General features: G+C 39.4%; 14 protein-coding genes and 1 long non-coding RNA gene across 23 annotated transcripts; 5 read left to right on the top strand and 10 right to left on the bottom strand.

The window, feature by feature from the left end:
- Window positions 1-1,602: 1,602 nt before the first annotated feature.
- On the bottom strand, window positions 1,603-5,959 carry LOC306822509. The gene is made up of 2 exons (XR_013778892.1): window positions 5,282-5,959; window positions 1,603-1,902 (listed from the first exon to the last, which is right to left on the bottom strand). It is a non-coding gene; the product is annotated as an uncharacterized lncRNA (long non-coding RNA).
- A 1,725-nt stretch (window positions 5,960-7,684) lies between these two features.
- On the top strand, window positions 7,685-10,590 carry arpc4 (actin related protein 2/3 complex, subunit 4). Of its 2 annotated transcripts, XR_013778982.1 has the most exons (7): window positions 7,685-7,796; window positions 9,066-9,184; window positions 9,279-9,390; window positions 9,503-9,598; window positions 9,802-9,972; window positions 10,065-10,157; window positions 10,437-10,590. XR_013778982.1 is itself a non-coding variant. In XM_079342625.1 (6 exons), the coding sequence occupies exons 1-6, from the start codon at window positions 7,794-7,796 to the stop codon at window positions 10,068-10,070; spliced, it is 507 nt and encodes a 168-aa protein (XP_079198751.1). In that variant the 5' UTR covers window positions 7,685-7,793; the 3' UTR covers window positions 10,071-10,590. The 2 variants fall into 2 exon arrangements, 1 of the variants encoding a protein (XP_079198751.1); XM_079342625.1 differs by having other exon boundaries at window positions 10,065-10,590.
- Window positions 10,591-10,636: 46 nt separating this feature from the next.
- pfkfb4b (6-phosphofructo-2-kinase/fructose-2,6-biphosphatase 4b) lies at window positions 10,637-24,177 on the bottom strand. 3 transcript variants are annotated; one of them, XM_079342616.1, is made up of 14 exons: window positions 24,002-24,177; window positions 17,455-17,571; window positions 16,781-16,877; window positions 16,148-16,214; window positions 15,971-16,045; window positions 15,827-15,883; window positions 15,312-15,433; window positions 15,013-15,220; window positions 14,722-14,868; window positions 14,529-14,633; window positions 14,299-14,428; window positions 14,038-14,100; window positions 13,757-13,821; window positions 10,637-11,735 (listed from the first exon to the last, which is right to left on the bottom strand). In XM_079342616.1, exons 1-14 carry the CDS (start codon window positions 24,042-24,044, stop codon window positions 11,676-11,678), a joined length of 1,356 nt encoding a protein of 451 aa, XP_079198742.1. In that variant the 5' UTR covers window positions 24,045-24,177; the 3' UTR covers window positions 10,637-11,675. The 3 variants fall into 3 exon arrangements, with proteins under 3 accessions (XP_079198742.1, XP_079198740.1, XP_079198741.1); XM_079342614.1 differs by lacking the exon at window positions 24,002-24,177 and adding an exon at window positions 18,639-18,864; XM_079342615.1 differs by lacking the exons at window positions 10,637-11,735; window positions 24,002-24,177 and adding exons at window positions 12,207-13,337; window positions 18,639-18,863.
- Window positions 24,178-28,369: 4,192 nt separating this feature from the next.
- LOC306823197 (MAP kinase-activated protein kinase 2-like) lies at window positions 28,370-32,935 on the bottom strand. 3 transcript variants are annotated; one of them, XM_079342617.1, is made up of 10 exons: window positions 32,354-32,935; window positions 31,210-31,349; window positions 30,744-30,808; window positions 30,576-30,655; window positions 30,358-30,484; window positions 30,069-30,144; window positions 29,793-29,917; window positions 29,600-29,685; window positions 29,428-29,508; window positions 28,370-29,336 (listed from the first exon to the last, which is right to left on the bottom strand). In XM_079342617.1, exons 1-10 carry the CDS (start codon window positions 32,636-32,638, stop codon window positions 29,112-29,114), a joined length of 1,290 nt encoding a protein of 429 aa, XP_079198743.1. In that variant the 5' UTR covers window positions 32,639-32,935; the 3' UTR covers window positions 28,370-29,111. The 3 variants fall into 3 exon arrangements, with proteins under 3 accessions (XP_079198743.1, XP_079198744.1, XP_079198745.1); XM_079342618.1 differs by having other exon boundaries at window positions 29,428-29,505; XM_079342619.1 differs by having other exon boundaries at window positions 32,522-32,935.
- Window positions 32,936-34,297: 1,362 nt separating this feature from the next.
- On the bottom strand, window positions 34,298-41,547 carry uroc1 (urocanate hydratase 1). The gene is made up of 19 exons (XM_079342609.1): window positions 41,047-41,547; window positions 40,446-40,576; window positions 39,767-39,860; window positions 39,619-39,678; window positions 39,392-39,520; window positions 39,234-39,295; window positions 39,030-39,096; window positions 38,594-38,737; window positions 38,400-38,488; window positions 37,626-37,688; window positions 37,354-37,533; window positions 37,162-37,259; window positions 36,993-37,065; window positions 36,654-36,843; window positions 36,459-36,557; window positions 36,258-36,357; window positions 35,067-35,148; window positions 34,831-34,930; window positions 34,298-34,715 (listed from the first exon to the last, which is right to left on the bottom strand). The coding sequence occupies exons 1-19, from the start codon at window positions 41,170-41,172 to the stop codon at window positions 34,575-34,577; spliced, it is 2,028 nt and encodes a 675-aa protein (XP_079198735.1). The 5' UTR covers window positions 41,173-41,547; the 3' UTR covers window positions 34,298-34,574.
- A 139-nt stretch (window positions 41,548-41,686) lies between these two features.
- Window positions 41,687-44,719, bottom strand: LOC306823206 (mitochondrial intermembrane space import and assembly protein 40-like). The gene is made up of 3 exons (XM_079342630.1): window positions 44,494-44,719; window positions 43,876-43,974; window positions 41,687-43,775 (listed from the first exon to the last, which is right to left on the bottom strand). The coding sequence occupies exons 1-3, from the start codon at window positions 44,513-44,515 to the stop codon at window positions 43,447-43,449; spliced, it is 450 nt and encodes a 149-aa protein (XP_079198756.1). The 5' UTR covers window positions 44,516-44,719; the 3' UTR covers window positions 41,687-43,446.
- A 751-nt stretch (window positions 44,720-45,470) lies between these two features.
- LOC306823195 (protein transport protein Sec61 subunit alpha-like 1) lies at window positions 45,471-51,770 on the bottom strand. The gene is made up of 12 exons (XM_079342613.1): window positions 51,663-51,770; window positions 50,879-50,946; window positions 50,720-50,785; window positions 49,643-49,721; window positions 49,424-49,555; window positions 49,235-49,344; window positions 48,579-48,732; window positions 48,289-48,449; window positions 47,976-48,173; window positions 47,646-47,837; window positions 47,471-47,547; window positions 45,471-46,620 (listed from the first exon to the last, which is right to left on the bottom strand). The coding sequence occupies exons 1-12, from the start codon at window positions 51,667-51,669 to the stop codon at window positions 46,434-46,436; spliced, it is 1,431 nt and encodes a 476-aa protein (XP_079198739.1). The 5' UTR covers window positions 51,670-51,770; the 3' UTR covers window positions 45,471-46,433.
- Window positions 51,771-56,858: 5,088 nt separating this feature from the next.
- Window positions 56,859-63,928, bottom strand: tmcc2 (transmembrane and coiled-coil domain family 2). The gene is made up of 5 exons (XM_079342612.1): window positions 63,661-63,928; window positions 61,663-62,100; window positions 60,796-61,406; window positions 60,131-60,266; window positions 56,859-59,531 (listed from the first exon to the last, which is right to left on the bottom strand). The coding sequence occupies exons 1-5, from the start codon at window positions 63,661-63,663 to the stop codon at window positions 59,232-59,234; spliced, it is 1,488 nt and encodes a 495-aa protein (XP_079198738.1). The 5' UTR covers window positions 63,664-63,928; the 3' UTR covers window positions 56,859-59,231.
- A 1,375-nt stretch (window positions 63,929-65,303) lies between these two features.
- On the bottom strand, window positions 65,304-69,697 carry cdkn1a (cyclin dependent kinase inhibitor 1A). 2 transcript variants are annotated; one of them, XM_079342624.1, is made up of 3 exons: window positions 69,300-69,697; window positions 67,034-67,490; window positions 65,304-66,942 (listed from the first exon to the last, which is right to left on the bottom strand). In XM_079342624.1, exons 2-3 carry the CDS (start codon window positions 67,482-67,484, stop codon window positions 66,887-66,889), a joined length of 507 nt encoding a protein of 168 aa, XP_079198750.1. In that variant the 5' UTR covers window positions 67,485-67,490; window positions 69,300-69,697; the 3' UTR covers window positions 65,304-66,886. The 2 variants fall into 2 exon arrangements, with proteins under 2 accessions (XP_079198750.1, XP_079198749.1); XM_079342623.1 differs by lacking the exon at window positions 69,300-69,697 and adding an exon at window positions 67,851-67,924.
- A 3,739-nt stretch (window positions 69,698-73,436) lies between these two features.
- srsf3b (serine and arginine rich splicing factor 3b) lies at window positions 73,437-78,051 on the bottom strand. Its single transcript, XM_079342626.1, has 6 exons — window positions 77,745-78,051; window positions 76,965-77,175; window positions 76,667-76,807; window positions 74,783-74,821; window positions 74,245-74,331; window positions 73,437-74,044 (listed from the first exon to the last, which is right to left on the bottom strand). Exons 2-6 carry the CDS (start codon window positions 77,165-77,167, stop codon window positions 74,017-74,019), a joined length of 498 nt encoding a protein of 165 aa, XP_079198752.1. The 5' UTR covers window positions 77,168-77,175; window positions 77,745-78,051; the 3' UTR covers window positions 73,437-74,016.
- Window positions 78,052-79,538: 1,487 nt separating this feature from the next.
- On the top strand, window positions 79,539-93,598 carry LOC306822983 (S-adenosylhomocysteine hydrolase-like protein 1). Of its 2 annotated transcripts, none has more exons than XM_079342320.1 (17): window positions 79,539-80,055; window positions 83,665-83,776; window positions 84,146-84,274; window positions 84,588-84,688; window positions 85,176-85,278; window positions 86,274-86,368; window positions 86,592-86,698; window positions 86,797-86,913; window positions 87,664-87,727; window positions 88,007-88,095; window positions 88,324-88,394; window positions 88,529-88,623; window positions 88,765-88,863; window positions 89,680-89,748; window positions 90,494-90,572; window positions 90,702-90,822; window positions 90,912-93,598. In XM_079342320.1, the coding sequence occupies exons 1-17, from the start codon at window positions 79,876-79,878 to the stop codon at window positions 90,916-90,918; spliced, it is 1,638 nt and encodes a 545-aa protein (XP_079198446.1). In that variant the 5' UTR covers window positions 79,539-79,875; the 3' UTR covers window positions 90,919-93,598. The 2 variants fall into 2 exon arrangements, with proteins under 2 accessions (XP_079198446.1, XP_079198445.1); XM_079342319.1 differs by having other exon boundaries at window positions 84,131-84,274.
- A 158-nt stretch (window positions 93,599-93,756) lies between these two features.
- On the top strand, window positions 93,757-102,261 carry strip1 (striatin interacting protein 1). Its single transcript, XM_079342318.1, has 20 exons — window positions 93,757-93,946; window positions 95,091-95,160; window positions 95,292-95,366; window positions 95,487-95,621; window positions 95,992-96,112; window positions 96,233-96,408; window positions 96,497-96,624; window positions 96,718-96,900; window positions 97,291-97,511; window positions 97,596-97,661; window positions 97,770-97,833; window positions 97,927-97,998; window positions 98,098-98,172; window positions 98,375-98,472; window positions 98,896-99,022; window positions 99,156-99,256; window positions 99,367-99,433; window positions 99,533-99,637; window positions 99,765-99,969; window positions 101,024-102,261. The coding sequence occupies exons 1-20, from the start codon at window positions 93,833-93,835 to the stop codon at window positions 101,269-101,271; spliced, it is 2,451 nt and encodes an 816-aa protein (XP_079198444.1). The 5' UTR covers window positions 93,757-93,832; the 3' UTR covers window positions 101,272-102,261.
- A 639-nt stretch (window positions 102,262-102,900) lies between these two features.
- On the top strand, window positions 102,901-110,064 carry LOC306823189 (tripartite motif-containing protein 16-like). The gene is made up of 7 exons (XM_079342605.1): window positions 102,901-103,453; window positions 106,029-106,124; window positions 106,201-106,431; window positions 106,510-106,678; window positions 106,768-106,857; window positions 108,113-108,184; window positions 109,159-110,064. The coding sequence occupies exons 1-7, from the start codon at window positions 103,259-103,261 to the stop codon at window positions 109,689-109,691; spliced, it is 1,386 nt and encodes a 461-aa protein (XP_079198731.1). The 5' UTR covers window positions 102,901-103,258; the 3' UTR covers window positions 109,692-110,064.
- Window positions 110,065-110,674: 610 nt separating this feature from the next.
- On the bottom strand, window positions 110,675-126,991 carry LOC306822380 (sodium-dependent neutral amino acid transporter SLC6A17-like). Of its 2 annotated transcripts, none has more exons than XM_079341367.1 (12): window positions 126,473-126,991; window positions 123,337-123,772; window positions 120,786-120,943; window positions 119,878-120,004; window positions 118,053-118,234; window positions 117,845-117,955; window positions 117,509-117,750; window positions 116,335-116,527; window positions 116,068-116,260; window positions 115,633-115,792; window positions 115,305-115,467; window positions 110,675-114,683 (listed from the first exon to the last, which is right to left on the bottom strand). In XM_079341367.1, the coding sequence occupies exons 2-12, from the start codon at window positions 123,617-123,619 to the stop codon at window positions 114,273-114,275; spliced, it is 2,223 nt and encodes a 740-aa protein (XP_079197493.1). In that variant the 5' UTR covers window positions 123,620-123,772; window positions 126,473-126,991; the 3' UTR covers window positions 110,675-114,272. The 2 variants fall into 2 exon arrangements, with proteins under 2 accessions (XP_079197493.1, XP_079197492.1); XM_079341366.1 differs by having other exon boundaries at window positions 126,501-126,991.
- A 5,681-nt stretch (window positions 126,992-132,672) lies between these two features.
- LOC306822994 (RNA-binding protein 15-like) lies at window positions 132,673-138,838 on the top strand. Its single transcript, XM_079342334.1, has one exon. The coding sequence runs from the start codon at window positions 132,870-132,872 to the stop codon at window positions 135,420-135,422; it is 2,553 nt and encodes an 850-aa protein (XP_079198460.1). The 5' UTR covers window positions 132,673-132,869; the 3' UTR covers window positions 135,423-138,838.
- Window positions 138,839-139,227: the final 389 nt, after the last annotated feature.

Below are 139,227 nucleotides of genomic sequence, written 5' to 3'. Positions count from 1 at the left end.
CCCTCTTCTCTCACTCGTTTCGCCTGCATGATCCACATATGTAACCGTGATCCAGAAACGCGAGCTTCCTGAAGCACTGCTCGGTTTTACCCAGTAGGTGTGGACTGTAGCTAATATAGCTTACTGCCTTGTTGACTACGCAGCCCAGCTGTGCCAAGAATGGCTGATACAAATACCAGAAGTAAGTGTAGTAATCAGAGTTGTCTAAACATTACGTATCCCATTGTGATGCATTAATTATAAAAAAAGAAGCTGAATGTTCCATCTCACCTGATGGACTCCTTTACTCCTTACAGTGAACACATTTGGACTGTGGAAGGAAGTCGGAAAGAACATGCAAACAGACGGGGATTCAAACCAGGAACCTCCTCACTTTTATTACTGACAATTTCTCATGTTCTTCAAGGGCAATAGCTTTAAAAGTACTTCAACACTTGAGTGTTTAACATTTAATGCAGGTTTGTGTTAAAGACAGCATACAAATAAAGAGAGTAGAATGGCATAATACAGACACGACTGAGAAGGGAATTACATTTATATTTTATTCAATCACATATGAAATGTCACACTAGTCTTGTAACTGACTTTATGAAATACAGATTTTGCTTAAAAACATAGTGTGGCATTTTAAGCTACTTTCTTTCACTTGGTTGTTCAGTTAGATGGAGGTAGTATTTAAGGTTTTTGTGGGTTATACAGGTTTCAAAGAGGCAAATGTACAGTATTTTCAAGTAATAGCAGATGTATGTAAATTAAATAAATGTGGCTTATAAGAAAAACCTCAGTATTAAACAAGACCTCTCTTTTCTTCCCTTCATCTTTTGAATGAATTGTCACGCATTGCTCAGGAGGTACGAGCTGTGTCCTCAGTGGCACGGGTGCGACACTCACTGTTTCACATCAGACTGCTGTCCAGCGTAGAGCTGCAGCTATCGAATATTTTAGTAATCGAGAATTCTATCGAATATCCCGATCGATTAATCGAGTAATCGAATAAATCATACTTTTGCTTCATTAAAGTTTAACTCATCTCGGGTCGTCCCTGCAAACCTGCTTGCAGTCTTTGCAGCTACCATGGTAACGCCTGCTTGTTACAACCAACCACCTCTGCTCTACAGCTGCTGATGCTCACCATATTACTGACAGGGTCCCAAATTCACTTTCTGATTCACTGGTCAAGGTGGCAGGTAGATGAAACACACAGGCCAAACATGTTTTAACAGCTGAAATAATAAACTGAGAAAGCATTATGTTCTGTTGAATCAATCACAGATTGAAGTCATAGATTCAATCATTTTATCAGATCAGGAAATGGAGAAACTTTAAATATATAAAAACGAAAACAATTTCTCTCTTGATTTAGCTTTGACAACATTAGACTCTTCATCTAATCAGCCTGCTCATTAAAAGACGTGCATCTCTGTCTGCGGAGTGAATGGAGAAAAGCCGACCGTTTGACCAGATCACATGTTCTTAACTTGGTCGTATGGATCACGGATCAATTGTACTAAAAGTTAAAAGGGGCACGCCACGCTCGTGTGTGTGTGTGTGCGTTAGAGCTAAAGTGTCTGTGCAGCAGAGAGAGGAGCAGGTAGCTGCAGCTACAATAAACGTGTTTAATACTCATGGCAAAGTTTTGATGATTGCAGAAAAAACCAACAACTAAACGAGGCCTCGAGGCAGCGAAAATTCCTCGAACAATTTTTGTAATCGAATTATTCGAGTTATTCGAAGAATCGTTTCAGCTCTAGTCCAGCGCTGGGTATGATCGGACATAAACGAAACACTCTGGCAAGAGAAGCAGTGGTGATGTCCTCCAATCCGTCCCGTCCTACAGAGCAGCAGCAGCAGCAGCAGCAGCGGGCTTTGGAGAGAGGAGAGGAGCACACTGGAGGGGACGAGCTGGGAGAGAGAGAGAGAGAGAGAGACAACAAGAAAAAAGGAAATCCTCAGTTTAATGTATGATAAAATGTTGGTGAAAAGAGGGAAATAGGAAGACAGAATTGTCTTGTTGAAATCATTTTGAATGCAGAGGCTGACAAAGTGCATTTTATTCTCGTCTATGAAAAGACCGTTTGTTGACTCTGGAATCACGTTTGATCTTGAGAGGTTTTGCAAGATTTCCCGTCTGATCGGGGGATGTTGAAATCAGTTTGTGTGTGGCGTGTTGATGTTGCCGTGTGGCCGCACACACAACACACTGTACGACCAAAACTGTAAAACCTCCTTATCGCCATGTGTGTGGTCTCTAAAGTTTGGGAAATAGGCCGACAATTTTAAAATCCTGCTGTGTAAACCAGCCTTTAGTATACAGTACTATGAACTTCAGCCTGCATGGTGACCTGCTACTCTCTGTATAACACACTTATTACTCGGACTGTAAACATGTACACAACGATATAACAATATCAAGATACATAGGATGTCAGATATTAGGTTCGCTCATGTTAAAAATTAGAATGATGCCAGATAAGTTACCTTACACTTGATACATAAATCAATTTTTTACTTACCGAGAAAATGCAAACACAGGTCGGTTAGTATCGTTTACTGCAGATCAACTCATTTTGCCAGCTCAAAGAGATGAAAAACCTGAATGGAAAAGCTCCATAGTGTCTCGGCTTTCCATTACAACCTAACTGCTATTCACAAAGAAGGTTATACAAGATCTGTTGAACTGTTGTTGACGGTTTTGGGTAAGACAGAGAAGATGCAGCGCCCTCTGCTGTTTTGGTGTGGTTGCTTCAGGAAGCTCGCATTTCTGGATCACGATTACGTTTGCGGATCATGCAGGCGAAATAAGAGTGAGAGAAGGGGGCGCTCCACAAATGAAAATCTCGCTTTGCGGTTGTGGAAAAAAATGCATTGGAGTTGAATTTTGCATTTGTGGATCGCGTTTTGCATTTGTGAATCTTCGTACACCCATTTGTGGATCTTGGGGCATTTGTAAATCGCCTTCTGTTTGTTTGTGACTTATTGGCTCTTAAATAACTCCATACTCCAGGTGAACACTGACCTGCTGGAGGCCTCAATGGACGAGCAGAGGTTTGTGTTCATAAAAATGATGTTTCACAATGTCATTGTTTTGAACTGCAGTAAATCTTGCGTAAAAAAGAGAAAAGAGTGGTTTCCTGAAGGATTAAAACAATAAGTGGTGAGGAAAAAATAAAAATGTTCACCAGGCCCTGGATTTCCACACGCCAGTCAAGGCCAAGATCATCAATGTGATCGTCTCAACTCAACTCAACTCAACTTTATTTATAGAGCGCTTTTAACAGCCGTAGCTGTGACAAAGTGCTGTACATACATGAAGAGCACAAACATAAAACATAAGTAAAACACTAACAGGGTTAAAACAATAAAACAATAAAAACAATAAAACACTAAAACAAGAACAGAGTCTCATGCTGGGTTAAAAGCCAAAGAATATGTTTTAAGATGAGTTTTAAAAATGGACAGTGAGGGGGCGTGTCTTATATGGAGAGGGAGGTCGTTCCAGAGTTTGGGACCGGCAGAAGAAAAAGTCCTATCCCCTCTGAGCTTCCGCTTACACCTCGGTACCTCCAGGAGCAGCTGGTCAGCTGACCTGAGGCACCGGGCAGGAGTGTAGGGATGGAGCAGCTCAGAGAGGTAAGGTGGGGCGAGACCATTTAAAGATTTAAAAACAAATAAAAGAATCTTAAAATGAACTCTAAAATGCACAGGCAGCCAGTGGAGGGAGGCCAGAATTGGGGTAATGTGCTCCCTCTTTCGTGCTCCGGTTAGGAGGCGAGCATCAGCATTCTGAACTAACTGGAGCCGTGCGAGGGAGGACTGGCTGACTCCGACGTATAGTGCGTTGCAGTCATCCAGCCGAGATGTGACGAAGGCATTTATTACTGTTTCAAAGTTCTTTTGTGAAATAAAAGGCTTCACCTTTGCCAGCCGCCTTAGGTGAAAGAAGCTGGATTTAACAGCTGCACCAATTTGCCGATCCAATTTAAAATCGTTGTCCATCTTAAAGCCCAGGTTTGAGACTGTCGGCTTCAAAAAGTGTGCCAAAGGGCCCAAGTCAACAGTGGGGGCTTTAACAGAGCCACTCGGGCCAAACACCATCACTTCAGTTTTGTTGTCGTTAAATTTTAAAAAGTTCAACGACATCCAGGACTTGATGTCTTCAAGACATGACAGAAGTGGATCCAGACAAAAGGCATCTTTCTTTTTCAGTGGCACATAAATTTGACTATCGTCAGCAGTCTGGGTGCTGTCGTCTGCTGCCGGGGTTACAATAAGGAATCTTCCAGCCCTGACTTTTTGGAATTCAAACAATGGCATTGCGGAACATCATTTATATGAAAACACAAACCTTCACTGCTCGGCCTCCAGCAGGTCAGTGTTCACCTGGTGCAGCTGACCGCTGAGCCACAGGAAACCTCATCATCCTAATATTAACATCTATCTTAAAACTTCTCTTTCATTTACCCTGACTCTTGAGCAGCTGTAAACACAACATTGAGGATCATTCAGGTTGATCTTATCTTCCAGTTGTATTCTTGAAATATAGTAAAATACAGGTTTTAATCTTGTAGCATCTCTTTCACATTGGGTCCTTATTTATCTGGTGGGGATTTTTTTTTGCTGTTAAATATTTAGACAAATATTAAATTCACATAATAATAAAAAATAAAAGTTTCACTTTTACCTGGATAATGTGTATGCTTGATCTCTGCTGAATAAAATGACACACTATCGATAGTAATCCTTCTGGTTGAAAAAGAAATCAATGTTTGGACTATGTGGTGGATTAACAATCAAGTGTTATGTATGACTTAATTTTGTCATTCACTCACTCAATGTGTGTGAGGGATTGTCATCCCTTTAGCTGCGCATACCCAATTGTGTTAGGCATGCGGGGGGTTAAGTGTCTTGCCAAGGGACACAGCGGGGCTCGAACTTACAACCTTGTGGTCAAAAGTCGAACGCGCTACCAACTTTGCCATATCCGCCCCCCGCAACAGACATTTAGATAATAGCAAATTTAAAGTGTCCACTCGCAAAAAAAAAAGTATTGGTCGATATTACATCTAAGTAGCCTCATAACATTTGCAGATCAGAGAGAAAACAACTTAAACTGCGAACAAATACAAATATAAGCTCAACTTTCAACGAAAATAACTGTTTTTACGTTTCTATGGAAACAGCGCTACATAAAGCTAACGGGCTAGCAGTTCCATTTTAGCTAGCGTTAGCCTACAGCTAACAGTAAAACAGAAGTAGCTCACTATAAAGTGAAAACACTTACTTTAAATAATAATGCAGGTCGTCTAGACAGTTTACCTTCATTATCTCCCATGTGTGGCAACAGGGTATTTGAATGTAGTTTATAGTTTCCACAACATGGACTACAAGATATTAAGACTGACAGGAGACCTCTAGCAATGAAATCATAGCGCACAAAAACGTCAGAGTTCAAGGTTCATCATTAGTGCCTGTGATGATGATTGGAGGACATCCGTTTACAGATCAGTCCAAGACACATTAAAACCACAGAGTTCAGCTTGAATCTCTCAGGCTGGTTTTAATTTCTGTCATAATGTCTTTGACACAAAGAATAATAGTTGTGCAGAAATCCTAACAGCTCGATCATGTAGCCTATCTTCCGTTCTCTTATTGATGATTTAGAGTGAATACTGAAATGATTGACAGAAGAAGAGAAACATTTATTGGTAGGCAAATAACACACAAGTTACATTTTTATACACAAACAGAACTGCAAACAAGTCAAGACTGACAAGAGAAGATGCAAATGCTTAATAACTAAATACATAACAGTGAAATATAGACTCTGTATTTATTGTTTATTTGGGTTAGTTAATTAACCCATTGAGATCAAGATCTCTTTCACAAGGGTGACCTGGCCAAGAGGGCAGCAGCACATGTCATGATTAAAACAGCTTACAAAGTAAGTAAAAGTAAAAAAAAAAAAAATTACAATGAGCAGATCGGTTTTTAGATAAAGTGCATAGTCGTGATGACAGGTTACAATCAGACATACAGACATTGTACGATTGCCTTGCGTTTTTTGTCCTTTAAGATTGAGCCAAAGGCTTCAAGTGAAATGAGGTCGGCCATTTTCAAGTCATTTTGGAGAAAGTTCCAGGTAGAGGGAGCAGCAAAACTGAACGCTCTTTTTCCGAGCTCAGTGTGGACACAAGGAACAGACAGTTTCAAAACATCACAGGAACGAAAGGCGTATTGGCTTCTGGTTCTCTGAAAGTGTGCAGTCACATAAATATGATGGCACCAAACCAAGAAGAGCTTTATAAATAACATTGAGCCAGTGTAAATACCCGCACACCTTTAAGGATTGCCAATAAGATTTCATGTACAGATCACAGTGACGAGTAAGGCATCCACAACCTGTCACAAATCTCAACACGCAGTGACACACGGTATCCAACGACTGTAAACATTTAGCAGAGGCGCCCATGTACAGCACATCGCCATAATCCAACAAAGGAAGAAAAGTAGACGAAACAAGAAGTTTCCTCGCCCTTTCAGATATGAACATTGGCAGTGGAGAAGAGAAGGAACAGCATTTGTTTGTAATACCTTTAATGAAATAAAACAATTCACAGAGATATTGAATAATGTACAATCCATTCGCTGAGGTTTTTTTCAGTATCCAACCACACCATGTCCATATACTCCTGTCCTCCTAAAGTAAACAAACAAAACAAAAACAAAAAAACTTACAATTCCAATAATGAAATGTAAATAACAGCTAACAATGCACACATACACCTGTAATTAATTATTTAGCCTGACACTTACTGTATTGTATTTTCTTCAGGACCAGCTGAAACATGTAGACAACAGATTAAAGATATACATCTGACATCAGCTGAGTCAATGTAACAAGGTGCACCCATGGCAGCCACTAAGCCAAGTTAGACAGCTAATAAATACAACAACCTTCACAGAGACAGTCAGACAGACATCAATGGGGTTGTATAAAAACGTTATTGGTTTCGTACTAGTCTGTAAATTAATCTTGATTGTTGTCTCAGCCATGATAACATACACAAATAGGCTGGACACAATTATGTTTCACACTGAAGTTGTTTTTCAAAACAAAAGCGGCAATTTCAACATGTACAAATATCATGTGTCTTACCTACGTATAATACGGTTTGTAATAAAGCAAACCGTTTGTAAATTCGTCAATATTTCATGGAGCTAAGAGTATTTTTGTTTAAGCTCATCACTCACCTTCCATCTGCTCCCATAGAACGCAGCACGTCAGCTGCCTGACCCAAGATGGCCGCCATGTCGCTACGCCGGAGAATCCCGCCTGCGTCATCTAGTGTTTATATGTATCTATGTGCGGGCGTGCCCGGCCCCTTTCGGCCCGCCGATAGCGGCGGGTGTGCTGTAAATGATGCACGTAACCTTAAAACCAATATTGTAGTACTCTGAATCTATAACAAAGGAACTTTCATAGGATTGTTATAATAAATAAATCCTTTCTGGAACACAAACGATCCTTCAAACTCTGAATCAAACCTGAACACCACGTGTTGGTCATTTTATGACAGTCTGGCTTTAAGTCGAACAGAATAATAATTAAATAAATGATTAACCATTTTGATTCACGTAACATTATTTGTTTCCGTATTTATTCTCTTGACTGTAAAAACTCTCCAGCAGCAGCAGCAGCAGCAAAGAGGAAGAGTTGACTTCCTGTCTGTTCACGGAAAGCTAACCACAGTGCAGCTACTTCCGCCTTTAGCCGCCGCTCATCACATAGAGAAATGGTAAGAGAAACTATACTAATATGCTAAATTAATGTATTTTGTACAGTAACATGTATAACACTGTCATTCATATAGACGTTTACTCATCCCCCTGCTTGACTAACATCGCATCTATTAGAAAAGGATAGTTACGCTTTAAGTCGTGTTTGAACTAGCCTAGCAGGAAGGCTACTATTAGCCATCAGGCTAATGGAAGCTAGTCGGTTTAAAGAAAAGATGAGAAGTAAAAGATCATCAGTCAAAGGTGAAAACATGCTGATCCCAGGTGAGGTGGGGGGTCCTGACCCCCTCAATAACACGCGGTTGCTAAGTAACGTGAAATTAGAGATTGAATGATGAACAACGAGAGAAAACCTGAGTAGCCGGCTGTCACTGAAACCAGCTGATATAAAGGGTATTATTATATTATATTATATTATATTATTATTAATAATACTTAGTCTTTGTCGCTTCTTTGTCCCTTTAACATTAAAATGACTGTCTGTTTGTTCCTACCTCAAACTGGCTGACTGCAGCTGTGTCTTAACAGAGCAGATGACGTTATGGGGTTTTATACTGTATTTTCTAAACTATGGATATTATTATTGTTAAATCAACACTTGGATAAAGGGACCACTACGTTGTGTTTGCCAAACAGCAGTAGTTCATGCTTCCAGTAGCCTATTTGTATTCTCTTTTTATTTGCTAAGTTTCAGTAAAATTAGGTACGAGGCTCAGCTATTAAACATCCCAATGCAGTATGGTGTATGATGGTAGCTCAGGACCTAACCAGATGTAGTTTGGCACACCTCTGTAATTCTAAACAAAATCCTTGAGGAGGACATTTGATCTGAATGAGACATGTTCAAAGCTTCTGGATATTCTGGTAAAACATTGTGGTCTAAAGGCTCTCTGTTCCTGTCTCTGTGGGAACTAAAGTACCTGCCTCTGGTTAACACCTCGATGAGTAAGTCTGCCTGCAGGTACTGAGAGTGGGTCTCATGAGACAGTGTTCAGAATCCCAGAGGTCAGAAGGATTGCAGCTTGAGGAGTGACCAAAGAAAAAGCTGGTGTGCCTCAGAGGCTCGGGGTGGTTTGGTTGATGTACCTTTTTTCTAAACTGTCTAGATTGTGTAGATTAAGATAACCGACAAGTATCAAAGGCTAAGTCAAGGCTTCAGACTCTTCGATCTGTGTCATGTGATCATGTGCAATGAAATCAGTGAGTGTGCATCTCCAGAGCTTCTTTACAGTCTGTTTAATTGACTCTTCTCACCCTGTCCCCCTCAGACGGCAACCTTGCGTCCTTATCTAAATGCAGTGCGTGCTACTCTGCAGGCCGCCCTCTGCCTGGAGAATTTCTCCTCGCAAGTGGTGGAAAGGCACAACAAGCCAGAGGTGGAAGTGCGGTGAGTTTGTTTCTGCAACTTTACCTGTGACTCTGAGGCCACTTTAATCCAAACAGGGTCTGTAATCTGTTCCTCTCTGCATGCCCACTTATAGGAGTAGTAAAGAGTTGCTTCTCCAGCCGGTGATCATCAGCCGTAATGACAAGGAGAAAGTTCTGATTGAGGGCTCTATCAACTCTGTCAGAGTCAGCATTGCTGTCAAGCAGGTCAATTTATTGTGTCATTTGTCATTTCTAATGTGTTTAGATACTAACAGATGGTTACTTTAAAGGCGTTGGTTGTCATGTATATTAATCTTTTAATAATCTGCTGTTGTAGGCGGATGAGATTGAAAAGATTTTGTGCCATAAATTCATGCGTTTCATGATGATGAGAGCAGAGAACTTCTTCATTCTGAGGAGGAAACCTGTGGAGGTAAGTTGGCGATTATTATAAAGTTATTCAGCTACTAAAACTGCCTGAAATATCGGGGCAAGTTGTCCTTTTAAAGAAATGTGGAACCAACGTGACCTTTTGTTGACACTGGTGGGACTTGTTGCTGATGAAGTTCACTGTATTCAGTTTAAACTAAAATGTATATCCGACCCTTATCTTTTGTTATCATCCTAATTTTACAGGGTTACGACATCAGTTTTCTCATCACCAACTTCCACACAGAGCAGATGTACAAACATAAACTGGTGGACTTTGTTATCCATTTCATGGAGGAAATTGACAAAGAGATCAGTGAAATGAAGCTGTCTGTCAACGCCAGGGCTCGTATTGTTGCAGAGGAGTTCCTAAAAAATGTAAGTTCTGGTTTCTACAGTCCTGTTTTCATTGCTGAAATCTGTGAAGCGTTATTTTGAAAACCTTTTGTCGTCTTTTTTTACTCTTGTAGTTCTGAATGAAAAGGGAGGAAACCCGGACGACATTCCTTTTGCATTGTGGCCATCACTGTGGTGGGCTCACACCACTGGGTGGAGGAGGCAAAGTATGATCAATCAGGAGACGCTGATGACGCACAGATAAACATGCACAGGCCAACTAGTGTTTTGCCCTTCAAAATTTCCCTTTGCTCAAAAGTATTGATGTTTGTATATAATACATGTTCTCACCACGCATTAGTTTTTGCCATTAGAACATCCTGTTTCAAACCATTCGTTTTCAATATTTATGAGCACAGGGTCATTTGACATTTTAAAACATATTTAATTGTTTTTTTAAAAATGTATATTATATGCATTCAATTTAGGTACTTTTGTTCTCACAGATCTGAAACCATGAGGGCAATCAACTGGTGCATGTTTCCTGTGTTAGTACACAAAGCGACTCCTACTGTAAATGGAAATAATGAGAATAAATAATATACATGCTGGCTTGTTATACTTGTGAAAATTAATTAAAAACATATGCTTTGTATTGTACTGATTTTTTTGTTTGTTTTACACAGCAAAAAACAGCATCACAGTCTTAACCCCAAACATCAAGTGTTTATTTTGAACTTGACAGCTGGACACAAACAAGGCCTTTGGAATCTGACTTTTAGTAAAGAAATGTACAACACATTTGTAAAATATCACAGAAATAGTAGAGGTTCACAAACAAAGGGTCACAGCATGTGATAAATGTTGGTTTTGCACATACAACTCACATCAGAGACAAGCATGCAGGTAAAGTTTTCCCAGTACTGTTTAACTGTCAAACTGGCATCAGGAATTTGATACTGCTCCTCATTAAGTAACAGCCGACTGCAATTAAAAATAGTCACAGCATCATTAACATCTTGAAAAAAACCACGGGCAATCCCCAACAGTAATTGTTTCGGTTCTAACGACGATTGTGTAAAAAGGGCCTCATCTCAAGACTTTTGATTGGAGAACATTCACTGCATCTTAGAGCGTGTGCTGCTGTTTCCACTCTTTAGAATGTTCAGAAATGTTTAAGAATAAATATCTTCATCCTCTTAAAAAAGATAAACTAATTACATTTAAAGCAGGGGCGAAGTATCCAACCTTCATTTGTGTCTTACATTCATTACATGGAATGATTGAGCACTTGATCAAGAGAGTTTTGTCAAATGACTTAATCAGTATTCATGGAGATTATAAAACGTGTTTTTTATAAAATAAAAACATTTATGAGCTCATAAAAGTAGTCAGTCCACAACATATTTTACAATAGGCATTAACAATGATCATGGGGCATTTTGGGGGAGATTCCTTCCTCATACAATAATATTAGACACGAAAAAAAATCTTGGCATGTTCTTTTAGCTTTCCTCAGTGGGCCTCGAGCTACAGAAGCATTACAGTAGAGATCACAATAGAACATTTATATATGATTTATAAAAAATGGAAAACATTTAGTGAAAGTGCGTAACAGTTAGTCTGGGGAAAAAACTCAATTCTCTGTACAAGTGAATTGAACAGCACCATTTTCCCATAATGCTGATTGTGGGTCCAAACAGAAATTCAGATGACGCCTCAGCTTGAACAAAAAGTGCAGGAAATCAAAAGTGAACTGGGACTGTTACCAAAGCGTCTTCTGTGGTGCGCTTCACGTTCACATTCTGAAACAAGGACGAGAGGACAGAGTCATTATCCATGAAAACTTGTCTAACCTCAGCAGACCGAACCATCCACTCATAGAAGTGAGTCCCTTACAAAAGATTCATGTTTTCATTTGATAATCAAAAGTATTTAAACAGTGGTCAGTTTTTTTTTTTTCCGGTCTTTCCCTTAAACATTTATTTGGAGTAATATTAAAACTTGCTCTTAAATCTTTTTAACCAAATACTGATTTTAATTGTTGACGTCAATCAGTAAAGACATGACCGTTTAGTGTAACTATTCTTTTATGACTTTAAGTTCTACTGAGGAATCCCTCAGGCTCCTACTCACTCAATGTCTACTTTCACTTGTCAACACACTTAATGAAGCAGCTATGACATGAAATACTCATTGATGTTTCAGGAGTATTATTTCAATATGGATTTTGATATAGACTTATGACATTAAATTATCAGACAAACACAAAAAAATGAACAAAATGTCCCATGTGATTTATTAAATTAAGAATGTGTATCAAAACAAGCAGCAAACAACAGTGGAGAGGATTAAATGTTGAATAGGCCAGATCGAAGATTAAGCTAAACTCGGGAGAAATTAGAAATTCACATTTCCTTATATTTTAAAGGTGAAGACGATTTTGGCCGACAGAAGAGGCCTTCACATTTGAATAGTAAACAAAGCTTGGCTTTAAGCAAAAATATAACTGATAAAAATACATAAATAAAAAAACAGCAAAAATGTTTAATAACATTAAATATGTCTTTCAACTGTCACCTGTCAACACAAGTTTAACAGAAGCCAGGTAAAATATAATAAAAACATTTATGGGTTTGTGTTCAGACAAATAGTTACATCAACACTTATAATCAAAAAATGTTTAATTCAATGTTTAAAAGGCAATATTAGCTTTCATTGTGATTGTTCTAATGTAGCTGATTAAGAGTTAAGTAGTGCCAACAAAGCCAACAACACGAAGTTCCCGGCCCTCAAACTTCTGAAAACACACAGAAAGAGTGACAACTGAAGCAAAGCGAACCCATCTTCATGAGAACACAGCAGCTCTGAGATGTACAGGGAGTGAAAGACAGTCAAAGTGATGACAATGCCAGGACACAGCAGGGACATGTGACATCTTCTGATTAAAATCTAAAAAAAAAAAATCTATAAAAAAGTATCCCGTAAACCTGGCTTTAGCTTTTTACTGATTACATTTTAAATCATGCATTCAATGTATTAGAAAGTAAAAACTTCTCTTGTTTGACCCTCATTTTCTTGCAGTGTTTTGGTTCCATTTACGTATTTTGCGTACTTTTTTTCACTCACGATATGCTTTCACTTTTCTCTCTGTGTGTTTTCGTGTCAGTGTGCTTAGTACTCAGGCTCATTCCAGAACAATAAAAATGTGAGGTAAGAAAATTAAGAGCATGATGTCCCTAATTTCTGCTCCCCTAAGGGGAAAGATGACCAGAGACAAAAAGTCAGAATGGAGGTAGGAGTGCAACTGCTGAGAGACGTCACAGTTGTCGGCTTGCTCTCAGGGATCACAGGTGGATGAAGACTGAACACGGCTTCCTCCGCTGTGTATCAAAGATTTACATTCTCTGTGCAGTAAGAAGAGAGGGAGGGATCAGTACCAACTCGTCCTCTTAAAGAAGAACACAACGGACCTCTCCAGAAATCAATCATGAGAGAAACACGTTTTTTAAGTTAAAGCATTTCCTGTGTGAATTCCTCCTGCTCATAGATGAGTTCATAGATCATCCCTGATGTTGATTCAAGGTGTCAATAAGCCTTTTCGGACCACAGATTAATGAATTTATTATTATTATATTGAGTATATATTATAATGATTAGAGTTCATGTCAGTTAACAGCATGGTGGTGTGAATGTAGACAGGGCGTCCTCAGAGTACTCTCTTATGGAGAGTCTCTTTCCAGAAAGTCCCCAGAACTGTTTGGAGGGAAGACAGCTATTGTAGTCTGCTGAGAGATGCGTGAGTGTGCTTTCTTGGGACACCTACCTCTGGTCTGTCTCTGTGTGTGTTCACAGAGTCCACCCCTAAATACACAGACTCCACTTTACATCCTTAAAAAGAGCACATATAAAAATCTGATTTAAACACACAGAACTTTCAATAAGACAATTTTTATAAAACATAAGAAAAAAAAACCAGAAGATCGGATTATCTTTTTTATGTTTAAGACAAATGTATTGAGATGCTTTTTTTGTTTTAAAATGGGAAAAATATCGAAAAAAATGTTTTAAAATAGAATGGGAAAAAATATGGCAAAAATGACTCACCGTAAGCCATGGGGGTCAGCTTCAACACAGTGTGCAAAGGGCACTTAAGATAAGGCAACTCCTCTGTAGGGACAGAGACGTTTTATTATTAAAATGATTAAATCTCACAAGGTTTCAGGGTGAAGGGTAATAATTGTACCGGTACTTATTTTAAGTTGGAATAACACTCAGCAGTTTTTTCCTACAATATAGCCAAAGCAAGATTGGATAAAAGTCTGACATGAATCTTTGATAAGTGATGGTGATGTAGGTCCTTCACACCTGCAGTCTTGTCCAGGAAATATGCAAGAAGACAGCGCATGACGGCTTGGTGACAAACGACTAGAACATTCTCCTGCCTCTCCAGCTCCATGATCACCGGCTCGAGTCGCTGCACCAGGTCTTCATAAGACTGACACAGAATCACGTCAACAAAATGACACAAACCAATCCACGCACCTCTGAAATACTTTAAGTGACATTTTAGAGACTTGCAAGAATAAGACCCTCACCTCTCCTTTAGGATAGCGGTAGCGGTACTTGTCCTGGTCTCTCAGCGCAAACTCCAGAGGGAAATGCTCCTGGATCTCCTCATACATCATTTCCTCACATACACCCTTTGTAAAGACAGGAGAAGACTTAACATTGATTGCTCACACATCCTTTTAAAGGCAATCATTTGGAGGAATACAGGAATCAACATACAGCATCGATTTCATTCAGTGACTTCCACTGTTCATACGGGACTCCGAGACTCTCAGCTGTCTGGATCGTTCTCTTCATCTGGCTCGTCCACACTTTAAGATCTTTGATGTTCTGGTCTTGGAGGAATTTCCCCAAACTTTTGGCAAACTGGACAGAAATAGACAATTTAGGAAAACACTTCGAATACATCCCTGAATGTGTCCTTTAAATTATTTTGAATTCATCTGTCAAGGTTTTTTTTTTTAAATAACATTAGAACTCCTGACTGTCTCATAGCACACAGAAACAAACCTCTCTTCCTCTCGCAGAAAGACCGGAGTCTCCTCCAATCCGTCCTTTGATGTTGAGGTCACTCTCCCCATGCCGACAAAGGTAGATTGAGCGTGGTGTGATGTGAATGTTCATTAGGTAGTAGACAATTCGGCTCTGGATGTGGTCCATAACCCGGTTCACCAGGTAACGTCCACCCACATCCATAATCTTTATGTAGGACAGATCTCTGCAGCAACAGAGTCACGTTAACCATCTGTGATTTTAAAAGGTGGTTGAATTAGTTGTTGAATCAGAGGTCACTCTTTGTGTGCCCTCACCTGTCGAGAACCTCGTCAAGAGGCTGGTAAGAGGACTCGTAACATTTGATCCTCTTCATAAAGTCCTCGATGGCCTTCTCTGTGTCGCAGTGGATGTAGTCTGGGCTGTCCAGCTTCACTTGCTACAAAAGGAGGAAACACAGAGAGAGGATGTGAGCAGAGAGAAAAGGAAGTGTGCTGTCTGAAACACTTTTGGCTTTTTCTACTGAAGTGTACATCAAAAAATGACACTGAGAATATTTGCCTATTTCGAAGCTTGATCCAAAGGAAACTGGACTTGGTTAAAGATCTTGAAGACGTTTCACCTCTCCTCTAAAAGGCTTCTCGAGGAGAGGCCAAACATCAAATTTACCATGACCTGGATGACTGAGAAACTACTCAAAAGGCCTACACATTTCCAAAAGTTAACTTAAAGACATTGATGAAAATATCCTTTTGGAACCACAAAAACAAGTTTTAAAACAGCCCTCTTCTTTTGTTACAGATCTTGATGTAGAGAGATAGATATAACTTACCACTATATTTTGTGCAATGACATCTGGGTCCTCACACACAGATTCTACAAAAAACACCTGGATTCACGAGAACATAACAAAAGTTAATTAGGTTTGATTATGTAGTTGCAGTGACTGCTTAAATCTGTTCTTTGGCTTATGTACCTTGAACCCGCTCTGCTCAGCAAACTTGACGATGGTCCCTCTCCTCTCCCGGGTTGTGTTTGTGGCATCAAAGACCTAAAACAGCAGTAAGAAAACGTTTCTTATGCTGCCCTGATGTGCAATCTTTGGGCGGTTATTTTGATCATTCGTCATGGAGACAGAACATCACCGACTCACCGCCACCTGTCCTCCTTCTACACTCAGGTACTGTCGAACATCATTAAGAGCTGACGTGGCGCACTGACTGTGAGAGGAGGGAAACAGACAGGTTTTAACACAGTTAATGTTCACTCACTTACTTACTTACAGTGATCATTCAGGTTTTTTAAATTAGAAATACATAATATATAAACTATTTCTTTTATAGATAGATAGATAGATAGATAGATAGATAGATAGATAGATAGATAGATAGATAGATAGATAGATAGATAGATAGATAGATAGATAGATAGATAGATAGATAGATAGATAGATAGATAGATAGATAGATAGACAGACACACACACATACTGTATGTCCGTTTCTTCTTTCTTTGAATGGGACCTAAGCACCTGATTTTTATTCCTTCCATGTACTAAAGGATTGTGAAATGAGAAATATACGCTCTATTATACTTGAATCACTAAAAAAAATGTTCAATCAGGTTTTGATCTGAAGTTTCGATGGATGCAGATCCTTAAAAGACTGTGTGTTTATCAGGATGGTCAAACCCTGGGCAATAGACTAGCAGAAGACTGAATAGACAATCTCTTTCACTACCCGGACTGAGAGTAGCAGACTGCCTTGTCAGTACTCTTGCAGACTTACCGCCTGATTTTTAATCCTTCTTCATTATCTGGACGAAAGAATTCAAAGGACTTGTAGATCTTCAGACACTCCCTGCGGTACTGGCCAACATTGAACTCTGTTACATACAAAACAAATGCAGTTAAGCTTTTGGTAGTTCATAGAGAAACTCCTTACATTACTACAATAAATAAATGGCTGTTTCGTTTGAAATTATTATTGCAATTATAATCCAGCAAACCACCGTGAACAGACTCTACCTGTGTGCATGGTGGAAAAACTAAAATCATAACATATAGAGAGTGAGATTTTATAGAGGAAGTTTGTTTGATAAGACCTGGAAACAGGCTGATTTTTCCATGCAAAGGTCTGTTGTGATGCATCGCTACGCTAAAGAAGTAAGTTGTTCTGAAACGTTTTTCCTTTTATCAATATCATTAAACTCTTTGTACTCTTTAAGAGAAGCTGCTCTTTTTCAAATACAGTTCTAGTTGTTTTTTTTAAGGAGGATATGCTGTGTTCATTTTTTTTCTTCTGCTTTGATGGTATTTTTTTAAAGCTCTGAAAATGTAATAAAACATGTATTACCAAATTAATTAATAAATAAAGTGACAATTGTGAAGATTCAATTAGAACTGCTCACTCCTGAAAAGTGATTAGCAAATGTGTGTCTGTGGTAAGGCTGAAGCTTCTACCTTTCGTTGGCACACCGATCCAGTTTAAGTATCGTGTCAGCTTCTTTGAGATGTAAGTCTTGCCTCGGGCTGGAAGTCCCACAGTCACAATGATGGTCGGGCAATTCGTCATACATACTGAGAGAGAGAGAGAGAGAGAGAGAGAGAGAGAGAGAGAGAGAGAGAGAGAGAGAGAGAGAGAGAGAGAGAGAGAGAGAGAGAGAGACACAAATATTTAATGTTGTTGAAAGATTTCAGTTCATTTGATCTGAAAATTTGACCAAAAATAGCATACATATAAACAACCAGAAGCATGGAAAGCAAAGTGTTTTTAGATTAAGTATTTTTTCTTATTCTTATTAAATTACTTTGCGTCGTGGCTCATGTATATCAAACACAAAAACAATCAAAGTTTCACAATCTGCAAAAACAAAGTATACCTTCATTTCCTTTTATTGTAAAATATTTGTATTTCTCTGATCCTCAGAGAAGTAGGCTCAGGTCAAAACCCAAATATGTAGGATGAATTCAAATAAAATAGTAATAAGGGGTATACAGAAGAATATATATAGTGAGGTGAACTACAGGCTACAGGAACATAAAAAAATAATGTGAACAGCAGGTAAAAGTGACCATTGATGATTTAAAGTGACTTTCGTGTTCAGAAGTAATACATGTAATTTTAATCCAGGTAAAATGTATGTGGCCTGATGAATGGCTGATCTCGCTGTACCCTGCTTTAAAGAGATCTGAAGAGGGCTGAGCTTGACTAAGCAAAAAAAAAAAAAAAAAACAGCAGCCAGAGAAGAGCCAGCTGCTCAGTCTCACATCCAGACTGAAGGGTAAACCTTCACAGCATCAGACGTGATGGCTGGGAGTGCAGGTCCAGTGACGTCTCAAGTTTATCTCTTAAAATTAACTCGTCTTTAGGGGTCATATTTAGCTATGCATCTAAAATAAGGAGATGGGGATACGGCAGATAGACTGGGCATGACGCACCACTGTCAAACACCAAAGGGAAAGGATGCTGCTCATCACTTAAAGAGTGCGCAACATATAAACAACAAACATCGGAGAAGATGGAAAAAAGAGAACGAGGATGAAATACAATGTGAAATATATATATTTAAAATTAAATTAAAAATGCCCAGCATCCGTTCCCGTTCATATCCTGTGTTGGAACTTGCCGGGCAGCTGCATCTTACCCCTTCTATGGGCTATGTGTCCGTTTCTGCACGGCATCCAGATCTTCCTGAGCGGGTTCTGCGTGAGCTCCCGCGGAGAAGTCTCCAACCTGTACTCATCGTTGTCTAACATCCTGTATTTTCGATCATTGATGTTACTCTCCTAGACTGAAAGTGGACAACGGGGGGGATGCAGCCCTCATATCAGCTGAGTAACAGCAGTTTCCAATAACCGTAAAAACTGGAGGAAACGTGCACCGGAGATTGCGACAACAAAACAAATAGTCTGGTAAGCTACAGGGTGTGACTTTTGGCGTACCCAGCAGTTAGAGCATGTAAGTTCACGTCACTTAGCCTTATTATTTAATAGTTTCAGGTTACTGCAATGTACAGACTTTTATGTTTTCATTTTTATTCCACACGTTCACAAATTGCCTTCTTTGTGACATTACAACTGTTATGGGCCTACCTATTAATACACGAGATTAATGGAAAACAAAAGACATTTACAGTACTATCCACTATTAAAACAGATCACAATCTATGAATAAAGAGAGGAAGACTAGCGTATAGTCCAACTAGACATTAGGCGTACATAAACAAATGCATGTAATATTCACAGAAAGATGGGTGTAGAAATGGGAATCAGGCATTTTTACTTATGCCAACTTTGTGTTGTAAAATCATCAAAACAATTCCTAGAATCACTCTCTTCAGCCAGAAGAAAACTGCTTCTGAGAAAAACACCTTGGTTACCGTAAATGTGCGAAAAAAGAGCAAGAGAATCAAGGACAAGCAGATGTTTGACTTATAACAGCGCGTTCAGCCATTCACACGCAGGGCACATGGGCAGTGAATGCAGTTCCGAGCTGAGCCAATGACAGAAGAGATGAGAGGAACAGCAGCCAATGGGAGAGGCGGGTCTCTGACCCGGAGGGCGTGATGTCGGCTGTTAACTCAGATAAACGTCAACATGAAAAACATTGAAGCCTCGTGGTGCACATGAGTGTAAAAAGTCAGCAACAAATTAAGCTACACACACAGAAACTGCAGGATACTCTGTATATCTATACTCGGTCTCAACCAAAGTTGTCATTCAACAGAGATTACTATATTATTACTATTTAGCCTATTAAGACAAAGTCGCTATATCCTTCAGAAAATCGTTTTAAAATGTCGTTAAACACCATTCAGGGTCCCAATTAATGATTTCCATAATTAGTGAATGCACTTCTTCTTATAACTGATTTATCAGGTTTTGTATGACTTACCATAATATGTAATGACTTAATAATACATGTAATGAACCTTTTAAAAGAAACTTTGAACTTTGAAGTGAATTAATTCATCATGGCAACATTTTTAAGTAAAAGGTTCAAACATTTTCAAATAGTGAGTATATTACATGCTCTTCTCTGTTGATTATTTTTATTAAACTTTAAACTAATGTGGCATTATCAAAGTGCTTGTTTCGTCTGAAAAAAGTCACAAAAAAAATAGGAGTGTCAGCTTGTCTTCCCATTGTGAGGCCTAAATTCAGGGTCGGTAAATGGCTTAAGACTAAAACAGTTGACTCATTTAGATTTGGGTCAGTTGTAGCACACACACTTCAGTTGGAATTCATGTTTTTCTCTTTACAGCTATGTAAAGAAATAACATGTTTGCTTCACATTTTTACAAGCTCAACAGTATACTTCTATAGAAGGAAGTCAGAAAATGCTGACATCTGCAGTTTCCAGTGCAGCAGCTTTGCACACAAACACTCTTCAGCAACTATATCTAAACAACTGATCCAGGTTATACTTTAAGTAATGAATGAATTCTGTCACATTTACAATTGATTGTGACTTTACACAGAGTTGTTATGATCCAGGGAGCCTGCATTGTTTAGTTTTTTTTCTTAGAACTTGTGGTGTGTAAGTGTACACGTTATGACACTAGGGGTCGCTGTGTGCTCATTTTAAATGGTCAGAGGTTTAAAATTCACTTAAAGTAAAAATGCATTTCCTTCTGACAGGTGTGTTTACGTTGAGAATTCACTGTGACAGCGAGCACATCCTGAGGTCTGCATGTCAACAGGACTAATCCCATCAGCAAGACACCACACTTTCACAGTTTCAAAGCACAATCCTGCCCTAGTTTCCCCTGACAATATGTCAGCATGTACAACTGATTTCAAAACAGTAAAGATACAATGAGAACAGAACACCGAGCAGTTTAATACAGTACCCAAAACTTGGGAAATCAAAGAATATAATTATATGAAACACACTTGAAAGTACTGATCTAAAGATTTAATTTCCTCTAATTCTTTTCATTCAAAGCCTTCCTCTTTTATAAAATGGAAAGCACTTTCTAAGGCAGCCTTTTTACGTCGGTCTTTATCATGCACATAAGCCCTATGTGCCAAAGAATGATGCTGATGCTAAGGCCATGGTTGTAAAGTTTATGATTTATACGTTCACACACTGTTTCTGTCTGTTCATCTCAGCTGACCTCTTTCAATATGTTGTTTTCGATTTTAAACAACAGCCTCATAATTTATGGAAAACATTGTTCTAATTCACAGAGTTCCTCCTCCATGTCCTCCTTAGTTTGCTGCTTGTTCTGTTTTCATATTAAGAATCACTTACATCACACTGGTATCCCAGGAAAGTGGTATGAAACCAGTATAACGAGTAATCCGCGGGCCCAGATGTTTTTAATCGTGAGCCAGTCATTATGTTGAGTCTTGTTGGCCTGCAGTGAAGTTAAGCTACCATAAGGCAAATGTCCACCAAACCATCTATTCAATTCGAACTTGAACACTTCTCGCAGCCTTTCTCATGACAAACACCAAAGGCCTGTTTGGTTTGTTTCTACTGGGCTACTATGGTGGTGCAACATGGTGGACTCCTTGGACAAGCTCCAGTGCCTCTGTTGAAAGAGTTCCTTCGAGGTAAACACTATACAGCTCGTACTTTTAGATGATCATACAAACACTAATGAAAACACATGAATCATATTTGACCCCCTCCCCTCCAAACCAGCACCATCTTACACATGACACTTACATGTCAATAATAACAAAAAAATAAATAGAGAATAACGGTGAAGCCATATTGTGCCTGGTTTATAATAATCTAGAGACTCAAACCAAACAAACTAATGATGATGAAGAAAACCAGCAGAGCTTCAAAGAAGGAACCGACAGATTGTTGCGTTTCTTTTAACTGCACAGATAACTTTAATGATCACCGTATTATCCAACACATTTCAAATAAAATGGATTGTTGACAAACCAAATTGAAAATTACTTTCACCACTATTTAGTATCAGGCGTAATCTGTCTAAAGCTTCCTGTCTTGTCACATGTGACATAAAAGAGCCTAAAGAAGCAAGACGAGAACTAGATGTAGCTACATAAGCAAACGCAAACACTGCACAAATAACAAAGTCCTTAAATGCCCACGTATGTGAAACATCTTCCAGAAGAGTAAACTATGCAGGCGTACTTATACTGCATCGTCACTACACACACATAAGCTACAGCTCTGCCTGAAGCCTGTAATGAGATTCTGAGTGTGCTGGTGAACTTTCCCCCAGATAGAGAGCAGACACAGGGAGGGAGGGAGGGAGGGAGTGAGGGAGCTGCAGCAAGTGAGTGAGTCAGTGAACAAGGATGAGAAGGAGTGATTTATTTAGAGGTCGGCTATAAAGAGAGAGGGAAAAAAAACACACAAAAAGGATTATGGAGTAACATACAAAAGTGAAAAAATGGGGCAAGAGAAGGCAACAATCTGCAGCTGGTAACCTGAGAGGCAGCCTATCAGGCATGCAGATAAATATCCTGCTGCGTATAAAGCTACTGTTGAAGGGTGCATGTGAGGATATAATCTGTGCTGAGTCTGTAGCACATACTAATGCAGATCTCTCTCTGCCTGCACTTATAAACACATAGGCACTATGTATGTTGAGACAAAAGATAAAGGCAGCGCTCTTACAACCAGTGTCTTTTAACATCAAATATATATCACTTGAGAAATGCTAATATCGTGCATACTGTTAACACACCAAATTGCTATTAAACAAATAATGTGTTTGATGTTTTCATACAATAAATAACTCGTTTTCACTAACTTGCAAGTATTTAATTTTATCACATCCGTTTCTTCTGCTTGGCTCCACCTCTTTGTGTTGGCACAGTCAGCCAGCAGTGCACATCTCCTACTCAGTGACAGCATAGCCTGAGCTCTGTTCATCCCCTGTACATCTGCCACACCAGCTCACCACCTCTATCTGGATTCTTTGCTAGACTCTGTCCTTCCTGCACAATGTAAGCCAACAAGACAGCATGTTCATGTGCTACATTGCAAGACAAATTATTCAACAGCATGTTCTTTTAACAAATTAGTCATTTAATTATAGGTGAAAGCATTGAAAACCTTGTTCCAGATGCTGTTCATATAAACATAATCCTTTTATAATAGGAAGTGTTCAAAGTGGAATTTTAAACCCAGGTAAAACACAAATGAGGTTAATTAAAGCATGTCAAAGTAAAGATTTATAGGTTTACTGACTGAAATGTTTTAAAAGCAACATTCAGATTAATTTTGGAACTAAACAACAAAATATTATAAACAAATAAACAATGAACTATGTCCTCCATCTGTCCCATCACCAGCTACACATGCTGTGAACAAATAAAGCACAAGTGATTTTAAAGTAATAGGCTATTACTTAAAAAAACTTAACATAAATCTTGAGATGCAACAAACCAAGCATATACGACAATCAAAAGAATCGCTTTGAAAACAAGACTGTCATGTTCTTTAAATGTAAAGTATGAAGCACACGTGAGAGCTTCTAAAAATGAGGAAAGTTGGCCCCCAATTATAATGATCTACTCTCTCCTTCCAACGTACATGCATGGGCAGACCATAACTTATATTACAATTGTACAGAATTCCACGGTAAAACACGCTGGATGTGAATGTATCTTCTTGTAGACTTGATGTTATGTCATTTCAGACGCCCTCAGTGTTTACATCCTACCAGCTAGCTGGCTAAGCAGCTGAAGCCAAGCTGAGCAGCAGATAGTAAGGGCTTGTATCTCTACCAACGCATCCTTAGCATTCCCAAAGTTACAAACAATTGATACGCTTTATGAAACCATACACAGCAAGTCTTTCCCACGTGTCCGTGCTGTGTGCCGCAGTCTGTACCTCTGTGAAGCCCGTTTCAGCCCCAGTAGCGTGCCTACGTGACACAGACTTGTTTACTTCATCTGCTCGCTAGCACAGCTGCTCTGCTGCACACACTGCTGCACACAGTGTCACCACAGCGAACAGAGTCCAACATAGAAACACAACAAAGTGAGATCTGAGCAGGAGTTTGCACTCTACCTGCCCTGTCCCGCGTGTGTCTCGGGTGGCATGAGCCCCTCATGCTGGCGGTTTGAAGCCTCGTCTTCCCAGCTCTGTGGAAACAGGGGAACCTCAGGCTGCACAGACGGCAATGAATGAAGCGAGTGAACCAGCAGAGCGCGCGCTCATTGTCGCGTCTACCCACACGTGCACACACGCAAACCCACTTGTTATTGTTTAGCACTAAGCTCCATCTTTAACCTTTCTTTGTAAAGTTTAAGATGTTATGAAATAGGCTACTATCAGCTTAATTAGCACAAGGAAGTGCATACAAATACCACATTACATTTTTTCTCTTATCAGTTAGGTTTTTTTTTTTAGTTTTGCAATGTTGTTGTTGATTTTGCACACACGTCTTGCCAGAATCTGAGCTTCATCTAAGAAGAATGATTCCTTTCATTACTTAATTATTTCGTATTTTCCTTTTACCTCATTGAGCTTTTTCTACCAGTTCTTCATTAATCTCAACTTCCTGCACTCTTGTGCCCTATATGGCAAACAGTCGATGCCTTTTATTCATAAAAATAATAATGATTGCAAGATTGTCGTTTTTTCAGCCTGTGTAGCTGTTCTAAACATTTCATTAATCTGTTTCTCAAACCAAAAGAAATCCATAATTCTAGTTTTGTCTTTGACAATGTTAACCGAATATATATAACATTTGTTATGAACTGGCGCTATACACATAACGATAGATGGATTGAGACTACAACTCTTTCTACCAGAGTAAGTTTTCACATGGTTGAAGGCAGGACCAGAAAGCATTGAGGAATGTGTGGTATTGATCAGCTATTACATCAGGAAAAGCTCAGCACTCATCAAATGATCATGTTTCATCATGTGAAAGAATATCTGAAAATAGAGGGATTAAGTTAAAAGTATGAATATTTTCAAAGATTTATGTTATTTGACTTAATTAGTTTAGTTTATTTTATTAGTTTATTTGTCAGGGACAATGTACAAAATACATTAATCTTTCGAAAATATGCTTTGTACCAGATTTAGCGAATGCTAGTTTCCATCTGCTGTCCCCGGGCAGGTGCACACAGGATTAAAACATGACATTACAAATAACTGTCAGTAGCACAAAACAAATACATGCAGTAGTCATTTAAAAGCAGTAGTCATTTAAAACTAATCAGATGGTTTCTTTTCCAGAAAACCATCACAGCCTAAAAACTGTTAATTAATTAATATTTTAAGTTTTACGTTTTTTACTATGTTAATTAATATTAACACAGTAAAAAACTTTAGCAACAAAATTACATGCGTAAAATTTAAGTGCGCTGATGCTGACACAGCTGATTATTGAGAAGGTGTTTCTTTAGGTTTCTAGAGAAGTTATTAAGATCCACAGACAGCTTCAGACTATCAGGAAGTTGATTCCATTGTTGAATAGATTTAAATGAAAAGGCTGTCTGTGCAAATACAGAGGACCTCTTTGGGACGGCACAGTTTCTGCGAGTGGTGGAGCGGGATGTTCGGGTCGTTTGTTCAGAATAAAGTTTTATGAATTCTTTCATTGAGGGTGGAGCAGTATTGTTAACAATTTTGAAAACGGTTCTTAGATTTGTATATTGTATATTGAATTACATTGTCAAAACTTAATACGTTATATTTATTGAGAATATTGCAGTGAAGGGCTTTTCTATCAAGCACCTTTAATGCCTGATTGTAGACAGATCTGAGTTGTTTGATTGTGGTCTCATTGGCCTGAGACCAACAGGACAAACAGTAGGTGATGTGTGAAGAGATCATGGCATTGAGATACATGAAAGATGCTTCAGTAGTCAAGCTATTCCTAATGTGTCTAAAGGTGGAGATATTATATTTAATGGAGTTGCACATTCTTTTAATGTGTTTTTTAAAGCTCAGAGTTTGGTCCAAATGGACACCTAGATATTTTATCTCTGTCACAATGTTAATTTTTTGTCCATTAATATAGATGTTAGGCATATCTTTGGCTTTATTGGACTTAGTGAAATATACTCAACAAAAATATAAACGCAACACTTTTGTTTTTGCTCCCATTTGTCATGAGATGGACTCAAAGATCTAAAATTCATTCCAGATACACAATATTACCATTTCTCTCAAACATTGTTCATAAATCTGTCTAAATGTGTGATAGTGAGCACTTTTGCTTTGCTGAGACAATCCATCCCACCTCACAGGTGTGCCACATCAAGATGCTCATCAGACACCATGATTAGTGCATAGGTGTACCTTAGACTGTCCACAATAAAAGGCCACCCTGAAATGTGCAGTTTTGTCTCACAGCAAAATGCCACAGATGGCGCAAGCATTGAGGGAGCGTGCAATTGGCATGCTGACAGCAGGAATGTCAACCAGATCTGTTGCTCGGGCATTGAATGTTCATTTCTCCACCATAAGCCGTCTCCAAAGGCGTTTCAGAGAATATGGCAGTACATCCAACCGGCCTCACAACCGCAGACCACGTGTAACCACACCAGCCCAGGACCTCCACATCCAGCAGGTTCACCTCCAAGATCGTCTGAGACCAGCTACTCAGACAGCTGCTGAAACAATTGGTTTGCATAACCAAAGAATTTCTGCACAAACTGTCAGAAACCGTCTCAGGGAAGCTCAACTGCATGCTCGTCGTCCTCATCGGGGTCTTAACCTGACTCCAGATCGTCGCCGTAACAGACTTGAGTGGGCAAATGCTCACATTCGATGGCGTCTGGCACGTTGGAGAGGTGTTCTCTTCACGGATGAATCTCGGTTTACATTGTTCAGGGCAGATGGCAGACAGCGTGTGTGGCGTCGTGTGGGTGAGCGCTTTGCTGATGTCAATGTTGTGGATCGAGTGGCCCATGGTGGTGGTGGGGTTATGGTATGGGCAGGCATCTGTTATGGACGAAGAACACAGGTGCATTTTATTGATGGCATTTTGAATGCACAGAGATACCGTGATGAGATCCTGAGGCCCATTGTTGTGCCATACATCCATGAACATCACCTCATGTTTCAGCAAGATAATGCACGGCCCCATGTTGCAAGGATCTGTACACAATTCTTGGAAGCTGAAAATGTCCCAGTTCTTGCATGGCCAGCATACTCACCGGACATGTCACCCATTGAGCATGTTTGGGATGTGCTTGACCGGCGTATACGACAGCGCGTACCAGTTCCCACTAATATCCAGCAACTTCGCACAGCCATTGAAGAGGAGTGGACCAACATTCCACAGGCCACAATTGACAATCTGATAAACTCTATGCGAAGAAGATGTGTTGCACTGCATGAGGCAAATGGTGGTCACACCAGATACTGACTGGTTCTGAGTCCCCAGACCCTCAATAAAGCAAAAACTGCACATTTCAGGGTGGCCTTTTATTGTGGACAGTCTAAGGTACACCTATGCACTAATCATGGTGTCTGATGAGCATCTTGATGTGGCACACCTGTGAGGTGGGATGGATTGTCTCAGCAAAGCAAAAGTGCTCACTATCACACATTTAGACAGATTTATGAACAATGTTTGAGAGAAATGGTAATATTGTGTATCTGGAATGAATTTTAGATCTTTGAGTCCATCTCATGACAAATGGGAGCAAAAACAAAAGTGTTGCGTTTATATTTTTGTTGAGTGTACATTCCAACTGTTTTTTTAATATTTAAGGTCAAGCAAGAAGATTTAAGCCAGTTACTTATTTTGTCCATGGCTGAGGACAATTTAGTGGCTACTTGCTCCATGTCCTTCCCATATACAAAGATGACAGCATCATCTGCATACATAATGATGTCTATGTCTTTGCACACAGCCGGAAGATCGTTGATGTAACTGCTGAACAACAAGGGTCCCAGGATTGATCCTTGTGGGACCCCAGTTGTGCAGGGCTTCAGTGAGGACAATGCGTTATTTACCCTCACACACTGCATCCGATTTGAGAGATATGATTGTATCCATTGCAATGTCTCCATGGACAAATTATACTTAGAAAGTTTGGACAGGAGGACACAGTGGTTTACCGTGTCAAAGGCTTTTCGCAAGTCCAAAAACACAGCACCCACCGTGCCCCCTCTGTCCAAGCTGGCCTTTATGTTTTCTATCAGGTAGCAGCAGGCTGCATCAGTGGAATGGTTACGTCTAAAACCGAACTGCATTGAATGCAAAAAGTTATTGCAATTTAGGTGATCGGTTAGCTGCTCTACGATTGCTTTTTCAAGAATTTTGGATGCCACAGGCAATATACTAATAGGCCTGTAGTTGCTTGTTTCATTTTTGCTTCCAGATTTGTAAATTGGGGTTATGACTGCTGTTTTTAAGACACTGGGGAATACACTCTCATCAATAGATTTATTTACAATTTTATAATTGAGAAACAGGACAGTGAATGGAGTCAGAAATCTGGGAGAATAAAAACATAAAGAAAGAGAGGGGAATGACATGTTAGTAAAGAGCCAATAGTCAGATTCAAACCCAGCTCGACAGCTGAAAATGTTTTTACATAACTATAAAGAGAAAAAAAAGGTATACTGTTTTTATGGTGTTCATTTTTTAGTTGATTTTACCTATACAGTACTTTCGCTGAAAGCGCTTTATAAATAAAGTTATTATTATTATTGTTATTATTATTATTGTTTAACATAGTTCAATGTCCTCCAGTTAATGGTTCACAGTAGGCTTCATTGATTTCTTTGCAGGGGCTGTCTGTGTGCAGAAATGTTTTATCATGTTGGAAGATGATTTGTTATGCGTTGAATGCAATATCAACTTACAAATATTTTTCATCACTTCCACATACTGTCTTTCTTTGTTCACAACAGGAAGATGAATACTCCCACTGCCACAAAATCTTGGCCTCAAACATACTCTGAGGTTTTTGTCATTCTCTTAGTGTCAAAGAAATGGAGTAAGTTCCAAATACAAAAGTGATACAACACATTTGTGAAACAAACAAAAATCAAATATTTATTTCAGCACTATGGTAGAAACAATACTTAAATGTGGTCTTTTGAAAGACTTTCGTGCTGTGATACAAATAAGACAAAAAGTGAGTAAAATACATCAAGTGATATGTAAACAGAAAATAAGGCGCATTCTGGTTATCATACATTTACACTACTTGTGTAAAATGGTCATTTCCCCATGCTCTTCAGGAAACATAACCTCTCTGTCATTATTATGCCCCACTTGTCCGTCTCCTCCTGTCTCTCCCTCTTCCCCTCCAGACGTGGGCCTCTTTCTCCTCTTGTTGAGAAGAGGATTGTTGGACATATCCAGGTCTTTGATCTTCACTTGGTCGTAGTCAACTCGCATGGTGGCCAGGGCACTGGTCATTTCCTCCTGTTATGGAGAAATTGAATGGAGTGAATCTGGTGCTTCACTGCCATCTGCTGGTCAAATTTAGGAACTTAGACAGTTAGATTGGGTTCACCTTTACGTCATCCCACAGTTCCTTGTCTTCTGTCAAAACTCGAGAAGTGTGCAAGGGCGTCGGAGGGACTACCATAGACTGCTGCCGTGTAAACAACACATAAATCTTGTAAATAAATGTTGGAAGGTTTAAATGTACAGCATGGCAACTGAAAGACAATGTGATAACTAACACTGATCCAGGGATGGTTCACAAACTGTCCAATGGTCATCCTCTCATTGGGGTCTGTCCTCAGCAGCTGATAGATGAGTTGTTTTGCTACAGAGGTGAGCACATAAAACATGATTGTAATACAATGTACTTAGTTTTCATCATTTTTTTTAATGTCTTTCTTAGATTCATAAACCATTCGTTTGATGTCTGACCTTCCTCAGAGACATCGGCCCACTCAGGGTTTGGGAACTTGTATTGGCCCAGCCTGATTCTCTGCTTCATGCCTGGAGAGATGGCCTGACCTGTGTTTGAGTAGAATGGAGGAAACCCACACAGACTGAAGGAACAAGAGAATACAGGAAAGACAATATGTTTATTATTGTTCTATCTTTATTTACCAAATCACAGACTTTACCATCAAATCACGCTTCATAAAATAGCTGTAAATGTATTAAGTTGCATCCGTTTCAGATGCACATGACACTCACAGAATGTACATGATTACGCCCAGAGACCACATGTCACATGACTTGTCATACTTCTCTGGCCCAAGCACCTCTGGAGCTGAACAGATAAAGGCACATAAAAAAAACAACACAGGACTGGGGAGAAGGGCAGACACTCTTCTACAAAAGCAATCCATGATGCAGATACATGTACAACGTGAAAGCAAATAACACCAACAATTAAAAACCTACATCTATAACAGCACATTTAAAATGATGACAATAATTATTAAAATAAATGTCTTTCAGACATACAGCAGCCAATACTCACCGACATAATATGGAGTGTAACAGGGAGTCTGCAGGGAGTTGTACAGAGTTGTCTCCTTAGCAAAGCCAAAGTCAGTCAGTTTTAGTGTAGCATTACTTTCTTTGGTGGTGTAAAGCAGGTTTTCAGGCTGAAGTGTTCATGAAAATGAAGAAAACAGTTACAGATCCAAAAGATTAGGATTCTCTCAAATTATTCCTGAACAACAACAGCAGCAGTACCTTTACATCCCTGTGAGCAATGTCCATGTGGTGCAGGTATTCAATGGCTGTTCCAATGTCATGCATGATCTCTGACGCCTCTGATAAACACACATTACATCAACATTACAAATGCAGGTGATGAAACTCATTCTTATACTCTGGTTGAAGTTCATTTTTTTAACCAACCTCTCTCAGTGAAGGCCTCGTCCCCCCTGGCCTGGATGTGACTGAACAGCTCTCCTCCCTCCATACTGAGATGAAATTAACAAAAAGATCATAATGGGGAAAGAATGAGCTCTCCTGGCAAACAGACTCAGCTCTGTACTCAAATTGTGGTGGGACAACAAAGGAATTCATTGATTTACTGCTGAAATGAGTCCAGTGTCGGACACTCACGCAACAATTAATTCAAAAGACAATGTTTGTGTTCATGATATGAAAAATCCAAATGAGCTTTGTTTCAATATAACAATAAAGTTACATTTAATCATTGCTACAATACACATCAATTTATTTCAATTTATTTGCATCACTCCTGCAATCTGCGAAAAGAAAGATGTGAACACTACTTGTGTCCAGTTGCCTTTTGGATTAATCTCTTAATTACCTTGCCCTGGATGACTGAGAACCCGACAAATAAAGACATGCTCACCACTCCATAATAATGAGGAGACATTTCTTCCCCTGGTGCAGATTCTCGTACAGACTGAGGATTCGAACGATGTGGGGGCCTCCAGAAGCTCGCAAGTGCAGCTCTACCTCCCGTCTGGCTTTAGGGGTATCATACAGGATCTGCTCCACACAAGACAAACACATATCAATCAAACGCTCCATATTGGTTTCAAGAGTATTGTTTCATCAAATTTAAATTATTTTAAATCCTTTTCAAAAAATCACAGGAAACGCACGTGAAAAAAAGGCCTTGTTTTCATGTAGACCTGTTTGGCATCACAGTAACATAAATATATCTCTTGTTTAAAGTTGCAATTTCTACAGTGAATAATTCATTACAAGTCAATGAATAAAGCATTTAGCCCTTTAGCCATATCCTGTCAAAAGCACAGTATGTAGCTGTGATGTTGCAGACAGGGGAGGGGGGTTTCCTTTATTCCTTGTAGACCCTGGACAATCTAAGCCCTGAGGAGGACATGGGATGTGAAGATATCAATTTATTTATTTTTTTAGTCCACATTTTCTTGAAGCCACTATGAACCACTATCAATACATAACAAGTAAAAGCTAAGGCATTACACCTTTCTACCTATAGTTTTTCACCAACTGAAACCCAAAGAAAACATGTGGAGTGCCCTCTTGGGGCTGCTCTTCCTGTTTGTGTTTTCTTCTGGCTTCAGTAAACCCTTCAGTCAGCTGCTTGATTAATTAACAGCTCTTAATTTTCCATATTTCCCAAACTTTTAATAGTAAACTTCGAGTAAGCTCAATACTTACTGTGGAGTCTTTGAATAGTAGACAAAGAAGATTACATAAAACATCAGAGCAGATCATTGTCCACACAGCAATATAGTGGAACAAAGACAGCACTTTACTGTCTCTCAGCCATCATGAATGATATTATCTCCACATAAGATTAACCATCATTTTTCACAGAATGAAGCTCCATCAGATTCAGATTTCCAGTTTGATACATTATTTGGAGTTTATCGAGAAGAAATGAATAATTGATGGATGCTCTCTTTCCCTTCAGTGACAGCAGCCTCCAAAAATGGATACGTACAGATCACAAATGGGTGAAGAGGCAGGCGGGCACACATATTGACACAAACAAAAACACACACCTTGAGGGCACACTTTTCTCCTGTTTTCTTGCAATAACATTCCAGCACTTTGCCATTGATTCCCAAGCCGAGAACCTGCGCTGTGACTTTATATTCATCTGTCACTGCATTTCTCTTAAACTCTAGGTAAGGGTAAGGAGGGGGCTGGAGGCCAGTGAGGCCACTGACCAGGCTGCTCTCCGGGCTGGTCGAGCCACTGTTGCGCGCTGTCCCGTGCTGCGCAGTAATTGGATTTACCGGCTCTTCCCCCCGGTTATGATGCATTTTATCCGAAACGTTGTTCATATTCAGAATCACCCTTGTCCACAAGACTTGTGTACTTCTTTTTAACGCACTTTGAACACTGTAAGAGCAAAACAAAATCTGCAATCTATCCAAAAGGGCGGAGGTCTGAAATCGTCCCGTTATGATGGCACATACCCTCAGAAGACTCTCCACCTGTTTTCTGAATATGTGAAGAGATTGATAATCAAACGAATTGACTACGAGGACAAAACAATGCTAAAAAAGTATTCTGGTATCCCTGCCCGGTCTTCATCACGTTCATCTGCCTCCTTCTGCAGGGAACACCAACCTCTCCGATTCCCTGACGTCAGCGGAGAGGCCAAATTCCAAGTTCTTAAAGGAACAAAGACTTTATATTTCCTCGGTTTTTCGTGATATCTGTTTGTTTTATTATTGGTCAGATGGGCCGGTTTTGTTATTATTCGTCTAGCAACTCCAGGAGTTGTAGAGCAAACAACAAACATAGCTCATAGGCTTTTTGCCTCATAATAATAATAACTACAATAATAATCTTAATTTATAGAGCACTTATCAAAAACTAGTTACAACGTGCTTTACAATGACAGCAAAACAAAGGTAATAACAGGCAGGTCATAGAATAATAAACAGGGTAAGACTAAGAATAAACAGCCACTTTGAAATATCAAATCCATTTAAAGGAACTGTAAAAGACATTTTCTTTTTTCAAACCAGACACCCAGATTTTTGGCAGCAGGTTTAATGTGGTTTACTAGGGTACCAGCAGATGGCGGTATTTGTTTAGTCAGGTGCTACGGTCCAATTAAAACTCTCTCAGTTTTGCTTGAATTTACCTGCAGAAAGTTACTTGACAACCAGACATGTCTCAGCATCCCTTGGTCAACGGTTTTAATGGGAAGGTACATGTCATCATCATAAAAATGAAATGACACACTGTCTTTATTTATGATATTCCCAAAGTGGAGCAGTTATAGGCAAAACAAAATGGGCCCCAGGACCGACCCATGTTGCACACCACATTTCACAAAAGAAGGCAGAGACAAACTCTCAGCAGGGATCAACATTTAAGATCTGAGATTATTTAAGGAAATTCTGGCCTTTCACAGTGTCCAGTATTTTGCTTTGTTTCCTCGATCACCAGAAAACAAGCCTTACTCCACCATGAGATAATTAATAATCCTTTATAATTGGAGAAAACAGCTTTTTTATCCTGAGATAACAAATAAAGTAAGTACAGATCTTGAGAAAAAAAACGAAAAAACAAAACAAAACGTAGTAGTAGTAAAAAAAATAGTAAATAAAATGTATGGATGCATATATTCTTATTGCGCCTAAATACATTTTTTCAAAATTATTTTAAATTTCACACGCTTCTTTAACAATAGCTTAACTTGTGACACACAGTGCACTAAACTATGTTTATATTAGATGAGAAACTGCTTAATTTTGTCACCTCCCTGTTGCTCTTTTCACCAATTACTTTGTAGTTGGAGAATCAAAGTAGTTTCAAAACTTAGCTTAACATCCCTTCAGAAGACCCTCCAGTTGCTGCCTGCTGAGTTTTACTCTATTTGTATTGAAATAACAGTCTTTTTTCTAATTTTACATTATTTCTCCATTCTTTTCAAATTATGACATTGAATATATATATTTTTAATTATGATATATGACATATGGGCGTTGTTCTGAATGCACTTTTTGTTTAATATTTGGTACTGGACATGATGAATATAAGTTTCAGGATTAAGTAATTAAAACACAGACAATGCACAATATTGCAGCCGACTTTGCATTCAATGGGTTCATGGCAAACTATGTTGAACAATCTCAGTGTGATTTCTGAAAAACACCACACAATTTCAACAACTATATAAATACAGATTAATTAATTACAGATGCAGGTATTGTTTCAGTGTGGCTGTATGTATCTGCTGTTGAACTAAGCTCAATTTCTTATTCAGCCTTGAAGTGCACGGTCCAGTATATGCTCATCCTGAACAGGAAATGGCATAGTGACCCGCAATTGCGTGTTCTCCTCCATGGTGCGCTGGATGGTGTCGTAGGCGTTGGAGTTTCCAGACCAGCATCGACGAGCCACCTACAGCAAACATAAACAGATAAGAGCAGGGCAGCTGTCCTCTGTAAAATGTTATTACATAAACAAAACTGAGGCTGGAATCTATCATGTGACTCTTCTCTTGTCACACTCTTACCCCATTGGAGACGTCCCAGTTGAGCATCAGTCTGGCTCGCTTTCCTGCTTCATCGGAGCCATCCAAAAGCAAACCAAAGCCTCCGTTCATCACTTCGCCCCTGTGGGTTTGACAAGAGATTAAAAAAAATGAACACACTGACCTGGTAATAGTGAGGTATGTTTTAATTCACTTATTGGCTTCGAATAACAATAACCATTTACACAGATTTGTTTTTTTTAACCAGCCAGCCTTACCAACCAACACCACCACCATTGTGAAGAGCGACCCATGTAGCGCCCCTGAATGCATCACCAACAAAGTTCTGGACCGCCATGTCTGAATGGAAGAGACATACATGTAGTTAAAACTATTTTTTATCAATTTAACCGATAATCAGTATTTTCATCATTAATATTAAAGTGAATCTAAGAGCTCCTTTACTTAAACTGCTATAATTATATTCAGACCTCCCCATTTTATCCTTATAGTTGCTGTCAATATTAAAATCAGCTCATAACAATCTAAGTCTCTCATTTAATGATTTAGATTTGTTACTATCTAAATTAGTCCTCATGGCAAGTCTATGCGGATGTCCTTATGCAGTATTTCATGAATGGAGTGTTTTTGATCAAGGTAGTTGGCTGTGTTGTATCTTTAAACAAACCACCGTGGTAAGTAGACCTTATTTTGGTAATTGAATGTGTTAAGAAAATGTTTGTGCATCGCTTCAATAATTAAATAATGTAATATTTTGTAATAAATGTGGCATGCCACATTAGCATTAAGTTATATTTATTGATGTGTGATTTTATCACAAAGTATTCAGTCATTGGTTTAAAGATGTTATGGCTGAATGTTGTTCCCTGTACAGTTTTAGGTGTTTATTACAATTAAGAGTAAGGTCCAGACCTACTCTCTAAATGAAGAGAGTCTGGGAGGACAGGCATTAGGATACTGAACCATCGATATCCTATCGCCTCCTCCAGCCTCTCTTTTCTCTTTAATAATAGTAGAAAGGAAATGGATGCTAAATGTAGAATGCGGCCTCTTTAATATAATGTAATTTGTAATGTAGATATTACCGTATGTGTTCTGCTGCTTACTTATGTAATGTTACAATGCATCAATAAGATTAAAGCATAAAATGATAAGTGACATGATAAGTATTACATTGTCTTCATCCTGTGTACATTTATACTTTTGGTTTTCTTTAGAGGAAAGAAAACCTCTTAATAAGTTGATAGTTTCAGGACTTTGGACTCATTTGATATGGTAAAATACATTTTCATTTTACAGTTGATAAGATTGTGTTTTTATTTTTTTGTTTTATTGTTGGCTGGTTATGCAGTTAAGAGCAGGAACCTTTTGTTCCTACCAGTCTGAAAAATGAAGATTGTCATATTGAACTGCAGTTTCAAGTTGTTTTCCTCTGCAGAAGCACATACCTGCAGAGAAGGCAGATCCATCATAAACATTGGAGGTTTCTCTGAAGGGGCTGTCTGTGCCACTGACGTCATGATGGTCTCTGCTAATAACCACAGGAGCCTGAGCAACAGAGACAATGTAAGATAACAGACCTCAATGAAAACTTGATATTAAGTATATCGCATTAACAGGAAATCTTAGCAGGCAATTTATCCTCTTACTGAGACTCTTCCATCAGCGATCGCCTGGTTTATAGCCAGAGCAATGGAGACTCTTCCTTTCTGGTCAGAGTAAAGGATCCTGGCCTGGGATCCCACAACCTAAACAAAGAAAAATACAGAGGAAGTCATCCTACAACTGCTTTGTATGACCTTATCAGATTCCCATTCAGAGAATTCAAATTCAATGCTGCTGACCATCTTGTGTTTTCCAGCCTCTCTGATCCAGCGTATGTTGTCATCGTACTGCTGTCTGATGTGATCAGTAACATTGGCACGCATTTCCTCTAAAACAGTTGCAGCAATGTTGTCTGTTACAGAAAGATCTTGAGGGTCCCCAGATGTGCATACCCAGCGAAACGGGCCAAAGCCCAAAGAGAAAATATCCCTGTGATGCAGAAGGAAGCATAGGGAACCTTTATACTACATTGCAAGAAGAACATGTTTTTGATCAAATTGTTGTTCTGCCTTTTTCAAAAGTTAAAAATGTCTATAAAAAAATCACAGCTAATATAAATATAGAAGGAAAGGTCTCACCCCATAATGTGCTGGACATAAGACGGATAACGGAATTCTGTGGCTCCTCCACCAACTTTTCCTACATCTGCGCCTGTAAAAAACCCCCCAAAAAACGTCTCTTTCAGGATTTGACTTAGATTGTATGGTTGTGAAGATATAACTTAGGTATGTAGTGATGAATACTGACCGGCTCTTTGGGCCTCTAGTAGAAATGCATTACCATAGTCCCAGAAGAACATACCAGCATCAGACAGCTTGTTGATAGCTTGTATGTGTCTACAGAGGCTGTGATTTTTTGGAAAACACATTTTATCATTTTAATAGACCCACATATATAATAAAATATAGCAGAGAAGTCAATCTGGGTTATGAGTTTTACCTTTCCTGAACCATGGTCCGAAAACGATGAGGATCAGTTGCCATGAGCTGATTGGCCTGACGGAAGCTGAGCTGAACTGGGTAGTATCCGCCATTATAAGGGTTGTGCAGGGAGGTCTGGTCTGAACCCAGATCCACCAGCAGCTCCCCTGTCCTCTCATGCTCTAACAGCAGCCTCTCCCTGATCACAAAAAACAAGGTTGCAAAAAGAAGTAAGCTGCTGACCGAGGTTTACATGTCTGTGCTGCGAAAAAGTTTTCACCTATTACTTACCATAGGTCTACAATGTTGCCATGGTAACCCAGGCTGAGGGCAGTCTTGGAGCTCTTGGCTTCTCTGCAAGAGAAAAAATGATCAAAGATACTGTATCTTACAGTAAACATGTTCCTATACATTACATTATATGTTTGTGGTTAAGGAAGCCTTTTTCCTGAATTTGAAACAGAACTAAGGTGCTGAGTTAAAGTTGGATCATTAGGGACATGGCTTATTGACTAACAGGTTCTAACTGTTTGCAACGAGGTTTTAGGCTGGAACCTCCTCTTTGTCACGTTCTATGATAAGAGAAGACGGGATTTCCAAAACAGCGATCATTCCCTTTAAACACTTTTTGTTGTCGACTAACCTAATCAGCCATTTTATGTAGCTTACATATGTTTATTTTACACTTATGGTATTTATCTTAGTATCTAACTCTCCATCAACAAATGTGTTTTCCAAAGGACTCATATTTGCCTAAGTGTGTATTTTTGTGTTTGTATTGTTGGCTGCTCATTGTCTGTCTGAAACTCTGTTACTTGTGTTGCTGCTTGTTTTGTCAAGGACACTCTTGAAAAAAAGATTTTTAATCTCAATTAGTTTTTTTCCCTGGTTAAATAAAACAAATTAAATTCTTTAAATTACCCTTTAATCAAACTTGATCACATTGGCCATACTACCCTAACCCTTAATACACAAAAGGGCTTTCAGGTTCCACAATTTTAGCACAGGCATGCAGCAATGATATTCTTTGATTTGTTTGGAAGCTGAATGTAATTTGTTAAATACCTTATGCGTTTAATGCATTGCTCAATATTGCTTGTGACCTCCATCAGCCAGCCTTGCTCATGTCTCTTTCTTAGAGGAGCGTCATCCACCTAAATGCAAACCAAATCAAGTTGACAAAACAAACTTCCTTTCATTTGGCTCCAAATAGCATTAACAGCACAGTATTAACAGGAAATGACTCAAGAGCAGCTGACCTCTGCAACCACGCCAATACAACCAGCAATCACAGCAGCTTTGGCCTGAGCTCCACTCATGCCCCCCAGGCCAGAGGTCACAAAGACACAACCCCTCAAGTCTCCTGAGCCCAGGTACCTCCGGCCAGCATTCAACACAGTCAGCTATACAGAAAGACATGAAGAAACATATTAAAACTGGAAACAACGTGTGATGTCATTATAAATTGAACTAAAGCAGTGATTCCAACCAGTTTTGTGGGCTGCAAGTAATTTAACCAAAGAGTCATTTTCTCTTCTTGAATAATTAAAGATTTCAAAGGGTGCAAAAAGATGAAAATATCCAGTCATTCACATAAAAATGTTAAGTAGTAAAAATAAGAGAAAACTCTTTAAACAATAATAATTTTCTGAGAAGCACGGTTAGATTGATATAATAATAAGAATGATCACCAACCATAGTGCCATGAACAATCCCTTGAGGGCCGATGTAGCAGTAGCTTCCTGCTGTCATTTGACCGTACCTGAAAATAGACGGAAGAAAAAACATCAACACATCTGTCTTTATCTCTTCCCCCATACAGTAATATTACATTCTTTTTGACCTGAAAAAAATAAGAAAAGCCAAATAACTCAATTTAAATCTCTGTAAAGAACTTACATCGACACACCAAGAGCAAACATCTTTTCATACTGCTCTTTGGAAGAATAATTTGGAATGACCTGGATGATTAAACCAAGTGAGAAAGTCAGCACAGCAGAATGGGAAGTATAAGGACTGAACGTTATATTTTATTAAGATTTGTGTTGGGTTGTTACCATGCCGTTAGTGATGATGGCGCGGGGTGAGGAAGGCAGGCTTGGGAACAGGCCCATTGGATGACCGCTGTACATGACCAGCGTTTGTTCGTCCGTCATCTCACTCAGGTAATGCATCACCAGGCGAAACTGTTCCCAGACACAAACAAACATTAATATTCTGGCACTCAGACTTTGTCCAATGTAAAAGAATCTTCTAGTTAAACTAAAACTAACTCTGGGCTTACCTGGGCCCAGTTACTGAACACCTGTCCATTCCCTCCATATGTGACCAGCTCCTGGGGGAACTAAAGGGCCAAGAAACATGAAGGTGTCATTGAAGCAGTGAATAAAGACCTCATACAGAGATTTAGCAAGCTTTGGTACAAGTGTCACCTGAGCAACAGCAGGGTCCAGGTTGTTCATGATCATCAGCATGATAGAGGCTGCCTGACGTGAACGGCATGGATACTGATCAATGGGACAAGCTCTGAGGAAACACAAAGACAGACACCTGTGTTGTGCAATGGAAATGACTGGACAATACAACATTAAAACAAGACAATGAACCTTGAAGCGTAAAATTAAAAGAGGACACTGTGACTTCTGAACTATTCAAGGTGAGGAAAGGTGCGTTTATTTAATTCAACCATTAAAATGTTTACCTGAACTTAAAACGTCCATACAAATAATTGGCTGAAATAGAAAAGATTAGCAGCAAAGCCACACTATGTGCCATGTTTTATTTAACATTTAGTTTATAACATTATAACTGTGTAACTCTTTCCCTTTTGAAAAATAACAACCTTGCATAAAAAGGCCTGGTATTGCCAACAAAGCATTACTAAGATCAATTCTTTGTTGTTTTTCATTTGAAAAAGTTGTATTTTTATGTTTGACAACTACGTTAACATGTTTTACCACAACACATATTTTAGTTTTAACCTTGGATCCAATTTGAAAAATTATTAACTGTCAAAATATTTCAATGCATTGTGTGCCATGTAAAAAGAAATATCAGCCAAAACACATTTAATTTTGTTTGCTGGTGTCTTTGAAGTCCTGGTTGCCTCACCTCATGCGTAGTGTGGGGCAGAAGCGGTACATGTAGATATGGCCGTACTGCCGCAGCTCTTGAGCGAATTCAGGTGCAAGTGTTGAATGGTGTGAGGGGGGAAAATACCGCAGGGCATTTCTCAGTGCCAACTAAAGGGAAGGGGAATTAAGAGCAGGCTAGTGAAACACTGAAATGCAAACCAATGTTCAAATAATACCAAATAAACATTTCTTAATCTTTTACTCTTCTTCATAACATGACAGTCAATCTCTTCTTTTATAACACCAATTAATTTTTTTAAATCAGTTTACAGTTGCAAGTTTACACAAGAACAGGTCTCCACTGTTTTTTTGTTCTAAGTTTGGACAATAAGGACCTAAGAGAATCATCTATTTTAATATTGGACAGGGCATGGGCCATCAAAGGTGATGCAACAAGTCAAGGTACACAGCATGCCATGATGACACCGTTTCTTGAACAGCAACATTTTATAGTTCTCCGTTCAAAAGAATTCATTGTAAAGGAAATTCAAATATTGTGCATGTCATATTGATAAACAATGGAGAGCCTATTGTAAACCAATATAACCAAATGCACAAAACTGTATGTATTTACTCACCCGTTCCTCCTCTGCTGTAAGGTTGGGGGTCCTGATGGGTGCATGCGGCAAACTGGGGTCTCTTCCCGGGTTAGAGGGAAGAGGGTCCAAGGGAAGACCACTGCAGATCTCCTTTAAAGAAGACATCTTGTTGTGTATCTTCTGCCAAAGACTTAAGCAGACACGTGGAGACAGAGATCACACTGGAGACAGGAGGGGGCTCCTACTGTCACTGCTGAAGGTCGTCTGTGGAGAGAGAGAGAGAGAGACTGAGGGCTGATGAAGATCTGAGGGCGATCACTCTTCAGCTCATTGTCTCATTGGCTTTTTGGTTGTTATTGTCCTTCACAGTTGACCAATGGTAGGGCAGGGAGAGAGATGGGTGTTTGGTAATTATTGATCTCTGAGAGTATTTGAAGTGGCACATGCTTCAGTGGACAAACACACCAGCAGACCTCTGACCCCTGATGCTCAGACATGTAACTAAAAAGTTGAGCAAAAGTATGTGCCAGAACCTTTGAACAGGTCAACAAATATTATGCAAATGTAGCCGAGTCCCTTTTAGGTTTTATTGGCACAACACAGATCATTTTTACAACCATGGCATGAAGGTCATCCATCTTTTACTTAAGAAGTCTACAGTCAAAGATACATGGACAACTTAAACTTCGTACTTTTTAATCAGTTCAGCATGTTCAAAAACACAACTTCATTATTTGGATGATGAGTGACAAGTTATATTGAAACTTTGTTCAAATAGGTTGAATTTTCTTTATTATTATTTAAACATTACCATGGTATTTTTATGTAAAAAGAAAAAACATGCATCTCATCCTCAAGAGATCCAATGACAGAGCTTTTTGTCTAATGGGATGAAATAAATTAGTTAACTTGCAGGATTGAATACTTTAAACCAAAATCATGGACTACATTTCTGCTAGCTCGCAGTGGTGATTTATAATCATTTAAATTATTTATACCATAAACCAGCCTTCCTGGTTTCACCAGTATTTCTCTGCGATGACTGCTCATGTGAACTGTTGATCCCAGCATGGTGGCTCTCTCTGAAAATGTAGATTTGCAATAGTTTTAGTATCTCTTACATACATAAGTAACATAAAGGTGCAAAAACAGTAACAACGAGGATATATAAAGGTTTGCAATTTATTATCGAAAAATACTTTCAACAGTATTCACTTCAAGTCACTCACAAATGGATCATCAAAGTCCAGCTGAGGTAAATGGTTAAAGTCAGGTAATAAATTAGCAGAAGAAAGGCAGTCCCACAGCACAGAGAGCAAAGGAGAATCCCATATTAGGAAGATTCAGGTTTTTTTCTGTACATTCTTCACAGCTCTGTGAATTTAACATTTTAATTGGTAACATTGTGAAAACAAACTTCAAATTTAATATGAAAATCAACAAACACACAATGATGGTGCAATAAAACATTATCACACATTTTAACAAACAGGAGAGAATTCAAATGAAAAATGCATGAGCAACATCAAACATGTTTTCATAGTAAATCCCACGCAGGAACCGACATTGTTAAAACATTTTAACTGAACTCTATACACCTTAGTGTACAAAATAAAAAATTGCTCCAATAAGCTTTTGATTTCAGAAAAGCTTTTTTAATCTTGTTTTTGCATGAATCCATGCAGTAAAAAAAAACCCTCAAAGTAACCTTTCCAGAGAACCTTTCCATTTTTTTCTTTGGTCATATGTTATTATTTAAAGTATAAACCATCCTATTAAGTGTTGAGGATTTAAAGTCCAAATGAAATGAAACGTCATCTTCTGTGTCCCACATAAACCACATCGTCAACATTCTTGTTTTATGACAAATAAAATTCCAAATGATTTTTTTCATGGCTCCACGATCCTTATATTTGCATTAATCCACAATTGCCTTCTCAATTCTGCTTTAAATGGGATTTACTTGTTTTACACATACACCTGTTGATGAGGCGACCTAACAAACATCTGAAAAGGAAAAGTGCGCTGCTCATGTGAGTTTGCTGGTCAGCTATCTAATAAGCTGCTCAGCTGCAGCGCATAAAGTAGCATGTAAACATACCCAATAAATGGCCCTGACGTAATCCTTTCTTTTTAATATGACAACATATTATCAGCAGATTGATTGTGAAGTAAAGGTGGAGGTTTGTCTACTTTGTTTCTTAGTCCTCCACTTGGACAGCCCTCTGAATTCAATAAAGCACAGATAGAACAGTATGTTTCATCTGCTTCCTACAGCATGATGAATATACTTCTGTAAAACACTCTTCCAATTTGAAAAAAAGAAAGAAAGAAGTAAACTGAAAAGAAGATATTATTTTTGCCTGCACAAAGATGACTGGAAGGGATTTCAGTTAGGTCCTAAAACCGTGTTGCTTACATCAGCCACAGGGCTGAGTATTAGCTTTCCACTGCATCATCGTTGTTTGGTTGTGCGGCGTTGGAGTCTTTTTCAGTGTCAGATGTCGATGTTTCTTGAGATGTCTGGTCCTTTTCTGATGATTTGTCGCTCGACTCCTTCTCATCCTCCTGTGGGTAGAGCTCTGGGTAGCGCTGCATACACTCCTGCATGGACCGAAACTGATCCAAACAATCAGAGCCCTTTACCTCCTCCTTACTATAGTGAAAACAGGAGAAGGCTTCCTTAAATTCAGTCCCACAGGGACCACTGGCCATCCCACCCAGGCATGGGCAGTTCCAGTTGATTTCCCCACTGGGAAGAATTAGACCTGGAATTAAGCAGATATAAATTAATGTACAGCTAATACAGCATTTCAAAACTTAGTTAGTTCCTTCCTAGTTCCTCCTTGTGATTGTACTGCTCCTTACCTCGCTCTTCATATGGGTCATTAGGATCTTCCTCTACAAGCTCAGCATTGCTGACTGAAGCATGATCCTCTTTGGTGGCGAAGATGATTCTGTCTTTTCCTGGAGTGTAACATTTTGAAGGACAGAACAAACCCATAAACAGTGAAGAAGAATATTGTGATATCAGCAGCTGATAATCGAGTCTGTATTAGCTTGTGACATGTATGTCAATAATCAAATAGTGGGGACAGATGTAATATAAAATCATTATCTCAAATATAGGTTTAACTTGCTGCTAAAAGTCCTAAATTACTTTTTAAAGATATTAGCACCGTCAAGATGTTAAAGACATACAAATAAAATCTGAACAGCGACTAAATGACTAAAATTGACTTTCAATGAAAAACTAGATCAAAAGAATCCTGACTGTCATTATGTTTGCTGGTCAAGGTTAAACACTGATGTGACAGTAAGCTGAGTACTGGTAATAATACAAACACCTATACAGGCCATACACTTATCTTACTTAGAAGCTTTTTAAAAAAAATCTTTTTAAAGGTGAAAATTTAACATTTATTTATCATTCAGAGAACATTTAACTTCAAGATTAGCTTTAGCCAGCTAGCATTGTATGGTTACCTTCCTGCCTGACCGAGCTCATGTCGTCCACATGGAACAGATTCAGCTCCTCTTATCGATGTGCAGGAGATGCTACGAGGATAATAAATCCGGTTGTCACTTGATGATTCATAACAAATTGTCAGCGCTTCTTTTCCAGCAGGTTTCACAACTATCCTTCCTCTTCTTCTTCTACTGTTCCGTTTCCGGTAGAGCAGACGCTCCAGCATTGCCGCCAACGGTGGAAAACTGCTGCAAAGGTTTTATTTATCTTCTTCAAATGGCGACTGTTATCAGGCAGAGCATTACCGCCACCTATGTATCAGTCCTTCATTATTCTATTATTGTTTAAATCCTTATTAGTCCAGATTTGTGTACTGTAGAAAGGTAAAGATATGCTTATATACTATTTTTTCTAAACCATTTGTGAAGTTTGCTTGCAGAAAAAAATAAATTTTTCACAGTTGAAGTTGCAAGTTGTAGAAAATGCCCTGAAGATCACAGTGTAATTGTTAGATTTTTCTAAGTATGTTTACTTTAAGCGCAAATATTGCTTTAAAGCTGTAGAAGTTCATGTGTCTGTAGATCTATTCAGTGCAACCATATGGAGATTATGTTCTGCTTCAAGAGTTTCTTTTAATAACAAACAAGCTAAAATAATATAATGGTTTGTAGGTTGTCTTCTTTTGTGTTGCTCTAATGCCAGTGTTTGGATGCCAGGGAAGTATATTCGTGGCTCAACACCTCCAGTGTAAAAATAACAGTTGTTTTGGGGGTCATGGGCTGAAGGTGTGGTGTTAATGGATGCTTATCGATGTGTTTGCAAAAAACCCAGTAGTGGCAGAAAAATACTAGTCAATTAAAAATGTTAACTACAAAGGCAAAATATCATCACCATACAGGTCCTGAAAAAAAATTGGTAAAAGAACAGACCCGTCTTTGAATAGAAAAGCTGCTTTCTTTTCAGTTTTCTGTGACACTTCAAATAAGACAAATGATTAAGCCTTTTGTCACAAAAGGTTTTATTGAGAATGTTTTGTATAAGTTTTTTCTGAAATGCAGAAATTTTTACATAATCAAAAGCTTTATCTTACACTTAAGACAAATACAAAGTTATTCAATTTATGGCCTATTTACACAAAATCAAAATTTGTCAGATGTGAAAAGCAATTAATGGCCAGTATGCTTAAGAGGAGAATATTTTAAAAAATAAAACAAGATCTTAAGGGGATAACAAAAGAGAACGTGACGTGTGAGTTAATACTGCATCTCCTTGGGAATGCCACACATTTAAATAGAGAGGGTGTTATTTTGAATGGTTCCTCATTTAATGGTCAACTGTCAACACAATGATTTACTTTTACTACAGTCTGACCCTCATATGAGCTCCACTTTCTCTTCTTACAAGACCCTAGTCATAAAACATCTATAAAAAGGGTCACTCATCAGAAGTCACAGAACTTCACACAGCATTTCATGGTTCAAGTACTGGTCCACACAGTCATGTAACTGGCAGGTGCACCGAAAATTAAAATAAGGATGAAAGTAGGAGTATAAAGACAACATCAAGCAGAGTATCAAGAGTTTTTTATGCACGACGCAGGCAGTTGACCTCTGTCCTTTGTACTGAGTATGCCTGCATATTGAAGCACTCTATTGTCAGTCTGGAAAAACATCCAAACTCCAAAAGGACTTCATCTCACGCACAAGAAGGATCTTGGGGATTTCAAGTCAGATAGAAAATCTGATGTCATGAAATGTCATTCTTTTTGTTAATTGGGAAGATTTGTAGAAGGAGCAACCTGCCGTGCAGCTCCCATTTCAGCTGAGATCCCCAAAGACTCCTCATCATGCTCTTGAGAGCTACAGATGCAGGGGCTTCACAAAGATGTGAAATTAACGCAAGGTTGGTGATTGTGATGGAGTTTGTAGACAGTGGGAACCTTTTTTTACATTTTCTTTTAGAAGAGCAGTGCCCCCATACTGCCTACTTCACTCTGTTCTTTTACAAAGATCTCAAAGTACTGATAGATGATGGTGACAGCCAGCAGGATACCAGTGCCAGAGCCAATGGCACCAAGGAAGTCAGCCATTACTGATAGTCCACCTATACACAGTCCACCGAAGGCAGCAGCTGTAGGAATGTACCTGGAACACAAAACATGGATTTACAGACAAATATTAAAAGAAGCTAACCAGAAGTAATAATCATAAAGAATGGAAGAAAGACACTGAACAACATCTTGAATAGTTTGATATTTTGGAAAATAAATCAACTCTTCAATTTTGTTTAGCGTTAGACCTGAACGTGGACAACTAAACTCAAGTCTGTAAATTCAATTTATACCATACAGCCAGTTAGCTTCGTATAAAGCCTGGAAACTAGAGTATCCCTGGGAAAAGAACTCCTATTTGTCAAAGTAACGCATGTTTTAGATGCACACAGCAGAGAACGAGATGCAAAGAGCTGATGAAAACCACAGTTATTACAAAACAATGTTTGATTATTGAGCTGCTGCCTACTTTTAATGACTTCAGTAGAGCTCAGTAATCGACAGTGCTGCACTTTTGCAAAAAGTCATTTTAAGTGCTTTTAAATTTTTTTTAGATGAATGACTTTAAGAGTGGTTTCGGAAACAAAATCTCATTTTAGAATAAAAATACAAGAAAAAAAAAATCAAGTAAGTAGATTCTAGCGCAAGAAGTGTTGTGAAGTTAAGCCAACACTCATACGCTTGAGTCTGGATTGTCTTATTATACAAAGTATTTAATAGTTAAAGTGTTTAAAATAGAAACGTGTGGTTGAGCATGTTCAAGTTAAGTCTTGGTAATACTACTCCAGCCATTTATTGACAAATACTAATGGAATTAGGTAAAACATGATGACGGTATGTATAGTAGATTTGATAATGAAATGGGAGTTATTTCCTATAACAAAACAGAATGCTTTAGATTATTAACAGTCATTAAACTTTCTGAATGAGAAACTTATTTTTACCTGTTCAGTTCATGAACCATTGAGGTTTCTCTGTGTCCCCTCATCACCATCTGCTGTTCCTTCAGCTGTTTGGCCACCTGGATGAAAGTCAAAGGAATCATGTTAAACGCAGTCAGTTTAGAATAAACTCCTCATGTCACCCGTTTTATACAGCGGGACAAAGACTACAACGTACATCTTTAGCAGAGGAGCCTGAAACTTCAATCCAGGTTTTGGAGAAAAAGGCACATGATCCGAGCATGAAGACAATGTAGATGACTGCGTGGACCGGGTCATCCAAAACTGAGCCAAACGACTCAGGGGGAGAGAGGTAGTAGCAGAGTCCAGCAACAGGGTAGGCACGAGCCGGACCACCTGAAGACGTGTCCTGCGAACACGACGGAAGAATAAAAGCTTTAACAGGCAAAAAAAATGGTCTAGGTCTACAAACAAGAATGAAACTTCCCAAATGAAATACATCTTTACAAACATTGTAAATAGAAACGTTGATTACACCAATACTTACAGACCAGGTACCAAGCAGATTAACCAGGAAGTTGCCACTGAAGCGTGTCGAAAGCATCTGGGAGATAACATACAAGTTGGAGACCAGAGCAGACTGGAGGATGATGGGGATGTTGGAGGTGTAGAAGAGCTTGATGGGGTAGGTGTTATATTGGCCACGGTAACGTGCCGACTTGATGGGCAGATCCACCCTGAATCCCTGTGAGACGAGGTGAAATTATCAGATGACCAACCAATGAAACTGCTAATATACTCTTATTTCATTATCTGGAAGTAGTTGGGTTTTTTTACTCAGGGAAAAGAGAGCTGCATACCTGAAAGTATATAACTACACCAAAGACGAAGACAGTGGAAATAAGATTCATGAGGTTGGGCAGGTTCTGTCTGTAGAAGGCCTCTCTCAAAGCACGCACTTTGTCTGTGCGGGTTGCCAGCAGGTGGAACAAGGCAATAATTGCTCCCTCAAACTCTGTACCTAGAAACACAGAAAGACACAGGGATGATGCACGGCTCTGTAGAGTACCACAAAGCTAAAGAATGGACTTTCTCTGTCCCCTGCTATGGCCTCAACATTTATAAATCAACCCCCTCCATAGTTCCTTACCTCTTCCAGTGTTCACTGTCGTGGGGCTGAAGGCCTTCCAAACAATCGTCTCACAGATGTTCGTGGCAATAAAGAGTGAAATCCCTGAACCAAGACCATAGCCCTTCTGAAGCAATTCATCCAGCAGCAGAACAATCATCCCAGCCACAAAGAGCTTTAGAAAAAAACACAACATGAACGTCAGCCAACAAAGCCCCGAGCTGGTGATGAGGAATTATTTTTTTTAAGTATTTGCTGAAACTGTTTTCAAAACGCTAAGCTTCAAAGAGCACATTTGAATTTCTTATATCAACTAATAAGCAAACCTGTTGGTCATGTTACTATAATGATAAAGAATGAAACATTATTGAACGTTGTGACTCGTCATAATGACAAGGTGTCGCCAAGACACTTTGAAATGATCCTGATGCATCTCTTGTTTGTGAGTTAATCAGTGGCATCGGTTCTTGTTTTCTTCATTTAAGTGAGATTTTTGGGGGGGATTTGATCATAAATCACCAATGTATCAAGAACTTTCAAACTGATATTTAAGAAATTTGGCCTTAAGCTTACTGGTTATCATCCATAATCACATGATTTTATATCCCTGTACTGAAGGGCCTTTATTTCTTCTCAAAACTTCTTTGAAAAATTACAGACAAAAATCCTGTTCTTACTTGAATGATGATGAGCAGACAGATTCCTGCACCCATCTCTGAGGGGTCTCCATACATGCCGGTCATGACGTACACAATTGCCTGTCCGATGGTGATGATCATTCCAAACACTTAAAAACAGTAACAGAGGTTAGACACGGTCCCTCTCCATGCGTTTACAGATCCTCACTTGATGAGTGCTTTTCTCACATTTCTGAGCTCCATTGAAGAGGGCTCTGTCCTTTGGTGTGTCTCCAACTTCAATGATCTTAGCTCCGGCCAGCAGCTGCATTATCAGGCCTGAGGTGACGATAGGGGAGATACCCAGCTCCATCAGGGTACCTGGAGGGCAATACGCAGGTTAGAATCATCCAGCAGGAAGGGGCCTGTGCACTTAATCTCACATTCAATCATTAGAGAAAGAAATACCTCTGTTTGAGGCCAGGATTACTCTCATCCAGTAGAATGGATCTGCAGAGTCTGACGACATAATGCCAAAGAGAGGGATCTAGAGAAAAGATTTTCACACACGGTGAGACATTGTTTCTTTGTATTTTAACAGCTTCGATGAACTTGCAAGTGTCGATGTTCTTTCAGCTTTCTACTCAAAATATAATGGAACCCAATAATGTGTGGAAATGAAACGACTGCAGGGTTTCCCTCTGTCCATATGGTGGGACGGCCTGCCCAAAACACAAACCCCACATCTCCAAATGAAAGGTGCAGGATACTTTCTTTCAGGATTTGTGTAATTTATTTGCACTTGTTTTTATTTCAGCAGAGCATGGATGTCTTCCATACGTTTAGCTGCCCTCAGCAATGAGTCTGCTCTACTGGCATGTTCCTGCCAAGGGCGACTTTTCTGCTTTGAACTCATCATACTCACTTAAACATATCTTTTTATGGTTTTGGGTTTGTTTTTTTTTTACAACCCTAGATATTCATTTTGTCTATAGCTGTCACCTGAAGAAGTAAATGTGTTCTTTTAAAGAGATTTCTCTGAAACATTTACACTGACTTTCAGTTACAGATCACGATAAACTTTATTGATCCCCCAATGGGGGAAATTTGGGTAACGATCGTCTCAACACAAACCGTTCATTTGTGCTTTTAAGTCAATATAGGGATTATCTGACCAGCCAGGAACTTTCTGCACTATCGTCCACTTTTTGTGTTAGTTTCTGGAGTTTGTCAGTTTCAACCGGACTCTTGATGTGGGTGGAACAACTCGAGCAATGAATTGGAGGAGTGACTTGAAGTTTGTGTACAGACACACAAAGGAACATTTATTGAAATTTACTAGACAATGAATATTGTCAATGTGGATTTTATACTCAAAGTAGCAGACTGTTAGAGAAATAACCAGAGTTCATGCAATTAATTAGAAAGCAAAATTATAGTATTATATTTTAAATACGATTTGTTTTTACAAATGGCAACGACAATTATTTTTTTAAAACTAATTGCAGAAATATATTATGTAACAATAGTGACGGTTCAATTTACCTGGCAACACACCAGGAAGATGAAAAGAGTTATGGCAGTCCATAATACTTTCTCCCTGAACTGGATCTGTTGGATAATCACAACATAAAAAGTTATTATAAAGAAGTAAACTAATAGCAATAATGAGACAATGATCCCACAAAAACGAGTAAAACAAACCTTTCTCTCAGGTTTCTGGATTTCTGGCAGCACTGCACAGAAAGGCTTTATCACCTCCAAGAATTTGACTGAAATAAACAAAGTGTAAGTGATCAAACTGGAGATAATAGCAGGTCAACATAATGGGCCGTGAAACAAACAAACATTAAAGTGTAAATGAAGGGAGATAAAGTGTATATGAACTAGAGATACTAGCAGGTCATCATAGTGGGACGTGGCAGTGGAGAGTGGGCGGATATAAATGAAAAGCTACAAAATTAAAGCTAATTTCACGTAGAATAAAGCTTTTGCATCGTGTGTTTGCTGGTGGGTTCGTTATATCTTGAGATATCGATTACACATATTTCTCGTAGACATTAAGGAGCTGATTTAGGATGTGCAGAGTGTGCGTGTTATGCGTCGTCATCACTAGACAGTCTGTCTTTGAATGAGAGGCTAACTAGTTAGCATCGAATATGCTCCCTAAGTACCGGCATTTTGCCTGTAAGATCTCACGAGGACGAAGCAAACCAGCCAACAAATAAACCACCTCTTTAATGTCTAATACATTCAACAATAAAAATCATATCGTGAAAGGCTCACAACGGTACAAATCAACAGTCATACCACTAGCTAGCAAACCGGGCTAAGTTAGTTAGCTTCAAACGGCAGCGCTAAAAGCGTTCACCAAGTTAACACAACATGTCAGCTCTCACTCCACAGATCTAAAATAAATATATATCAAATATTCTGTCTGCATGAATCACACATTCTAAACAAATATATGTCAAAGAATCACACTTACTGCCCATGATGTCTGAGCTGTCCTCCTCTCTTCACCTCTAATGTACAAATCTGACCACACTTCAATCTCACTACTGAGTCGCCGGGAGGAGCAGGAGGAGGAGGAGCAGGGGGAGGAGAACCTTAAGAGACACGTAACCACTACGGCCCATTATGTGCGTTCAGGTCCTATCCGACACATCGGAAAAACGAGAGTCCAAGTTTTAAAAGGTACATGAACAGCTGCTCAAGTCTAAACAACTCGGAAACTCCGATGATAATTTGGTGCGTGACTTCCCTCAAATGTCACTTTTAAAACAACAATGTTGTGACCGACAATATTCCGAACATAAATCACGTAAACACAGTGGAAGACGGAAATTTGGATCACCCGAAGAGCACCTGAATGCAGCATGAGAATATTAAAAAAAAAACCCACACCATCGATTTAAAGAAGCAAACGCTAAACTCGCCCTCTTAATGCTTGTTGGTAAATTTCATATTAGTAAGTCAAAATTCAAGTCTCACTCACTGTTCGTAGTAGCAGTAGTATTCATCCGTGAATGTAAAAAGAAATGTGCCTTTTAATTTAATCAACACAAAGAAAGATAAACATAACGTAAACCTGATTCAAGGTTTATTTAAGGAGGGGGCTGATTTAATGCATTGTATTTTTTTTTTTAAATTTGGTTTCTTCATGATTTGTAAAGAGCTTTGTCCTTGTTTTATTGTTTTTCTTAATTACCCTTAAACATTACTAAACAGTCACAAACCGAGAGAATATACATATACACTACCACAAATACATATGTTCATTTAATTTCAGTAAATATATTTAACACATGTCAAGAAAAGTTGTACCTCATTTCAGGTAAAAGTAAAACAACACAATAAATCATATTATTTTATGATAGGAAAATCATGCCTCAGTATCCCAGGTTTTGATAGCATTAGAACCTCCCATTTGTATTTTTTCCTTTTATAATAACTTGCTCTTGAAAAAAATAAGGAATCTTAATGGAAGTCAGCATAATTCAATATATGCATTTTACCAAATATTACTATAATATTAAATAACATGTTGGGATCCTCTTGGAAACCACAAATAATATTAAAAGAGGATAAAGGTAAAACAATTTAAAAAAATAAAAAGTGCTTGTTTAACTAGCCAATCTGCTGCCAAAACGATGTAACAACATGAAAATACCAAAATAATTCAAAATGTCCTCCAAAATCAAAACAAAATCTCAGCAATTTTCCTCCTTGTGCCTACAGCTTTGTATTTAGACATTAAAGAATCATGATAAAATGTGTTGGCATTTGAAGTTGATACCATTGACAATAAAGTCATGTAAAGAAACATTCAGAAAGACACTGAGCAACTTTTCATTAAAGATTGGGAAAATTTAAAAGAGGGACAACATTTTCTGCGTTATTCCCTCTCCCGTACAGATTCACTCCCAATGTTCCCGCCGCAATGATCCCTGTCTCTTCACACAATGCTGTTATCTAAAAAGAGATACACATTAACTACTCAATCAAATTGAGGCAGCAGATTGCACACATTATTAAATAAATCTAACTTTGTTAAAAGTTGAATTAATGTAACTGAAATCCGTTACTAAAGAATAACCTGTTTAAATTATTCAAATAAAGCACACAAATAAATTAACCACATTTTAACAAAAATATTAAGTAAATATCAATAAGGGAAAATGTCTAAATTGTTAAAAAGGTGCTGATATTAATAATTAAATCCAATATAGAAATGATATATAATTTAGTAATACAGCTGAGGGGAAGAAACTGTTCTTGTGGTGAACACTGGTAAGTGGCTGCAGTCCTCTGATGGACCGCAGCCACTTACCAGAGGGGGGAGTCTCAAACAGTCCATGTGCAGAGTGAGAGGGGTCAGCCACCATCTTACCTGCGCCTCAGGGTCCTGGAGATGTACAGGTCATGGAGAGAAGGTAGATTGAAGCCGATCACCTTCTCTGTAGAGTGAATGACAAGCTGCAGCCTGCACTTGTCCTTTGCTGTGGCTGCAGCGTACCAGACTTTAATGGAGGAGAAGAGGGTGGACTTGATGATGGTAGTGAAGTACACCCTCATGGTCTTTGGCAAGTAGAACTTCTTCAGCTGTCGCAGGAAGTACATCCTCTGCTGTCTTTTCTTGATGAGGGAGGTGATGTTATAATAATGTAATGATCATATGGCTCTGGGATTTAATAATATCACATCCTTAAATAGGTATAGTATAAAGATGAAGACTCTATAGTTAAATATAGCCTAAGCTTGGAACAATGAATTATTATATATTAATATAATTGATGTGCATAAGTGGAGAAGTGAAGCCGAATCGGTCACACACTGAGATTCTACTTTTATGAGAAGAAGGCCTGTCAGCTTGCAGGCCAACAAAACCCTCTAGCAATAAGCTAATTTGTTATCTATGTGAACTTTAAGATCATAATTTATGTATTCGAACAAGACGGCTAAGATTACAACTTTTATAGTTAACCAACAATTGGAGGTTTTGCGTACAACCTTAAAAATATACATCCTGTCAAGATGTTTTTAGGATTCAGGGAAAATCTCATGTGAGTCCTTCTAATCTGGGATCTGAAGGAAGTAAAACTGCCAAGGAATGTCCAAATGTTTCTGTTCTCTTATTTTTTAGTGATTTTAAAATGTTCTATTTATTTTTTCTCTTTCTCTCTGTCATTATGCTTTGGATGTTGTGTAAAGCTTTTTGAATTGCCTTATTGTTGAAATGTGTGATATAAATAATCATGTCTTGCCTTGCACAAATGTGTTTTGTACCACATCCTTAAATAAAAAAAATCAGTGTTCTATTAAAATTCAAAACATTAAAGTTAATGGAATCACGCTTAGGGCATTGCTGGACTCTGGGAGTGATCAAACACTGTAAAACTTTCCTTTTTAACATTGAGGTTGCTAATAATCTGCCTTTTGATGCTGTTCTCAGAATAGATTTGTTGGAGTTGGAACAAAGCAGAAAGTGTAATACTGTGACAACCAGAACACAGGCCAAGCAATCTAATGAACCCTCAGCAATTCTCAGTGCCCTGCCCCTTTTTCAGTGAGGAGCTGGAGACCTCACCTTGGAAGAATACCTGCAAATGGAGAAGGCAGGATAAATTCCAAAAGACAGTGGTGACACCATCAACAAGCACTCAGCTAAAGTTACCAGGGTTTGAAGTTTCAGGTAATATAAGTGATGTTCAGAAAACTGATCCATCTTTAGTCTCTCTTTTCCAGAACAAGAAGGAGAAAGAGCCGAAAGCTGAGTTGGACATCATAAGTGACAAGTATATCCAGCAAAATTGCATCCTCTATTGTCAACAAGAGTCAGCGTTGCAGCTTGTGGTTGCCCAGGCAGCTGGAAACACCATGCTTGCCTTGGGGCAGTTAGATCCCAGGGCTGACCACCTGGGCAAACATAAACACATGGCTCGCATTAAAGACCATTTCCACTGGCCTGTCTAGAGATGTTTCTCAGTTTTGTAAAAATTGCCCTTAGTGCCAAATAACATCTGCTAAAACACCCCAAGAGCTCCACTTCAACCTTTACCCATCATTGGCACCACATCTGAGGATGGGGTGGGATGGACATTGTTAGTCTTGTAGAGAGAAGCTAAGCAGGAAATCATGCTGGTTATAACAGACTATTGTACCAAGTATCCAAAAGTTTTTCCATTAAAATCCATAAAGTCAAAAGAAGTTGCTTTCTGTTTGGTACTGTTCTTTTTAAGTTGGGGCTTTCCGTGTGAAATATTAACTGATTGAGGAGCTAACTTTATGTCTACGCTGCTGAAACAGGTGTACCAGTTATTTGGTATCAGGAGTCTCAGGATCACACCAGATCATCCTTAAACAGAGAGGCCAACAGAGCACTTTAACCAGAGTACGTTTTTAAACCATGCTTGGTTTCTCTCCTTTTGTATGGACATGGAGTTTGGGGCCCATTTGCACTGTTAAGAGAGATCTGGGAGGGAGGCAAGGGGAGGGTAGGGTAGGGTCTGTTAATGTTCTATTCTATGTCATCCAGATGACACAGCGGCGGGAGGAAATGAGTGAGTTGGTTTAATTACACATGATGGATGCCGAGCAGCAACAGATGTCCTGGTGCGACAAGTCAACCAGGTCAAGAACCTTCGACCCAGGGCAGAACGTGCTGGTGCTCCTACGTAGTGATAGAAGTGATGCTAATAGGAAGTGTGCTGTTACTCGGGAGGGACATCAGTCCCAAAATATACTCTGATGTAAGGTGACCTCATGAAAGGGGCTACCAAATTTAACCCAATTCACCCTTACAATACATCAAGGTTTACCAGGTCTATCCGACTGCATCAGCTGCTGCCTGATCCTACTTTAATGGACAGTTTTCCTTTACTTTATCCAGGTGTCCAAGTTAAAATGCCGAAGATGTGATGATGCAACAACAAAGTCGTCAATTTGTGTCCTAGGGTGCTCGGGTATGAAGTGCACTGATGAATCACCCTGTGCCCAAGCATGTTACTCATTACAGTGAATCCATTACTAGAACAAAAGTCAAATCAAAAAGCATCACTAGATCTTCAAAAGCCTACATACACCCACACACTGTAAGTTTTTTAAATCATTCTGTCTGGATTGGACCAGTTCAGGTTGTTAATAGGTTAAGCTTTAGGGAGAATGATGTAATCAGTTCTAAGCGCCATTAAATATGATAACAGGTAAACAAATCCTCCTTCTCAAAAGGTTTTTTTCGAGGTATGGAGCTGTCAGTCAAACAAACTGGTCCACAACCACATATTCCTGAGAAGAGGTCTAATCATGGCCAAAATCATGAACACCTGTGTGGGTGTACGGAGCGTTTAACAGGTTTAGCTCCATGAATTCACAGATACAGTGAAATGGAACACAAATAACCCACAGGAGTAGCAGACATAAGCGGCTGATTTGAAACCTCGCATTCATCTGCTTCTCTCAAGATATTGAGCCTGGAAGAAATGTAATCTGGTGCAGATAAAGATACTGCTCATGAGGAGAATTAAATCCAAATAATCTCTGAGGATTATCTCTATTATGGCAGAAAACTGTTCCCTGTCACATTTTATCTCGGGTACTATTTCCTTCTAATTTGTAAAGTCTTAAATAGAAAAGCAGTGTGTTTCATATAAATCAGACAGTATAAAACTAAATCTTAAGTATTGCATAAACCACAATTAATTGTTTGCAAGATTTTATTAAGTACAACCCCAAGTCCTTAAAAGTTGAGACTTTTTGTAAAATGTAAATAAAATACAATATGAGGAGTTACAAAACATTGTAACCCCATATTTGTTTGAAATAGCACAAAGACAACATGTCAAATGTTGAAAAGGAAAATGAAATGCCTCATGATATGATTTGCCTGAATTTGATGCAAACAACATATTTCATAAACGTTGGGACAGTAGCAAGAAAAGGCTGAAAGTTTGTTGGGTGATAAAAAAAAACGGCTGATAGAACATCACATGTCAATAAGATTAACTGGAAACAGGTCTCCTCCGTTCCATAAAAGTGTTGTTTAAAGAAGAAGTGATGCAATAGAATGGTGAACATGACCTGTAACATTTGTTTTTTATATGTGTTCCTGGCATCAAATTCAAAATAGGCATATTCTCATTTTCAACCTTTGTTATATTGTTTTACCCTTTCTTTAATTAAATGGTTTTTTTTTGGTAAAACATCGCAATCTGCGGCATTAACATTTTACATAATGTCCCAACTTCGCAGGAAATGGGGTTGTACTTCTAAAACTAACTAAAAAGCAGTGATTGAGACTGTTCCTTTGGGGGAATGAATAATATATTTCTTCATTTCTACAAATGATAAGCTGTAATCCCCCCCCACCAAAAAAAAAAAAAGATAACCAAGGCTTTACTTCAGTGCATGTTTTGCTGAGATAGCCTCACTTTGCCTATAGCTTTTGTAGAATTATGTTAGTCAATTAATATAAAATGCTTTATAAAAAATGATTCAAATACTTTATAACTCTCTCTGAGATTGTGCAATTGCTTAGCATCTTTGCTACATGAAGCCATTTTACGATTTGTAGCAAGAGTGTAGGCTGTTACTCAAAGTTGCATTATTTACTTTAAAATGACAACATTCAATACACCAACATTCAAAATGTTCCAGTCATATGTAGCTTCATTGCATCAAATACTTGCATACAGTTTCTTCATGAAAAGCTATTCAATTTTTCATAAGTACACTGCTTGACCATTTCTGCTTCAATACCTAATATTCATTTTCTATCCTATCCAATCAGAACTTATAACTTACATTAAATATGTATAATATTTATTTATTGGCTTGAAGAGGTAGATCTATTATTTATCACTGCTTTACAGAGCAGCATTAAAAAAAGCATACTCATTTTTGGTTGCCAGATCGTGTGAAATCCCTCTGACCTTTGTTTAGCTTACTGTTTGGTAATAATAAAGTTATTGATGCTCGTTATCCATTAATGTTTAACTAGATATTGGTGAATGGATTGTAGTATAAATTCTCAGCCACCTTTTCAGAAGTCAAGTATGTACAAATGCTCTTTTTATGAACTGACATACCAAAACAGCATAAACTTAAGCAACAAGTCACAACTTTAAATCATCTTTCAAAGGACCTTAAGGTGCCATCATAGTTTAGTCTCAGCAAAGTTTCTACATAATAAAACCTTTATTTCTTTAGTTTGATAAACCTGCATTTTTTGCAAACTGGATATAAACTTTAAAACAATTTGTAATGCCTGTTCATTTGACACTGTGGATAGTCTTAGTTTGACAAAAGTGTTTTTTTTAAATAGTTTTATGGATGTGATTTTTGTGTTGATTAATTATTATGCGGCTGCCAGATATCTGCAGATTTTTTTAATGCAGTTCTTTAAACTTCAAGAACCAGACAAAGAAAATAAAGAAATGCATCTAAAAGCACCAGAACAAGACGTGAAACAAACCAAGGAATGACACTGTGTTGAGAACCAACATATCTGCACTATAATCCAGACAACAAAATGGCAGTTATAGAGGATTGATGAATAGTCAACTCATGCCAGCTAAATGCATCTTAGTGCACATATGAGGACATGCATGAGCACATAACATTCTTGAAAAAAAACAACCTTTCCCTATGAATTATTCTAAAGCTTCATAATGAAGGTCACAGCAGAAAGATCAGCATTGTAAAGTCATTAGAAGTTGCTTTAGTCTTTGTATTTCATGTATCATAAATTACTAGAAAAGGACAGTCCAAAGTTTTTGGTGACCGCAATGCAATTGATGATTTGTCCACATCACTAGCTAGATAAAATAATGTCTTTTGCTGCTTGGCAAACAAATCTTCATTGTAAACACCTCTGAACACTCTCTGTCACCTAGATCTCGTCCCCTCTTCTACTAAAAGTGCCATTTTTTGTCCTCAGATGCCCAACCTCCACACTCAAAGGAAATAATTGCAGTCGCCCTCATTCTATTTCAGTCTTTGCATCCTGAAATGGTGACTGAGTTAAAAGAAGCCTCTCTGATCTGAAGTCTCAGGGAGCTCAGCTGGGCAGCAACCAAGGCTCCAAAAAATCCCACTGCTTCCACAGAACAAAAAGCAGCAAGGTCAGGAGGACAGTAGCTCCCACCCGTGCTCGTGTCTTCATCAGAGGGGTGATGAAGTTGGCCAAGGTAGAGACAAAGACCAGAAGCACTGCCATGAGTGCCAGGATGATGTTGATGAGTTTGCCCAGCAGAGCTCGAGCATTAGCGTTCTCAACTCCCTCCAACTGGACCACCTGCTGCTGCTGCTGCTGCAGCTCTAGTTTAGTTATGCGGGTCAGACAGGACTCCACAGCTTCCTGTACGAAAAAACACAAACAGAAACCATGGTGGGATTCTTGACCTCAGAAACTCATATTAAATAGTCTAAAAACAACCTCATTTTGATGTTAGGCAGGTCCTTCACAAAAGCTGTGATTTTAGCTAATGTTAAATACTTTTGTTGATTTCATACAGGACATTTCTGCATTCAGGTTTCTTCTTCTTCTTCTTTATTGGTTTAAACTGGTTGATTCTCCACTGGAACGCTATGATGTAATGTGTGGTATTGCGCCAATCATGGTTTAACAAAACTTAAATAGAAAGCAAAAGTCAATTCCTTGCAAGTCAGCCATTGGACCTTTATTGAGGAAATACATTTAAGGTTGTCACTGGCAATAAAAAAAATCCAAGCCAAAAAGTGGAAGTTTATCATAAAACTAGATAAGTATAAGACTTAAAAATATGGATCAGACAACAAAACCAGAAAATTCTTGAAAAACTTTACAATCCTGAATGTACAATTAAAAAACTAAAAGTCTCCCACCAACGACTCAACATATTTGGTCCAATTGGAGACTGAAGTAGCTGACACTTTGTGTCTCAGTCAGAGTCTGAGCTAAGATTGGTGGATTCTTACCTGAATGTCTCTTGCTCGTTCATAGGACTGGTATGCAACTTTTTCCTCCATACTGGCAAGTTCCTGTTTTAGGTTAGTCATTTCATTTTGATGCAGCTCTGTTAAGTCATTCAGTTGTTCTTCAAGTCGCTCATACCTGAATATACAGTCCAAAACACAAACCAAAAAATTAAAAGATCATACAATTAAAAACGTAACGGCCTCCTACACTCTCAATGCACGACAGAAAGCAGGGCCTTGAAACACTAGGCCTCTTTTCTGTAAAATCATCAACCAATTGGTGTATGGGAGGCAGAAACCTAATTTACCTTTCGTGGCTCCAAACTTTCCATTTGATCAAACTAATAGCTAGGGCTGCCAAAGCTTGCCTTGGACCAAACATTCAGTACATTTATTTGGTGCATATCAATAACTTTATATTTTCTCTAGAGTGTTTATGCTGACTTATGTCCAAGGATGCACTACCTTCTGCCATGGGCCTACACTCCAACTATTAAAAAATGATTATCAGTCTTGGTTGTATTATATTTTTGTTATTAGAATTAGTATTCATATTATATCATTATTCATAGTATTAATACAATACAATCACTTTGCAAAGTGCTGCTTATCTGTGGATTTGTATTTGGTCCAAATCTATTAAGCTGTTTTTTAAGGATGTTTACCTGTATCTCTCCTCTTGCAAGCACTGTGTCATGTAGGAGTAGTCACTCTGCAGCTGGCCCTTCATGTCCTCGATGGCATCCTCCATATGTGCCTGGCTGGCTTTAATCTCCTGCAGGCTCTCGAGTAGAGAGTCCCAAGAGCTATGCATGTGATGGTGGTGTTGGTGGTGCCCGTCTAGTCTTGGACTCCCCATGGTTGGCCCTAACAATCCTCCTCCTGCCCCACCAGAATTGCTGCCTGCTCCTGAGCAGGACGTGGCGCTTGAGCACTCGTCGTCACTGCCGTACTTTGGGCTGGACACCAGAGTGGCACTTCCACTTAGTGCACGAGGTGTGGGGGTGTCCTCAGAGTGCACCCCAACTCCGTCCTCGAGTGTGTCCTTTAGGTGAGCAATGTTATCTGCACTGCCAAACTTGTTTCTTATGAGACTGGCAAACTCTCTCGGCTTGGAGACCACAGCTGTGTGAGTGAGGGCGGATACTCCACCTTTGACTCCTTCTACTACTCCCCCTCCAAATCCACTTATTCCAGCACGTACGTTGGCCCCAACGTCCTTTAATCCCTGCTGCATGTCCCGCAGGACATCCTTAGGCTGGCGGGCTGGTCCGTTCTGCAGAAAGGGATGAGAAAAGAGGAAGCAGAGAAGTGGATCTCAAAGGTAGGAGAGAGGTGATTAGGTTTTAGAATGATGAATTCTAGCTGTAGAGAATTAGGTGAGACACAGAATGATGCATTGGTTGTAACAAGTGTTAGGAGATTGAAATTATCAGTCCATTTATGGATACAAATGTCCTGACACTTGGTTGTGACAGTCACAGCCCTAAATAAAGACACCAAATGTTTACAAAATGCACTTGCTCACCTACCTGTTCTATCTCTTTTAGTTTTTTGTGATAGTGCTCTAGTTTCTTGTGCAAGTGTGCGATGGTCTGCGCTGACTTCTGATTTTTCTTCTCAAACACCTGCTTGATGCGGGATGCCTGCTGTTTGTCTGCGTTGTGGGCCAACTTCAGGTACTCTGCAACGTTGTCATCACGAGCCTCCTGCTCCACACGAATCTGCTCAGTGACCTTCAAGACCTTCTGCTGCAGGTGCTCCAGAGCAGCACGGGTCCGCTGTGGCTCGCCGGCCCCCGAACACTCAGCAATGCCTGCTGTGACCCCTGATGCTGCTGCTGCTGCTGCTGATGCCGATGCTGATGCTGCTGCCGCTGCCCCAACTCCATCTGCACTGATGTTGCTGTCAGAGCCTCCATGGCTGGTGTTGGGGGGTAGGCCTAGAGTTGCCACCTCACTCTTGTCCAGCTGAAGGGGCAAAAGGGCAAAGAGAGGTTATGAGGGGCAGAGAGTAGCAAAACAACTACAGATGAGGTACCATTAACTAAATTAAACTGAAGTACAAGAAACCCATTTATGAAAACTACTCAATATTGTACAACAGATAAACATTCAGAGTTATAGAAGTTTGTTGCATCCTAACTAAAATGAGTGTAATTATCATGTTGCTTATCACAACCTGAGATTTTAAGTAGTAAATAAATAATGAACATAATGCAGTATTTACTTGGTTTCAAATGAAACTGTTCTGGCCTATGAACTCAACAAATGCTGATAGATAAAGTACCTGACTAGAATAGCATTTCTCAGAACTTTCCGTCCTAAAATGTTTATGGGCACTGTTTTGCTGGGGGGAAACTCTTAATATAACTTATAACACATACTGTACCTCGTTCTACTTTGGCTTCTGAAATGACTTGCAGTTATTTACTCTCCACCTCTGTTGGTCATGCCCATGATTGATTTTGTGCAGGAATCGGAGAGTATACACAGAAAGGCCATCATGCATTAATTAGATGATACATAATAACTCTGCTTCCTGCCCTGCGTAGCCTCTTTGTACAAACAACCTACTCTGGCCTATCTTTCCTTTAGAGATAAATATGATAATGTTAATCGTTGGTAATGGTGCACGCAGGCAAATCTTTGGATTCAAGCACCAACCATTATCTATAGCCTATATGCATTTTACATGAGGAGACCAGCACCAGGTATCATCTCGTTTATACAATAGCACCTGTGTTCACTAATGCACAGGTGATCCCCTGGTCAGAGTAATATTAATAGCCTATCTTTAGCAAAGCAGATGGTGGATTTGTTAATAAACCCTCAACCTGGCCTCAAAAGATTGCAAACATGAGCTTAGGCGCATACATGACACCAAAACATCTCATAGCACTGCTCTAATTTCCCCAGACAGGACTGTGCGGGAATATGCGTTCCATGTGCGTGACAGTGTGAAAACAGCACAATGGTTAATATGAATCAACCAGAGCGAAGCACGGCAGGCAATGTTTTTTTTTTTTTTTTTTAACAAAATGTAGGTTACAATTACATCGTAGGCTAATGGAGAGGGAACATATGCATAACATAGACCCTAATCAGACAGAGATTGCTTATAATGGAGTACATAGGCAATTTAGTGGCTCATATGTGGAGGCGATGCAGTATCCATCGTTATGGGTGAGAACAGACAACAAAAACAACACAGAGCAGATGTCCAGAGCTAACGGTGCACGCGGGGGTGATTGTCCGGTGATGACTCAAACGGCTTGTAGACGGCGGAAGGAAAATACAAGGGCTGCGATAAGGATGAAGATGACAGATGTCTATGGCAAATTTTAAAAAAAAAACCAAGAGGACGTGGGGTGGGAGATGGAGTAGAGGGGAAGGAGATGTGCCTTACTCACTCGGTGTGAGACACACTGTGACGTGATGGGTGGCCGATGGGTGTCAACAAGCGTGAATGAGGACACATGAGGATGAGACGCAAGCTGCACAGCGATAGATTTAAATTAGAAACGTTACCATACTGCTTTAATCCAATTTTTGCAGTGCCATTGCAAGTCTGTGTTCAAGGCCCATCCTCCTCCTGCCTCCTCCTCCCCCTGTACTCACTGAGAGGAGGAGCCCCCCTCCTTAAATATCTTTACCCTCAGCCGTTGTATGGCTGACTATCACCTCTCTGGGTCCTAATATTCCATTGTTAATTCCATCGATATCCGCAGCCTCCCACTCTCTTCCTCTCTCTGATACTCTAATCTCTCTCTCTCTCTCTCTCTCTCCCTTCTTTGTGTCATATGCTCCCTCCGCCTCCCCCTGTTTCTCTCATACCTCTCTCTCCCGCGCTCCCTCTCTTTCAGTCTAAATGCAAATGTAGGCTGTCCTGTCCTATAATGGATGTGGGAGCTAAGAGACAGATGATGGAGGGGAACGGGAGGGGGGATGGGAAAGTTTTGCGCAGGCGTGCAGGTGCTTATGCTGCTGTAGCCACATGAGGTAGGGAGGGAGGGAACACAGTTAAGCCTGTGGCAGGGCCTGTCTAGGCCTTTCATCCCCTGAACACCCCCCCAAAACAAACATATACACCCAGTGTGCACTGATGTAGAGCCAAAGTACACAATGTTTGAGATGAGAGTGACTCTCAATGTTCCTTCATTCTTCTTATAGAGCAGGAGAAATTGTGCCATGTCAGCTTTTTGAAGTTGTCATGGTCTGTCTGTGCAGGAACAAACACCTTCAGATCATGAACTGGCCACTTCAAAGTGAACAATTAAAAAAAGAAAATATTAAAATACTAAATCTAGCAGGTTATTATTAAAACAACACAAAAACGACACATCTTATTACAATGTTACGAGACATTAACCTGACAATCATAATAAAATTGTGATGTAGTAAAGGTGAAGTGAGATCCGATGTGTCCTTTGTTCATGCCTTTAACCCAAGTTGCTCTCGCTGCTTCGGTGGTGGCGTTTGCATGAATGTGATTAGTTGATACAGAGACTTTAGGATTGTGGTGTGAGTGGGTAGGCGTGATCTGCAGTGTAAAAACACTTTGAGTGGTCAAACTAGAAAAGCGCTTGAAAAGCTCAAGTCCTCCTGCATTTGTATTTAATGACTGGACCATGATGTGATCTTCTTAAGGCTTAAAATAGAACATGAGATCGACAGGCAGATTGATGCAGCCTCAGTATCAGACAGATACCAAACCTTTGTGCTGAAGAGGAAGCTGAGCCAGGAGCTGTACAGAAACAAGCTCCGAACCAGAGCGCCTCCTTGGTATTTTTCTTTGGAGTTTTTCTGGGTAGATCCCACTTTGCTTTGAAATTTCCTTGGAAGGGCCAATATTGTTATAAGGGAGAGGAACATCTCCATTTCATACTGCTTCCAGTGTGACCCCACCCAGCTGGAATTGTATACTTGTATATTATTGGATTATTACAGATGTGTCCTTCAAAGCACAGAAACTGTCCATAGCTTGTTAAATACAATAACCATTTCAAAAATGGATACATGTATTTTTTCTAAATGTCACGACTTAGGTGATTCTCAAAATGTGGGAATAAATATAAATCCTGAAGGTTGTCTATTTTTCAAATGTACCGGCACACACCAACATGTATAAAAGGAATGATTAAAACAAATAAGCACCACAAATACAAAAAAGATTGACTTGAACATTTTATTGGAATATATACAAAATCCTCATTTAAATGAACAAAACTAACTAAATTACCTCAAGGCACAGTATCTCACAATAAATAAGAATAAACATTTTTCATTTGTAGCTTTAAAAAAAAAAATATCAAAGGACATGTGCACAAGCAACTATTACCAGAAGTGCATTTATCATTTGGGGTAAAGCTGGTATTTGCCATGCTTTGTAATAGCAGTGGCAAATGTTTTGAAACGTGAGTTTGTGAGAAATCCCAATACAGTGACCATGTTCCACACCCATTGAGGTCACCCATAGCAGCGAGGTATGCCAACATAAACATTAATAAGTGTCATGAACAAACCAAGTTCGCCACTGAAGGCAGATAACACCATTTCTTTTATAATTGCACTATGCGTCCAAATAGAAAGAATAAAGCGCTTAGATTTAGCTTGGTAAATAATACAACAGCTTATAAGAACACTTTCTTGTGATTGTTTTTAATGGATTCAAATACCAAAATATGTGCTGAAAAAAGGCACTTCAAACTGGGTGCTTTGTTTACACCACCTATCAGATATTTGTGCAACACTGCAAAAATATTTGTTTTGTTTTTATAATTACAGTGCTACTTAACAGTGCTGTTTTAAATTATATGGATAAATCTCTTTAATATATCTAAATAGATAAAATATAAGTTCTCTATAGACATAGTGTGAGGCGCCTAACATACATGACTGACATGTCAGAGGCTGGGCTGGGCTTTTCTCTTTTTTTAAATCTTCTCTGAAAATTAATCAACATACAGTAGACAGAAGGACTGAAAAAGGACAACATGGCACTTCTGTTGTTAAGAATCTAAGCAAAGCGTCTGCATGTACATGATATCACAAGTATTCAAGCCTTTTCCTATGAGTACATAATGGTTGAACAAACAACAGTTCACCTGGAAATAAAATGTCAATACACTTTGTAGAGCATATGCTCGTATAAAAAAAAGACTCCTGGCCCTTGTTATACACAGAAAAACAAAACATTGTAGAAGAAACTCAATAAAATGTGGATTAGAACAAATAAGCAATAGAGCTTCATCCATTTTCTTCCCATTTTCAATCATTCTGCAGTTTTTTCACAGACACTCCATAATTTACTTTCAGGACAGAATGATTCAAACCTTCGTATTTAAGGAATATGTTTCAAGTGTGTAAAATGAGATAGATCCGTCATATTTCTATACTTAAGCAGAGCGCTTTCAGCACCGTGGAATGCACAGTGGGAAATGTCAGTCAACACTTTGGCATCCCAATGATCAAAATGAGTATAATCCACTGATCTGACAGATTACTGTTAATCTTCTCAGCTTTAATGTCCCCTTCTTCTAACCCCCCCCCCCCCCCCCCCCCTCCAGGATTGATACAGTACCCTAATTAACCGTAGTGAAGATATGTATCTGAGGTCCTTTCTGTTGTTGGATGATTCACTTGGTACAGGACCCCTGATGAGTAACTGCAAAGTCTGTGAACAGTTGAGTTTTCCTGAGTGTCTGTGTGGTTATTTTTTGTATATTGGCACCTTTGCAGTAAACTACGCAGAGAATCACTCGCCAGATTTCCATGGCTGCCCAACAACTCTTCTTTTAGCCTGATAGAAATCTGTTGGGATAAAGAACAGTCAGTTCAACTCATGCGACCCCAAGTTTAATTATAGTCTTTTCTTTTACATTTCTGAAAGCTCAATGTTTACCTGTAATGTTTGTCTGCTTCCTCTTCAGCCCGGTGTTCCCTCCTCTCTTTGGCGTTTTCTCCAGTTTTTCAAGGTTGAGTTCAGCACGTCTCTTCTCTGGCATACGGGGAATGTTCTCTTTATCATTCTGCGATGACCCCACCTTCCCACCTTTGGGCGAAACTGCTGCCACTGCCACCCTGCGACCTCCTGCCTGTCCCAGACCAAACCTGCAGGATCTGTATAGCAGAGGCACCTTGGTTCCTGGTATTCCCTCCCACTGGAAATCACTGCTGTCCAGAGGCTTATCCAAGATGAAATCAAAGCCCCACCGTTTTGAGGCCTCTTCCAAGTCTTTCCGGAGGGCAGCCTGGTAGTCTATCTGCAGCTGCTCACGGTCGACTGGGCCAAACAGAGCTCGACGGGCAGGGCGGTTCCCCAGGGTGCTCGGGATCTTGTGAGACGCCATCATTAGACACTGTAGGAAACAGAGAAAAAAATCTCCCATTAGAACAAAGCTGCTTCTGGATCTCACCAGTGATCAGCTAATACAGACAAAGTGACAGTAATTATCTGACGAGTACAGGTCATTTTAAATTGATCCGTCAATATGCATCATCTTTGTTGCTTTCAAGAACTCTTCTGCCTGAACATGAATTTCTCTGAGAAATTTCTTACACTGCAAAAAATAAAAGGTTCATTAAGCATCCTAATAGAAAGTAAAACATCCTAAAGCCGATGAAATCCCAGACACCAAACTTTCTGAATTATTCCCAGTTCGCACTTTAAGTCCAAAATAAAGTATGTTTTTCTGCCTCAATTTTAAAATCTTGCTTACCATGATTCTGAAAAGGTTGTTTCCTCAATGAATAGTAGAGAGCATCTCAGCAGTGTGATGCTGATCAGCTCTTTATAAGACAGCAGACAGACTTGACTCACTGAGCCCTCCTCCGTGAATCACTGGTACATGCCTGGACATAATCTTACTCAGACATGTGAGGGCAAATCTTTAACTGAGATTGTGAAAAGTGCAGGCGCACAAAGTCACCACTAGGGAGGGATAATAGACCGTCCACAGACAGCCAGCTCAATACCAGATATTCATTAATGAACCTCTGAGAGAATCTGACATTCATCAACGTTTTTTTCCCCCCAGTATGTATGTTATATTTTTTTTACAGCAACCTTATACAAACTCCTCATAAGGATTAATATATCATGGCATTGTTTCTATAAGAGCTTCAGGAAGGAAGCATGAGTCTCAGGAGAATAATTAGTCATTATAAACTTCCAGGAAGGGCTGGGCAGGATTCCCATTCAGAGAACAATCTAAAGAAACCATTTACAGCCCACCCTAACAATTCAGCTAAATTACCTCAGCAATGGAGATAAGAGGTCATTGCCATTATAATGAAATGATGGTACAAAATAATAGATATCTCACTTTTGCAGATCAAATTCATCAAATGAGGTTAGAACAGAAAGTGAAAGACCTTTATCACTGGCATTTTATTTTTTTAATTCAACGGTGCCAATAGTTCATAACTTTTTAATCATGCCTTTCTCTGATCATTCCCCTGACACTGTAACATAACCGTGAGTGAACTGAAGTCAAGTGGTATTTTTTAAGGGTTAAGTAGGGAACAACATTTTTGAGGGACAGTACCCCCCCTCCCTCTCCCACACCACAGCCTTTCTCATCCCTGGATATGACGTCAGAGCTTTGACAGGGCGGGGCCAACGTAGGAAATACTGATTCAAGGTTTGTAGGCGGGAGAGCGACCCATGGTGCACGAGAGGCGAAGTCACCGTCTCACGAGAGGCGAGCTATGAGACCCTGCCCAGTTTACTCCAGCTCCACGTGAGGCTGGCGCTCGTGTCGACCAGTGGCAATGGGCTGTCTTACTACAGCCTAAACAACCTCTCTCGTCGTCAAACTACCATAAAAAAAAATTCAAGAACAACTCAGTATGTGTGTTTTAAGATTTCCGATCAAACCCACACTTTAAGTAAAACTTACGTATGTGCATATTAAAAACATACACAACTAAGTCATATAGTTTGTGAACGCTATGTAGTTATTTTCACATTGGTATATAAAAAAAAGTTAAATATAAACCGACAGTATTTGGACATTCAAGCAGACTACATGGTCTAGCCTACATGTCGGACTAATTTGATAAGCAGACCTCTGGCTTTGGAGCTGTATACATAGTAAGAGCTAAAATGCCTATTCAAACTACTAAAAGCAAAGCAAACAAAGAGCTGTTTCAGTCGTCTTACTCACATTGTTAGTAGTCTGTAGTCAGCTCCAGTGAAGCTCCTTATTTAAAACTTGATGGATGAAGCAACTCTGTGTATCTTCTTGTCTTTGGTAGTATTCAAAACAGCTCAGCTGCCGTTGTCCCTCGAAATCAATGTTTTCAAAAACTAGTCTATCTCGAATAATTCAAATCTGCTTGTAAGGATGTAATATGCCGACACGTTTGCTCCTTGATAACCTCTCGAAGTTTTCTCATTCATAGACAGCGGCTGAAGTTTTATGAACTCAGGGGGCGGAGAAGCTCCGCTCGTGCAGGGGTGGTGTTTGCGGGCTTACACATGGATTTCGCCCGGTAAACACATGAGCACACGTGAAGAGTTGGCTCTGTAGTAGTCTGGGGGAAATTCCTGCACAGCCAGACCTGCAACTCTCTGCCTCTCAGTGCGCATGTCAGCGCGCAGCCTGACTATGGAGGAGGTGGCCGAGCACTGAAACAGTTTCTTAATTGAAACTTAAAGAACATTTAACATAATGTATAAAATAGATTTAGATGATATTTATTCATAGGGGAAAATGTCATTCATTTTGAGTGATGATTACCAACTTTTTATTTTAGCCCAGAATCTTGAGAGACGAGACATAAACAATTACCGAGATGCCTTCCTAAAAAATAAAATGGTAAAATAATTAAAAACTGTATATTTTACAAAAAATAAATAAAAAAAATATATGTATATGTATATATATATATATATATATATATATATATATATATATATATATATATATACACACACACACACACACACACACACAATGAAATTGTAAAATTTCAAATAAAACCCTACAACCAGGTGAAATTAAAATTAAATGAAAGTTAATGTAAGTTTACACCTAAAGTAACAATCAAGTTGTCTCTTTACACAAAAAAATGAACACAGCTGTGTGTCTATTAATTAAGCCGTAGTGTCTATTATTAAGTATTATTTTTTGATTGTCCACTCAGCGCTAAAAGCTATACATGGAAATGACGTGTTCTGCTTCTGGCCTTTCTTTCAATAAATTACTTCATCAGATTTCGAGGTCACAAGCTAAAATATTGTGAAAGTCACAAGATTAGTTGTGTACACATTATTTAGTCTTGTACATGTTAGTCTTTAATTACTTGTTCATATTTTGGTTTGAGTCTACAGAAGTTAAATTCTCTGTGTTTTAAACATGGCCAATAATTCAGATTCTGAGATTTCTTCAGTCTCCTCAGAAGGTACAGGGGTCCTCTTCAGAATTTAATCTTGTTATAAGAGTAGCAGCTGTTATATAAATCTTATGAACTATCTTAAAATGGGTTTCTTTAACTTTAGGGAAAACAGACAGCTTAAAACTTTTGAAATGCGATTTATTCACAAAAGTTGACGTTGTTGACTCAATAGGACTTTAGTGTGTAAGTTTTGTCATGATCATGAAACCAACTTAAGCTCAGGACAGTATGAACACATATGTTATTACATTTTTAATAAAACAAGTTCCACTCTTTAGTGACTTGTTATACTGCCTTAACATTTGCATAACCAAACACACAACTGCTTGTGTCAGTATAACACATCTTTACAATACTACAGAATCATCATTAAAAAAAAACCCCAAGTGCAAAGTGTCCAAAGGCAAGGAGTTTTAATGTTGTGATAACTTAAAATATCTAGAAATAAAAATCTAGAAATAACGCACATCTTTCTGCACTAAGAACCTATAATCTAACATATTAATTGATACTTAAGTATCAGCCTGGTGTGGTTACATACGTTTCTGCTTTGGACTGACGGTCATGTAAGCATGTCCCATCTAGATGGTTAAAGTACATGCACTAACAATTCTTAATCATTTCCTGATTTTACATGAAAATGTAACCTTATAAGGATTTTGGATTCAAGTGATAATTCCCAGTTTCTACAGGAGACAGTTGTCTGTGGATGACTGTGGATATACCTTCAATAAAGACACTGTACCTCTTCGTTGACTTTCCAAAAAGACTAAATGCTTAACCTGGCAAGTTCCCGTGACATTTGTATTGATTGAGTGACTTAACACAGTCAGGCTTTTGCCCTGCAACCATAAGAATCCTTTTTGATGAAGCAAGGTGAAGTGATGCACGGTGAATAGAGCTATATTATAATTGACCAAGAATCTTCGAGGGAGATCTTCTCTTTGCCTTTTTATTACCTGTCACTATGGTTATACCATGTCTGTATATGCACAGTGACACTTGACTTTTTATATCATCAATGGTCAGAAAAAGTTATCTTAAATAATATTTTTAATCTAATTGGATTTTAATAATTTCTGGAACTGTTGATCGAAGTAGATGTCCCATAATTATAAATACGTTAATACACTTAGTTGGTTATACATCTTGTCTATATGCCACACCTATTTTGAAGGGGAAAAGGTCAATACAAAAACTGTACAGTTTGAAAAAGCAGACTCAGATGTCAATACCTAAAACAAACCTTGTTGTCACTGTTACTGCCTTGAGACATCTACAAATTATTTACTGCAATCAGCCAAGAGTACTCCAGCACTAAACCCAACATGCAAACCAACCACAAGTTGTCTTTATCAAATAGTGAGCTTCAGGGGAGTCAATCATTAAAAGCTTGGCAGAGTCAGGCTTGCTAGCTGTTTTTTTTTTTTTGGACATTTCCAAGACTAAACCTAACATTATCTCCACTGGGCCGTGTTTCTCACTCCTCATGTACTTTACACCGTGGACGGCAGACACAGGCGGAGCTGTACGTTACACAGCAGTGGGTGGAAATATCTCTCTTCTGAGTGGATTCCCGCGAGTTTCTTCAATGTGAGATCCGTCTCTGTGGATACCATGACTCACACTCACGTGATGTCATACTGGCTTGAGTGGCTCGTGGAAAAGCGCGCGCAGATTTGAGAAATGTATGGCTTATTTTATGCCGGTTCACGTGGACTGGGGACCGTGGGCTTGGCAGGGGTGTGACCGAGAAAACTATTGGACAGTGGGAGCATAGCTGGTTCTGTCTGTGGGAACTAAAAGAAACCCACAGCTGTACATTAGACAATGCACATTTCTGACCACATTTAACAATAAAGTAGCCTACATTTTAAGTTAAACCACGCAGCTTTAATAATATAGTAACAACCCGAATGACTTCGTATAAGAGAAAAAAGCCTCTCTCCAGAAAGTAGGCCTACTTGAGGACTCGCTAGTACAGCCTAAGGAACTTATGAATTGTAGAAGTTACAACCACAAACAAACTTTATCAGCAGCACGAGGACACTGATATTTAGATGTCGTTTCCCTGATCTACACAAGTGAAATTAATCATTTGGCAGAAAAAGAGGGAAACTGTGGAAAACAAGGGTATGAACCTGACACGAATGTTCTTTGACTTTCCTTTAAGTTGTGTTATGTAACAACTGGGAAACATCCCATCAATCAATTCTTCAACACTGTATTAGGGTTTCTTTGAATTGTCAAAACACTGTGGTTGGTTACATTTTAATTGGAGTTAATTGTCCTGGAAGGCCTTTGGACATCTAGTCAATCTGAAGAATCGATTAAATATGCCAAGCTTTCATATTTCCTTACACTGTACAACTAAGTTGTGACTGACACCACAAAGAAAAATATAAACACAAACAAGCATATCCAAGATGCAAATGACATCAGAACTCAAAGCTTATTTCTACTATGGCTTATTTTGTATTACAGTACAACTGAAACCATAAAATTAAAAGCACGTTTATGAAACTTCAATGCATGGCATACATCTCAGCAGCACCACCAAGTGTCACTGATGTGGATCAGTCTAAAGAAACGCGCTACCCATTTTAGTATAAACCTAATGTCCACATAAGTTTAACAAAGTGCTGCTTCAAGAATAATCAATGAGTCAATCAATCCACTTCTATTGACATTGTTTTGATGCATCAATGACTTTGTCTTGAACAGAGGTGGGGTGTTCATAGACAGTGGGAGCCCCCTTAAGACAAAAAAATAAAATAAAAAAAATAAAATAAAGTCTACCACCGCTATACCATTATAAGACAAATAGAACATGGGTCTTGTCTTGATTCGTACTTTAATAAAGACAATATTACAGAGTATCGAAAAAAAGGACAAAAAATAGATTTGTTCATTTCACCTTTTAATTCAATGCACGTTAAAGTTTTGCATCTTGAATTAGGGGTGCATTTATCACAACCAACCAACAAACTGACAGAAACCTTCAGTATGAAGTAAGAAAGTAGCACATTGAAAAACAGTTGGTTTTATAGACAATCAATAGGAGGGACTTCTGTTATAAATCATCCCAACCATTTAAAAAAAAAAACATTTGCTGGCGTTTATACGATGAAAAAAAACAAACAAAATAAAGGTTCTAACACTAAGTTAAACTACACAGTACATTCATTGACAGAACTAAAGCTCTTTTGAGATTAACTGGTGAACTGGAATGCTGGGTTGCACAACTGTTTCAGGACAGACGAGATGGATGTGACTTCACACCTGTACATACCCACTTGATGCGTCTGAAAATGTACTATAAACAAGAGGGGGGAGGGGACACACTAAAATGCTTGATTGTTTAAAAAACTCAACGACAAAAAAAAAAAGACCACATCGGTCATGTTTAAATCCATCACATGAAACGGCCACACATGTATAACCGTTTCTCTCCGGCTCCCTTTACTCCTGACAGACACTGCTCTACTTCCTGTCTGCAGACCTGGAGCGGCTGTGGGGAAGGAAAAGAAACTTTTTAGATAGAGGTTATTGAACTCACTCTGGATGCAAGCATCAAACAATCAAACAGTCGTAGACCTAAATGATACGTTTGGTGATGCAGTTTCCTCGTGTTACAGGCTGATTTAATTTAAAATAACATGTTTCAACACAAGACTGATGTTATCTTGAGATAAAGAAAGATATCAGTACCTCCTTGATCGTGAAAAAGACCTTGAAGGTTTATGGTTCCTGTCCCGGGACAGGGACCTCTCCCTCCTCCTGTCTCTGGAGAAAGACCTGTAAAGAAACAACCAGGATAAATACATCATGATAGATTGTGGCTAGGATAACAGGCATAGATTTAGAATACAGGCTTGTAAGTTAAAGTGAGTGAAGTTGAGCATAGTAGAGGTTTCACCTCCAATATTTTGTATGTCAAAGACAACATGAACAAAATTACTATTGCTTTTACAAGATTGTCATTTAATGCTTGCACAAACTACTTTTTGCTGGTTTACATAAGAAATTTAACAATGCAAAGACAAATTTATTGTATAGACAAAAAAAGATTATTCAGACAAAGAATAACCGTAAACTGTATTTGTCCCGTTAGATACCTTTAAGAATTTTGAAATGACAAGAATATGGACTCTATAAAATACACCTTACACCTTAACATGACACAGAAAAAAACAATTCCATCCCTTAAGATTCAAGCTTCTTAGGTTGAAATTCTAATTTGACATACCTGCTGCGACTGCGGCTGAAGCTCCTCCTGCGTGGGGATCTGCGCAGGGAAAATACAGACGCGTTAAGAACAAACACAGGCAAACTGATCCCCCGCAGAGATCCACACTGTTTTTAATCCTTTTCTTAAACGGGCCACCTTCAACACAGCCCTTTGTCTATCTCAGCAACCCAAAAATGGAAATGAAAAGACCCGAGTGGTTTTTCAGGAACATAATCATCTTAGAAAACATCTAACTGGTAATGGACAGAGTGCATAAAGATGGAATGTGTTAAGGACCCATTACTCACCTATCCCACATTGCCATAGGCATCTCTTAATACATTTACCCGTGCAAAGTGGTAGAGAAGAATGTGCTCTATGGTTAGTGTGAAAAACGTTCATGGCACCTCAGCAATACAACTTATGAAATAATCAAAAGGGAGCTCATTTGATTGATTAAACTGTTCTATGAACTAGCCAAAGTGTGGGAATAACAAGACACACTCAGAGGTCACCATCTGTACGAAACGTGTCCACTGCAATTAAACGGGGCCCCTATGAAATCAAAGGCTAGAAACAAACATTAACAAGTCACTGAGTATAAATCTTATGAAGAAACCAGACTATAATGTGTGATAACCAACCATACAGCACACAAAATAGAGAAAATAAAACACCTTTTGATATTCAGTGGGGGGTTGAGAAGAGGTTTGATTTGTGTGGCTTTATTATTCTGCTCAGAGCCCCAAAAAACATACTAGATGTTTATAAACGAAATCTTTGGAAATGTGAAGTTTAAGTCTGGTGCAAATAATTGAAAAGAATAACCTTTTGAAACCACCTGTCTCTTCACTTTCATAACTGATATCAGCAGTGTACTGAATGAAGCAGGAAAACTTACTAGTTTTTTTGGTTTTCAACAAGCTAGATATGACGAAAGGGAGGCAGACTGTCGGCCGGGTAGGTAGAATTGGCTGAATAGGACTGGCCAGATGCTGCAAGGTGATTAGGTGGCAGGCAGATGGGGGCTGGCTGTGGCTTTTTTCCTGCTTTAATTGGTTAGCCGAAGGCTGCTGATGGTAGGTTGTAGACATTTGAGTACGTAATACGCTGATTGGTCGGGAATGAGAGGTGGGCCGCTGCCGTTTGGGTTTAGGCTGAAGGAGGAGGAGGTTGAGTAGGGCATGCTGAGGAACCAATGGGTTGGTGCAACCTGACGACTGGCCATGCCTTGGTCATGTGACAGCACCAGCCAAGCTGATTGGGGCACGATGGTCAGCAGTCACATGATGCTGAAAGAGGACTAGTTGATTGACTCAGAGGGTGGTGAGAAGAGGCATGGTGGTGGCTCTGCAACGGGTTTCATTCTTATTAATATAGATGAAAAAATAAAAAGCATCCTTAAACAAAACGAAAAAAATTCATCACATTTGGCACTTAAATCCCCCCCAAAATTAAGTTAAAAGTTGTTTCCAACATTGGAAGATTTCTGCCATTTAAGAGCATGTAAAACATTAACACTGTGAATGTGTACTTAAAACGTCCCCTCAGAAGAATCAAAAGTGCCTGAAGAAGATGTTAGAGTCTTTTAGTCCAGATTTTCAACAAGAAATGCTACACTAGACACCTGGTCAAATTTTGTTTTTCAGATTTTGGTTATGAACCAGTTCAGCTACCTGCACAAGATAAACATGTTTCTATATATATATAAGCATTAAGAATAGTAAAAATCACAAATGTATACAGAGTCGGGTAGACTAACACTATACCAAGACAGGAGAAACATAAGCTATTCTCATATATTGTGGATTGGAGGATGGAGTCAGTAAGTCACAGTAATGTATAAATCACAAAATTATATTTTGTCTCTACTGGCCACTGCATAATAAACTCATACGTCACCTTCGTCTTGCTGGAGGGCTACGCCGCCTGTAGTCATCTCGGTCTCGAGGACGTCTGCTCCACGAAGGGGGAGCACCTCTGGTTCGGCTGCGTTTCTCACCGTTTGACAGCTCTACTCTTACCCGGCAACCACACAAATTCCTACAAAGATAGATAGATACTTTATTGATCACGAGGGAAATTCAAGAAAACAAAACAAACAAAACAAGCAGACCCGCTTTTTTAAATCACTGCTGTCATGAGATGAAATAATTAAGTTTCTTGACATGTTTAGAAGGTGGTTCAGACTTTGGCCTACCGTCCATCAAGCTCACGAACTGCATCAGTTGCATCTCTTGGATCTTCAAACTCTACAAAGGCGAAGCCAGGAGGGTTTCTTGCCACCCAAACACTGCGGAGGGGACCATAGTAGCCAAACGACCTCTCTAGCTCTGTCTTGTTCCCATTGTTGCCCAAGTTTCCCACATAGACCTTGCAGTCAAGCGGACAGTCACGATGCATGACGGATCCTATAAAATGAACAAAGACAGAGAAGTGGTTATTAATTCAGATTAAAAAAGGGGAAACACTCACATATATACAACTGGTGTTGTGTGTGTACATTTTCAAATTAAGCAGCAAAATGGATGTACGAGACAATTTAACTGATTATCCCTGAACCAAATCGATAATGATTTAGTCTTTTTATAATGTTTCGGAGCGGAAGAAGGGTCTTTGGCCTACATGTCTGTTAGCAGTCCAGCGTTGTGCTATCCATGTCCTCCTAAACATGCGTTTATTTCCCTAAATCATGCCCCATATGTGTTTCAAAGTACTGTAGTGTGTATCTGTACACCAACACTGAACTTATCATGTCTTTCAGTTAAATGTTTTCGAGCTCAAACTCTGATTAGACGCCTTGAAGCTAATGTAGCTAACGGGACGTAACGGCAGCTAAAATGGCTGTCGCATCCTGAGGCCTAGTGTTGAGCAGCTAACAAACACACATTAACACATTAACACACGATTATTGGATTAAAAGCGACATTAGGCAACACTTCTACAACGAATAACGAACAAGAAATGTGTTCCTGCATACCTTTTTCTTTTACAATTCACAGCGGAGACAGGACACGCTTCCCTCGCTGGTTTCTCCCTCTCGGTCGGTCGAAGGAAAATGGCGTGACTGAAAATAAGCGACCTTTGTCAGCGGGACTACCGGGCTGCTTCTCCCGGGAGGGCGGGGTTAGTGAGTAATAGTGCGTACGCCTCCCTTTGCCCTTTTCCAAATCCAAAATTCATAATAAAAGTGCTTCACATTACTATAGTATGTGAGAAATATTTCTGAAATATAAGTGTATTTCGTTCAGCACTTCAAACGGAGTACAACCAAACTGAGCCGGTATTCATAATCAAACGCACACTCTCTTGGACGTGCGTTACACTGCGTTACCCTCTTTTGCCACAACATGACAGTAAATGGGTTGTGGCGCTCTTCCGATTTTGTGTGTGTATGTGTGTGTGTGTGTGTGTGTGTGTGTGTGTGTGTGTGTGTGTGTGTGTGTGTGTGTGTGCGCGCGCGCGCGCGTTTGTTTTTATTTCAAATATCTTTATTGAATACATTATTTTACAATGTACAATCTTGAAACAACAACAACAAAAAAAGACAATACAAAGACCTAGCAAGAATATTTAACAATACAATCAAAAGTTGCAATAATTCTAATAAAAAGAAACCACATCAAAGTAAAAGGCTGCACCATCCATGACTCTATTATCATAAAAACATTTAAGACGTCTGATGACTGATCTTGCACTTAGGGGCGTTTACTAATTATCTACCTGTTAAAGAGCTTTGTTAAAGGAATGATGTAATCAAATTCATCCCAACTTATATCCTGCCTTTTTGTGATGTATTCTATCCCGTTTCAGTGGGAAAGACACATCAATTACACACAATTTCATATTCTTACACACATATCACTGAAGTCAAATAGCCCAACACATAACCATGGTTGTGTTGTATGTTAATGTATTTAAAGTGTGTATAGCTTGCAAGTTCATTGCAGACACATTGATTCAGACACTAATTTAAGTTGGTCTGGTTGCTGGAGAGGCGCCAGACCACCTCTTGAGCACAAGCCGAGGTACCCTTGCGCAGGGCACCGAATCCCTATCAGCGCTTCCAGTGGGGGCAGCCGCAGCACTCTGACATCTTTCCATCAATGCAAGTCCACAGGTCCTGCTTGTGTGTGATTCAGGCCTGTGTGTAAGAGGTATGTCTCTACAATGACAGAGTGAGAACCACAATTTCCCCCAGGGGATTAATAAAGTATGGTTACAACTTTGTAGTGGGAAATCAATGTTATTTGTCCTGAAAACAGAGCTCAAACACTGAGCATGTAAATAACTATTAGTCTACATTATTCGTATTATATGCCAATTTCATAAAAGTTACACATTTTTAAAACAAAAAACAAAACGTAACATCCCCCTTACGAAAAAGTTAAAATTTTGTTGTAAAAAAATGTAAAACCAGCCCCTTACGACGAGGGGGACGAAGGTCTGCATGATGTCATCGAAACTACGATATAAACTACAGACTAGGAGTTCTTTTTGGGGGCAATAAACATTCGACCTACACACCTTTTTTATGACTATATATTTGACACAGTTAGACACTGTTGTGTGTTAACCGTAAGGTGACCTAGACTACTCAAAGGACTTCCAAAATAGCGTGCACTCTTGCACAGCTGATAATATGCAAAGCTGCTACCACGTAAACTACTGGACTAAATTTGGGCAAAAACAGTCTGTAAACATACAATATGTTGATTTAGATGTCCTATTTCCCATGAACGCAGCAGTTCATATTGAACGCCCCCTATCTGAAGTTACCGCCTCCAGTGTAACTCATCCAGGTGACAGCTGAGCTAAGCAGGGACTCAACACAGCGTCACTCCGCAGCAACATAACAGACAACTCAACGACATTTTTCCGCGTAACACAACAGTGAAGTGCACACAGACAGTTAGTACATTGTTGCGATAGCTCTCTCTGTTTCCAGATAAACGCACTTTGTAAGCCTCTTCCGCCCCGTTGTTGCAGACTGCTGCTAGCAGCGCGAGGACATCATTAACGTGAGTGCGTGACATCGCTGTCACTGAAGAAGACCCGACACTTAACTGAATATTATTAGACCAGGTAAGTTTAAGCAGACACCATACAACATGTCAGACCCGGAAGGAGATGCTAAGTTGGAAGTGAAACAGGCAAGCAAAGATGTGAAAGAAAGCGAAAACGTAGCGGAGAAATATTCAGCCATGACCGTAAGCAAGAATAGTGAAATGAACATGGGAGAGCTGTCGTCCGCCTTCAGCGCTGTGCCCACTCACAAACCAGTGAAAAAGGTAAGACCACTGTGTAATTGCTTTAGAAACACCCTGGTCAAGGTAGCTTATACAGTGCATATTATGTTTGTCATATACGCATGTTATGTTCTGTCTATATAGTCTCTATATAGAAAACGTATTTATTAACCCAAGGTTGAGAGAGGAGAGACATATTGGACAGGCAGTTTGTACTCAGTGTGTAATAAAGCAATAGGACATTAGCTATGAATAGCCACATGTGTCATATTACTATTGTCCACACGAATATTCTCTTAAGCAAAAAAGGAAAACACAGCCCCCCCATTGATTTCCTAACGTTCTCCATCTCAAGGAAACAGATTGATTTCCTCCTTGTAACTCTAACAAAAGAGCAATGTTTACTCACACCTTCAAGGAACAAGGAAGAGTTTTACCTTGAGTTCCTGGGGGTTTAAAACTTAAGGCATTGACACACCTCATTTTAGCTGGGCAAATGACCATAACATGGAAAAACTAAACTGTTTTTTTTGTCTAGTGACTACAATAGAAACATCTTTTTGTTTAGTGTTACACATGTCAAAAGCAGCACAACGCCGTAAAAGGAACATAGTTGGACCAACACATCAGACACTGTGATTATTATTTCCTGTTAGCTTTTTGAGTTTAACTCCATCATTATTTGAAAGTGTGAGCTGATTGCTGAGTGAGCCGTTTGTTTTTGAATCCATCAAACACAAAAACTCAACACTCTCATTTTAATTATTTATTTGTCAGCCTGGCCGCCTCATTATATAGCTTACCTTTTTTTTTACATTCTAATTCTCTTTTTTGTGTGAAGAGATTGTTTGTGATTTTGTGTTGTTTAAAAAAAACTTTGATTGAAAAGTTATCATTTTAAATGTGATTTAAATCCTCAGATATAGAGGCACGCTTCAGGGCACATTTCTTAAGGGTGATTAACAATAGATGTCAACAAGAACACATGAATAAAACAGTTCAGAGTTAACATCATTTGCATGTTTTTTCTTTTATCAGAATATCAGAACATATAACAACTGTGTACATCGTCAGTGTAGATTTCATCACAATGAGAGGTTATAAATAGTGAGCTCTGAGTGAGACAGCTAGAGTCAATGTGAAATAATTCATGGTGTTTTTCTGAGGCACAGACAGAAAAGGTTATTGGCTGACAGTTAATTTAATTTTCACGAGGGTTCACCGGAGGCCTCCGTCTGTTTTAGGATTAAAAAAAGAGAGGGCGGTTTGCTGTGCTCAAAGCTTAGCGTCAGACATCTATTAATGTTAGCACATGTTAAGGTGTTATGTTACAGATGTTTAGTTGAACTATTGTGTCCTGTAGTAGTTAATATTTCTAGTACATATAGTCATAAGCTTACAAATGATTACCCAGGAAACTGAGTAAGCTTGAATGATAATGACTGTCTCTCCTTTTGCAGACATGTCTCTTTGTACACACAACGCAAAGCACAAACACCAGCAACAAGGATAAAAAGATGCAACATGAGCAGTTAGCGGCAGATGTGGTTTGATTAGGTAAAGGTTGTTATTTTATGAAGAAGCTTATGTACATGTTTCAAACGGCACTTATCCGTCCTGTTAAATAATGTTTGTCTGTGTAATCTTCACAGTACATTGAAGAGTCTCAGCTTTTTTTCACCTGAAATTGAAAGTGTTTTTTTTTTTAATTAACAGGGGAAAGTTCTCTTCTAGCCGAGTGAAATATTAAACACGCACCAACTCGAACACATGCTCCAAGCAAAGAAAAACAAATTTTTCTCGTCTCAGGGCAAAATGAGGGTTGGATTCACGACCATTCAAAACTACTACCATGTTTCTAATGATACACAGCTTCATGTAAATGGGTGAAGTATCCCTTTAAACTCAACTCAACATGTTGCATAAAAGCTGAAAACTTGAACTTTTTCCATTCATGATGAAATCAGAAGTGACACGTTTATTATATCTATACAGTCTGTATCTATATTAGCCAGTCTTTAGATTGTGAAGCTCAATGGGCCTCACATAAATCCTTTTAATGGGCCAAAGTGTTTGCAAGGAAATATCAAATGATTGAAATTCAGTGTTCTTTTTGAATATGTGTTGCTGTTTACTGTTTGTTTACTGTCATTTCTTTCTTCTTGCTCAAAAACATCCTTAGTAATAACAGTCTTAAAAACAGATGAGCACAAATCAGTGGTTGACATCGCGTGTTCTTTGTCCTCTTCTTATACCGTGTATGGTCTGTATCTGTCCAGCTTTGGGATCATGAAACTCAGCACACCCTGTTCTGTGCAGGAGTCGAATATGCGGTGTCTTGTCACCTTAAACTGGTGAAAAACAGCTTTGCATTGTTCTTTGTTGCCAAGTTCTTTTCCCCTGGTATGTGGAGGATTTTCAGTACCAGGTCTTAACTCCGAAACCAGAGACTGAGTCCATCACAGAGGAAGGAACCCGACTCTCACTGCAGTGTGTTGGCGGATTTACACCTGACCTAATCTTCTCCGGCTCAGACTGTTGATAACTTATTTTTGTTCGTAATTTTGTTTCCACAGAGACACAAAAGATGGAAGTGAAGTGTTAAAGGAAATGCCAAAAAACAAAAACAAACTGTGAGGTGGAGTCGTCTGCCCGTCCACTTCTCCATTCCTTGACGCGCTTCACTGAATGTGAAAAGATAAAGCTACAGCACTCTGTGGATTTTTCTCACTAACTAATGTTGCTTACATGCACGCAAGTTCCTTGTCAGGAAAAAAAAAAAGATGACAGCCGTGATAAAAAGTTAGCTGACCACGCATAAAGCTACAGAGAGCAAAAATGCCAGTACTCTCCTCTAACACCCACACACACACACACACACACACACACCTTCATGAGTGAACCTTGGTGGGTGCTATCGGCTCATCTGGAGGTTGAAAAATAAAGAAGGGTGAAGTCTTCAACAAGCTGAACTGACATAGAAAAACGAGCATCAGTGGTGAGATGGCAAAACAAGCAAGTCTCTAAGAAGGAGCCCACGCTACATATAACAACACAACCTGAATATGGTACTGTTTGATGTTGTATCACATTCCTCAGATAATACTGCGACCCAGTGCCTAAGAAAGTGAATTAAGATGACATGACCTATTGGAAATGCAAGTATCAGAAAGAATTTGGGACCCGGAGAAACGGAGAGGATGTTCCCATTCATTTCACAATCATAAGAAAAATTTGACCAGCCAGAACACCGAAAAAAAAATGGCTTTGGCAGCTTAGTTTAGGAACATCTGTCTCATTTGATGGCCAGATGTCTGTTGATCTGCAAGCAGGACATCTATTTTTATAGATTCAGGAACATAAGCGTACTGGCTTGAGTAGGATTGCATATTGTTCACGTGTTTGTTTTTGTGGAGAATACCTTCATTTTCTTTGATCACACCTTTTCAAATTCGAGGAAAGGTGAAGGCTGTAAACGTGGAGAGAGAAATACAAACAGTCAAAGGGAAACTGTATTAACGCCACAGCTGGACCCTAATAAGATCTCAGCTTTGTGTTATGGCTGGATGTTTCCATGGGAAATCAATTGAAAGCCTCACTTAAAAATGATTAACAGAATTTACCATGAGCCTTTATTTTTTATTTTTTTAGCAAATCCAGTTTGTGGAGGATAAGCAGGAGTTCAGCAGGTTTCCCACCAAGGCCGGCCGCCGCTCGCTGTCCCGCTCCATCTCACAGTCCTCCACCGACAGCTACAGCTCTGGTAAGAAGAAGGGACAGCCAGACATCTACTCACCAGAGTTCAGTATCAGTCTCCATAACGTCGTCTTTAATATCATGCAGGCATGCTGCTAATATCATGTGGAGCAGTGAATACAGTGATACACAAAGTAAAGAAAGATGGAGCTCTATTTTTGTTTGTTTGATATAAGTGATTAATATACATCAGTTATTATTATAATGATGGTTTGATTGTTCTGTTAGTTCTTAATAGCTCAGTATTTAAAACACAGTAGGACATCTCGTCCAGTCATTTTTTTCAGTCGTACTGTTTTCTGTTTGCTCCTTACTGGCTTTGATTACTTTTGTTTAACAAAAAAAAAAAATGTCCTAACAGCCGCGTCATACACAGATAGCTCGGATGATGAGACTTCCCCTCGGGACAAAACTCAGGTTAACTCCAAAGGCAGCAGTGACTTCTGTGTCAAGAATATCAAACAGGCCGAATTTGGCAGACGTGAGATCGAGATCGCGGAACAAGGTGAGACACAGCAAAGACAATCATGTCACCTTTTGACTTAGATGTTGACTAAAACTAGAGGTCATCCTGCTTGCTTTGATATACTATAAAACAATAGTTAGATTTTATGTGATGGCTATAGTTGTTTCATTTCTTTCCCTCTAAAATCAACATTGTAATTAAGATGTGTTTTTGAGAGTGTATTTATAGTGTGTTTCTGTTTAAAATGAGTCAGTTGCAGCTGAGAGGATCAAATATTGAGTTTTCTTGGATTCTTCTGCACCATGCTGTTTTTCTCATTAGTCTGTATTTTCATATTTCCTCTTGTGTTCAGATATGTCAGCTCTCATCTCACTGAGGAAGCGAGCTCAAAGTGAGAAACCATTGGCAGGTGCCAAAATTGTGGGCTGCACTCACATCACTGCCCAGACTGCAGTAAGTCCTCTCTCTCTAAAGTTCATCCCCCAAGTAGAAGCTGCAGTTTGGCACTGCTTTTTTGAAACAGATTTTTGACCAATTTTATTCAAAGTTTTTGCACCGCTTGCAAAAACCGCTTGTCTAGCAAACAGACTTTTTTTAAAAAAAGGTTGTCTTAATTTCCCAAATTGGATAGGACTGCTCAGAGTAGAAGATGACATGCAGCTAATGGGTCAGTTATCTAACCTTACTCTCGAATAACCTGAATCTTAATGTATTTAGGGTGTTGTTAGGATGAACAGTTGGTTGTGTTTTTTTTTATGTAACTGGTCATTCGTCAACAAACAGCCAATCCCAAATGAAGTTTGTAACAAGGAGGCAGATACAACACAGACATGTTTCATTGTAATCTTCAATTATAAGTAACTGGTGTATTTGTGACAGCGAACGGCCCAATCATATTTGACCATTTCCTTTTCTGCTCGTGCTCACCTCTGTGTATCAGGTGCTTATCGAGACTCTGGTGGCTCTCGGGGCTCAGTGCCGTTGGACTGCATGTAACATATACTCCACACAGAACGAAGTGGCTGCTGCTCTGTCAGAGACCGGTAAGATTTCCAGGGGAGGAGAGGAGCTTCAAATCCACATTTATTTATAAAGCACACTTAAAGATAACCAAAGTTGACAAAAGAAACACACAATCCAGTTTAAGGGGGAAAAAAATCAGGCAACACAATAAAACGCAGAGACTCATTTAAAAGAAACATGGAACATTACAAAATAAAAGCAAAAGCACAAAAAAACCAACCTCTTACTGAGTATACAGCCGAGGATTAAAAGTACGTTTTAAGAAGATAATTAAAGACAGGTCAGCCTATCATGCAGATATAACTTTCTCCAAAGTTTGGGGAATCACTGTTGTTCTTTTTTCACATTTAAAATCACTGCACATAACTAAATCCAGATGTTTTTCACAATGGGTTTCATGAGTTTTAACACCATGACTCTCTGTGCCTGGAATCAAATAATGCAGAGAGCCTTTCAGTAGGTACAATAGAAACAGTTTTTATCCCTTTTTCTTGATTACAGTCAGTGATGTGATTTAACAAAGAGTGAGTATGGGACAACATTACATGAGTGTTCTCTTAGTAAAACATCAGCCCTTTTGAGAAAATGTGAACACATAAGATTTGGCATTTAGTGAAGGAACAGCCCTGCTGAAGTTGATCTGTGGTTGCTAGGTTGCGCTTTAATTATGCACTAAATTACCACAGTGGACCTTTCATGATGTGACAAGTTGAGGGGGTTTCAGCAGATTTAGGAGATTGCACTTTTTTGTGGGGGTTGAGTTTGTGTCTGCCATTTGTGCTGGAGAGTTATTACTGTACACGGTATTACATGTACTACAGGGTTATAAAGTGAAAACCATCAAATTCGACTTCATACATTCATGGTGATACAGTAGTACTTGGGTGTCACAGTGCAGCTAACCTTGCCCTCATTTACTTTCAGATCTTCCTGTTGAACGGCCGCCTCTGGTAGACAAACAGTTGTATATTGATGTTAGATATTGAATATATATTATCTGTCTGTTGGGTTTTAGGTGTGGCCGTATTCGCCTGGAAAGGGGAGTCTGAGGATGATTTCTGGTGGTGCATTGATCGTTGCGTCAACAGCGAGGGCTGGCAGCCTAACACTGTATGTGGAAAAGTTTCTTTTTGAACCTTTGTGAGAACTTAAGACTGATAGTTTAAGGATGTAGACTTACATGACTCAACTTCCCATTTTAACGATTGTCAGCTGCTCCAACCTCAATGTTTGATTTTAAAAAAGGTGTACAATGGTTGATGAGAAATATTAGGCATCACACTGTTCTTACTGTCATTTCATTAAGAATCTGTTGTTTTTTCCTCTTTGTAAGATCCTTGATGATGGAGGAGACTTGACACACTGGATGTACAAGAAATACCCCAATGTATTCAAGAAGATCAGGGGTATTGTGGAGGAGAGTGTCACTGGGGTTCATAGGTGATTTAACGTTTAGTAGACATACACTTCCTTTGAAACTCCCACAGCAACACACCGACATGAGGTAAAAAGGTTTCTTATGTCTCGCACCTTTGTAGGCTGTATCAGCTGTCCAAAGCTGGAAAGCTGTGTGTACCTGCGATGAACGTCAACGACTCTGTGACAAAGCAGAAGTTTGACAACTTGTACTGCTGCAGAGAGTCAATCCTTGACGGGTGAGTGAGCTCGCGTTTGTTGGAGTCTGAACCATGTCGAAGTGATGCTTCACACTACACAGGGTTTGTATCATGGAAAAGAAGCAGCATGTCCGGCTGTGAATTCGCCCACACATTCAATTAGCAGCAGTGTGCTAAATGAGTGAAGCCCGGTATTTCACAGCCTGTACTTGAAAAACCCCATGACAATAAACAAGATGTAGAGGAAAAAAACAATCACAGTTTGGAATCCAGCCTGAAGTGCAGTATGCCTATCTTCAGAAATGTATCTACTGTTACAAATGTCACATAAGTAGCATTAAAAAAAACAGCATACTTTTAATTCTCTGTCCACATTTCAAACTCTCTGGAGTCTTTTTAACACTACACCAAACAGTTTTAGAATGGAACTGCAACACTTCAATCATTATACTATCTATTAAATCATTTGTACACTCACCACAGTGTGTGTCGAGAAGCGTCCACTTTAATCTTGTTGCAGGTGTTCCACTATCAATATTGATTCTACATGTCTGCATTAATACACAATTCTGGGATATGTGAATTTCTGTAATATGAATGATAGACTGATTTTTACATACAGTACATGTATCCTCAAGAAGATTATTCACAGACAAAAGGATGAATTAAAATGGTCATTTAGGACAAGTAATGCTTGATAGTAATGCAGGGGAAGTGTTTTTTTGGAATGGTACTGTTGAAATTTGACCAAAAGAAAAGGTGCTAATTGGATGTCTCTAACCTCCCCAGCTTGAAGAGAACCACAGACGTCATGTTTGGAGGAAAACAGGTGGTTGTCTGTGGGTACGGCGAGGTGAGAGAATTCGTATGCACTAACATTAATCTCATGGCTTGAAAAGCATTTATGATATTACGCTGCAGTGACGATACACAGGCAGTGGACATGTTACAGCTAAAGCTTTTCATTGGATTATATTTACAGGAAACTGATTAAACTGATCATGTTCAAAATGAAGTTTGTTGTGCACACAGAAAGGTTTTTTTTATTGAAATGGTTTGTGTTTAAATGCTACAGGTCATTTCTCTGTAAGGTTTAAATTGTGCAACTCTGCTCGCCATTTTGTCTCTGCAGGTTGGAAAAGGTTGTTGTGCTGCTCTGAAAGCTCTTGGAAGCATCGTCTGTGTTACAGAGATTGATCCCATCTGTGCCCTGCAGGCCTGGTGAGGAAAACTAACGACACGGATCAGCTCTACACGGATTGTCTTGGAAGTCAATATATATGAGCATGAGACAGACAACAGCATAAATATCATAGCAGTATTTATCTTTGACGACTAGCTTGGATACAAATCCGCAGTTGGGATTTAAGTCCGTCAGCTGAATGGAGCTGCTTGTCACTGTTGTCGATGAGGCTGAATGCTGAACCTGTTTCTCTTGTGTGCAAACAGCATGGATGGATTCAGGGTGGTCAAGCTGAACGAGGTCATCCGGCAGGTTGATGTCATCATCACATGCACAGGTATCTTTATGTGGAAATATGAAGGGGGCAACCACTTATAGTTGTCCACCTTCCTCAGGGCCTGGTGCTAGTTATGTCCTGTGTGTCAGATGAAGTACCGTGCACTGATATTATATGATCGTGTTTTTCTGAAGGGAACAAGAACGTGGTGACCAGAGACCAGTTGGACCGGATGAAAAATGGCTCCATTGTCTGCAACATGGGACACTCCAACACTGAGATCGATGTGGTAAACTAGTCTAAGAATCCCTTTTCAAACTATGATGCATGAACACGTTAATAAAGAGGATAAAGATTGCACCAAGAGGAGTGTATGCAATGTGCTCTGTACATTTTATCAACTACTGACAGATAGTCTCATCTCTCACAGGCAAGTCTTAGGACCCCTGAGCTGACCTGGGAGAGGGTGCGCTCTCAGGTGGATCATGTTATTTGGCCTGATGGCAAGAGGGTCATTCTTCTGGCTGAGGTAACTGGCTGTGTGTATAACACTGTGTGTATAACCCTAACCCTAACCCTAACTATCAGCTACATGTGATGAATACAAACAGATTAAAAAAGTGGGTCCAGCCCAATTGATGTGTGTTAGTCTAATGTTTTAAGAAGACAAAGACACATACTGTGACTTTACTTTTTGTGCTTACAAATTTACCAAATTGTTGGCTAGAAAACGACTTCATGGCAAGTTAAAGAATAATACGGTTGTGGCTTTAAATTTCTCATTTCACTTTGTTAACTCCTTCAAAGCTGAAATCCACCTTAAAAACATTTCACTTTTTACCTTCCTCTTTCGCTGTTTTTCATTCAGGCCTTGAGGCATATCGAGTTCCTTTTTCTGTTGTTTAGTTCATGTCAGAACCTTTGATCTACCACAAAGTCCTTTTTTAAATAAAGGGTTGAATTCAAACGGCAAAAAAGGAATTCTCAGCTTAAGACAGTTCAAGATAAAAGTCTTGAACTTGAAGGGTGTCTCGTCCAGGGACATGTTGCTCGTTGGAGCTGGGGATTGAGCCCCTTGACCTTCTGATTGAGAGACGACGTCTCTACCAACTGAACCACAGCCGCCTACCACCAATTTGAGAAGTGCGAAATAATGGAATTAAAATATGCTTTACAAAATGCGAAATAGGATTTACTACTGAAATGTACACCTTTTTAAAATGTAGTCTTTTTACAGCCATAATTAAAATGTACATTTCATTATGTTGAAACATTAACACTTAAACCTGATTGATTCTTAACACATACATTCTTGCTAACATAATGTTTTTTTTATTTTTCATAGGGGCGTCTGCTTAACCTCAGCTGCTCCACTGTGCCTACCTTTGTCTTGTCCATCACAGCAACAACTCAGGTAACAAGTTGATACTAATAAGTGGCCTGCAATTATTTAAGGATAAGGATAATCTTTATTGATCCCTCAATGGGGGAAATTTGGGTGTGACAGCAGCTCCAAAAAAACAGTAAAACAGGGAATATAAACAGCATCAATAGCAAAAAAAGAAAAAAAACCCAGCTATGAGCAAGTTTAAAGGGGATAAAAAAAATAAGACTTAAATAATACAAGGCATAAACACTATGTACACTTTCGTGGAAGACAGATCAGGTATTAAAACACACACAGTGTGTAACAGTAATGATAAAGATGATTATAACACAGTCATGTGGTGATGCTGTTTAACAGTCTGACTGCAGATGGGATGAATGACCTGCGGTAGCGCTCAGTCTTGTAGGGTGGGTGTCTCAGTCTGCTGCTGAAGGAGCTGCTCAGAGACCCCACAGCGTCGTGCAAGGGGGTGAGAGGGATTGTCCATGATGGATGTCAGCTTCACTAACATCCTCCTCTCAGCCACCTCCTCTACAGAGTTTATATAGCAGCTATAGACAAACTTCTGTCCTTCTGTTGAATTGTTATTAGAATAAAAAGAAAACAAATGAAAAATGGAAGTGAGAAATGAAATTCCTGCTCATGAAGGACGTTAGTCTACACAACACGTCTCTAATTGTATCTCTGTTATCAGAAGATCATTTATACATCGTGTACTCCTTATTTAGTTGAATTGTCTTTATTCTTAACCAATACCCATGTTCATGTTCAGGCCCTGGCCCTCATCGAGTTGTACAATGCGCCTGAGGGACGATACAAGCAGGATGTGTACTTGCTTCCCAAGAAGATGGGTAAGAATTGAAACTGTAGATACCTTGAGTGTTTGTTCTTTAAAATCTTTTTTAGGCTGTGACCGCTTGGATTTCCTGTGTTGAGTCTTGTGTTCCTATTTGTTACTAAATCCTACCTTTGTATTTTAGATGAGTATGTTGCCAGTCTGCACCTGGCCACTTTTGATGCCCACCTGACAGAGCTTTCTGATGAGCAGGCAAAATACCTGGGCCTGAATAAGAACGGTCCTTTTAAACCCAACTATTACAGGTTAAGTCTGCACACGCTCACACACACGACTTAAAGATGTCCTCTAGTGTAAAGCGTTTCCTAAACCAGCCTTTGCTTTGTATTCACAGGTATTAGTCTGCAGGGGATTTACATCTCAGCACACCTTGATGCTGTGATATCCGTCAACACCATAACCCTGGGGAAAAAAAGAAAGATTTATGTATATTGTATTTTTACTCTTCACAGGAGGCACAGCTTATATTTAATTGTATTTCACTGGCCACAGCAAGTTTTGCTTCACTTGCTGCTTGTCATGGGACTGCACATGGTACCCACCTGACTATAAGAACTCAGTGTAACCACAGCACTTAGATCAGCTGATTAGTGGGAGTTGTATTTTCTGTCTTCATACCTGCTGGCTCCTTCAATGGTTCAGATTAACATCAAATGTTAAAAAAATGAATGGTGCCAAATTACTGTTACAGGGAAGGGTTTTAATTGTTGTGAATGTAAATGATAAATTGTGAAACCATACCTACTGTATCTAATTCCTCCATGTAATGGGATGTAAAGGGTCACTCACTGAGACCACTGAAAGCATTGGAAACCATTGCCATAAGAAGGTTAAACCTCGTTGTACAAAAACTAAAGTCAAGGTCCAAATGTTTTTCTCAGGAGTAGGGGGACCAAATCAGAGCTAAAAGGCCAGTCAATATATGACTTAAATTGAGCAGGTCACCAGAAACTTTACTCCATTAGATGTTGCGGTTTGTCTGCTGGATATTTAAGCAGGCAATTGTTTGCCAACAAATGAGCCATACCAGTTTGATATTCTGGGTTAATGTGGGCTGTGTGTTCTGATTTTTAGAGTCCGTCTGTGACCACATAAGGCAAGAATTGCTTGATACAGCTTCAATGTTTTATTTTGCTTTAATGTGGCAGCGTTTACTCACTTCAAACATTCCATTCATAAGATACAGAAGACATATTTTCTGTCGTATCATCCATAATACTGCTTACATTCAGTACATACAAACAAAAGAGGTACTATTTGACAATAGCAGACTTCAAAAGGGAGCTTTTATTCATTTCTATCAGAAGAAGTGTCCATTAATGAGGTTTTGGTGTCTGGTGAACATAGTATCTGCACCTCAGGGCATTCAAGTATCTCATATGATTTGTAAAAATATATTTTTACTCGGTCATCACCTCTCACCTTGATGAAAATAATAAATATTCTCAGTCTCACTGTCACTGTCATTAAATTAATTAATACCATACTACTTAAAAAACGCTTAAGATATTTTTTTATATCTAGGACCCAAATAATACGTAAACTGCATCTCTAAATAATCTGTGCAGACAATGTGTCTCAGACTATATGTTAAGTGAGGTTACATACAGTATGTTTACTCTGTATGTGCTTCTGATCAGCTAATGTCATGATATTTGATTTTATTATTAGATTTTCCACTGGACTCTGGTCTTGTGTTAATGTCAGGATGTGTATTTATCTATTGCAGATTCTAGTCTAAACATGGCTAGTCTTTTTCTGTCAATACCTTCACCATGGCAAATATCTCATATTTATTTTCTGTTTATCAATCTGCAGATCTATTTTAGCTATTCTAATTCAACATACGTTTGTTTCCCAATGCGTTTCACTCTCAAAAGGCTTTAACCCTGTTTAGTAGGACTTTTTTAATGCACAAACTTTTGCCATCTTTTCCTCTCTAACTTTAGCTGTCAAACACCTTTTAAATATATCCCTCGCAGGTAGTAGTTGTCTTGCTAGATGTAAAGCTCTTCAACAGATTGCAATAGTCACTCTGTTTGTCTAAGGTGCACATTTACACCAAACAGCTGACACTCTTACTGTCCTTCTGAAGTATCAGCATGTTCTCTGGTTAGGGTGTTGCTTCAATTATATCCACTGTTGCATCACCTTGCACTTGATCTGCAAGATTACGCCTATCCTTAAATTGTTGTTCTCTCACTTACTTTTGCAGTTTCATTGTACAGGAGTCTACAGCGCTACTATAGGGTGCTTTCATCTTTACATTAGTACAGGAATATTAGAGCCAAGGGTGTTCAGTGGGGACATCATAGTCAGCAACATGAGCACAGTAACTATGGTAACTGGTCAGTTGACAATGCCTTGTGACTCACTTAGTAATTTATATTCAAATGTACAACTGTGTTTTTCTGCAACTATGATAATGCCTATCATGGATTTTATTCTACACTATAATATTAATTATGTGACAGCTATGCAGCAACATATACTCAGTTTTCTTCTGTAAACAGTATTTCACTTGTGTGATGATGAAGAGAGGAAATCAATGTTTCACAGTATATATATTAATAATAAAAATGCATTTATGTAAGATGACTAACAGTATGAGGCATAAGCAGGCAACATTTGAAATGACACATTTGGATTTACACATTTCACCCCATTATATATCTTGGAAGAATATAGCAATAGTCATTTCCTTTGTAATGAATCACATTGTTTGAACAAGTAACAGCCCTTTCAGACTGTTTTTATCTCTATTATGGAGACAGTTGAATGTGTCATTATGAAAGCCAACAACTTGGATCTGGCCGAATTAAAAAAATAAAATAAAAAAAACAATACCACTGTGATTTTACTATTGTTCACTGTTGCTGGTCTGAAGTTTTCTGTATGGGTATGAAGTTCTTTCAATACTGTATCTGTACTTTAGTTTGAAGAACATAATGTAATTAATATACAGCCTGTTACATATCTGTGCACAGTTCCCTTTAATAAACTGCTGTTTGAAATTGAAAACGGCTTTGATGTCTCTTTAAAATCCCAACATTCACTTCAATTAAATTGTTATCCTTTTCCTGCAATAACCAGGTAGATATAGTTGTAGCTTCAGAAAAAAACGTGGCGGTTAACACATGGAAAAACATTGTCCTTTCCCAGCTGTCCATTTAATGAAGAGGACCAGAATAACAATAGTCAGACTCTCGAAGATCAACTCTAATCTCGCGAGAAGTTACTGCGCCCCTGAAAACTATGGACATCGGTGGGAACGGTGGTGGGCTTCTTCCTGTAAACAATAAACAGAGAGCTATGATACCGAACAAAAGCAGGGGCGAATTTACCCGCAACGCAAGGAAAGATTCAGAGGTATGTAAATCTAAGTTTATTATTCATTTTGAGTTGGATTTTTCACTCATAGATGATAGGCCTTTTTCTGCTGCTACTGTAACACAGCTAATGGTAGCTAGCCCGGTGAAGCTAACTTACTGTAGATTATTTATTCTTGCCTTGATAAGAAGGTCGATGTCAACTAACAGCAACTTCGGCTCATTGAATTAAAGTCCTTTATACTGTGGGTTTAGTCTAAGTTTTCTCTTCTATATTATCCATTAGCAGCGTAATCTAGCAGGTCTAAACCAAATGAGTCAGTCATAGGCCAGACTGAGCTGTCTGTCAGAGGCGACCTGTTGAAAATACAAACCTCTAGGTGTTATATGAGTACAGCCTATCGTTTATAATGTGTTGACCTGATGAGTGCATGGGCTATAACTTCATGTTAAACTTTTGTCCGTCATAAATTAGAAAAGATAATTTCAAGTCGACGCTGTCTTGCACGACAAGAGTTTTATGAGGACTTATTGTGAACATCACTTTGAACATGTGTGTATCTTGTGTTTGTGATGTTTTGAATGAACACAACATAGAGATGATGAGAAAGCATCACTGTATTAACACAGGTGATTCTCTTAAATGTATCTACGTCTCATAGGTCATGATCAATAAATGAACATCAAACTTTCTTACAGTGTAGGTGAAGTATCATTACTTCAATGGAAGCTGTTGTGCATCCAAAGTGTGTAGTTTAACAGATCCAAGAGCAAGACACACAGTATACACTGTAAAAGAAGTCATTGAGCTTTTCAATATATTAGATCATAATGCATATAATAGATTGTGGTAGTCCTTCCTTAAGGCTTCGGTCAGGCTTCTAGTATTCAGCTTACCCTGGGTTTGATATAGGACACTTTGTGTTGATTGTTTAAAATACTGTTGTTGTTGTTGTTTTTTTTGTTGTTTTTTTTAAAATCTGAATCGGCAGAGGAACTGTGGAAAATGAAGTGGTTGGAAACACAAGTCTCTCTAATTCTCCATAGGATCCTTGTATCAATAACTGAGAACTTTCCATGTAAAAAATATGTGATTGTAACAAGCCTAACCCTTGAGTCTTCTTGGCTTGTTATAATAAAACATTTGTGAAAAGGGTTTAAAATGTGTTCTGTTTTGTGCACAGGGGATGTCTGAGTCTCCAGACCTCGAGTTTGAATATTCAGATACAGACAAGTGGGCTGCAGAGTTGTCAGGTATGTATGTTTGTAATGATAGAAACTGAGGTTTCCTGACTTTGTTTTACCCCCCTCGAACTAATCCCTCTTATATTTCACAACATAAAATGTGTTTAGATAACTGTTTATTTCATTTTGGTTTGTTTCAGAGCTCTACAGTTATACAGAAGGACCAGAGTTCGATCTTAACAGGAAATGCTTCGAGGTCGAATTCAGGACACATGGTATGTAGATAAACTTTAAAAAAACTTGTTACAATCGTGATGGATTAAAGCTAGCAACAGAGGAAGAATGCATGCAAACCACGTTTCTTATCTATACGCTTTTCTTTTTCTTTGTTTTAGTTTCTGAGAAGAAGTGGACAGAGCTCGATGCGGCTGAGCATCGAGCTCACGCCATGCGCCTGTTGGACGGCCTGGAGGTGACAGCACGAGAGAAGAGGCTGAAGGCAGCCAGAGCCATTCTTTACATGACTCAGGGTCAGTTCGCAGAAATCAGTTTTATTGGCCAGCTGTTTTTAACACACAAGGAGTTTAACTTTGGTAGACTTGTGTACAATGTAAACATTAAAAAATAACAGTTAGCTCAAAATAAAACAGGTAATTAAAGACTAATATGTACAAGACTAAATAAGATAATTATATCACATCATTATTATTATCAATATGTATAATGTTGTTTATTGTACGTTTATTCAATATTATGAATATTCACATTTCTCATATCTCATTTCAAGCTAATTGAGCATTATATAAGAGGGTGAAATCCTGGCATGTGGGGAGTTGATCAAGCAGGCCAATTCTGGTTTTCTCAGCATAGTTAACAGTTTCTCACATTACATCTGTGTAGGAACATTTGCAGACTGCAGCTCTGAGGCTGAGGTGCAATACTGGATGAGATACAACATCTTTCTACTGCTGGATGTGGGCACTTTCTCTGCTCTGGTGGAACTGCTCAACATGGAGGTTGAGTAAGTCCCCCATTTGTTTTTCTCACCCTGCAGAAGCCTTTAAATCACTAATGCTTTTAAAAAAAAATGTTTTAAATTCTGTGTGGAGAACATATTGTAAACTTATATTCTCATTTTCAGTAATAGCGCTGCTTGTAGCAGTGCTGTGAGAAAACCTGCCATCTCCCTCGCTGACAGCACTGATCTCAGGGTGCTGCTTAACATCATGTACCTGATGGTTGAAACTATACAGCAAGACGACCCAGCTGACAAACCTGAGTGGAAAATCATCAGGGAGACGTTCAGAGCGGAACTTGGTAAGTTTCATCATTGTCAAAATCTGCACTGATGTGGAAAAAACCAACCCTAAATGTGTGTTATATCCTCTCCACCTCTGTGATCCAGGCTCTCCTCTTTTCAACAACGAGCCCATTTCTGTCATGCTCTTCGGTATGGTTACAAAGTTCTGCAGTGGTCATGCCCCTCACTTCCCAATGAAGAAGGTGTTATTGCTGTTGTGGAAGAGTATACTGGTAAGAGAAAATGAACTCTCATACGTTGCTTTTCCTTTATTTTACATTCTTCTTAAAAGTTAAGAGACACGAATGAATGTCCTCTGTTTTCAGTTCACACTGGGAGGGTTTGTGCAGCTCCAAAGCATAAAGGTCTGTAAGCGAGAGGAGCTGGGTCTCCCCCCTCTCCCAGAGGACAGCATCCGGGTCATACGTAGCATGAGGGCCGCTTCTCCTCCTGCGTCTGCGTCGGACCTCATAGAGCAGCAGCAGAAACGGGCACGCCGTGAACACAAGGTAGATATTACTGCAGCTCTCTCCAACATTTTGTTTGTTGAAGCTAGTTGCAAGTAAATCATCTATTATTACCTCTTTAAGTGCATTGTATGATTTATGTTGGTGGTTTGGATAACACTTATTTAACTGACAGGAAAACAGCACGTGATATATCACAGCCAAGAAGCATATTCTCCTTCATTGGACTTTTTTTGTATCTGACAAAAGAAGGATAGGGCCTTTCAAATCCTTCAATTCTAAGCGTTCAATGACTTCCTGCTTTCCTTTAACATGTAGGCCTTCTTCTTTCCTTTATATGTTAATTTGGATCAAAATGAGGCAGGGCTCTTGATTCCATTTGCTATCACATTTTCAACGTCCACACTGTACACATTTTTTTTCCTCCCACAGTCGTTGATCAAGCAGGACAACCTCGATGCATTCAACGAGAAGGATCCTTACAAGGCGGATGACTCCCGCGAGGATGAGGATGACAACGACGACAACGACAACTCAATAGAGGCAGAGGCGTTCTCTCTGGAGAGGGACGAGGTCATGCCTCCACCTATCCCTCACCCTCCATCAGAGAGGGTGTCCTTTCCCAAAGGTCTACCTTGGGCTCCTAAAGTCAGGTACTGGTGGTGGTTAATACTGAAACTGTGTGGACTTTTATGTTTGTTGAGAAAGAACATGTACTTATATTTTCACCTGAACAGGGAAAAGGACATTGAGAATTTCCTGGAGTCCAGTCGGAGTAAATTTATTGGTTACACACTTGGAAAGTAAGTATTGTGTTGAAACAAACGAATTAGCTGATATTATTATTTTACTCCATTTGACTTTATTTTTAAATAAAGCATTAAACTTTGCTTGCTTTGCAAACTTTACAGTGATACAAATACAGTTGTTGGCTTGCCCAGGCCAATACATGAGAGCATCAAGACATTAAAGCAGGTTTGACATAGCTTTTCCCTCCATTAATATCGACCCATTTATTGTAAGTGAGAGCTTACGTATTTACGCATCGAGTCTTCCTTTCTCTTTCAGCACAAGTACGTCTCCATAGCCGAGATACAGATTGCAAAAGAGGAGGAGTTTCAGAAAACCCCTCTGTCCGGGGTGAGTGGAATAAAAAGTCTGTCATGTTAAAATGATTCTCTCGCTGTTTCTTTATCAGCTCACTCCTTGTTGTGTGTTGTTTTTGTTTCCATCATTCAGGGTGAAGAGGAAGTAGAGATGTCCTCCACTGAGCTGCTTTATCAGGGGATCCTGCCCAGTTTGCCTCAGTACATGGTTAGTGATGTTATAATGCAGCTCAGTGAGTCATTATTAAATGAATCATGTTCTAGTTTTATTGGAGACACTATCATGTAGTGTATGTGTAATATTTTATGTGTTCAATTAGATTCTACATAAAAGTATCGGTACATGTATCGTGTTTGGTTGTGGTATGTACCGTAATCATCCACCGACTGCATCTCTCTCTGAATGTCAGATCGCTCTGCTGAAGATCCTCCTCGCAGCTGCTCCGACTTCTAAAGCCAAGACGGACTCCATCAACATCCTGGCAGACGTGCTGCCGGAGGAGATGCCGTAAGTTAAGATGAATTCCCTCGAAAAGAGCAAACGCCTCTAACGTAACCTTCTCGACAGCAAACTCATTTTCTGAGCAGGGAACATATCCTAATTTTAGTCACACTGTACTATAGATCCCTATATGATGTGGTATGGAAATACTGGGAGGCAAGGGGTCTGCTGTAAATATGATTGTATAAAAAACTCCAGTTTGGAAAGTGTAAGTTGTAGCTTTAGTAGAATCACTTCAATTACTTAAAGCAGTTACGAATCCAGCTCTCTCATTTTGTAAGACGTGGACAAAGCTCAACTTCAAGTGAAATCATTGTTCCCATTCTGCATCCCATGAATTGCTCGAGTGTCATATAGAGGCACCCTTGAGTTTCATAACCAACAGCAAGTCATCTAAGTGGGTTTTATTGGCTTGGTTTAACTCTGCAGAACCACAGTGCTGCAAAGTATGAAACTGGGTGTTGATGTGAACCGACACAAAGAGATCATCGTCAAGGCGATCTCCGCCATCCTGCTGCTGCTCCTCAAACACTTCAAACTCAACCACATCTACCAGGTACACACATCGCACACGTCATGTCACACATCCAAATTATTTATGCCTGAATGTTTGAAAAGACAAAACCAACTCTTGATGACAAAGTTGTTAGTTTCACTTTGAGAGATGACGTTGTGTGATCACCTCACAGTTTGAATACATGGCTCAACACCTGGTGTTCGCCAACTGCATCCCCCTCATCCTCAAGTTCTTCAACCAGAACATCATGTCATACATCACAGCTAAAAACAGGTACTTTTAGAGCCTCAGAGAATATAAACATGCATCTCTATTCATAATAAATGTCAGTGTACTTCTCATATTGACGTTATTTCACTTCCCTCGCCTCTCTCATCCAATAGCATTTCAGTTTTGGACTTTCCTCATTGTGTGGTGCATGATCTCCCAGAGTTGACTGCAGAGAGTTTGGTGAGTATTATGTTGTTGCTTCATTATCCAATAAATGTGTCAAAATCTAGGTCCTTTTTGAATGTGAATATTTTGTCCTTGTGGATGTTTTGTTAACAGGAAGCAGGAGACAATAATCAGTTCTGCTGGAGGAATCTGTTTTCCTGTATTAACCTGCTCAGGATCCTCAACAAACTGACCAAGTGGAAGCACTCCAGAACAATGGTGAGCACTTTTGGGGGGAAAAAAACAAAAAAACAAAAACTGTTCACCATGACAAATTCTTTTTATTGTTTTTTGAAAATGGAAGTTTTGATGTAGAAACTCTAAACACTATGTTTTCCTGTCCCAGATGCTGGTGGTGTTTAAGTCCGCTCCTATCCTGAAGAGGGCGCTGAAGGTCAAGCAAGCAATGATGCAGTTATATGTCCTCAAACTCCTCAAAGTGCAGACCAAATACCTTGGACGCCAGTGGAGGAAGAGCAACATGAAGACCATGTCGGCCATCTATCAGAAGGTCCGACATCGGCTTAATGATGACTGGGCGTACGGAAACGGTGAGTGCAGAGACACAACAAAATAAATTGTAAAAAAACAAATCAATTTTAGAGGATACAAGTTAGATTAGAGATGGAACACACATTCAATTTTCAATTGAATATTTAGTATTGATGGGAATTCAGGCTCTTTTTAGAGAACCGGCTCTTTCGGCTCGGCTCACCAAAAAGAGCCGGCTCTTTCGGCTCCCAAGTGGCTCTTCGGAGTTTTCTCTTAGCTTATTACAGTTCTCACCTTTCCTCCTCTTTACCTGATCACCCTCTGCCTTCCTTGCTGCAACAAATGATAACTTGATTGACGCTGTCTCTTAACACTACGTTCCATCGTTCCTCCGATTCATTTAAATGCCTTTCTAAAAATAGACCTGCAGTCACGTAGCGACCGTGTTTACTTTCGGTTTTAATGAAACGAAACTTAAGGAAAAATACGAGGAGGAAATAACAGAGGTGTGAACCTCTGTCTGTCTCTCCTGTTCGTCTGCTGTGTGTATAACCCCTCCCCCTGCTCAGTGTGGACACAGATGCCACCGGACATCTTCACCAATGATATCCGGCTTTAACAGAAAATAAGGCGAAAAAAATTAATCGGCTCCAATCTGGCTCCCAATGACGAGCCGGCTCCTGTTGTTCACTTCTTCAAAGAGCTGACTCTTAGAGCCATTACGTTCGCGACTGACACATCACTAATATTTAGTTAGGAAAATGCATTCTAGTGTCAGCTGAATACTGCCTCGTATTACAATTCTTGCTGCCATTGTTTTGAAATGGATAACTTATTACTTTTTAAGCTTGTGAAAAAATGTAGTCAGCAAGTGAGCTAAAGTTAGCATCAGCTTGACGTGTCCCTGAAGCTTCACCAAGTAGTGTCAGACAAACATGTTTTTTTAAACATGATAGTTACTACCTCATCACGTGTCTGTTTGTCGGTTTCATCAGGGACTGATGTTTGGAATCATCGACTTTAAGGAAAAAATCCTACTTTAGTTAAGCCCAGTCCTAAGAGTAGATTTACATGCAGCACATTTCAACAGTTTTCTCTCTTCTCCTTGAGCAGATCTGGATGCTCGTCCCTGGGACTTCCAGGCTGAGGAGTGTGCTCTGCGGGCCAACATTGAGCGCTTCAACAGCCGCCGATACGACAAGAGCATCAGCAACCCGGACTTCCTGCCTGTGGACAACTGTCTGCAGAGTGTACTGGGACAGCGGGTGGACCTGCCCGAAGACTTCCAAATGAACTACGACCTCTGGCTGGAGCGCGAGGTCTTCTCCAAACCTATTTCCTGGGAAGAGCTGCTGCAGTGAGAATCAACAAGATCAATGGATCACAGGTCACAGCATTATGTTTCATGTTCTGTACAAACTCAAAGGTCGTCCAGGTTTAGACTTTTATTCTTCATGTTTAACACTATAATCAGTCCTCCAACCAGTAAATGAACTATGGATACTTTACCCTCAATAATGTCACTCCCAGTTTTTACTGAAATTATTTTAGAGCTAAATCTTTTTCCGTATGTGGACCTGAGCCCTACCCAGCACTACTCCTGTGCCTCTCACTTGCTATAGAAGGTCAGTAAGTTTGACCTTGAAGCACTTCATGACTTCCCTTCTCTTTTTATTTTAAAGACATGGTATGAATGAAGTTCTGAGACTTAAACTGAGATGTGTGCGCTTTGTTGAGGTTGACCTTGATGCATTTAACATTAGCAAATTGGACTTTCACTGATTTAGCTAATGTTATGGAGGTGAAAGGACTGGTGTTTTTTAGTCGGGATTTCAGTACAAATAGAAACTTGATTAGTTTTTAAAAGTGATCACTTTAGGGGTTTACACTTGACTCATCCTTTGTGTTGTTCTGCATTCTGACTAACTCTCCTGGGTGCTGCCTACATACTTTGCACTGGGACCATGAAGGCATCAGGGTGAGTGGACGTAAAAATACAGCCTTTTTTTTTTTAACCAAATGAAACTTCTAAGTACGTTTTATTGAACTTTCTCTGTACAGAAAGGGGCCACTCATATTCCCACAATTGTTTGAAAGAAAACCGACAAACAGATTTTTAATCTCTGTCTTGAGATCTGATGTTTCCGAGCTTCACTCACCACAGATTGAACCAAAGGAACAACTCAGTTTACTTATAGAAACATTTTCCTCCGTCTTTTTCTACCTTTTAATTTAGTGTTTTATTAAAGAGGCTTAAGTGATGAGAGAACATGTGAAATGTAATACTTATTTATCATGCTTTTCTCTTTGTTTTACATGGATTTAAATACTGTAATAAAATTATACTGTCAGTCTTGTGTACATTCAGTTATTTCCTGTTTTTATTTTATTAATGTGTTATTATTTTATTAAAGTCAAAGAGAGAACCCCCCCCCTGAAATGTAGAGGACTTGTCTCAGCTGTGATGAATGGAAAGAATAAAGCATGTCCGTAGTCGTGTAATGTAACGTATTGAAATAGATCACTATGTAATCTTGATTTGGGTTTAACATCACTAAACTGGATTAACTTGTGACTTCTATACAGGTATCTAATGTTGTTTTACACCCAGGAGGTCATGGAAACACGATTGGGCACAAGACAGACTAAACATTTGAATTGATGTTAATAGGCTTTGACATTATAATTTTAATTCATCAATTTTAATTTAGAAAGAGGTGAAATTGTAAGCACTTCCCAGAATTTTTGCCCATGTATTTTGGGGTTGATGTGTCTCTGTAACTGAGACATGAAAAGAAGCAATAAAAATTGAACAGAACAAATGTAGCACACAGTAAAGTTTCCACACCAAAAAAATAAATAATAATAATCACAACATTAGGGAACAATGGTTTAATGTCTTACATTACTTAGAACTAAACCTAAATATTGTCACAAAATGCAAGTGTTTTAACCATGATCCACTGACGGACAGACAGAGCCTGGAGACACTCTGTTGGGTGTACTAAAGGCTAAATGATGGACAATCTGAAACAGCAACCTTGGCCAACCTTGTGAGAGCACAATGAGGAGGTTATCCTGCTCCTGGAGATACCTGGTACCTCTTCACCTGACCTAGAAGAGAGTAATTGTAACCTTTGAGATACAGAAATGAAAAGGAGTGGTTCTTCAGACTTGGCACTCCCTTTTTAGAATTCAAATTATTTAGCAACACCCATCTCAAACAACCAGAGAACCACTCCCACGAAAATGTATCTGCATTTATCAGGGAAAACGAAACCAAGGGTTCCTTCCGTTACAGACGTTGTTGAGACTTAAGGAAAACAGAAGCAGCATTTAGAAGCGGCTATGCAGACCCCAAAGAGACCCCGACGCTCCCCAGACCCAGAGACATCAGGACGCAGTGATCTGTGCTGGAGGCACAGCCGCCGCCTGGATGTTTACTGCTGCACAGACGAGCAGATCATATGTGCGGCGTGTGCGTCTTCTGAGCACACAGGACACACCATCGGTCTGGTGGGGCACGAGAGGGAGAGGAAACAGGTAGGCTACAAACCCAGAAGTAACTCAGCAAGGAAACTTAGATAACTGTAAACATGGGAGAACGAAAAGCATGTTAGCGATGAAAGATGGTTATCGTAGGCTATTGAAGCATTGAACAGGCTTGGGGGAACGTTTGTTTGTCTGGCTAGACTTTTCTGCTTCTGCTTTCTGCAAACAAAGACAACAACATACAACCGACAAAAAACAGCGTTATATTACATTTTCAATGAACTAATAAATGACGAGGAACAGTCATTTGACACGGAAGTACATTTGAAGATGAACATTTGATTTTGAAGCATTGTTATTTTGCAAACTGTTGTGTTGACAATGCATGAAAAGATTATGCAGTTTGGTGAATTTGTTTTGCAATTTATGTATTTTGATAATCATTTAATCCATGTCAACCATTCATGTGATCACAACTGCTTTTGTTTGCTCATACGTAACCTCATATTCTTGCAAGCATTGTCTTTTTCTTTTGTTTTAATTGATGATGTAACCCTGACAATGTTTTGCTAAACCGTATGCAGCGATGAACCACACACACACTTATGATGGCGTGTGGTTTTGAGATGTCCCGATTTGAATTTACGAATTGGAGAAAAAAAAGCGAAGAGGTTCACGAATGAACTGACTTCTGGGTGAGCGGTGTCTAGATATGTGAACTTTATGCGGCATCAAGGTGTGAATGTGACCTCAGTGTAGAGGAGGATGCACCTGCAGCATTGAACACAGTTACACAAAGTACACACTTACAATTACACATTAACGTGCACCTGTACACACACACGCACCCTCACTCAGACAGGTGGTTTTTCAAAAGTTCGAGACAAAGAAACCGATTGGCTATAAAAAGGCTTCGAAAATGTTGATCGGGAATCTTTTTGGCTCCTGCCAACTGACTCCACGTCGCTCTGAACAAAAAATTCCCCTTTTGGGGACCAAAACTTTTGAAAAAATGTAGAGTTCAGGCACTTGGTTTTAATATCTTATTTTTTAACTTTTATTATTTCCTTTTATAAACTCTTACTTAACTGATTTGTATTGGAGCTTTAAAAGACTTTGTCCGATTTTTAGCCTTTTTTGAATTTTCAATAAATTTCATAAAATCTTCCCAAATCCTCCTTTTTTGATTGGGTTTCTTCACGACGCCCCGTCAGCCTCGGAGGTAAGCATTGACACATCACACTACGGCACACTCATACCACCTAGCATTGACAGTAGAGGGGTAGCTGTTAAGGGGTTGTACTGGTACCTAATTATCCTACGGGACGGATATTTTTAGGCAGTAAATCCTGGCTGCGGTCAGGTGGACCGTTTCTCCTTGTCTGGGTGTTAGATGATTTTATTGTGAGCTCCGAATCACCTAGGAATAGTAGACTATTCAGTTACAACAGGTGACTTCTTCAGTTGGCCACATAGGATCGTGCCATTATTTTATATTTACCCATAACATGCGCGTCGAAGACGCACAACAGCAGGCTACCCCAACTGGTTTTCTGGTGCCTGATATAAAGCGCTGCCTAAATCAGACGACTACATAGCCTACTGCTGTTAGACTGTGAATACAAATAAGTGTTATAATTAGATAACCTAGACTACATGACATTAAGTAATCCAATATGGTACAATGATTCTGTCCTGACTCAGATTTCTTGAGCATTGTTTTTCTCTGCAATATGTTGATCTATGGCATTTATTTACAAGGAACATGGTGTATAGTTTTTATTACTCTTATTTGTATTGACTTTATTTTGATGTATTTTAGATAGCTGCTATAAAAAGGCAAATTCCACTGTGGTGAATCAATAAAGCTTATTCTATTGTTATAGACTAAAGGCTAAAAAAAAGGCTCAAGAAAAAAGGGGTAAAAAAAAAAAATAGAAATGTTTGCTTTTCATCTTTTCAATACAGTCACAAATCACACAGCTTATACTATTCATTTTATGTTTTACAAAAACTGACACAAATACAAATAATTGAGTACTGGGTGCTGGATCCAAAGACAGAGGAGGACTGAATTGTCACTACATGTAATGTTTCAGCCCCTGCCTTATACTACTTGTCAAAAGTTCAGTCACAACTTATCTGAACCATCCATCCCAGCTCCCATTTGGACATCCTGTCCAGATGCGTTGCAGTTGCATTCATCAGGAAAGAGATAGAGCAGTCTCCTCATGCAGAGTCAGGGGTCTGATAGCTTAAATTCTTTGGAAATACTCCACCAAGGAGATGTCATCTGACATCATTAAGATGTGCTTCACACTAAGCTGCAGGGTAAAGGGAGCATGGCCATGTGCCTCGTCTTTGACCTGAAATGATGTGAAGCTTGAGATTTTTGAAGTCAGCTAGACTTCAGCTGTACAAAACAGTGCCTTATATACAGTATCTACTATTAACAGCCCTGACTTAACCTGGTGGGTAACGACGTTCCTCAAAGAAGTGGCGTGGTACTTTGCTCTTTCTGATGATATACATAAGCTATATATATATACACACACACACACACACATCAATAAGCTGTATCCTTGCACCCCTCTTGTGTGAATTTCTAATCCAACACAAACTGAAGAAGGAGCTGAGAAACCTACAGACCAAGACCCGGCAGATCCTCAAGAAACAAGAAAAGGAATGGAAGGGCATAGAAAAGACTCTTCAACTGATCGAGGTGACTCAACGTTTCCTGTGAAAACATTCAACTTCTAAAATTTGACACTGATCAGTTGCTCTTGTGTACACAACAGGAGGAGGCAGGAAAAACAAAGGACCACTGTGAGTGCATCTTGGTGGAGGTCATTGATTCTCTCCAGAGACATTTCCTATCATTGAGGGATATGATCAGCACTCAGGAGAAGGTGGCAGCATCTCAGGTTCAGACCTCTTTACGAACCTTGCAAGTGAAGATGGAGGAACTACAGAAGAGGGACACTGAGTTGGATCGTCTGGCACTCACTGATGATTTCTATTTCTTGCAGGTACTATGATTATATGAAAACAGATAATACCATACCTAAATCTCTATCATAGATGTTGTCTTTCTGTGTCCTTCACAGAAATGGCCCCATTTGAAGCATCTCTGTAGTTCAGACCATCTCCATCATTTTAGTGAGAGTTCAGAAGACCCACTCCTCCCGTTTGTCCAAACCAAGAGGACAGTTGAACAGCTGGGGAGGCAACTGAAGGAATTTTGTGACATCGAATTTGCTTCTCTCCATCAGACTGGTATTATGCTTTTACAGATTTTTTTTTTGTTAACACCATTCATAGTTGTTTTTAATTTTCACCCTTTGTTCACAATTCATATGATATAGCTGCCAGTGAAGAGCAGGTGAATTCTGGAGGCGACTCAGAGGAGGTTGACATGCAGCGAAGACCTGAAACCGACAACTACAACTCCACTGGTTTGTACTCATGGAAGAAAACTGATGCTAGTGTGTCTGTGTATAATCACAGTCATCTTCATAGCGTTTGATGTTTGATAATGTTGTTGATGTTTCTATTAAGAAAACAATCAGAAGACTTTGTTATGTCTGAATTATTTGAGTTATGCAGCCTTTGGTTGTTTGAACTGAAAGCTCACCAAAATTGAAAGGCCTTGTTCAGACTCTCTACTCAAAGAAATATACAGATAAAGAAAAAGAAAAAAAAACATTTCCATGATGCTCAAATCTGAGTCAGGTGATGTTTGCACCAGTACAGGTGGGGAAGATGATGGATCTTCATTTGTTATGCTTTAGCGTTGGAAAGCCATGTTTACACAAAACCCGCTGCATATAGACTGGTCATTTCTATACACACAAAACTTTCTGCTCTCTTGATAATACTGGTTTGAGCAGTCTACCTTGAGAGAAAAAAAAAAAAGATTTTCCTGCACTCTAAACAAAGCTTAATATGCCCCTCTGCCTTACCTTGATTTGATTTTAAAACTGTCATCTTGAAGCTTTTTGGCCCAGCAGCACAATGTAAAATTATAATTAATTCATGAGTTCTCAAAACTTCTACAGTCATTGTGTTTTGTCCTACGTTACACTTAAAAATAAAGCTTCAAGTCCCCTTAAAACAACATCATGGGGTCGCCGGTGGCGCAGCTGCAGTGCGCGCGACCCCATGTATTGAGGCTTAGTCCTCGCGCGCGGGCGGCCCGGGTTCGCGTCCGGCCTGTGGCCATTTCCCGCATGTCTCTCCCCACTCTCTCTACCCCTTTCCGACTCTATCCACTGTCCTCCCTCTATAATAAAGGCATAAAAACGCCAAAAATAAATCTTTAAAAAAAAACAAACAACATCATGACCTAATGTCTTTGCCACTTAGCATTTCCTGTGAGGAGTTTTGGTGACTGTAATTGATACCGATGCCTCTTTCTGAGCTAATGAAGCAAACTAGAGCATCAGAGAAATTACTGTCACTGTAAAGTTACAACTAATGCATGAAAATGATACATTTACATTTTCCATGGGAAAGATAATCAATGGAATAATACATCGGTCCAAAAGCACTACTTAAACAAGGTAGCACTCTGTCCACACAGCTTAAAAATATTGATGAAGTGACAGTTCAAGAGTCAATTGGCCTGCCAGTAGAAGTTTGTGCACCTTTTATTTTTGCTGCATGATTCTAAATAGTTGTTTCACTGTGACACTCTGACATGTCTCATAGGTCTCCCTGTAGTTAACAGCAGTCTGACTCATCAGGAAATTGAACCTCAAACCAGAGCAGAGTTCCTGCAGTGTAAGTTTTTCTTCTTTTGGACTGGACTAACACTCATTTGCACTATCGTACCTTAATGTTAAACGTGCAAAGAGATGGAAATTGTATTGTCAGGCAACATAGCTAATATATCTGCAAGGGAAAAGATTGTACTTTTTGATACACTACACTTTCCTGACAACTTTATTGTTCGTGTATTAAAAATCATGTGCAAAGCTTTTAAAACAACAACACATTGTTTAAGAGTAAACCAGTGATTCACAAACGTTTGAGCTTGTAACCTCAGTGGGAGGTCCTTTCCACTTCTGGCCTCTTGGGTTGATTGTCACTTCCTCATGAATTTTATTGTCGTTCTCCGTGCCCTAAAACTTCTTCACCACACTTTCTCATTGTCATCTGTTCTCACATCAACACTACATGTATACCATCCCAGAACCTTTTTACGCTTTCACTCCAGTCATGTTTATGTGCTTGTGTCTGCCTCATCTTTTTGCTCTCAGGCTCCAGCTACACTTCCTGTCTACCTACCAGTTCCTGTCTGTATGCTAATTTGTATATTGTAAGTCATTAAACTAAAGTCTGCATGTTCTGTCTGCCTTTGGGTCCTTTCTTAGGCTGTTTGGTTTGTTTTTGGCTGATTTTAGACGTCTGCGATTTTGACTGTTCGCATTTTCCTTCTAAACTTCACATTTTAATCAGTGTTCAAGGCATAAACAGGTAAAACTGCCAAAGTATTTAATATGGGGAAAACAATCCAGAAAGCAGGAATGAGCTTTCGTTTGTGTATCAGAAATAGCTTTTTACACATAAACACCTACAGTACAATGTGATAACCTAACTGTAATAAATGATTTAAATTAGCTCCTTATTAAGCAGCTACAGGTTGATAATTGTTAATAATTAAAAGATACAAACACTTCTTCCATCACCACATGCAGAACCAGCAAACTAAAGCTGTATTTGCAAAGATCTTATCTCTTTCTACATTATTACAGATGCACGTTGCCTGACCTTTGACCCCCACACAGCTCATGAAGACCTGGTCATTTCCACAGGAGACAAAGAAGTCAGGCTGAGCCCTCAACCATTTAAATTTTCAGCTGTTCGTTACGATGAGCAGTTTGTCTACAGACGGCAGGTGCTTTGCAGAGAGGGCCTGCAGGCTGAGCGGTGCTACTACGAGGTAGAGATAAGAGGAGACAAGGTGGAGATTGCTCTTGCATACAAAAGTTTAGACAGAAAATCACGCACTAGTCTGTCAGCTTTTGGGGCGAATGCCAAGTCCTGGAGTCTAGATCGCTCCACAAACTACTCAGTGAGCCACAAGGCTGACAGCATCCAGCTCACAACACCACCCACTCAAAAGAGGGTTGGAGTATATTTAAAGTTCAGAGAGGGAACTCTGTCGTTCTACGAGGTTTCAGACACTATGAAGTTTCTGTACACAATAGAAGCTCAGTTCAAAGAGCCGCTGTATCCAGGCTTCTGGCTCGGAGAGGAATGCTGCATTAGGATCTGTGATCTGTGACGGCACACTCAGTGATTCTTCTTCTGACAGCTTTGGTCCATTTGAACGAATTTTAATATTAGACTTCTTGGTTTACTTTTAAAACAGGCCATTATTGTCCTTGGTTGTTTTATATATGGTTATACATAAATAGATCATTCCCCCCTCTGGAATAAATGATTTGTGTATATTAAATGTGGAAAAAAAACGTGGTGGATACTTTAGACACAACACCATTCTTGTGTCTATTTTTGTTGTACAGTAAAAACATGAATCTCTGATGCCACCACATTCCTGTAAACTCCCTTTTCTCTACTCACTCAAACATGAATTTAACTTACTGCTTCTTTTTGAACATGTTGTACACGTCATTCATTTAAATAAATGGATATAATTTCATGTCATTGACTGCCTGCTTTTTTAATGTTATCATACTGTCTTTAATGTCATAATGTCATTAATGTTTAACCTCAGTAAAACTCCTTCAAACCTACAGTAAGATACTTGTGCAGGTGTTTTTATACCACAAAAGCCAACAATGGAAGTACTTGAAATTGTGTTTTATTGCAGTTAACTTGACATTATGTGTTAAAGTATTTCACTTTATCTTGTGTCATGGGGGAACAAATGCTCATATCCTTATAATCTAGTGTTTAATAGAAATCAGAAATAGCACCAGGCCAGCATTCATAGATTTTTTTTTCTAAATCAGCAAAACCCCTTTATTCTAAAAGGTTTTTGAAGTCTCCTCGGCTGATGTTAAGCAGCTCATATTAGTTGTGCGACAGCTATGACGTCATTGCCAACGGCCGGGTAATGAGCAGGTAGTGGCCACAATATCATTTTTAATGTGCCGAATAATTGCACTAAATAGTCCAGCCTATGTAGGGAGTAGTGAATTAGTCAACTTTTGTCTATGATTAGGTGACAATTGTTGTGATGTACCCTTATGATATCTGTTAATCAAAATGAAAAAGGTGCAAAAAAAATCCAGAAATCCAACAGCAGCTTATCCACTCTTTATTATTAATATTTTTGGTGATTTTCACAATTTTTACAACAATTTTTCAGCCTCATACAATCATACTATGACTCAGGAAAGTCAGCAGGAGAACCTATAAAGGAAAATGACTAGAAGTGACTCCCACACAGACAGTGCTTGTAACATGTGCTCAGTAAGGCCCTGCATTCACAGGTAAGATGAAGGAATATGGATTACACACACAGACCACTACACACAGGCACACGCACACACACTTTGGTCTATTTACATAAGCACACAGACTCCAGCACTTTGAAAGAGGAGTCCCCTTGGCTACGAGGGGCAGTTTCTAATCATTGCTAAGAATTGACAATAATGTGTCAAGCCTCTTTTAGTTTTAGTTTAATAACTTGATATTGCTTTTACACAGACCTTGAAATGTACTGCTATAAGGACAACAAAATGCTAACATTTTGCAGTCCCAGTGAAAAAAGTGCATTTATCACATTCATTATAACCTATTTCACATTTTCTGCTAAACATTTTTTTTTTTACATTTATTTACTTCACATGAATAAACTCTATCATGACAATAGTTTGATTAGACAATATTATTTTACAGGTCTGGACAACAAAGAGATCTCTACACACCATGCACTCTGCAAGAAGTGCATGACACTCACAAACAGGAGACAAGATATCAAACAAGAATTAGACGTTTCTAGCCACACTAGCCCTCTTTCAAGAATGTAATACTTATGACGTGTACAGTAAGGAAAAATAAGTTTAATTGATAATAAAAAGAAGAGAATAATGTGTAATGTGTGCTTAGGTCTACCACTGAAGTGGTAAAAACTAATCTGATTTGAGAGAAGGTGGGAACATGTTGCATCAATGAAAGGACGTAATCCTCAGTTCTCAGTAAATTTTCTTCTACATAGAAAGTATGAGTCAAGGCTTTTGAAATGTTTTGATGGTCATGTGATGGCAAAACAAAGTAGATGGCTGCAAAAGTTGGGAGTTGGTAATTTCTGTCTTAACGTGAGGGAAACAATGTGATAGCCTAAACGGAAACTTATTTTTTTTCATTGGCTTCTCTGTCGAATTGAGTTGATTTCAAAACACTCAAAAACAAAACAAACAAACAAAACCTTGATGAATTTTCTTTCACAATGAAATCCACTCTGTCTGGTTTGGCAAAGTTTTCAGTTAAAGCTCTAAGTCATTATAGTCTCAGCTGCTGCTGATGTGGGCTTTTGTTGCATTTATGTCTTAGAATTTACACCATAATTACAAACTGCTGAGTCGAGCGAACAATCATGGTTCTCTGAATTAAAGTTCAATGTCTAAAATATTGCACTTAGCAGAAAGAAATACAGTTGTGTCAACAAAGTGGTTACAATAGAGGTCTAAGCTATGTTTCAGTTTGGTCTTAATTAAGCCCAGTGTTAACACAGATTGAAAAAAATTAGGCTAATTGTGAGAAGAGTTATTTACTTTTTGTTAAAGGTCTGATTTTACCTGTTAACAAACAATTTCAATAATCAGCGAGCTAGGTGATGTTGAGATGACTATAATGCTAAAACTGAGGTTACAAAAAAAACAACATAATTTTCTTTGCATTCTCCTGAAATTGTTGTTGAATCCTGTTAGCATGTTAACATGAACGCTTGCAGCTATTTGATATATTATAGACACTTTTTTTTAACACAACCTTCAAATTGTTGACAAAAAGTCATGGTTTACTGTCGGTTTAACTGTCCATGGTAACTTGAGTGTGATGCTAGTGTGGCTAAAAACAAGTAGACCAGTAAAAAAGTGGAAACAGTGGGCGTCTCCGAATGTCAGGTGCAGCTCATAGAGAGACTACACTTCACATGACTTTAATTCCACCTCCCAGCAGCATGAACTCATCCCACAACAAGAATTAACTACTCAAACTACAAAATATAGCCTATAAAATCTTAAAATATACAATTTAAATAAGTGTCACACAAGATGAAAATATACAATATGTATATATACTGGTCTCTTTTAAAAGATAAATCTTTGTTGTTCATCACATCTACATACACTGCAAATATACAGAAATATAAATATAGTCCATATAATTCTTAACACCATGGCTTTTAAAATTGTGATTAAAAAAATAAATAAAGGTATCACCTTACATGTAGCAGAAACTTGAATGTGCTCAGTTTAAACTAGACAGTTTTCACGTCTGTTCAGAAACTGTGAGTGAAAAAATGAAACAAGTTGAAGGTAGTAAACCATCTTTACCTGACCTGTTCTTACTGTCAGCTAGTTCAACATCAATTCAACAAAGTGTCAAAGGTCTTCATTATAAAGAAACGGTGATGTGAGTGAATGTGTCTGCTTTGTTTCATCACTTCAGTAAGTCAAATCTGTTGGTCCATTGCTGATTTCATGTTTATTGTGAAATATTTGTGCATTCTGTTTTGTGCTCCAATATAAGTACGTATTGCTTACTTTTTTTGTGTGAGACATATTTAACGGTAGGAATAGTTTTCATTTGACATGTGCTTAGATGTTCACGAAATGATTGGTCATTAATCAGTGGAGGTTTTCCACTTGAGCACAGAATTTGTGAAAATCTCTTATTTGTGCTTTTGTTGTGTTGTTTGTTATGTGTGCTTCAAATTTACACTAACAAGCTGTGCTTTCTCTCTCTGACAAACTAAAACAAGCTTGTTTTAGTGAAACAAGCCAGTATACTCTTGCGTAGAAATGTTTTGTTAACTCTTTACACTTTGATGGAGAAAATGAACAAGTGGTGTATAAGTCAGAATGTGTGTGCAATGGCCAAACATGATATTCTGCTTAATAATAGTACACCTTACACTGCTTGTAACTGAGCCAGAACAATACTGACTACACACAGAATGGAAATAACATGTATATCTTTTCAGAAGCCTTAAGGATGGTTTATGATACACAGCCCTGTGAAAACCAAATCTTCAAGTGTGCCTTGTTCAGATCATCCAAATAAGGGTGAAGCCACTAAAATCACTGCCTGACACTTAAAATACATAAATGTGTTTTGTGAGAGACTGCTGATTTCACACAGTACAACATTGGAGGATACCAAGCTTTAAACCCTTAAATATACTTTAACACATTCATCTTGGCTCTTGGTGCCAGTGTGCTGAGTGAAAACCAGTTCAACCAGTAGGGCCACACCAGCTGCACTACATTCACTCTTTCATATCCCCTGTACTGTGCAAATAGAGATGTGCATTATTGGTGTTTTTTCTGCTGAGGACCTTTAAACTAAGGCAAAGAAAGCAGAACAATAAACGCCATCATTAAGCACATAAACCCTTTGATGTTAAATACAGAATAGATACAGATGTACAGTGTTTCAATGCAAGCCTCACCCTGATTTTAGTGTTGATCTACTGATACTGAGTGAACTCTTTTCTCCTGCTGCTCGTGGTTCATGGTGTTATAGTGGGAAGCATGCCATGAGATGGGGGAATACATACAGTTTAGTGACGATAATAGGGCAGTGGAGGGGATTCTCTGCACTGCAGTGACCCCTGGTGGAGGCTTTCTAGCTGAAAGGTAAACTGTGCTACAGAGGGGTCTTTGGACAGCGGCTAAGAGTCAGACTCAGGTGTGGCAGGTGTGGGCGGGGTACTTGGAGTGGTGGGGCTGATGGCGGGGTTCTGGTAGCTCGTGCCGTAACAGCTGTTGGGAGACAAGGAGTTTGGGTCCAATTTGGGTTTGTTCCCTCCTGGGGTCAAGTAGGATTTATGTGGCGCACCTGATGATGGTGCGTCCCCAGGCTTGGCTCCAAGGATAAATCTGGACTCATCCTGCTCCTCCAAGTTTGAGATGTCCTTCATCATGCTTTTACGGTAGGAGACAGACAGCTTGTTGGAGCCGTCCGAGATCAAGTTGAAGCGACGGGCGATGTAGACGATGGGAAGAGGAAGCATGGCCACTACAATGAGGGAAAAGCACATGCCCAATGCCCAAGGAGGGTAACTCTCGAAGCGTTCTTGAGCCTGCAGACACACAGACAGAGTTAAGTAAAAAGAATGAATATATAAACTGTATATATATTTTTGTTTTTTAAGAGCTAATTGGCAAACATTGGTGTGTTTAAATGCCTATATAAGACAAAAAAATGTGGTCAGTATTAAGCCTACTGAAACCGACTGTCAGCTTATAATTGTGAGCATGTTAGTATGTTTATGTTCTCAAACTATCAACATGTTTAAGCTACATGCTGACTAAGTGTTATTATCTAGTTTATACTGTATGTACAGAAAGATGTCATAAATACAAAGTTTGTTTTCTGGGGCTTCATAGAATTCTTGACAGGATGAATTTTGAAAAAAGAAAAAATTGTTAACATCTAAAGAATACTTTACATAACAATAAACAGTACTTATAGATAATATCAACAATTTTGATAAACATTAGGTCAAATACAGCCCAAAATCCAAAATTTGTCTCTGCCTTATAATCAAACTTCCAACTAAGAATACCCTCTCACTTGGGACATGGGTGTTTTTGGCATGATAAATTGTAAACAGGAAAATAAACAATCAGTTAAGCAAAAGAAAACTCAATAAAAATAGACTGGTTTCATCACACATGTACATATGCATTCTATGACTGACCAGCTCTTGGTTCCAGGCGTTGTATCCTGGTGGGCTGATGGCCATCTCTATAACCGTGGCTGAGATGAGCACAATAAGGCACAGAGGCGAGACATACTTCCACAAGTAGAAATAAATCTTATATGGTCGGAAACCCAACATGTCCTCCAGATCCTGCATGAACCTGACAAAGACAGCAACAACAAATGTTAAGAGTAATGACCAGGTCCCTTTGTAAAGTTTTATTTCTATTTAAAATACTCCTTTCCAGGGCATGTGGTTATTTTTATAATTTAGACATGATCTTGGTGAATTGCAGACACAAAAACAAAAACCTAAAAAGCGTTACCTCTTTGTGCCGTAAATCCAAGCAACAGACACATTTTCTAGGATGACTACAACAGTGAGAGGCAGTCCGGCAGAGTAATCATCAAACATGGTGACAAAGTAGTTCCCCGAGCGTTGAACAAACAACAGGCCACAGAAGAAGGCCACAATGCAGCAACACACTAAAACAAACATAGAAGAAGATGAACAGTTAAATGGAGAAGCTACAAGTCTTTGAGATTTTGGTGCAATAGAAAATAAAATGAACAAAAAAAGGTTTGACAGAAAGTCCATTTGTTTCTCTTTAAGTGTTTAGTATTCAGTCCACTCATGGCAATAATACAAAGCCTAATGCAGCCTTTTACTAAAGTTGCTTTAATACTTTCTAAATGCTGAATAAGGGGATTTAACTAATGGCATGCCCTGGCTGAGGGAGAAGACGTTGGGGGCGGGTTACCTGTGAAAAGCTCCTTATGGACCTTGTAGCTGTCAAGCACAGGTGTTGTGATGCCTGTCATGGTGCCAATCATACTGCCCAGACCAAGATTGATGAGCATAAAGAAGAACATGACCGACCAGAAAGGAGACCCTGGGAAATGAGTCATTGCTTCTGTAAAGGCGATGAAGGCCAGACCTGTGCCTTGGACAGCCTGCAGACGAGTGTAACAATGGATTCAGGAAATGTAATGGACTTTTCAGTTACAGAACTCTGACAGAGACTCACCTTGTTGAGCTCATCCTCCAGGAGACAAGAATCCAAACCCAGCTGAGCAAAGCTGTCTTCTTTTACTGTCTTGATTACCCCATATATCTCTGCATAGTCTGATGTGGAGAGATGGGAGAAGTTCACATGTGGAGGTATGAGATCGTGACTCAGGACATCAGAGTTGAGGTATCCCAGGATCTTCTCTGCATTTCTACAGATGCAAAAATAAAAAAACAACATTAATTAAAGCCAAAATATAATACAACACTATGAAGTATATCTGTGGTTCTTAGTAGCACTCATTAAAGTGTAGAAAAGGACATTAACAGGAAAATATGGACACAGGCACAAACAGATAAAGATATCCATCAAAATACATATATAAACATACATCATACACATCCAAGGGCTCGAGATAGAGTTTTTTTTTTTACATGTACGATTTGTCTGTTGTGCATTTAAGAGCAAGACATTTTATTTTATAGAGTCAATGCCTGCAGAATAGATCATCTGCCTTTCAAAATCTGCTAAACTCTACCTTTTAGACATCGCCATTGACATTTAGTCTGCTTAGGTCTGAAAAATTGTTAAAATCATGGTCAGTTGTAAGAAGAAGATGAGTGACAGCACTGTTACAAGTGTGTCTAAAGTATATTAGACCCCCAATTGGCCTCCCCAGAAGTTCTATTCATACATATGGGAAACATGTATTGCACATTTAAAAAAAAGAAATTGCATTATTTTATGTGATCTTTGCAAGAAAAGCTTTCCTTTGTACTCTTTTTTTTTTTTTTTTACAAAGTGTAATGTGAAAACTTACTCTTAACACAAGCATATTCACTTATTAGAAGTCAGGGCTACTGTTTAAGCTAACATTTGCATTGCAAATGTGAATGCAAATTTCATTGCCAGTGCTGTGAGAGGAAAATACTCAATTCTATTTGCTTATATTCAAAGGGGAAAGAAATTCAAAGAAATATCTTCAACCCTTTACAACAACTTGAGAGAGAGGCAGAGAGAATCAAACACACAGTATTTAACTATCTGACTTGTTATTTTTTCCTATTAGTGATGTAAATTGTTATATACACTTCACGACAGGAAATTAACTATATTAAGTGTTTTGAGTTTTTGGCTTACAGATGTTATAATCCTAAAACTGCAAAAACGGAAGCGATCAGAATGAACTTACTCTACGACACACTTTTCATTCATGATGTTGGCCTTGAAGCCAAGCACAGCAAACACCACCAGCGTGGCTAGAATGGAGGTGAGGAAGTTGATGATGGAGACAAGCACTGCATCAAAGTGACAGTTGTTATCGATCTTATTGTAGCTGGAGAAGGCAATGACCCCACCGAACCCCAGACCAAGGGCGAAGAAAACCTGGGTGGCTGCCTCCCTCCACACCTGTGGCTCCAGCATTTTCTCCAACTATGAGAGACAGAAGAACAAGCTCGATATGTTAGTTAGCATTTTCTCAAATGGCCTATTATAATTATGAGGATGAAGTTGAAGTTGGTCTCACCTTGGGAGTGAACATGTGAGCAATACCATCCACTGATCCTTTCAGCATTAAACCCCGGACCAGGAAACAAAACAGTACCACGTAGGGGAAAAGAGAGCTGAAATACATCACCTGTTGGAGAGACAATAAAAAAAAACACACATTCTTCCAAGTGAAACAGTTGTTTCTTCCACATTTTTCTCTCATAAACCGTTCATTTTCTCTTTACCTTCCCAGAGGAGGCAATCCCTTTGATGACAGCGAGGCACACAATGATCCAGGCTATCAGCAGAGACATGACCATTTTCATGTTGAGGCCGCCACTTTCTGCTATGGTGCTGGTGGTGTTCAGAGTCTGACGGTACCAGAAGTAGGTTGTGGCCGAGCTTTTTTCACACTCTGGCTCCACAACTGTAGGACAAAAGAAGAGATGACAGAGCTTAAGTTCGGGGAAAGATAAAATAACAGAAAAAGTTGTGAGGGTGCAGTGGGACGCTTGGATTTACCAGAGGTGGAAAATAATCAGATTGCAAGTGTTTACTCATGGTCAATATCTCAATTCTGGGCTGGTTTACACCTCTCAGACATAAAGTAACCTGAACAAGGTCATAGTGTGTTTAGTATGCAGAGTGTGAACCATTTACAACACAGGAGTTGCACAAGCTATATTCTCTTTCTACCTTGGAGAAATGATACTGTACTCTGTTTAGCTGAGGGAATCAGTGATGTTATGAATTCTTTATGCAAATCACATGACAGTGCAGATTTATGAATGCACACATACAAAAACACACACACGGACAGACACATAAACACTGATAGAATTGTAGGGAGAGCTGAATTCAAGATGGCTTCATCTAATTTTATGTTTTTTCTCTCTGGTCACGTGTTACAGTCAATCATTCTCTCTCTATGCTGCAGCTTTCCTTCAGTGTAAGCGTCTTCAGTTTGAATTGTTGCTCCCCGTCTCTCTGCTGCCAGCTGCCAGGCAGAGTCATATTAACATGCTACGAGTGTTTCTTGGCTGCCCTGAATCATGTTATTATCACTTCCGGTCTAACTATGGAGGGGGAGGGGGGAGGATGGGGTGGGGGGGGGTTTAATCTGGATTATGCATGTTAAATCGTGACTGAAAGTTGAAAGAGAGTTTCACTGTTTGTCTGGTCTACTCTCTGCAGGTGTGTCAGTAGACTGAGGCTTCATACTGTGCACATTTCATCCAATAGCGTTTAGCGTGGTGGCCCATTAAGAAATTAATGTGAGAACAATATACATTCTAAAAATAAGACTGACGACAACAATGAGACAAATGGATATTGTCCCAAGCATAATCCTGTAAATGTACACACTCTTGATATTAGATGAAGACATTAATCTGCTGTAATGGCATTTGACTCAACGAGCCGATTTGAAGCAAACACAAACTGTCTCAAAAACCACTTAATGGCCTGAAGCAAAAACACATGGACTGTATATCCTTCAAGAATAAACCACCTTTTCCTTTAGATGTACTCTTCTGTGTACACATTAAAGTAACGGCTATATTATTTTTTTTATGATGATTGACCCAACTTTAGCCACCTTAAAAGGTAGCTAAAGTAATTAAAATGTTGATACTCTATGCCCTTAAATGTGTATTTTACTGCACTTACATTTCCATTAGGGATTAGGGAAACATGTAATCAAATCTAATTTCTTGTCAATGATTTACCAACAAGCTAGCAGCAGGTATTGATGAGATTCTGAGATATTTCTGACACTAAGAACATGAATGACGTTGGTGGTCACTGGCATTCCCATTTTTGGCATTTACGGTAGTTAAGTACCTGCTATAAAACTAATACACAAACTAAAACATAATCACATTATCTGCACTCTGTATTAACAGTGAATTCTATTACCAGCACAATTACACTGTTGTTTTCATTAAACTCACACTGGTACCTTAGCACGAAGCAGTTATTTAATCCATCTATGTATGTGATTGATCTATGCGGAATAAAAGAAACGTGCTGAATTTATAACATTCATTGTATTCACATAATGTCACTTACTGGCCAGTGTCCCGTTCCTTCTGATTGGACATTCGCTCCATGGGAGAGGATACTGAAAAGACTGGAAGAAATAAAAGATGCTCCAGCCGATGATTACGTTATAGTATAGACCAACAAAGCCACATACCTAGAAAGAAAGAAAGAAAGAAAGAAAGAAAGAAAGAAAGAAAGAAAGAAAGAAAGAAAGAAAGAAAGACAGATCAAACATTATGTTCCAGTATAATGAGTCACATTCTGTACCTTTAAATACACTGTATAATAAGTTCTTTAAAGAGAGGCAAAATATGCTAATAAAGCAGCGTGCTTCTTGTACGTCCCATGTTGCTGTCAGTCTTCTTTGCAGTCATGCCAGCCAGGACATTCACAAGCTAAATAAGGTTGGGGAAAGCATGAATAATTAAAGTGCTCTCTTTTCAACACTGATCTTCTGCGAGATATTTATAGCTGCTTCTGCGCCACCCGAGCTATTCTGAAGAAAGGCTACCTTTCACTCTCAAACACGTCAATACCACCCAGAAACCCAGAGACAGGCAGAGTCAGTATGAAGGCTACTTTGGTGAGTCCTGCACACCATTCTGATGAGTTGCATGGTTACATTTATTCAACATCTGAAAGAATACTCAAACATTTAAATTAGGAATCAAATGTTTTGTGACTGTATGAGATAAGTCTAAGACTTGACTCATGCAGGAAAAGGCCTCTCCATAAAGCAGCGCCATTACAAACCCCATGATTGTTATCTGAGGACCCACACTTCTCCTATCCACACCAGACAAGCTTCTTTATGAGATGGCAAAGACAACACTATGTTTTAGAGTAACTGCTAAAGAGATAATAAATTAACTCTGTCTTACACAAATTTAAGAAAAAAACAGTTGACAAGAAAATGTTTTTTTCCCCCCCTTTACCATCAGACTGGACATCCCGACCCCGCCCAGATTTGGACAGACGTAGTTCCAGACTCCAATGCTCCCACGTCTGATCTTCTGACCCACAGCGAGCTCCAAGAAGAAGAGCGGGATGCCGATGACGAGAAGGAGGATAAAGTAGGGAACAAGATAGGCACCTAGAAAAACAGGGACGCTTTTTTAGCATTTCAAGTTAGATTTGTAAATTATTAACTGTAATGGCAAGGTTTGCTAGGTTTGGTTGTGTACTTTAGAAGGCATTTTCCTGGGCATGGGAACCTAGTGGCTGGTGCGTTTGTCCCATATGCACAGGCTTTTATTCCAGCCCTTAATATCATTTTTTTAAATAACATTTATAAACCTGTCTTTTAGTTTGAATGAATTAAACTTGAATTCTAGTTGACCGCTTCTCACAGTGTACTACATCACTGCAGATTTTCAACTTGAGCTCATCGTTGTAAAAAGTTATTGATGTTTTGTCTCATTAACATGCACAAGACAAAAAGTTTTGAAATGTCAAATAAATTGATCAACAGAAACAAACATTAGAAACGAGTTCAACAACAACCTCAGAGCTAAATCAGCCCATGCATTAAGTGAAATTTGTTGAATCAATTTTAGATTTTGTATTTTCAGGAAGGAACACATCACATTTAAAAGGGAATTGTGACATGTATGTGACAAGTACAAAAATAGTTTTGTGTTCATAAGTATTTCACTACAAGTGGCAAATAAACAGTTTTGAATCCTTTTAACTAAGCATGATGTGTTATTCAGTAAGCTTTATTAAGCTTACGAAACACCCATCTCCTCTCAAACAAACAGGTTTCTGCTGCACAGATGAATTGTCTTTGAATTTCATTTTGATGGAAGTCTAATTTTGTCCCTCTGCAGCTTAATCCAGAGAGGCAGAATCAGGATACCATTGCATTTTCTGATGCGAGTTACAATCGAGGAATTAAAAAAGGCAAATATGGGCGACTATAAATACATCCAAAGTAGGAATTACACTAAGGGTTGCACACATTTCCGAGTGGTCGAGTAATGGGTTAGAGGAAAGAAAGGAGGTGAAAGGCTAAAGCGCAGAAAGCTGAAATACAGATGATGGTGAGGTTAAATGTAGCGAGACATTTTGGGCCTGTGCCATGATACTCACATCCGCTTAACATAAATCCATTCAATCACAGGACGTTCAAACTAAAGCCCAATAAAAACGACGAGTGACAGAGTGATGAGTTAGGAGTGATAGAGGACGTAGAAGATATTATGGAAGAGACGGGTGGAAGGGAAGTAACGGAGAGGAGAGAAGGGACCACACAGCGATAAATCCCAAAGAACACAGAGCTCTAATGTGTCTGTAATTTGCTGCCAGACAGACGATCACAGGGTGAAAAATGGACGCTCACCAGGTCACGTAACCTGTGAGTAAATCCTCCTGTACTGGTTATAAATCCTGTCTGTGTGCAGTAAATCAGACACACACGGTAAAGCAGCAAAAAAAAAGAGATGACAGAGTTGTAAGCAGCAGCATCTCTATGGAGCCATGATGACAAGATGGGTTTTTCAAAGGTTTACACTGTGTACTCCTCTCACTACATGTACACAGACCAAAATAAATCCTCATTACTCGTAAGTTACAGTCAGTTTTGAAATTGAGCTCCTCACTGTTTACCAGAGTATCAGTTGAGCCCGGCCTGCCCTGTAGGCAGCTGTAATCAATAGAGCAGCTATATTTAGACTGGGCTGTTTCTGAACAATACAGCTGCTCTCTGAGTCTGAGCACCTCTGAGCTGAAAGGAAGTGAGTTTTTATGTAGTTTGTGATGGTTGATTGTGCTGAATGTCAAAATAAGCCAAGTACACGTTAATGTCATAGATGTCTAAATAACCCAGTGGATGTATTGTTACTTTTAGGTAAATCTACTTTAAAGGATATCCTGCTTTGTTCAAACGAGATTGTAAAAGAAGAACACACATATTCTACATGCTGACACTAAAGATATTGATTTGCTGATAGTTTGTAGTATTCTGTCCAACAACATTCAAGTTTAGTATGACAGCATGTGAATATTAACTACAATGAAAAACATGAGCATGTAGAAATGTTTGTATAGGAGGTTTTTTGTTCAAATCAAAATATTAGCTAGACGATCAAAGATCTTCAATACCTGTGAAAATCACACAGTGATAAATCTTAAAATGGACTAAATAAATAAATAAATTAAAATGTCTATTTGTTGTTAAATCCCAACAATTACAGTTTCATGACACTGAAAACATAGCTAAAGTTTATACCTTTGTTTTGAATGTATCATCTTTTGATTTTCTCTTAGTGTTTGTACTGCAGCAATAAAGTGGAAAGTTGTGCTTTTGTGCTTTTCTTTGGGCTGTACTTCATTTTCCTTACCCGTGTTACCTTCAATGTGGGCAACAGTAAGGTTGTAAAATCCTTCCAGTGTGCTAGTGGATAAAGGCTACTAGTATTTGAATCCTACGTAAAATGAAAGACCTAGTTTTTTTTGTTTCTTCCATTGATGTCATCAGCCACTCACCTCCTCCGTTCTTCTGGCACAGGTAAGGGAATCGCCACACATTCCCCAGGCCCACAGAGAAGCCCACCTGGGCCAGGATGTACTGCAATTTGCTGTTCCATGCGGGGCGTCCGTCATTCTCGGGCACCTCTATCTGAGGAACTTTTTTCCCAGCGGCCCCTCCGACGTTCAGGGAGCTGTTCTTGTAGTCCAGTGGCTCCTCGTGTGCGAGCAGGTCAGCCACCGATTCTGTGACGTGTTCATGGCTCTGCTCGCTCTGCGTCACCTTGCTGTTCTTAGGCATCAGGGTCGGGGGAGGGGGCAGGGGTGGAGAGAGAATAGAGAGAGCGAGACAGAGACTGGAAGGAGCAGGATCGAGTGATACAGAAAGAGATGACAGGTGGAGGTAGATTTAAGGGAGAATTTGAAAGTGGGATTTCAGATGTAGGACTCAGACCTGTGTCAGAAAAAAACAGGGAAAATTGTGTCATCAAGAAATTTCATTATAGGAATATAATTTCATAGATGTTTCACATTTTTAAATACAATTGTGTCATGTTTTATGCACTTAAATGGGCTCATTTAATGTCCAGTCAAATTAAGCTTTCTTTTTCTTGCTCTGATCCATAAATTACATTTCATACACACAGTGCTTGGTTAAGCTTGTAATGAAAGGGTTGTAAAAAATAGTTATGGCTCTTGTCAACATAAAGACAGGAGACAATTCATCTCACCTTAGTGTTAACCTCACTCTCTTAAGAACAGGTCATATTACACAGAAAATACCAAATTTTTTGTCCCTCACGTAATGTTTTTAGTCCTGAAAAAGTCCCAATCCTGCAAATTGTTCTACTTCATTTTCCTGTTCTGCAAAGCTTAACTTTAGTGGAGCTTTTTTCTCCAATAAATCCCATAATCCTCTGAAGCCTTGCAGCAGCAACATCCATCCATCCTCACCCCTCTCTCAGGGAGTGGTTGGTTCAACCCAAACGTAATGGAGGAAGTGAACATGATGCTTTGGATGAAACGCCTGTCATGTGTTCTCCTGATCAACATCATAAGCCTCTGTGTAGGCTCATAAGTTATTAAGCGAGATGTTTCGCCATTATACAAATCTGCCATCCATGGAAAACTAAACAACAACAAGCTTTGTAGGTTCTTTAAATGGAGTTTCACTTGGACCTCTAGAGTAATGCAACAGCAGTGATGCACACATGCCTTCGTCGTCACAAGCCTCCCAGTTTACATCAGCCTGAAACAAACTCTACCTCCAACAGCGCATTCTATAAAAAGATCACAAACTTCACTCTTTGAGGATCTATCGGTCAAGGAAAGCTCTAAACTTCCAGAAACTCCTTATTTTGGCTCTAAATGTGCATCTACTTTACATGTTTGTGTATTTTTTCTCCCAAACCTGCCCTGGATTTCCTCCCCAGTGCATGTCAAGATGAGCCTATGATGCAATAATCCAGTCGCCATTCACAACAAGTCTTCATAATCCTCTGTGCATTAACTGTAAAACCCCGGTGCTGCTTTTCTGTCTTGTCATTCAATCCCATTCCGCAGCAGCCACGTAATATCAATCAGAGGCTGCAGCATCCAGCCAGCGTGGGGGACCAAAATCTATCATCTCACCCAACCAATAATCCCCCGAAAACGCAAAGGTCAGACGACAACAGTCGGTGTGCACAATACACATTCTTCTGCCACAGTTAAGGCATGTTTTCATGACCTGAAAGACACGGAGAGTTGAGACTCTAAACTAAAGAGAGTTCAGTATCTTTCAGTTTTTGGACAAAAACCATAAAGCTCCTTTTTGGAAAGATAATATAACATGCACTTATGTACAGACAGTTTGTTCTCAATTTTAGAATAAGAATGTATTTTTAAAACAAGTTATGTTACAATTGATTAAATCGTGCAGATTCAACATCTTCTTTCTTATTGCTTCTTTTATTCAACCAACAATCCAAAACTTAGATAACTTATCGCATATGGTCAAGAAAAATATTCAATCCACCTAAATTGTGGCTGGAATAAGAAACTCTGGATGAACATTCCTAAATACATATTAAATATTGTTCATTTACTTTCAGTTTGCGATTGAAGGGATTATTTGTTTGAGCTCTTACCAGGATAAATCTAAATTTATTTTCTATAGTAACAGCTACATATCTAAACTATATATATATATATATATAGTTAGTTATATATATATAGTTATATATATATCTTACTTAAAGAGCATCTGTTTTCTCCTTTGATGAGTGCCTTGCAAGTATTTTTCTGCATAGAAATCCCTGTTATGAAATCAAACAGGCAACTGTCCAATAGCAGCAGGGCCACAAGTTCATCCTTAATTGTGACAACATGCTTTTACACATCTTTGTTTCTGCTGTTGGAAATCACCAAATCATCATTTCCCATGTCAAAGAGTGCATCATCAGTCATACTAAACATATTGTTGTTTTATAAGAGATTTCTAGCTTGGTTATAGGATTTAAAACAGCACACTTTGCAATATGGTGTCAACCTCAGTAATTAGTCCTGTTTAAAGGTCCACACTTAAATCGATTACTGCCTAAGATTACAGCCTCATAAACACGTCTGAGCCTAAAATGTATTTATCAGCTGTTTCACAATGCAAATTTCTTAATATTTCCCAACCCCAAACCACTGATTTGTAATGCCAAACTTTTGGGAAGGAGCCAAACTTCTTTAAAACTACACACAGCCAAAGCACCATATATTTCAAAGTAACCTCCTCCATTAATAAATCTTTTTATGTTAAAATCAAGCTGAACTAAACAATTGCAGTTGAATTAAAGCTCCTGGATGTTCTCACTGATCAGCATCACATATCAGTCGATTTGAAGACCAGGACACACATCTGGTGCTGATGCTGATAACCTTGCATCTGCTCTCTCATCTCTGCTTTTACTGCTTAAACGGAGGGATGTAACGACTTTTAACACAATCAAGGTCACACATGATTATTTTCTGACCTTTGGGTAAATTAGAGCACAATTCTGTGGAGATGCAAATTGTAAACGATGAAAGACAAGTTCCATTGAAGCGTATTCGACATATAACAAAGCATTTGAAACATGTATTCAAGCTGTTATTTAACTTTTTGCAGGAAAAAAACTGTCTTAACCTTTTTAAATCTTGAGAATATGACTTACCGCGCTGGTTTTCCTCACAGAAACAAAGATGCAAATTTGGGGAAAAGGAGAGATATGTCGCTCCTTTAGCTGCAATCAACAATATCAGGATGTATTATAGCGACAATTTGTATAGGAACATGAGTACATCCGTAGGGCAGCAATTGCGAGTCGTTGTGGTACGGACGAAGCGCTCTCAGGACACTGGAGGACGGAAGATCACATGCTCCTCTGCCCACAATTGACATGCAGGGAGGAGAGTCCGGGACGCACCGTGACGCACAGAACGCTGCTCATTAACAACATACACAAACGATCAGCTGCCACTCACTCTCTCTTGTTGTGGGAGACTTCTTCACATCTCATTACTGGGGGGGTGGGGACAAAATAGGGCGCGGATTTGTCAAGGTTATCCACTCCTACCTGAGGAAGTGGGTGTCTGACGCAGCTTTCGTCATTCCAATTGATGAAAAATTTAAGCCATTCAGCAGCACCGACAGGACAGAACCACGGGATGCTGGAGGAAAAAAACATGACGTTTTCAGCCTAAAAGTGATAAAAATAGAGTGGAGGTTTGATTAGCATTGTACTAAGAGCACAAATCAGAGAGACGACTGAGAAACAGCTGAGCAAGCCCCATTTATAAAGCCCAACAATGACTAAGTATAATAAATATATAATTAAAACTCATAATGAATGTATGAAGAATAAATTAGTAATAGTTCGGCAGAATGGAGGAGGGACTTGGAGAAGAGTCAATTTTGGATGCAAATATGAAATGAAGGTAGAAATACAATTTAAAGCAACATGAAATAAGATACATGCATTCAATGAGAGGTTACAATACACACATAGCAATGGATAGCCCAAAATGCTAAAAACAAGCCCTCTCTGGTTGGAGAGGCTTCTTGCCCTGTACCTGCTCTTCCCCTACTCTTTTGTTACACTGGATTCTACACCTCTGCTGGCAGTTCTTACCACCACATAACTGTCTTGCATTGCTTGCCCATTTAGTTTTATTTATATTCCAGTTCATTATGGTTATTCAAAAGCATGGTCCAGAGTCCGGAAACAGGAAGGCTGAACATTCCAACGTCACATGGAAAAGCCAGATCAAGAAATTGAACCCTGGACAAACTCTTTGTGAGCCAGCAGTCCTTACCACTTCACCCCTAGAATCCCTCACTGAGTTCAACTGTTTAGGTTTATTTCCTTTCTAAGTATGGAAATTCAAACTATCATCTTTACTGCAATCACAGTTCATGCTCTGTATGTGATGCTTTGCCAAATGTGTTTGTTTATATTTGTCTTAAGTTAAACAAACACTAAAGTGAAGCACCTGAGTCGCTCTCAGGGGTCGTTCTATTTTGTTTTCTATTACTGCAGCCGGCCTTCGCTCATTGGTGACGATTTTGACGCACCTTCTAGGAGCTGACTCCTGGGAGCTGTTGCTGTGGCAACCTCGGGATCATATGACACATTTTGTCTCATCTCTGTTCCCTCCTTACTGCATTCCCTCCTCAATAAACACATTTTATGTAGTTAGAGATCAACAAATGCATTTTAATCCATCCCTAACATACGTGTGTGACTTGTGGAGTTTTATGTTTTGTTGGTTTGCTTAAACTGTAAGAATTTCTCCGCTGGAACTGATGAAAATGAATCCTTGTTTTATCAAAATCACAAGTCACTTAACTATTAACCATTCTGGTATCTCCTCCCTACACTATCTTTTCTGATTCCAACCTATCTTTTAACCTTTATATTTTTGAGTAGCGTACAGTGTAGTAAAGTTGAGGCTGTTTTTTCACCCCACTTTAGCGTCAGACACCTTTTGTCACCTTTTCTCATGAGAGAAAAAAATCTGACAAAAAAACTTTAAAAGAAAATGGAAAACATGTCTGAGGTGACAGAATGGGAACTGAAACCATACCAAATTCTGATAACTTTACACATGCAATATAATCATGAAAAAAATGACTAAAGAAGCAGTTTTCACAATTACTAGCGGGGTTACTGAAGTGCTTTCGACCAAGGAAGCCTCAGTTGCTGCAGGGCGTCTGCTACGTGGACAGCTGGTTGTCACTAGTAATACATGCACATCATTTTGTGGGCTTATTAAGCCTGCATCAGCAGCCTCACAGACCTGTGGGACTGTTGGCACAGCAGCACTGCTGCCCTCTCTGGTTAGCAAATGACCGAACAGTCCCATCTGGGATGGAGCTGCAGCTTTGTTCTGCCTCCACTAACCCTGAAGTGTCTTTTTAATCAGACCTACATTTGTTGAACACATGTAAGTTATTTTCATCTGCACTTTTACACTAAAGATCTATAGCGTATGGGGTTTTGTAAAATCTTAGAGATTTGTCCTGTTGATCCAGCACTAGATGTGACCTTACTTTTCTTGTCAGGAGTCAGGGCTCTTTGATACTACTACTCAAGCTAATATACTGTCTTAATGGCATGTGACAACATGCTAACATTTGCTAATTTGCACCTTTTGGAAACTGCTAGGTACTGATCACAAAGTCACAACATTTTGGGTCATATGATTGTGCATATTAAACAGTCAGGTGCACCAGTGTTATTGTATAGTATCCTGAGGAAAACAGATTTTCTTCTACAGTTAATACAAACAGATCAAATACTTATTGAGACGAAACCCCAAATGTCAGTGTCATGGTTGCATATGACAGGTTGGGGATCTTAAAAGTAAACTGGATTCATCCCCTGGAAACCATGAATATCTTTACAAAATCAAATAGCAAGCTCTTCTGTAAGAATCAAAGTTTAGACACATGAACAAACTGATGCAGCAAAGTATGATTGATATTTTTATGGCCAGAGTTTATTTTCAGACTATTAACGTCACTCTTTGGTAAAGCTTCCCAGGCCAGCTGTTACAACAGTCTTTTTTCACTTTTTCTCTTGATCTCTTCACTTTTTGTTCATCAGCATCCTGCCATTTGCTTCCTGTCACAAAGCCGCTGCGTTGCACCCTTCTTATACTATGGAGGATTTTCTCTCTGAAATCTTTACTTCTAACATAATCAGTGGGTATCTGACGTCAGCATCCTTGCACATTTCTACTCCTCTTTGCTTCTCACCTTCATTCGCCTCTGACTTCACATTGTCTCCTCGTCTGCTTTGCAGCACCAGCTTTTTTGTGCCCACCCCACACCCACTTTCACTCACGTGCGCTCATGCATTCTGCATTTTTACCACCACATCCGCCCAGTACTTTTCCTTCACTCCAGTCTCATTTATATTCCTCCCTCCCTGTCCCGTTTCCCCAACCCTCCCTTCCCTCTGTTTCTCCTCATGAGTTTTGCGCTGTCTGGGTCACTCTGCTCCTAAAAAAGCTCCAGCCTGCACTTAGCTCAGTGGTATCATATATCTAGTCCATTACTCTTGTTTTAAGCATTTGAAAAAAAAAGTAACATTTACAATGTGTTGGACAGATGTGAATTGATAAGGCAAAGCAGTTATTTTCTTCTTTCTTTTTCACCCATGTCTGACATTGCTATCTTGGATCATTGCTTGGCTGAAAGAGATGCTAATATGTTCTTGTTTATCGGCACCCCCAATTCTGAGTCTTTTCGGCATGATGGCTAAAGGGAAGGAACGTTGGACACTCTGATTTGCTAGAAATGACTAGAAGAATAGCCTGTGAAACAAATCCTTACTTATTTGAAGTTTTCACATTGTTCATCTTTCAGAATAAGAAATGAACAAATGCTGGAAATTGAGCATCTTTACATTTCGTATCTTATGTCCTAATAGTTCAAAAAAAAGTCCAACAGTCTTGCCTTTCTGGTTCATTTGTGAATTTATCCTTACAGTGGTGTATCACCTTCTGCTTTCCCAGAATGCATCAGTGCTCAGGGAGGTGTTGGTGTGGTGCAGGTGCTCAGATGTTGGAGAAAGTGGGTCATTCTGGGCTCTGACAGTCACACTGCAGTGCTCTGCATCACAAACTCCAAGATTTCACGTTTCTCTACTCAGATGTGAACAAAACTGTTGTATGCAGAATGGTATCGTTACATTTGGATACACAGTAACAGTTACAAAATGAACGTGTGCGTTTAAATTGTGCTAAGATGCTGTCGAGTTCTGAGAAACTGTTTAGGAGGCTCTCAGTTTGATAGTGTGTGATGGGAAAGTAATCACAGATAGCACACTGGCTCAGGTTAGACAGGTGAAGGATTGGTTATATTTTTGATGCCTGATAACAGATGTACACACAGATCTGTTACTAAGCATCTGTCTGACATTAAAGCCTGAGTGCAGTGTGTCAGGCCATGCTGTTCACCTTGGGGAAACACAGAAATAGAAACACATCATGCTTTTTTCCCTCTCACTAATCGTGAACAGATTTTCCCCTTTGATGGCTCGTTAATAAAAACCTCCATGTCATTCTGTTTTTGATGGTTATTAACAGACAATGTCACTATCAGTTACAGCATATTAGATGCTCTTTAATAATTGTGTTGCAATTTTACTTGAGAGACTTCAACACATTTTACAAACAGATGAATTCTTTGTTTGCTGCATTAAAGGAGGTTTAAACAACTGACCTGGATATTGAAATGAGATTTGAAACATGAAAAATGTTTCCCCCTCATTCTGTCTTTGCACACTTTAAGCCCATTTCAAAACTGGGTGACAGATTGCCTTGCTGGACCTGTGCGATGTCATGTGATGATCTTTAGAGGTACTTCAACAGATGGTCTCTCAAAGAGGGGCCAGTCCAGCTTGCAGGGTTGAGGGCAAAGCTCTCATCCCAATGTTTTTGGACTGAATAATCCTTTTAAAATACGCTTACAGCAGAGCATGCTGCATTTTTTTAAATTGTTGGTACAACAAGGTTAATACAACAGATAATACGGCAGGGCTCCAAGAGAAAAAAAGGAAAGCAGATTAAATTGACTGAAATCAAAGATAATATGATAAAATGATAGCAAGTAAACTTTATCAGAAAACATGCTTAGATAAAGAAACTGAAAAAAATCTGTATGCATGACCAGTGTGACTTCATGAAATAAATTAGAGCTAGAAGTTTCCGAGCTTTAACTGTCCCAGTTGAATAACTCTATGACCACCTCTCTCCCTGCTGCTGGGCAGACTAATCCTAAGCGTGGGAGCGCCCTACATACATGCCTCACCATTTTGTCACTTTGATTATGGACTTTGTAAATAGACTTAGACTTGTATAGCACGTTTCTTACAGTCAAACGTTATAAGATAATTGTTTTTGTTTGTCTACACTTCCTGTTTCTGTGTTAAGGGCATTTGATGAGGAAGTATGAAGAGCCCCTCTGCCACCTAGTGGTAACAACATTTTTGTCCAAGAGACTTAAAAGAAGAATGGCTGAACACTTTGACAAATAACAATCTTATGTTGCATTTGTGTTGTTGTTGTTGTTGTTGTTGTTGTAAAAACACATCTTAGGTTAGAACAGCCATCACAACGTAGCCTATACATTTTCCCAACCCAATATTCACGAGTAGAACATATATCAAATAAAACATTTTCCCACATTTTCTCAATTTTTTTGTAGGCCGAACTCCTTAACTTAAATATGAAAGTATTTCCAATACCTAAATAGTGGATTAGATTTCACCTTCACATGTTCAAGAAAACTAACTAAAAACTAAAGTAAATAAAGTCTTTATCAATGAATCTACCTCAATTTCCACAGCACTTTATATTATATCATCAAGCTACATTGTATGGAGAACTACACACTTGTATAATACACAGCTTATCAGTTCATGATGTGCACTTCTGGTGCACATATGCAAACAGATAAGAAGGTCCACACCCCGCCCTCAACTTTGCTTTTTCCAACTTACTAAACACAATGTCAAAGTCCTACTTCAAGGACATGATAGCCTTCTTGCACAAAAACTTTATTGGGCTACTTTTTGTAGATATGAATTTCTTCCTGCATGTAGTCATAAAATGTCTCACACATAGGAGGCCTGCAATATGTTGATTACATTTTAATTTATCCATGGTTCAAGTTAACCTATTTGAAACGAATACAGACTGTGGCAATCATAATCTTTTTCTGACTATTTCAAGTTAACTTTTGATGTGAGAACTGTACTTTGACCCCCATAAAGCAGAGCCGCACCCTTTATTATAATAGGCGCGCAGCCTTCCTGTTCACATGAGTGACACCAACACAGCCAATCATTTTCTCCTCCAGGCGGAAAGGCGGGACTTCCCGAACAGCGCTGCAATTTTTTTTCCAACATGGCGGCCATGTAGCTCGCGTCAGAGAGTGGAGCAAACCGCGCAGAAGTGAAAGTAGTTTAGGTGAATTTAAGTAGTATAAAGTATATGTTCATAGTTTGTTATCTTTAGAGTACAGGCCGCTGGAAATGAAGGGAAAAGAGCGGTCACCGGTGAAGAAACGCCCCCGGGATGTAGATGTTAGCAGAGACCGAGGAGGAAGCCACCCGATCAGCAAGAAGACCGGAGCTGTGCCGGTGGTAGGAAGTAACAACGGAAACGGCTCAGCTCAAAGCGCCGCATCATCCAGGAGGAGTTTACACAACGAGAAAAGAGACACAAGGGACTTAGATGGACATAATTCATCCAGTCGGGCCAGCGGTTACGACTACGGAGTTGTCCCGCCGAGCAAGCCGTACGGCGGCGCTGACGTCTCCAAGGAAACGTCCAGGTCCGGCTCACGCGGCGACCCCCGGCCTCCGTCAAACCCCGAGAGTGAGTACAAAACCCTGAAAATAAGTGAGCTGGGCTCCAAGCTGAACGACGAGGAGATAGAGGACGGGCTGTTTGACGAGTTTCAGAGGTTCGGGGACGTGAGTGTGAGGATAGGTCGAGAAAACGACGAGAAGGTGGCGTTTGTGAACTTCCGGAGGCCGGAGGACGCCCGGGCGGCTAAACACGCCCGCGGCAGGCTGGTGCTTTACGACCGGCCTCTGAAAATCGAGACAGTTTACATGAACAGGCGCAGAAGTCGCTCCCCTGTTTCTAAAGACGGTTTCCCCTCAGGACAGCGGCATCTTCATTCCCAGAGACAGCTGTCCCCCACTGGTCTGGGGTACAGAGACTACCGGTTACAGCAGCTGGCTATGGGTCGTCTCCCCCATCCTCATCCCCCCCCTCCTCCACCTCCTCACATCCGAGACCTGGAAAGAGACCGAGATTTCCCAATGTACGATGCGAGGAATAGACCCCCGTTCACCCCTGAATGTGCTGTCTACCGTGAGGAGGACCTGGTGAATCCTGAGGACGACCAACGGGCAAACAGGACTTTGTTTCTGGGCAGTCTGGACGTCAGTGTGACAGAGAGTGACCTGAGGCGGGCTTTTGACCGGTTTGGAGTGATAACAGAGGTGGACATAAAGAGGGCGGGGAGAGGCCAGAGCAACACCTACGGATTTATCAAGTTTGAGAATCTTGACATGGCTCATCGTGCAAAAGTCGCCATGGCAGGGAAAGTGGTGGGCCACAACCCAATCAAAATAGGCTATGGGAAACCTACACCCACGACCAGGCTGTGGGTGGGCGGTCTTGGACCCTGGGTTCCGCTAGCTGCACTGGCTAAGGAGTTTGACCGCTTTGGGACCATCAGGAATATAGACTACAGGAAAGGGGAGGTGTGGGCTTACATTCAGTATGAAAGTTTGGATGCTGCTCAGGCTGCATGTACTCACATGAGGGGCTTCCCTCTTGGAGGACCTGACAGGAGACTCAGGGTGGACTTTGCGGACACAGAGCAACGCTACCAGCAGCAGCAATACTTGCAGCTCCCTCTCCCCCTGCCTCGCTTTGACATAGTTCCTGAACCCTTCGCTCACCGTCTTACTGACTCTGTGAGAGGGAGAGAGAGGTCCCCTTCTGCTCGCTTCAGAGACAGGGACTTGTACTCTGGCGCTGAGTGGTCTGGCCTCGGTGTCCATGACAGGATGCGAGGCTCTGGCTTTGATCCTTTAGACCGGCTGGAGAGGCGTCCCCGTGAGACCTGGTCAATAGAACAAGAACGCGAGTTGCAAAGCAGAGATCTAAGTCGAAAAAGAAAACATTTGGACGATGGTTTTCGGCCAGATCATTTACCTGACATCAGTGACTTTGGTCTCCGTCGTCATGGCAGCTCACTAGAGCGCAGCCCTGGAGGGAGCAGCAGAGATGGGGGACGCTACAGTGATCCTGAGCGTTTACCTCGCTCTGGCAGAGCCACCCCCAACAGAGAGCGCCAGGACCCTGGCTTTGGAGAAAGGAAAAGAAGAACACTTAGCCCAGCAGAGCTCGCCTCCTTCTCTGAGAAGGAGCAAAAACGCAAAGTCGGTGAGTCCTCAAAGAGCCCAGCAAAAAAGGATAACCGCGAAGGACGTCCTTCCTCCTCCTCTTGCTCCAAGTCTGGCCAAAAGTCAAAGGCAGCAGCCGGAGACCAAAAGCTGAGTGAAGTGTGGCAGGGTGTCCTTCTGCTAAAGAACAGCAGCTTTCCCACTTCACTGCACCTGTTGGAGGGGGACTTGTCGGTGGCGACCAGCCTGCTGGGGGAGGGCTCCAAGAAGGGGAAAGATTCGCAGCTAAAGATCAGCCAGCGTCTGCGCTTGGACAAGCCCAAGCTCGATGAGGTGTCTCGTCGCATCAAGGCAGCTGGCTCCAGTGGATACTCCGTCCTCCTGGCTCTGCCTGGGAAATCTGATGAAGGAGGGCTCCAGGACTCCAGCAGCTCAACAGAGAGGCCTCTAAAGAACCTGGTGTCCTATCTGAAGCAGAAGGAAGCGGCAGGGATCATCAGCCTCCCTGTGGGAGGCAGCCGTGACAAGGACCACGGAGGAGTCCTTCACGTGTTTCCACCATGTGAGTTCTCACAGCAGTTCTTGGATGCCTCTGCTAAAGGATATGCCCCATCAGAGGACGACTACATGTTGATGGTCATTATCAGAGGAGCGTCATGAGAGAAAAAGAGCCAAGAAAATGTTTGTTTTTTTCATTGATGAACTGTTAAACTGTGAGTTGTAAAACCAGATGACAGGGTCTGCATGGTAGCTTGTATCTCTGACTGTTGAAGGGTTATAAAACTCAAAGTCTAATTGAATTGAATACATTTGATAAATTGTTGGAGTTAATTATTTTTACGTGCCATGCTGCCTCCTGCGACTTACGTATCAGATAAATTTACATCATCCCAAAAGTAACTCAGAGCAGTCCTGTGAATCAGTTCTTCCAGTTTCCTTTTCTTGTTTGTTTTTCTTTATAATATCTGCTAAAAACGAAAAGAGAATTTAAGATCCAAAACCCAGTATCTTTATCCATTCTCAGCATCAGCAGGTTTGCAGCACTGAATTTTTTGTATGGCCTGCCCATGAAAGAATGAAGTCAATTTCATGTAGATAACATCTATATCAGGATTCAGGAATTTTTTTCAGTTTTCTCTCTGGTGCCTGTCCAACACACATCAGATTCCAGATGTGCATCTGTGTTACTTTTTCGCTGACAAAGTTCAAATTCTAAATACTTCCTGAATCAAAGTTGTTTTAGAACAGCTCTTTTCGATTTTTGTCAGTTTTGATCAGCTGATGTGTCAACTGGTGAAAAAAAAAGAAGGAAAAAGTAGCTATATAAGTTCTTCTAATATCTGGCTTAAGCACTTTTTTCCCTTGTATTTGTTCAAATGCACACGAGAGCCTTCAGTGCTCTAGTATAATCAAAACCATAAATATCCACATCAGCAGGTTCATAACTGGCTCGTCTGTAGAGGTGGACTCAAGCAGCAAGCTCCTCGTCATTGTAATGCAGTTCAATACACAGACCGTGCAGCAAATATGTCATTGAAGTTGGTGAGAGAAGAGTGTTTTATTGAACTGCAGGTCGCTCAAAGGTGCCATAAAGAACTCGTGATGATGTGAATCATTCAGAGAGCCACTGGCTCTATTCTTCATTAATCAATTACAAGAGCTTTGGAATATAAACATCTTCACATTTTAGACGTGATGATTAATTCTTGCAGGTTTGCTTGAAGTTTGACAGACTCAACATTGACAATTGATGATCTCAAGGATATGCTAACAAAGCTGAACACAGCTGCTGCCTTTTATGACCTCTGAATGCGATCTGCGAGACAGGGTTGCTGTTGTGTCCACCTCTGTTATTTTGTACTGTTATTGATAAGTTTTCCATTTGGTTGCAAAGTAATAGTCTGATAAAATTCTTTACGTTTCTAATACTATAATCCACTAAATAATATAAGTACCCCAACAAAGCATGAACTATTAATGAGAAAAGAAGAGGGAGTGTATCAATTCCGAGCGTTATGTATGTCATGTACATTTCTGATAAGGGATCAGGAGTCTGTAAGGTGAAAATGTTGCTATGCTATCACTTGGACTGATGTGATTGAAAACCTCTGAATCATCAGAGACCTCCAGTGGCCTTACACGCCTTCCTCTGAGCGGACTATTAATGATGATTTTTTTTCATGATTTGAGTTTTGTGTTTCAAGTGGGGAAACCCCCCCCCCCCCCCCCCAGCAGATTTGTGCTGTATACTCGGGATGTCTGGAGAGACAAATGGAGAACATCAGTGCTCGAGGGCCTAAGAAGTAGAACCTGTCAGAAAAAAAAAAAACACAAAGTGCAAAGTGCACTTGATTTTGTCTCAATAAATTTACTCTTTCGTGGGAAACACAAGTGCCTTGGAAGACAACTTTTGTGACCTTTCTGTTCTTGGAATTGTCTATCAAACTGTAAAGGCTTTATCACTTTGACAGCAGGAGTCGTCCCAGTGGAGAGGAGGTGTGATAATGGAGGCAGATCGGCCTCGATTTCATTTTGTTGATCATTTGTTTTAATGACCTCTTCGTGAAGAGCTTTCATGTGACACATAGAAATGCAGCCGCACTTTAATCATTTTCTCAGCCCGTCTGAAGACGAACCTAGAATCACTGTCTCATCAGATATGTGGCTTTTCCTCAGTCTCCTCTGACCTGTGTTTTCAGAGGCGTGGCTGAGCGCCAGCTCATCACCTGCCTGGTTTGTCACTCGACATGTTCAGCCAAAATGTTCGGGTTCTTCTCCATCTGTCAGTGTCTCAGCGGAGCCACAGCAGCGCTCATCTTAGCCATCGGGCTCCTGCAGCACACAGACAAAACGATGTCGTTTCAGCGTCCGCAGCAGCAGCAGCTGGAGATGGAGCCGTGTTTATTTGTGTATTTGCTTTTTGTTCTTTCATTGGAGTTTTGAAGAAGATAACTGCTGTGTGTCTCACCTTATGCCCGTGGAGAGGTGGACACAGGGAGACAGATTTTAAAAGAAACCCGCAGAGGATAAATTCCTTCCTAGTCTTTAGCTGAAATGTTGGTATGATTCAAATACCTGTAACAATCTGTGACAAACACCCTATGAAAGAGAAGTGATGGTGTCTGGCTATCTTTAAGTCAGAATCTGCTGCAAGATCTCCTGCCCGTGCTGCTCCAGACTAATGGGATCTAAACAGCGTGCCTTGAGCCCCGAGCCTCCACACAATGCCGGGGCTGGGATTCATGCTTTCCTGGAGCCGTGAGCTTTGACAGGTTTGAGTCTCACCCGAGCTGGTTTGGCTGCTGGTCCACAGATGAAGTGTAAGATTGCCTGAGCTGCTGATATGGGTACGTATTGAAATGTTTGACTGCAAACACCAAAGAAAAGCCGGTGAACTAACTCTTAATGACTAAAAACAAAAACTGAAGCAAACCGAGTCTTTCTACAAAAAAGGTTCCAGTTATGACATGTTACGACACTTCTCTCTTTTTTTAGAATCCCCCTAAAAAGTAACTTCTACTAATCTGAAAACCACAATGACAAATAGAAATGTTTGAAATAGAACTCAAACGAGTTAAAGTAGTCAAACCAAAAAAACTAGAATAGACTAAAATGAAGTTAAACAATAAGAATAGAGTGCAATTAAGTTTAACAAAAAAATATAAAATTGCTTTTTTGAATGTCCCATTATTTTTATCACGTGCAGACAGCTTTTAATGAAACTGGTTTGCAAGATAACTCGGTCAATATAAATTACTTGAGTAACTCATTGATGCACAGAATGAACCATAGAAATTGAAAGTTTAGAATTTACCTATAAGCTGTTAAAGATTTTTCCAGCTTCCACTTCACTGCTCTTAGTTCAGCAACACTTCAAACCTCCATTAATTTCACCTCAGACTTTGTTTTTATCCTGTTTGTAAGTAAAGCCGTTAAACACTCTATTCTCTATTTAAGCTGTACGTCCAGCTCAAAAATGAAATATGTTAAATACCAGTATGATGAGTTAAATAAGATGTGGTTTCCTGTTAGACACAGGACCTCCAGCAACAATGATCCATAAAAAAAACCAAAAACATCCAGTCTCAAAATCCAGCTTTCAAAGTTTAGCAGATTGAACTTTGGAAGCATTGCGTTGCTTTATTTTGAATTTCTGTAATCAGGAGTTGTTAACCAATTCTTACACATGTATTGTGGTGACTACAGGAAGATACATGTTCAGTTTTCTTCAACTTTTGAAAGTTTATATTTTTTTTGGAAATGTTTGATCTGCTTGTAATCACATATTTAGTATTTCAGGTCGCACCTGATTGTACTACAAGAATGAAAGGAAACTCGTTACAGACACGGATCCTGCTGTAGCCGATCTGAGCAAGCTCTGTGAGCCTCAGCCTACAAGGACACAGAAGTGCAACTTGCTGCACATGTCGATGTATTGGTAAGTATGAATTTAATTATTCTCCAC

The sequence above is a fragment of the Symphodus melops genome, assembly GCF_947650265.1.
Source record: "Symphodus melops genome assembly, chromosome: 4".
Lineage (NCBI taxonomy): Eukaryota > Metazoa > Chordata > Actinopteri > Labriformes > Labridae > Symphodus > Symphodus melops.
This window is presented reverse-complemented; position numbering and strand designations above follow the sequence as displayed.

Bases quoted from the DNA above. Each gene is read 5' to 3' on its own strand.
- LOC306822983 (XM_079342319.1), top strand. From the start codon at position 79,876: ATGTCAGACCCGGAAGGAGATGCTAAGTTGGAAGTGAAACAGGCAAGC. The intron at 88,395-88,528 runs GTATCTTTATGT...GTTTTTCTGAAG, and splicing joins TGTCATCATCACATGCACAG to GGAACAAGAACGTGGTGACC. The intron at 89,749-90,493 runs GTAACAAGTTGA...GTTCATGTTCAG, and splicing joins CCATCACAGCAACAACTCAG to GCCCTGGCCCTCATCGAGTT.
- uroc1 (XM_079342609.1), bottom strand. From the start codon at position 41,172: ATGTCTTCTTTAAAGGAGATCTGCAGTGGTCTTCCCTTGGACCCTCTT. The intron at 39,097-39,233 runs GTAAGTTCTTTA...GTCTATTTTCAG, and splicing joins TTTGCTCTTGGTGTGTCGAT to GTACGGTCAAATGACAGCAG. The intron at 38,489-38,593 runs GTCAGCTGCTCT...GTTTGCATTTAG, and splicing joins GTATTGGCGTGGTTGCAGAG to GTGGATGACGCTCCTCTAAG.
- LOC306823195 (XM_079342613.1), bottom strand. The intron at 50,786-50,878 runs GTTTGTTTTACT...ATTATCCAACAG, and splicing joins TCCAGAAACCTGAGAGAAAG to ATCCAGTTCAGGGAGAAAGT. The intron at 48,174-48,288 runs GTATGCAGCTCT...CTCGTCTCACAG, and splicing joins GTGTAGTTATATACTTTCAG to GGATTCAGGGTGGATCTGCC.
- LOC306823197 (XM_079342617.1), bottom strand. From the start codon at position 32,638: ATGAACAACGTTTCGGATAAAATGCATCATAACCGGGGGGAAGAGCCG. The intron at 29,686-29,792 runs GTCAGACATCAA...TCACCTCTGTAG, and splicing joins GGCCGATGTCTCTGAGGAAG to CAAAACAACTCATCTATCAG. The intron at 29,509-29,599 runs GTTAGTTATCAC...TTTACACGGCAG, and splicing joins TGAACCATCCCTGGATCAGT to CAGTCTATGGTAGTCCCTCC.
- pfkfb4b (XM_079342614.1), bottom strand. From the start codon at position 18,750: ATGTTAGACAACGATGAGTACAGGTTGGAGACTTCTCCGCGGGAGCTC. The intron at 14,869-15,012 runs GTTTGTTTCTGT...ATTTCTGTCCAG, and splicing joins TTTCTGCGAGAGGAAGAGAG to TTTGCCAAAAGTTTGGGGAA. The intron at 14,101-14,298 runs GTGTGAAGGACC...CTGTCCCTACAG, and splicing joins TTTCCTGGACAAGACTGCAG to AGGAGTTGCCTTATCTTAAG.
- LOC306822994 (XM_079342334.1), top strand. From the start codon at position 132,870: ATGAAGGGAAAAGAGCGGTCACCGGTGAAGAAACGCCCCCGGGATGTA.
- cdkn1a (XM_079342623.1), bottom strand. The intron at 66,943-67,033 runs GTAAACATTGAG...TTATCCCAACAG, and splicing joins GAAGCAGACAAACATTACAG to ATTTCTATCAGGCTAAAAGA.
- strip1 (XM_079342318.1), top strand. From the start codon at position 93,833: ATGGACATCGGTGGGAACGGTGGTGGGCTTCTTCCTGTAAACAATAAA. The intron at 93,947-95,090 runs GTATGTAAATCT...TTTTGTGCACAG, and splicing joins ACGCAAGGAAAGATTCAGAG to GGGATGTCTGAGTCTCCAGA. The intron at 99,434-99,532 runs GTGAGTATTATG...TTTTGTTAACAG, and splicing joins AGTTGACTGCAGAGAGTTTG to GAAGCAGGAGACAATAATCA.
- LOC306822380 (XM_079341367.1), bottom strand. From the start codon at position 123,619: ATGCCTAAGAACAGCAAGGTGACGCAGAGCGAGCAGAGCCATGAACAC. The intron at 117,956-118,052 runs GTAAAGAGAAAA...TCTCTCCAACAG, and splicing joins GGATTGCCTCCTCTGGGAAG to GTGATGTATTTCAGCTCTCT. The intron at 114,684-115,304 runs GTCAGTCATAGA...GTGTGTCTGCAG, and splicing joins ACGCCTGGAACCAAGAGCTG to GCTCAAGAACGCTTCGAGAG.
- LOC306823189 (XM_079342605.1), top strand. From the start codon at position 103,259: ATGCAGACCCCAAAGAGACCCCGACGCTCCCCAGACCCAGAGACATCA. The intron at 106,125-106,200 runs GTGACTCAACGT...TGTACACAACAG, and splicing joins AGACTCTTCAACTGATCGAG to GAGGAGGCAGGAAAAACAAA. The intron at 106,679-106,767 runs GTATTATGCTTT...CATATGATATAG, and splicing joins TGCTTCTCTCCATCAGACTG to CTGCCAGTGAAGAGCAGGTG.
- tmcc2 (XM_079342612.1), bottom strand. The intron at 60,267-60,795 runs GTAAACATCCTT...CTGTATATTCAG, and splicing joins TTGCAAGAGGAGAGATACAG to GTATGAGCGACTTGAAGAAC. The intron at 59,532-60,130 runs GTAAGAATCCAC...TTTTTCGTACAG, and splicing joins AACGAGCAAGAGACATTCAG to GAAGCTGTGGAGTCCTGTCT.
- arpc4 (XM_079342625.1), top strand. The intron at 9,391-9,502 runs GTCAATTTATTG...CTGCTGTTGTAG, and splicing joins TCAGCATTGCTGTCAAGCAG to GCGGATGAGATTGAAAAGAT. The intron at 9,599-9,801 runs GTAAGTTGGCGA...CTAATTTTACAG, and splicing joins TGAGGAGGAAACCTGTGGAG to GGTTACGACATCAGTTTTCT.
- srsf3b (XM_079342626.1), bottom strand. From the start codon at position 77,167: ATGCATCGTGACTGTCCGCTTGACTGCAAGGTCTATGTGGGAAACTTG. The intron at 74,332-74,782 runs GTATGTCAAATT...GTTTCTTTACAG, and splicing joins TTCAGCCGCAGTCGCAGCAG to GTCTTTCTCCAGAGACAGGA. The intron at 74,045-74,244 runs GTACTGATATCT...CCTTCCCCACAG, and splicing joins TCTTTTTCACGATCAAGGAG to CCGCTCCAGGTCTGCAGACA.
- LOC306823206 (XM_079342630.1), bottom strand. From the start codon at position 44,515: ATGAGCTCGGTCAGGCAGGAAG. The intron at 43,975-44,493 runs GTAACCATACAA...GTTACACTCCAG, and splicing joins GAGCTCGGTCAGGCAGGAAG to GAAAAGACAGAATCATCTTC. The intron at 43,776-43,875 runs GTAAGGAGCAGT...GCTTAATTCCAG, and splicing joins TGACCCATATGAAGAGCGAG to GTCTAATTCTTCCCAGTGGG.